The sequence below is a fragment of the Ornithorhynchus anatinus genome, chromosome 6, assembly GCF_004115215.2.
Source record: "Ornithorhynchus anatinus isolate Pmale09 chromosome 6, mOrnAna1.pri.v4, whole genome shotgun sequence".
Lineage (NCBI taxonomy): Eukaryota > Metazoa > Chordata > Mammalia > Monotremata > Ornithorhynchidae > Ornithorhynchus > Ornithorhynchus anatinus.
This window is the reverse complement of record NC_041733.1, coordinates 34,978,625-35,118,149: the sequence shown is the minus strand read 5'-3', so window position 1 is coordinate 35,118,149 and position 139,525 is coordinate 34,978,625. Positions and strand designations below refer to the sequence as shown.

The 139,525-nt window shown below is 45.8% G+C and overlaps 9 protein-coding genes and 1 non-coding gene across 12 annotated transcripts; 7 read left to right on the top strand and 3 right to left on the bottom strand.

Annotated features, from left to right (window-relative positions):
• The first annotated feature begins 7,487 nt into the window (after positions 1-7,487).
• TMEM255A (transmembrane protein 255A) lies at positions 7,488-56,280 on the top strand. Of its 2 annotated transcripts, XM_001509829.4 has the most exons (9): positions 7,488-7,656; positions 14,984-15,126; positions 27,328-27,390; positions 34,128-34,217; positions 36,559-36,627; positions 38,373-38,461; positions 42,598-42,760; positions 45,782-45,925; positions 54,886-56,280. In XM_001509829.4, exons 1-9 carry the CDS (start codon positions 7,599-7,601, stop codon positions 55,042-55,044), a joined length of 978 nt encoding a protein of 325 aa, XP_001509879.3. In that variant the 5' UTR covers positions 7,488-7,598; the 3' UTR covers positions 55,045-56,280. The 2 variants fall into 2 exon arrangements, with proteins under 2 accessions (XP_001509879.3, XP_007667799.1); XM_007669609.2 differs by lacking the exon at positions 36,559-36,627.
• A 5,797-nt stretch (positions 56,281-62,077) lies between these two features.
• Positions 62,078-67,885, bottom strand: ZBTB33 (zinc finger and BTB domain containing 33). 2 transcript variants are annotated; one of them, XM_029067713.2, is made up of 2 exons: positions 67,750-67,885; positions 62,078-64,423 (listed from the first exon to the last, which is right to left on the bottom strand). In XM_029067713.2, exon 2 carries the CDS (start codon positions 64,419-64,421, stop codon positions 62,385-62,387), a length of 2,037 nt encoding a protein of 678 aa, XP_028923546.1. In that variant the 5' UTR covers positions 64,422-64,423; positions 67,750-67,885; the 3' UTR covers positions 62,078-62,384. The 2 variants fall into 2 exon arrangements, with proteins under 2 accessions (XP_028923546.1, XP_028923545.1); XM_029067712.2 differs by lacking the exon at positions 67,750-67,885 and adding an exon at positions 66,592-67,386 and having other exon boundaries at positions 62,078-64,055.
• Positions 67,886-70,978: 3,093 nt separating this feature from the next.
• On the top strand, positions 70,979-87,519 carry LOC100079043 (NFKB activating protein). Its single transcript, XM_029067708.2, has 9 exons — positions 70,979-71,316; positions 73,928-74,008; positions 79,182-79,258; positions 79,960-80,100; positions 80,898-80,955; positions 83,741-83,853; positions 85,695-85,770; positions 86,305-86,454; positions 87,216-87,519. The coding sequence occupies exons 1-9, from the start codon at positions 70,994-70,996 to the stop codon at positions 87,388-87,390; spliced, it is 1,194 nt and encodes a 397-aa protein (XP_028923541.1). The 5' UTR covers positions 70,979-70,993; the 3' UTR covers positions 87,391-87,519.
• A 5,237-nt stretch (positions 87,520-92,756) lies between these two features.
• AKAP14 (A-kinase anchoring protein 14) lies at positions 92,757-100,526 on the bottom strand. Its single transcript, XM_007669606.3, has 6 exons — positions 99,545-100,526; positions 97,405-97,508; positions 97,230-97,321; positions 95,472-95,651; positions 94,499-94,551; positions 92,757-92,981 (listed from the first exon to the last, which is right to left on the bottom strand). The coding sequence occupies exons 2-6, from the start codon at positions 97,496-97,498 to the stop codon at positions 92,897-92,899; spliced, it is 504 nt and encodes a 167-aa protein (XP_007667796.1). The 5' UTR covers positions 97,499-97,508; positions 99,545-100,526; the 3' UTR covers positions 92,757-92,896.
• On the top strand, positions 95,474-111,500 carry LOC103170659 (putative defense protein Hdd11). The gene is made up of 7 exons (XM_029067701.2): positions 95,474-95,544; positions 102,160-102,293; positions 104,169-104,670; positions 105,528-105,640; positions 107,119-107,234; positions 108,771-108,835; positions 110,650-111,500. Exons 3-7 carry the CDS (start codon positions 104,460-104,462, stop codon positions 110,748-110,750), a joined length of 606 nt encoding a protein of 201 aa, XP_028923534.1. The 5' UTR covers positions 95,474-95,544; positions 102,160-102,293; positions 104,169-104,459; the 3' UTR covers positions 110,751-111,500.
• NDUFA1 (NADH:ubiquinone oxidoreductase subunit A1) lies at positions 111,415-114,478 on the bottom strand. Its single transcript, XM_001509889.6, has 3 exons — positions 114,264-114,478; positions 113,653-113,742; positions 111,415-111,534 (listed from the first exon to the last, which is right to left on the bottom strand). The coding sequence occupies exons 1-3, from the start codon at positions 114,363-114,365 to the stop codon at positions 111,514-111,516; spliced, it is 213 nt and encodes a 70-aa protein (XP_001509939.4). The 5' UTR covers positions 114,366-114,478; the 3' UTR covers positions 111,415-111,513.
• Positions 114,479-114,540: 62 nt separating this feature from the next.
• On the top strand, positions 114,541-116,584 carry RNF113A (ring finger protein 113A). Its single transcript, XM_001509859.5, has one exon. It carries the CDS (start codon positions 114,763-114,765, stop codon positions 115,798-115,800), a length of 1,038 nt encoding a protein of 345 aa, XP_001509909.2. The 5' UTR covers positions 114,541-114,762; the 3' UTR covers positions 115,801-116,584.
• A 3,162-nt stretch (positions 116,585-119,746) lies between these two features.
• On the top strand, positions 119,747-132,314 carry UPF3B (UPF3B regulator of nonsense mediated mRNA decay). The gene is made up of 10 exons (XM_029067530.2): positions 119,747-119,929; positions 122,522-122,628; positions 122,775-122,881; positions 124,714-124,812; positions 125,780-125,890; positions 126,458-126,501; positions 127,157-127,345; positions 129,312-129,472; positions 129,804-130,122; positions 131,255-132,314. Exons 1-10 carry the CDS (start codon positions 119,753-119,755, stop codon positions 131,402-131,404), a joined length of 1,464 nt encoding a protein of 487 aa, XP_028923363.1. The 5' UTR covers positions 119,747-119,752; the 3' UTR covers positions 131,405-132,314.
• A 1,848-nt stretch (positions 132,315-134,162) lies between these two features.
• On the top strand, positions 134,163-139,257 carry RPL39 (ribosomal protein L39). The gene is made up of 3 exons (XM_007669604.1): positions 134,163-134,252; positions 136,572-136,675; positions 139,043-139,257. Exons 1-3 carry the CDS (start codon positions 134,250-134,252, stop codon positions 139,089-139,091), a joined length of 156 nt encoding a protein of 51 aa, XP_007667794.1. The 5' UTR covers positions 134,163-134,249; the 3' UTR covers positions 139,092-139,257.
• LOC114813019 lies at positions 138,564-138,697 on the top strand. Its single transcript, XR_003760630.1, has one exon. It is a non-coding gene; the product is annotated as a small nucleolar RNA SNORA69 (small nucleolar RNA).
• Positions 139,258-139,525: the final 268 nt, after the last annotated feature.

Here is a 139,525-nt window from a genome sequence, read left to right as displayed (position 1 = left end):
TATTAAGCATGCACATTAACTGCCATTCATCTTCAGCTTTCCTCACTAATGTCCCTTGGAGCAAATTTATTGCTTCTTGTCCAAGGAGTTCAAAACATAAAACAAATATGATCTGACAAGCTATCCATATTTTAAAGATGGGCTAGTTGTCTGCCTCCTCATCTTGCAGTAGGGAAATGAAAAACAGCAAGGTTTGGGGGGCAGAGGAGGAGAAAGAAGAGGGGATGAAGAAACATTCCCTAAATTAAAACACAACTTTCATTCATTTAATTGTATTTATTGAGATCTTACTATGTGCAGAGGACTGTACTAAGCACTTGGAATGTACAATTCGGCAAGATAGAGAAAATCCCTGCCCAACAGTGGGCTCACAGTCTAAACGGGGGAGACAGAAAACAAAATAGAACAAAAGTAGTCTGGCATCAATATCATCAAGATAAATAGAATCATAGATATATACACATAATTAACAAAATAGAATATTAAATAATATATGCAAATATGCACAAGTGCTCTGGGGAGGGGAAGGGGGAAGAGCAGAGGGCGGGAGAAGGGGGAATGGGGAGGAGCAGAGGGAAAGGACTTATGGTCAGAACTGTTCTGGAGGGGCTGAGGAATCAAAAATTTTGGCTCTTTGATCTCCAGCTAGTGTCCCTGCAACTTGCCCCAGGCCAACTTCTGTACTAAGTAAAGAATCCCCCAGTCTCCAGCCTCAGTTTGACCCAACCCAAGCCTCGAGAGGGTGAATGGAAATCAGGGGTTCAATCCTCTAGCCAGTAGACCATCTGCCAATCCTTCATGTTTATTCCTTTACGTACATACTGACCACCTCTTTTCTAATTTTCTGAGAACACAGCAACTCCCAAGGAACAGCAATACCCTGGAAAGTCTGAAAGAAATGTCCGGGTAATAATCATAGTTCTTTTATGTCCTCAAGAGAAGCAGCGTGGCTTAGTGGCAAAAGCACGGGGTTCTAATCCCGGCTCTGCCGTTTGTCTTCTGTGTGATCTTGGTCAAGCCATGTAATTTCTCTGTGCCTCAGTTACCTCACCTGTCAAATGGGGATGAAGACTGTGAGCCTCACGGGGGGACAACCTGATGACCCTGTATCTAACCCAGTGCTTAGAAAAGTGCTCAGCACATAGTAGGTGCTTAACAAATACCATCATCGTCTTGCCATAGTTTCTGAATTGAAGGATCTCTAAAGCATTGATCAGTGAGTATTCTAAACATACCTTGCTTCACCACTGAAATCCAGCCTCCCCTAAAGGGAGGGGCAGGAGCTTGAGCTGGGAGTTACACTGCCTACAACGGGCTGCAACGAGGCCTTACTCCAAAGAAAGCTTAATTCAATACATTTTTAAAAACCTTATTGTTGATCTCTTTCCCCACAGGTCCTCCCAACCTAACCATTGAACAGCCTTGTCTTTTGTTTTTTGAAGAAACAACTGAGAAATGCAATGGGAGCACAGAGATTTGCCTGAGGTATTCTTCAGAGTCAGGCTATCACTGATGTTAGAGAGCAGGGTCCCTGATTCCTAGTTGAGCTCTAATGGCCCTGGGCTTTTCTGATGCAGCACAGTTCCCGCCCATTAGGTAACAATCTGAAGTACACCCCTTAGTCGTTTCTCCTCCTTACAGACTTCTCCTGGCTAACCGGATCTTCTTGCACAAAATAAAAACTCCTGACCATTGACTTCAAGGCTGTCAGCTGCTTCTCTGTTACCTTTCTGCCCTCTTTTCCACCATACTCCAGCTGACTTTCACAGGTTCCTTGTTCATGGCACTCTCACCTCTGATCCATTGTCCACAAGCAGCGTGGCTCAGTGGAAAGAGCCCAGGCTTGGGAGTCAGCGGTCCTGAGTTCGAATCCAGGCTCTGCCACTTGTCAGCTGTGTGATTGTGGGCAAGTCATTTAACTTCTCTGTGCCTCAGTTACCTCATCTGTAAAATGGGGATTAAGATTGTGAGCCTCACGTGGGACAACCTGATTACCCTGTATCTCCCCCAGTGCTTAGAACAGTGGTCTGCACATAGTAAGCGCTTAAGAGATACCAACATTATTATTATTATTCTCCCTGTCTGGAACATCCACCTCAATTCTGCCAAACTATATTCCTTCCCACCTTCAAAGCCCTGCTAAAAAGCCACCTCCTCCAAGAGATAGTCCCTGAAAAATACCCCACTCTCTCGGTCAAACCGCCCCATCAGTCACTTGCACTCATATGTATAACTGAATTTATTTATCTGAAGTGGGTTTGAGGATTTGTATCGATCCCTTTACTCTTTCATCTATTGTTTTGGGCATTTGGCATTTGCTAGTGCTGTACCCCAGCTCACGAGATCACCTTCTCATTGTGCTGACTTCTCGATACTCCTGTCTCCGGCTCTTTGCTCATATCCTTCCCCATGCCTGGAACTGCCTCCTCACTTCAAATCTGCCTGACCTCAACTCTCTCCATCTTCAAAGCCCTTGTGAACTCCCACCTCCTCCAGGAAGCTTTGCCCTATTCAATTTTCTCCTTTCCGGATCATCCACTCAAGTATTATCCCAGCCCTTTGAACCAGCTCAGTCCTTATGCACTCACAAAGTCACTTCACACTATTTACATAGCCTTAAGCACTTCTTCCTCCTGTTTGTAAGTTATTTTCTATCTCTTCTGTTAGACTGTAAACTCCTTGAGGGCAGAGACCATGTCTCCTAGAAGCAGCTTGGCGTAGTGGATAGAGCACAGGCCTGGGAGTCAGAAAGTCATATTAATAATTATAGTAATACTTATAGTATTTGTTAAGCGCTTACTATGTGCCAGGCACTGTACTAAGAGCTGGAATGGATACCAGCAACTCTGGTTGGACACGGCCCCTGTCCCACATGGGACTCAGTCTCAATCCCCGTTTTACAGGTGAGGTAAATGAGGCCCAGGGAAGTCAAATGACTTACCCAAGGTCACACAGCAGACAAGTGGCAGAACAGGGATTAGAACCCTTGGAAGCAGCATGGTGTAATGGCTAGAGCACGGGCCTGGGAGTTCGAAGGTCATAGGTTCTAATCATGACAGGGATTGTGTCCAACCTGTTTTGCTGGTATCTACCCCAGCACTTAGTAAAGTGCCTGGCACATAGTAAGCACTTCACAAATACCATAATTGATTAATTAACTCTTGTTCTCTACCAAGTGCTTAGTACAGTGCTCTGCATACTGCAGGTGCTCAGTAAATATTATTGCTTGACAGCCACCTGAATGATGGAGAAACTGAGGCTTAAAATGTTTAAGTGGCTTGCCCCAGGTCACCCAGGCATTCAGCAGTTGTCATTTTGGGGGTTTCTGATGGAGCACTCTGTCTTGGATATATTGTGCAGCTTTATCTCACCTAGGAGAGTTTTATGTAATCAGTGTAGTCTTGCAGTTATTCGGTAGTACTGTTGAGTGCTTACTGTGTGCAAAGCACTGTACTAAGAACTTGGGAGAGTACAATACAACAGAGTTCATAGATGTGATCCCTGCCCATCAAGAGCTTAGAGTCTAGAGCGGGAGACAGACATTAAAATAAATTACACAGAGGGGAGGCAAGGCATAAGGATATGTACATCAGTTCTGTGAGGTAAATATAAAGTGCTTAAAGTATACAGACTCAAGAATGTAGGCGACACACAAATAGGGGAAATGAGGGTTTAGTCAGGAAAGGTCTCTTGGCAATGTCTGTCAAACAATTGTTTTGAGCACTTACTGTGTACAAAGCACTGTACTAAACGATTGGGAGAGTACCATATTACAGAGTTGGTAGACATGGTCCCTGCCCATGTTCCCAGTCTACAGGAAGAGATGGACGTTAATATAAATTATGGTTAAATACATAAATCCTGTGGGGTGAATATCAAGTGCTTAAAAGGTTCAAATCCAAGTGCAAGCCTGATGGAGAAGGGAGAGGATGTAGGGGAAATGACTTAGTCAGCAAGGCCTCTTGGAGGAGGTGTGTTTTTAATAAGGCTTTGAAGGAAGGGAGAGTAATGGTCTGTCAGATATGGGGGCGGGGGGGAATTCCATGTCAGAGGGAGGACATGGGTGAGGGGTTGGAGGTGAGATAGTTGAGATCGAAGTACAGCGAGTAGGTTGGCATTAAAGGAATGAGGCAAGAGTACTGCGTTGCAGTAGGAAATCAGCAAGGGGAGATAGGAGGAGGCAAGGTGATTCAGTGCTTTAGAGCCAATGATAAGGACTTTCTGTTCGATGTAAAGGTGGATGGGGAACCACTGCAGGTGCTCGTGGGGTGGGGAAACATGTACTGGTTAGGGTTTTCGAAGTGAAGAGAGTAATGGTCTGTCAGATATGATGGGAATCCGCCAGACTCCCAGAGGGAGGCCAGAGGGAAGACATGAGCATGGGATCGGTGATGAGATGGAAGAACAGTGAATAGGTTGGCATTAGAGGAGGGAGTTGGGTTGTAATAAGAGATCAGTGAGGGTAGGATGGAGCGGGAGGGGTGTGTGAGTCTATAGAGTAAGGAGTTTCTGTTTGATGTGGAGCTGGATGGATCACCATTGGAGGTTTTTGAGGAGTGGGGAGATGTGTCCCAATCAGTTTTTGAGAAAAATGATCTAGGCAGCAGAGTGAAGTACCGACTGAATTGTGGAGACGCAGGAGGCAGGGAGATCGGCGAAGAGGCCGATGCAGAAGTCAAGGTGGGATAACAGTGTTTTAGGGTGATAGCAGTGTAGATGTAGAGGAAGGAGTGGGTGCTAGAGATGCTGCGAAGGTAGAAGAGACAGAATTTGGTGACAGGCTGATTATGCTAGTCGAATGCCAAGGTTATGGGCTTGTGAGGTTGGGAGGATGTGATGTCTCCAGTGGTGGGAAAGTCAGGGGGAAAAGGAGTAGTCCTGTTATGGACATGTTAAGTGCACAGTGTCAGTGGGACAACCAGGTAGAGATGTCCTGAAGACAGGTGGAAATGAGAGACTGCAGAGGAGGAGGAGAGGTTCAAGTCGGAGAAGTAGTCTCTCAGCATTACCCGAGAAGGCATTTCTGTGAAGCTGGCAGGGGTCAGAATGATTTTACCTATTTCACGAATGAACCAGAGTGATGGGCTTAAGTGCAAGTTACGAGGTGGGGGCGGGATCTAGCAGAGAAATCAAAGCCTCCCTTTAGGGGATTTGCAGACTGACAGCTGATCGTGGGGTGGGGAGAGGAATTCATTCAAGCGTTCATTCAATTGTACTTACTGAGTGCTTACTGTATGCAAAGCACTGTATTAAACGCTGGGGTAGATACAGGGCAATCGGGTTGTCCCACGTGGGGCTCACAGTCTTAATCCCAATTTTCCAGATGAGGTAACTGAGGCACAGATAAGAGGCTTGCCCAAGGTCACACAGCAGGTGAGTGGCGGAGGCAGGATTAGAACCCGCTGATTCCCAAGCCTGGGCTCTTTCCACTAAGCCACACTGCTTCCCCGGTAATAATAGCTGTGTTTCCAGGTGGTTTCATTACAAAGAAGCAGCGTGGATCAGTGGAAAGAGCCCGGGCTTGGGAGTCAGAGGTCGTGGGTTCTAATCCTGGTTCTGCTACTTGTCAACTGTGTGATCTTGGGCAAGTCACTTCACTTCTCTGGGCCTCAGTAAAATGGGGATTAAGATTGTGAGCCCCACGTGGGACAACCTGAATACCTTGAATCTAACCCAGCGCTTAGAACAGTGCTTGGCACATAGTAAGTGCTTAACAAATACCATCATTATTATTTTTACCCAAGCGCCTTACATTCATTCATTCAATCGTATTAATTGAGTGCTTACTGTGTGCAGAGGACTGTATTAAGCACTTGGGAAGTGCAATTCAGCAAGAGAGACAATCCCTGCCCACAACGGGCTCACAGTCTAGTACAGAGCACTGTACTAAGCGCTTGGAAAGTACAATTCTGCAACAAATAGAGACAATTCATTCATTCATTCAATCGTATTTATTGAGCGCTTAACTGTGTGCAGAGCACTGTGCTAAGCGCTTGGGGGGGGGGGGGTACAATACAACAGTAAACACCACCGTGCCCACAACGGGCTCACAGTCTAGAACGGGGGAGACAGACAGCAAAACAAGTAAACAGGCATCAATTGCATCAATTTAAATAAACAGAATTATAGATATGTATGTATATTAATAAAAGTGAATAGAATTATAAATATGTACATATATAAATACAAGTGCTGTGAGGTAGGGAGGAGGGTAAAGGGGGGCTCAGTCTGGGAAGGCCTCTTGGAGGAGGTGAGCTTTCAGTAAGTAGGGCTCTGAAGGGGGGAAGAGGGTTAGTTTGGCGGATGTGAGGAGGTGGGACATGGGCCAGGGGTCGACGGCGGGACAGGCGAGGTAATAAGGACGGTGTTTCCTAAGCACTTACTCTGTGCGAAGCACCGTTCTAAGCGCTGGGGGGATACAAGGTGATCAGGTTGTCTCACGTGGGGCTCACCGTCTTCATCCCCATTTTACAGATGAGGTCACTGAGGCCCGGAGAAATGAGCAAGAGGCCAAGTGGCGGAGGCGGGTTTGGAACCCACGGCCTTCGACTCCCCAGCCCGGGCTCTCGCCTCCGAGCCCCACCACTTCTCCGGTGGGGTCGTCGTTCCCCAATAATAACGTTGGTATTTGTTAAGCGCTTACTATGTGCCAAGCACTGTTCTAAGCGCTGGGGTGGATAGAAGGTCATCAGGTTGTCCCACGTGGGGCTCACAGTCTTCATCCCCGTTTTACAGATGAGGGAACTGAGGCATAGTGAAGTGACTTGCTTAAGGCCACACGGCAGACAAGTAATAATAATAATAATATTGGTATCTAAGTGCTTACTATGTGCCAAGCACTGGTCTACGCGCTGGGGCAGGTCCAAGGTGATGAGGTTGTCCCACGAGGGGCTCATCGTCTCCATCCCCATTTTCCAGATGAGGGAACTGAGGCATAGAGAAGTGAAGTGACTTGCTTAAGGTCACCCAGCAGGCAAGTAATAATAATAATATTGGTATCTGTTAAGCGCTTATTATGTGCCAAGCACTGTTGTAAGTGCTGGGGGTAGATAGAAGATCATCAGGTGGTCCCAGGCGGGGCTCACCGTCTTCATCCCCATTTTCCAGATGAGGGAACTGAAGCATAGTGAAGTGACTTGCCCGAGTCACACAGCAGACAAGTAATAATGATAATAACGTTGGTATTTGTTAAGCGCTTACTCTGTGCCAAGCACTGTTCTAGGCGCTGGGGCAGGTCCAAGGTCATCGGCTCGCCCCACCCGTTTTCCAGGTGAGGGAGCTGGCCCAAAGTCACGCAGCGGCTAAGCGGCGGAGCTGGGATTCGAACCCACGACCCGGGACTCCCAAGCCCGGGCTCTTGCCAGCAAGCGGCGTGAGCCCCGAGCGGGGCGTCCAGCCACGGGGTGGAGGCGGGTGATTGACAGGAGGGAGGCCGGGCCGGCGGCGCGCAGGCGCACCAGGCCGCGCCCCCCCTCCCCCCCCCCGCCGCCCCCGGCCCAACCGAGCCCGCAGCAAGGGGCAGCCAGCGGGGCCCGGGCCCGCACACCATGTTCCTCCCCCCCGCCGCCCCTTGAGCGGCCCCCGCCATCGGCCGCACCATGCACCAAGCGCTCACCCCTCCGCGCTCCAGCGACATCTCCCTCTCCGACTCCGGGGGTGAGTGCCAACCGGCCGGGCCCCGGGGGGGCGGGGGGCGCAGGGGGCGAGACCCCCCGATTGGAGCTGACACCGACCCGCGCGGGAAGGGCGCTCATCACAGAGGAGCTGCAGAGCCGCGCGGGGTGGGGGGGTGTGTGTGTGTGTGTGCGTGCTGCACTGCACATCTCCATCCTGTGGGTGAGAGCGGGCCGTGCCCCTTTGGGTAACGCCGAGAGGGCAGAAGGATGCGGACCCCGCAGCGCCCAACTCTCTCCCTCCTTCCCTCTCCACCTCCGAGGCAACAGAAATATGCACAGACGACTAGGTAGACAGCCACCGCCACCGCTAGCCAACCTAACCAGCCTCAGGGTTGGTCCCCTGTCTCACCTCCTTCCCCCAGTTCTTTCCATGCAGGGGTCCGGGAATTCAAAGCTGCAGTGTCCCAGTCCCCTCTGCCAAACCTGCACGCGTTCTGGATGGGATCTGCTGGGATGCGAATGTGAGGGAAACAGTGTATGTGAGCAAAGCCCAGGCCCCAAGGAATAATGACAGCAGCAGCAGCAGCACCAGTATTTTCACTAACCCAATGCCTCTGCCTGCCCAAAGCGAACCTCTCCCGATGTGGGAAGAGACCCCTTCAGTCCCCTGGAGTTTGCTCTCTCCCCGAGAACACCCCACAACCCCAGCCTCTTTATCTTGGCACTGTCCAAATCTAGGGAACCTCTTTCAGAGCAGCAGTTTCAGCTAATGTCTGAAGTTACCTTTCATATTTTTTTTAAATCCAAATCCTTTGCCGGCTCCCCACATGTCATTACTTCTCTTCTCACCGTGGTTGGAAAGTTCAGGCAGTATTCCATGGAATTTGGGAGTGGTGATGAGGAAAAATAAACTATTGGGGTATAGATTATTATTTTTGCATAGTTTGACCTTTTCTGGCCAGGTGGTGGAATCTCATCATTGTATAGGTGGAAAGTCTTCAGACGTAGGACAACATTTAACAGCAGAAAAATTACTTGCAAGTTTAGTTTTTTCCAGGCTCAAAAAAGGACTATCAGATCAGGAACTTAATACTACTACTACTAATTGTGGTATTTGTTAAGCGCTTACTTTGTGCCAGACACTGTAGTAAGCGCAGGGGTGAATACAAGCAAATCGGGTTGGACACAGACCCTGTCCCACGCGGGGCTCACAGTCTCAATCCCTATTTTACAGATGAGGTAACTGAGGCACAGGGAAGTTAAGTGATTTGACCAAACTCACACAGCAGACAAGTGGCGGAGCCAGCATTAGAACCCATAACCTTCTGACAGGCCCGTGCTCTGTCCACAGTGCCTTGCTGCTTCTCCTATTCTTGGATGCCTCAGGATGCTTTTTATTGAACATTTAAATGAGGCCCGGGCCAGAGGTCATCACTCAACTGTTCTGACCCCTCTGTGGACTCCGAAAAGTATGTCTACTTCAGTTTGAGTTGGGGGAAGAAGGGACGATAAGAAGGAGAAGCTTTTGTGTGCCCTATGGGGAGCTTGTCCAACCCTTCACTTAGCCGAGGGTACATTCAATCCATTGGTCGTATTAATTGAATAATTACTGTGGGTAGAGTGCTGTACTAAGTGCTTGGGAGAGTAAAGTATATAGACACATTTCCCGCCCACATCGAGCTTAAGAAATAATGAAGTCCCTGACCAATACCCGTGTCAAAAATCAGTGTTGCTGATTCAGATGCTCTTCAGAATTCATGCCCAAGTTCTGTAAATGCTGGATTTCCCTTGTTGGACGGGGCAGGCTCCTGGAGTTCCCTGGCTCAGCTCCCACAGAGCCTAATTCTGACTAAGCATCTAAACTATTTAGAAACTACATCTGCTGAACTCAGCCTGGGGTTCTGGCAGCACCACCGTGACGTACCCGTGAGGCGGTTTAACGTTTCAGCCTTCGAACTCAGGGTTTCTCAGGGGGTTCCCGTCCATGAGGAGGAGCCCTCCTCTCCCCCGCACTCAGGTTAAAACAAAAAAGCATCAGGGACCGCAGGGGAGCTAAGGTATCTGTCAGCCCTGCCAAAGACTTCTGTATCTTAATTGCCTAGAGATGTCCCGTGTCCTCAGATGTATCAAGAAGTCCCAAGGGATTTGGGACTCGGGTGCGGGGCAGGTTCCGAAAAGAAGTCCCTGGTAAGGTGTTTTTGGAAGAGGCCCAACCTCTATCTTACGCTTACGCCCAGCCCAGAGATTCAGCCAGGTTGCGAAACCGGGTTTCCTCTTCAGAGAGCTGTGAATGCAGCAGCCAGAGAATTGTGGCAAGACTTTTGGCTAATGGATATGATGGCGTGAAGACCACTCTGTGTTTCCATGCCTTGGTTTGAGGGGAATGTCACATGACTGCAGCTGGATCTGTCAGAAGGGAAAATGGAGATATCTATCTAAAGATAGATAATTGTCCTCCTATTCAGTGATGACACCCTTGAAAGGCATCGCTGAGGAAAAGAGAAAAAGTCTAAGTACACGCTTGGTTTATTTACTAAATCTTTTCAAACTTCAAGCACTCCTTTTCCTGTCTGAGGCAGTCTCGGGCGATGTAGTTTGTTGATTCATTCCAAAAATTCAGTGCATACGTAAGCAGAGTCTGGTTGTCCTTATCACTCTTTAAAAGCTGCAACAACAGCCCACCAAAAATTGTGGTTGATTGGGGGTGGGGGAATAAAGGAATTTGCAGGGAGAAAATTAGTTTATATAAACTTACTAAAGACAATTCTGAAAAGAATGGCCATCTGCGAATTGGCTACAAAGGAAAATGAATAGGAACTGGTAGTAGGAAATGTAAGAAGGGATTATAGATAGATAGCATTGCTGTCCTTCCCAAATGGCTTTGTTTCATTCCACTTAGGAGCTGGCTGGCCCTTTTTTCTGCCAGGGTCTGGGCTGCCTACTATCAGTGGCGGGATTGGTGGGGATGAATCACATTTTACTCAATATTTTAACCTTCTGGAATCCCTTTGGGATGTTTCTTGGAATTTCGAGAGCAGTTCATTGTTACTGGATAAAACTTGTCCAAAGAGCATTTCCAAGTCACTGATCTTTAAGGTTGGGTAAAAGGTGTCCTAAAAATGTCCATGTTGAATTTAAGGAAGTCTTTCCCTAATTGTAGACAGTGAGAGAATATTCCCATTCTAGCTAGAAGAGCTCTATCTCCTCATTCCCATTAAAAGATGGCATTGTTGGTATGCTGCCAAATGCATCTTTTCCTCACTCAGGCAGAGGGGAGATGATTATTTGACAAGATGATCGGCTGGTGTTAGTATTAGTCTTAGACATCTTCCCGGAAATGCTGATTCTGAATTTCTTGTTAGTTTTCAACTGAAACCAATACCCCATTTGCTAGTCTTTTAACAAAGCAGATTGTTAACACCACAGACCTGAAGCTAAATTTTCCTTCTGCATTCCAGATCCCCTGCTGGATGAGGATAGTAAACTAAGAGGGGGAAAAAAAAAATTCTAGCCTTGGAACTTTCTGAAATCATGCCAGGATTCTAATCCTGGCTCTGCCACTTGCCTGCTTTGTGACCTTAGGCAAGTCGCTTACCTCTCCGTGCCTCAGCTTTTTCATCTGTAAAATCGGGATTCAGTACCTGTTCTCCCTCTTAGGTAGACCAATGTGGGACGGGGCTGTGTCTGACCTGATTATCTTGTATCTATCCCAGCACCTAGTACAGTGATCGGCACATAGTAAGGGCTTATCAAATACCACAATTATTATATCTCCTCCAGAAGACCTTCTCCGATTAATTGCCCAATTCCCCCCCAACTGCCAATTCAGCACTTCTGCTTCTCCTAAGCACTTAAGTACTCATTCCCCTTCCCTGCCACTGATGTAAATACTTTCATGCTCTATTACTTTTTCCAGTCTGTAATTTCTTCTTAGTGCTTGTCTCCCCGTCTGATTGTTGGCTCTAACACTTCTTTTGTACTCCCCTGAGTGCTCAGTGCAGTCACCTGCACATAGTAGATGCTCAATAAAGCCATTGATTGGTTTGCTTTAAACTGAGATGATGCAGATCCACTTTATATCATCTGAATGCAACAGAGAAGAAGAGAACCTCTCCCTGTCCCCATAAAGGAAGGGGCCTACCAGAGAAGTTACTTAGTGAAGATGGCATTTTCTGGCTTGACAAACTGGTTCTGTGGGAGCTTACTCCATTTCCACTCCCGATTCTAACCTGATGTCCTCGCTGCCACATTTAGGCCTCCCTGTTCTGTACAAATTTAGGAGAGTAAGATGGATTATGATCTGCCTCAAAGATGGATGAGACCTTCAGGGTAGCTCTCATTAAACACTAAGATCTGAGATCTTTATTGTTATTGCTTCTGACATTTGTTAGGGGCATACTTTGTGCCAGACACTTGTACCAAGCTCTGGGAAAAGGTACCGAGGCAAGGAATCAGACACAGCCTGAAGCCACGGGGCGCTTACAGAGTCTAAAAAAGATGTGTGTTGGGAGGTGGGGAGGGCAATGTTCAAGATGGATTTAATTTCCCTTTTCAATTGCTGAAGAAGTTCGTAACAGTGAGCAAATAGACAGATGATCCGACCTAAAGGTCGATAGGCTTCCCCAGCCGGCTTAGAGAACCTCACCCGTGGAACAATTGACCAAAGCTCCCCGGGTTTTTAATCAGACTGAATTTTCCATGCAAAGCCTAGGGGAGAAAATAGATTTTCAAATGACACGGTGTGGTTTGCTGAGTCACTTTTCCGGCTGCTCCTGAGCTTTTAAGCATTCGTTAGAGAGTTGTTTGCCAAGAAAGGTAGGATAAACAGGATCAAGGCCAATCGACCTTCTGCCAAACCTGGCCAGAAGAGGCCTTGGCTGGTGGGCTAGTTAATACCACCTCCCCAGAGAACACTAGGAGTTTAGCGTGAAGAGGTGTAGGTTAGGGTTAGGGCCCAGCTCATCAGTAAGGGTTAATGGGGATAATGGATCCTGTTTAAGGATTCCAGAATCAGCCCTGATGAGGGGATTTGCGGATGTCCTTCCCAGATGCCATTTGGATTATGTTTTTATTATTAGGAAAGGATCACAACTCACCTAACGATGTGAATGATCTTTGACCCGGGTCCGAAACCGACAGTTGGGTCTTTGATGAAACTGCCGTTTCCAGAGAATGAGGGAGGACAAAAGCAGTTAGGAAGGCAAAGTCCAAGAGTTGAGCGCACGATTGCAGTAACTAGCCACTTGGAGGAATTAGAGTCTCTGACCCCACTTTTTTCACCGAAAACGTCAACCAACCTCAGCCAGGAACCGTTCTGACGCAGGACAGTCGGTTGACCTTTCCCAGCCTTCTACTGCCTCTCACATGGTGAGGAGATAAGCTCTATTCACTCATGTAATGAGAAGTTTTTTTATCAATGCCATTTTTAAAGAAATGACCCAGTGGGTACTAGGTTTGCGCTAATCCAGGAAAGAGTGGCAGCACTGCCCTCACTGGATGTTAGACACCTCCACAAGCTCATTTTGTGGTTGTAGTTGCTTCTTTTGCTGAGCAGCTTGTCTGAGCTCTTGTTTTCTGATGCTCATATTGGACCTGAATGAACCCGTCTCATCGGCTCACAGTTGCTCAACAGGCCTGGTTGGTAGAGCCCTGCAGGAGTCAACCCCTAGGCTACCACCCCTTCAGAACCCCTAGGCTGCCAAATCTTGTTTTGAGCCAGGTGGCCCAGCACAAGGGTACTGGAGAACTCTTTCCCACGCAGACCCTAGTTGGCCCCATGGGCTGCTTAGACTAGACAGACCAGACGCACCACCTATGCCCACAGCTCTTCTCCCCCAAGAATGAGATCAGGGATAAAGATCCCAAATGACTCCAAGCCAAGGGTGCCAAGGTTTGAGAGTTTTAGGTCAGGCTGGGCAGATCCCGAGGCAGGCTGAGTTGCAGATTTGGGCCTGGCCTTTAGTCCCCTTGTTGACAGTCACTCTGGGGAATCCAGGTGCTGCTGCTGCTAAATAGCCCGGAGACAGAGAGCTGGACTAAGTGATCTCTCAGGGCTAACTTTATGGCATTTTGACAAAAGGGCTCTCGGAGCGATTGCCCTTATAATTATTAGTACTCTATTGAGGCCTGGTCTTGTGCCAAGTAGTATATTAAGCTTTAGGGTAGGTACAAGGTAAACATTAAAGATCCCTTCCCTGTCCCATGAGAAGCTTGCCATCTAAGCAGGGCAGGGAAGGCACGTTGGAAATAGGAAGAAACTGTAAAGTATAGCAGCAGATTTTAAAATTCAACCATCACAAGGACCCCAAACCACATCCCAGTGATCTTTAAGCACATTCGATCGTGCCCCAAAAGTTGAATTGAAGCTTATGTGAGTAAGTAGATATTGCTCTACCAATCCTAAATTCCTCTAGTGAGTTCAAGTATAATGAATCTATAGTTACTTTATTCATTATTACCCAAAGCCACTGAACCTTTACATTGGCCACAACAACTACGTGAACCTAGCAGAAAAAAGGATGAAGTTTTTATATCCAACAGAACCACCTGGAGTGGTGTTGGAGATGATTTTCTGTTTGTTTTTCAATCGAAATCTGCAGTCTGAATTCCGAACGTTTTCACTTCTTACATACAATACAACAATCCAAGCTGTTTTAAAAAGTTTTCTAAAAGTATTAGTTTGTGCTGTTCCTACTCTTTATTTATGCTAACTTTAATAAGACTAAATGTGAGTAAGATTGAAAACCCTCTCAATCAGTCATATTTATTAAGTGCATATTGTGTGCAGAGCACTGTACTAAGTGCTTAGGGGAGTACCATCTAACAATATAACAGACACGTTCCCTGCTCACAACGAGTAACATCCATCAGAACATCGGAAAGAAATCCATGTCCTTATTTTCATATGGTAGCGATTATAAACCACTTGAGACCAATTCTGTTTGCAGTTATCAACCATCTGAAACATTCCCAACACCCAGTGTGTCCGATTAAGTTATGCAGGGTATAAAGATAGGAAATGTAAGACATGAAATATATCCATTTCATGAATCCTGCTTTTATGTTGAAAATGCTACTGTGATTTTGAATAAAAATAATGCAACTTCTTTTCCTGGTATAGGATTTTAAAATATTTTAATGGATGCATTTAATAATCCCTTCATATCTTATAAAGAATAAGCAGCTTAGATGAGTGGGTATATCATATAACTGTATCTGAGGCCAAGATTATAGAAGACTTTATCTACAATAAGGTGCTTGCTATGGCTATGGAGTTTGCAGGAGTTTATTTTGTGTTTTGAATAATCAAATGTAGCCTGAACATTGTCCCTGGATGAAATTAGCAGATTCTGTTATCTGTGTTTTAGGATCATTCAATAGAAGAAAACGAAACTCCCTCTACGTAACTGTGACTCTGCTCATTGTGTCAGTGTTAATACTAACAGTGGGGCTCGCGGCGACAACAAGAACCCAAAATGTGACTGTCGGAGGTTATTACCCCGGGGTTATTGTAAGTATAGAACCCTTAGGTAGGTAGGTCTAGATAACTCGTTGACTAACATGATCCCTCTTTCCCTGTTTGATAAGAAATGAGTGTGTTGTAATTTCCTAATGTTTGCACATTTGATTTTCTTTTATTTCCATTTCTCTTATTGGTCCATATCAAAGTCATCTGGCTCTAGAAATGAAAGTCTGGGGTTGGATCATTGGTGTTTTATTGTATCAGACAAGCAGCTCTAGAAAAACCATTATGATTGTGAGAGGGTAGAAAGTTTGTGAGGGAAGAAGGGGGTGGGGTGGTTATTTGCAAAAATAATCAAAATCATCCGACATACTTAGAACAGTGCTTGGCACATAGTAAGTTTGGGGTTCGTCGGCCCTAGGCAGCAACTGAGGAGCAAAGAATTGCTGAAGAAAGACCGAGAGTGAAGCAAGAGAGTGTTTACATCCTTCATGACTTGGAAAGAGAAGCGTGTGACTGTCCTAGTTTTCTGTTACTGGCCCAATCTTTGCTCTGATTCCATATTCATCTTCCCAAGAAAACCAGGGATAAAGCTATGTGGTCCAGTTCTCTCAGCAAGAAAACAAGTCGTTGGGAGATTGTTAGCAATAATACTTTTTTCTTTATACGGAATTGAGGTTAAAATGTTGCAGTCGATTCTCCCATCGAGAATGGGAGACGAGCCTCTGTCTAAACACTTTAAGACCGAGAACCTGGGCGGAGGAATAGATTGGTCAGTTGATGACATTTATTGAGTACTAACTGTGTGCAGAGTGCTGTACTAAGTGCTTGGAAGACTACAATACAGTAGAGTTGGTAGACGTGTTCCCTGACCACCAGGAGCCGAAAGTCTGGAGGTTATAGTGTTAGTGGTTTGCTCAGGCACACTCACATTCTCTCTTCCCCGTCTGTCGCATTTCTGTTGGAGCAGAGAACAACAAACAAAGAGGCTGAGTGGGTATATGGTATAAATGAGAACCAGCATGGTCTAGTGGAACTAGCACAGGCCTCGGAGTCAGAAGGACCTGGGTCCTAATCTTGGTCCTGTCACTTGTCTGCTGTGTGATCCTGGGCAAGCCATTTAACTTCTCTGTGCCTCAGTTCCCTCATCTGTAAAATGGACATTAAGAGTGTAGAACAACATGTGGGACATGGACTGTGTGATTAGTTTGTATCTTCCCCAGTGCTTAGAACAGTGTTTGACACATAGTAAATGCTTAACAAATACTATTATTATTATGTTTCGGGGAGCAGCAGCCTCAAAGACCACGAGAGCCTCAAATCACAGAAGGCCCCTGATCGACACCCCCCCCTTCCAGACACGGGCACTTGTAACCAGTCTGCCCTTTGTCAGTTTCCTGATGAGCCCAACCACTTGGACGTGTGCACCTTGGATCTTTTATTTAGTGAAGATGGTCTTGGTGTCCCTCCTTGGTGTAGATCCTGACACTCACTATCATCTCAGCTCAGTTGTAGATGGCCTTGAGCCTTTCTCCCAGGGCTTGGGTCCTGACTGAAGGGAATGGCGCTCTGCCTTCTTTCAGGATCTCCCAGGAATGATCGAGTCATTGGTTTTTCCCATTGATCCCCAGCTCTCCCTGAGCCCCTACTCCTCTTGACTCCTGGGACCCTCTCCCCAAACTTTGACTAGTCACCTCAGAGCTCCTGAGGTGTTAAGAGGATTTTTGGGGTGCTTTGTGTACTGGGTTTCGGGAGCCTTTTCTGGTTGGGGAGGACCCTTCGAAGTCGATTTCTTCATCTTCTTTTAGGGAAAGGGCTATCTCCTTCATCCCAAGGTCACACAGCAAGCAACTGGTAGAGCTGGGATTAGAACCCAGGTCCTCTGACTCCCGGGCTCAAGCTTTTTCCAGTAGGTCACGCTCCTTCTCTATGCTATTGTGTGACCTTGGGCAAGTAACTTAACTTCTCTATTCCTCAGTTTCCTCATTTGTAAAACAGGGATTCGATACCTGTTCACCATCCACTTAGACTGTGAGCCCCTTGTGGGACGGGGACTGTGTCCAATCTGATGATCTCTTAATCTACCCCAGGGTTTAGTATAGTGTTTGACGTACAGTAAGTATTTAACAAATCCCACAGTTATTATTTTTAACTAGAAAAGCAAGGTCCCGAGAGCCCTCCTCATTTCAAAAGTCCATTCCCTGACTCAGATCTGACCTTGGCCCCAGGATATGGGCTGAAGAGCCAGACGGCCTTGAGCTAAATTTCAGCACTGCCGTGGAAATCTTGCCCGTGTCAACCCGTGTCAGCATGAGCTGTGAGCAGGCCAGGGACCAGACAGGTCAGCTGAGGGCCCGGATCGGCTGCGTTCTCAGACGCTTCCGCCTTCGTTTGTCTGTTGGTTCCTTCATCTGAAATAGATCAGCCTAGGCCAGGCGTACAGATCTTTGAGAGGGGGCTGCTAATGAGGCAGAATTAATGTCTGTTTTTCTGCCCCAGGAGTAACGAGATCCTTCATTTTGCACAAAAGACTTTTGCTCTGAACTCTACCTTCCATTCAACTGGTGAGAGAGATGACCCAGAAAAACAGGAGCCGTTGTTGTTGTATACAAAGGCTCCAAACACTGGAGACGATGAAAACTGCAGGGTCTTTTTATCGGTTCGTGACTTGCACGTTGATGGTCATGTTTAGACGCTTGGGAGAGAGGAGTCTTTTATGTGATTTTGGGTGGGGCCACCTCGAAAGTGACCCTTTTCCCCGGCAGAGAAATCGAGGTGAGCACTTCAACTAACTGGGACATGTGATTTCGTGTTCCTGTGCCCCAGTTTCCTCAGTTCATTTACTGCTTTTGGTCCAGAGCCTGCTGGGCAAGAGCTTTTTCTCTTAAGAGGGGCCTTTTGAGGGGCTTTTAAACCTTTCAGACCACAAGACAAGGGTTTGGGAAGTCTAACTTGGGAAAAAATGGAGGCCAACATTTTTGTCCCTTCTAGCTTGGAGAACCTTTTTAAAAAAAAAAAATGGATAAGATTTCGGAACAATAATTTCATTAGGAAAAAAACATATAGTGTACCCAACATTCAAATAATCTTGGCAGTGGGGAACAGGGACAGGCATGACTCAGAACTATACCCCATTTCATTGACCTCATTTAGGATGTCACCTTGTTCCTGACATTGGACTCAGCATATTCTCTGCATAGCTATATCTTCTAGTGAAAAAAAAAATCACATTGCATCCATGGGTGGCCCTGTCCCTAAAAAAAGAAAGCCTTTCTCTCTTTTCCACCAATCAGCTGATTCTCCGCTTATAGCATCTTCTAGTAAAAAAAGAAAAGAGAAAAAAAATCACATTGCATCCATGGATAGCCCTTTCCCTAAAAAAAGAAACCCTTTTTCTCTCTTCCACCAATCAGCTGATTCCCTACCTATAGCATCTTCTAGTAAATTTTTTTTTTTAAATCACATTGCATCCATAGATAGCACTGTCCCTAAAAAAAGAAAGCCTTCCTCTCTATCCCATTAGTCAGCTGATTCCCTGCCTCCTTTCTCTCTCAGATAAGAAAATCTTGGCCAGGTGAGGAGAATCTCTGTCTCTGAGGACAGTTGCTGTCAAAACAACTAGTCTCAGAGCTAGACAGAGAAGAGATGTCACCACAGCGCTGTGATTGTGCTGCTGTTGGGAATTGGAAGCTGGGACAACCAGTTAACTCTTCTCAGTGTTAATAGGTACTCCAGAATGTCATTGATATTGGAAGGAATGAAAAAATTTTGAAGGTGGCAAGCAACATTGTAGACTCAGGCAATAAGAGAGGGTAAACCTTGGAGAGGAAAGAAGCTGGACAAAAATAATTTGTATTAAAGAGGACTCCAATTTTCAATTGATCAATCATTGGCATTTATAGAGTGCTTACTGTGTACAGAGTACTAAGCACTTGGAAATGTAGGGTGTGACAGAGTTGGTTGGCACAGTCCCTGGCCACAAAGAGTTTACAGTCTTCAGTGGGAGACAGACATAAAAATAAACAATGGAAAGGGAGAATAGTAGAATATAAGGATGTGCATATAAGTGTTGTGGGTCTGGGGTATCAAGGTGCTTAAGGGGCACACATTCTGAATGTTAATCAGTGGGAAAAGAGCACCCCAGAATGAGCTAAGTTGTTTTGGCAGGAGAAGGAGGGTTTTTGGTTTTTTAAAATGGTATTTGTTAAGCACTTCCTATGTGCTAGGCACTGTATTAAGCCCTGGGGGTAGAAACAAGCTAATCAGGTTGGACACAGCCCATGTTCCATGTGGGGCTCACAGTCTTAATTCCCGTTTTACAGATGAAGTAACTGAGGCACCAAGAAGTTAAGTGATTTGCCCAAGGTTACACAGCAGACAGGATTAAACTTGTTCTGGGTATGACTGTGAAAGAGACAGAAGACTGAAGAAGCAGCAGGGCCTGATGGAAAGAGCATGAGCCTGGGAGTTGGAGGACCTGGTTCTGCCACTTGTCTGCTCCATGACCTTGAGCAAGTCCCTTAACTTCTCTGTGCCTCAGTTACCTCATCTGTAAAATGGAGAATAAAACTGTGACCCCCAAATGAGAGACTGTGTCCAACCAGACAAAGTCTCTTTTATTTACCCCAGCACTTGTACAGTGCCTGGAACATAGTAATTGCTTAACAAATAACATAAAAAAAACCCAAATACTGTCAGAGGCCACCTTCTTTTAAACAACATTTGATTAGGGTGGCAATAATTTTTCAGTCCTTTAAATAGCACTACAGCCTGGTCCTATTGTATTTCAAATCAGGAGACTGAAATTTTATTTGGCCAGTAGTTTCAGCTCCTTATCCATGAAATCTTTAGCTGTTAGTAGCAAAATTGAAGAGGTTGAGACAGGTATTATATCTCCAGCCCACCAAAGACTGGTTGATAGGATATTAAATGATGAGGAGCTCATGACAGTAATTTTTATAGCTTAATGAAAAAGGGAGTTTGCAAGTAACAAAAGTTTCATGATACAAATAGTGAAATTAATGTACTTGAGTATTTGCCCAGTGTAGATTTAAAAAAATGCATTTTGATTGTTGGAATCCAAACTCACTAGTTATCCAAATAAATACTAGATCAGGTAATTCTCCTCCTCTTACCCTTCCCCCACCTGTGTTCTAATTCCGGCTTCTCCATTTGTTGGCTGTGTGACCTTGGCCAAGTCACTTAACTTCTCTGAGCCTCAGTTACCTTATCTGAAAAATGGGGATTAAAACTGTGAACCCAATGTGAGTCAGGGACTGTGTCCAATCTGATTAGTTTGTATCTATTCCAGCCTTAGTAAAGTGCCTGGCACATAGTAAGTGCTTAACAAATACCATAGAAAATAAATAAAAAAGTTGGTGTAACAAATAAAATTTGGTGCCTGTGCCTGAGAGCTTAATCTCGCTTGGGTTAGTCATCTGAACTGTAGATCAATCAATCAATAGTATTTATTGAGCATTTAATGTGTGCAGAGCACTATACTAACCATTTGGGAGAGAGTACACTGCAGCAGTGTTGGTAGATAAACTCCCTAGCCACAAAGACCTTTAGTTCATAAACTTGCATAATCTCTAGCCCTCACAGACTACCAATGGGTCAACCTTTTCTTATGTTTTTTATGGTATTTTATGATATTTGCTAAGTGCTTACTATGTCCTAGGCACTGTACCAATCAGGTTGGACACAGTTCATGTCCCACATGAGGCTCACAATCCTAATCCCTATTTTACAGACAGACAAGGTAACTGATGCACAGAGAAGTTAAGTGACTTTCCCAAGGTCACACAGCAGACAGGTGGCAGGGTAGAGATTAGAAACCAGGTCCTTCAGACTCCCGTGCTCTACCCAGTTAGCAACACTGCTTTTATGTCCCAGTTCGATGCCATCAGAGTCTGAAAGAGTCGGGAAAGTTGCCTTACCCCGATGGGATCTGGCCCATTGTTTGCTCTGTATTTTGCGTTATTCTTTCTTGCCCCTAGAGATAGAACAAAAATTCAGCTCCCAGTAGTTGGGCACATCTCCTGTTCTCAGTGTTGCAGTTCGTAGAGACCTGTGGGAGAAGAAGGACTTTGTATAGTAGTTCAGTATTACTCCCCAAAGCTGAGTGGAGAACGTTGGCAGGCTAACAGACTGGCTGACAAAGATGAGCCAACTGCTGCACACCAAGTCGCGCATTGCTAGGACTTGGGTTTGGGCCCAGCTGTGTCCCTGGGTCACTAATGGAACTTTGGGCTTCTCTCTCACATGTCCCCAACAGTGGGAACAAATAAAAAAAAAACCCAGTGTTCTCTGGAGCTGCTCTGAATTCCTTCAAATCAGGGAACCATTGCCCAAGAGGGAAATGGGTGATCTGAGGTGTCCCCCATCCTGGTCCTGCCTCCTCATCTCAAATGCACTGTGTTAAAAATATATAGGGATCCTTGGTGGTGGTTGTAGCAGAAAGGGGCAGGGTGGCCATGAATTATGAATTCTTGGGTCCTGTCTATAATATTTTTTTAAAGTCTGTCTTTCTCAGTAAGCTCTTAGGAGCAGGGATCTCATTTCCCAAATATTATACTATACTTTCCCAAGGACTGAGTACCGTGCTCTGCACCCAGTAAACGTTCAATAAATACCACTGATTGATTGGTTTGGCTCCTGCAGCTTTTTAAGGCAGACCACTTCAGTTTCCTGAATAGTCACCCCCAGCACCTTCCGCAAGCCTTTGGTTGAAGAGACGCCAACAGAGCAGCCCTTGGAGCCTAATAAAAGCTGGAGGGTTTGCGAGTCAAAAAGGGCTGGCTCCCCCCTTCAGGGAATACTAAATCTTTCCCCAAGAAATAGCGTGGCCCTAGTGGATAGAGCACAGACCCGGCAGTTAAAAGGACCTAGGTTTTAATCCTGGTTCTGCTGCTTGTCTGCTGTGTGGCCTTGGGCAAGTCATTTAACTTCTCTAGGCCTTTGTAACCCCATCTATAAAATGGGGATTAAGACTGTGAGCCCCATGTGGGATATGGACTTTATCCACCTCATTAGCTTATATCTGTTCAGCGCTTAATACAGTGCCTGGCAAAAAGTAAGCCCTTAACAAATACCATAAAAAAAACCCCGAAGTTGTACCACAGTGTAGGAATGCCCCATGCTAATGCTTGGAGCTTCTTTGTTTGATGCTACTGGACAAGGTACTGATATAGGATATCCATGTGGGTTTGAAGGTGATGCCGCTCATAGTCCAGGCAGACAGAGAGATGAAAAGCTTGCCTTTTGCTCCGGTTTTACAGTTGCCATTTACCCTGCTTGCAGTTTTCCATTTGGGTGTCAGGCTCTTCCCAAAGATGGTTGAAAAGCCACCCAGCTGTGGTTCCAGTTGTTTGCAGCTATAGCTACATCATTTAAGATTCATGTGCTTAGTACAGTGCTCTGAACTCAGTAAGTGCTTATTAAATGCCATTCATTGATTTGACTGATTTCACTTAATTCTGTCATTCTTAAACATTTTTCTCTACTCCCTGATTGCAACCTTCCCATCTAATCTCCCCACACAGCAGCTGCTTGGGAATCCTGTTGTCATCCATTCTCCTCACATGATCTTCCCAGTGAGGGTGGGTTGAGTTGAATGTTGATGCTGGTAGATTGACAATGGCTCTGCGTGATACTTGTCTTATCACCAGGTGCTAATACGGCTTGAGGTGGTGCTGATGAAACAGTTCGAGAAGCTAAATGTGATGCCTTTGGCAGGTACAGATCTTCTCATCTCTCTGTGGTCTGTGAATTTGGTCCGAAGCCATGTTATTACCTTAGTTGATCAGTTTTCTAAAGAAATGAGGTCCTTTTTAAAATGGTATTTGTTAAATGCTTACAGTGGTAAGCGCTGGGTTAGATATAAGATAATCAAGTTGGATGTGGTCTGTGTCCTACTTGGGGCTCACAGTCTTAATTCCCATTTTACAGATGAGGTAACTGAGGCACAGAGAAGTTAAGTGACTTGCCAAAATTCACAGACAAGTGGTGGAGCTGGCATTAGAACCCAGGTCCTTCTGACTCCCAGGCCTATGGATAGAGACCAGATTGTTTCCTACATCTTTGTTTATCAATCAAAATCATCCCCTCCCACCATACCTCCCTGATCTGCTGTAACTCAACCTGCACACTGCGTTCCTCTGATGCCAACCTACTTTACCTCCGTCTCATCTGTCTCACTGCCTATCCCTTGCCCACATCCTTCCTCTGTAACTCTCTCCCCTTCATATATGACATATCATCAATCTCTCCTCCTTCAAAGCCCTCCTAAAATCACATCCCTCCTAAAATCACGTCTCCTCCAAGAGGTCGTCTCTGATTTGGTCCTCATTTCTCCTGTCAGTCTTCCCTTCTGAGTCACTTATGTTCTTGGAGTTGTACCCTTTAAGCTTTTGATCTTCACCCCAGCCCCCAGCGCATATGTGAATATCTTTATTCTCTCGCATTGCCTCTATCTGTAAGTTATTTTAAAGTCTGTCACCTCCTCCAGACTAAATTCCTTATGGGAAGGGACTTGGGTACCATCTCTACTGTATTGTACTCTCCTAAATGATTAATACAGAACTGAGCGCACAGTAAGTACTCAATAAATACCCTTGATTATGAGCTAACATGCAGAAATATCCTGGTATTGATAAAAGAAGTCTCCGTGGTGCCAGTGACTGTCTGCAGCTCTTTGGATCCATGAAAAAAAGGATCCAGGTATACTGTCTGTGAGAATGAATAGTTAGGAGTTCTAAAAGTCTCTGGCTTGTGGCTAAGTGCATTTCTTCAGGCTTCTGACAGGGACGGAGATCATCGTGCTCGGTGTTGAGTGCAGCCCTACCTGTGAGTTAGTTGACCTGCAACCTTCGAGTCTCTGATCCCAAGACAAAATTATTCTACCTCTGCAAGTAAAACCAAAAACTGCCAGGCCATGTAAATGTTTTTTAGCTAACCCATCCCTCCCTTTCCCCCTCCTCAGTGCCCCAGAAAGTAATTCCAAAGTAAAATGAATTTGTCATTCTTTGGTACTCCCATAAAATAAATTGGGGTTTGCCCTGGGCAAGTAGATAACGGCCCATTTGCAAGACTACATTATTCCCTCTTAAATGCAGCCTTATCAAGTGCCACACGATGATGCAAGATGGAAAACCAAAGGAGCAGACATTCCAACCAGGTCAAAGAAAAACATGAATTGACCTCTGAGGCAGAGAGCAACTCGCCCATCCACTCAATCCTGTTTTCAGGAGTCTGACTTTTGACCTTAATATTTTTTAATCATCTGGATTCTCCTTTGGCAGGTTTCTCGTTAGAATGTGTATACAATTTCTCGTGAGGGGATGAAACCAGCTTCTGTTCCTGAGGTCGATGGTCTTGTTCTCCCAAGCCATATGCTAATACTCACCTGTCCTCCAGGAAAGTGGGTTGGCTCAATAGTGACACTGTTGTCCTGATTCCTGACTTCTTTTATTTGCCACACATCTGACCTGAACATCATCACCATCTTCCTTTGTAGGCGCAGCAGCATGGTCTAGTGCAAAGAGCACGGGCCTGGGAATCAGAGGGACCTGGGTTCTAATCTCAGGTCTTCCACCTGTCATCTGAGTGACCCTGGGCAAGTCACTTAACTTCTGTGTGCCTCAGTTACCTCATCTGTAAAATGGGGATTAGGACTGTAAGCCCCATGTGGGACATGGACTGTGTCCAACATGATTAGCTCTTATCTACCCAGTGCTTAGTACAGTGCCTGGCATGTAACACTTAACAAAAACAATTTAAAAAAAATGAGAAAACTGAATTTAAAAGATGAGCATAGGGCAGAGTTAGAATAAGCCCTAAAAGTTCCAGACTCTCAAGTGTCTAATACAGTTGCTCATCCCTCTAAGCCTTCCCTTGTCTTGTCTTTAGCTGCCTCCTTGCAGTGGAGTTTGAGATCTGCCATAATGGGATGACCACCAGTGAGTTCCTCAGCTCTCTGAAATGAGGCTAAAGCTGTTGGTAGCATCCTTTTCATTTGGCTCCAACTTCAGAGTCTTTGGCACTGGGTAATGATGAAGTGACTCCTGTCACATATTATCTGTGCTTCCTCAACAGTGCCTGTGTTTCTTCTTGTGTCTGAGTTGTTTGGACTGAAATTCTCTGTGTCCCTCACTAAGGGAATTATCCTTTTCTGACAGGGGTTTTATGCCCCATCTTGATAAGAAAATGGGGTGGGAGGGGAGATGTGGTGCTGTAAGTTGGCTGCCAGAGAAGGTGCCTGAGAAGTTTGGGGGACCTGGATCAGAGCAGGAACAGGAATCTTGCGAATTGTTCCTTCACTCTCTCGCTGTCAGGCAGGTTCTCCATCTCACGCTTGCTTAATCCCCATTAAAGTGTAAATTGGAGATTAAGACTGTGAACCATAATCTGTGGGACGTGGACATGGACCATGGGACGTGGACATGGACCATGGGATATGGACATGGACCATGTCCTACCTGATTAGCTTGTTCCAACCCAGCGCTTCGTACGGTGCCTGGCATATTCCATATTTTTTTAAAAAATTAAAGTTTGCTGTTTCCTCAAGAATATCTGTAAAAAGATTGTTTTGCATTTTGTTGTATAGTTTGTATTGTCAGGACAACAAACCATAGCACTGTTCAAGACCTGAGGCTACCTCATCTGTAATAAGTCCTATCCAGACTCATATCCTCTTCAGTGACCTTTCCCCTATTTGGGGAGAGGAAGAAAAGGACACGTGGTTCGGTGACAGGACAGGAACTAGGTATCCATAGTTCCCGAGGGTTGATAAGACTTGATGTCTGACCACATTTCACCTTCCACCTGGACACACTAGGCCTTCCAGGGAGACGCCCCCTCTGAAGTGATGTGACCCAGGCCAGACTTGGATGTCACAGTGCCAAAGCTCGGTTCAGCGTCGTGTGGGGTCAAATGGGGGCCTGGCCTAAGATTTTTTGTCCAGGACAAGGATTGCCCCTGCCTTGGCTGACCTTTTATCCAGTTAAGTTTCTGAGACAATTGTCAAGTGAATGTCCCAGCCTCAAGAGCGCTTAGTACTTGGCTCATAGTAAGTGTTTAAGAAATACCAGAAACAGAACCAAACAACAAAAACAGAAAAATGTGTTCATCATGGTTAGCACACTCCCAGGGAAAAAGCTCAGGTGGAGGTTATCAGTGGGGGTTTAAAGATGAGAGTTTTCTGATGCCGCTTGTTGTGGAGTAGGCATGTCACAACCAGGAGGTTCCCAGCCTGTCCCTTCCCTTTCTGTTTGCTTGCTTTGAATTCCTTGAATTCTTTCTGCCCTGAAGAAACTCCCCTGCTCCTTGGCAGTTTGGTTCAGAATTTCGGAAGTAGAGGCAAGGTTAAAAATGAAATAAACACTTTTTTAGGCCTTCTACATGTCTTAGGGTTGATTAGGCATTACCCACCACTTTTTAGTGCTTATTTTTCCCCCTCCTGCCTCGGCTGAATCAAGATGTGGTTCTTTCTGTGTGTTTTCATCTGCAGCTAGCCTGGCAGAAAAGGTCAGTCAAGGACTTCACTGAGGGGGCGGTAATATCTGCTCTGCCAAGTACCCACCCCAGCACTTCTACAGTGAAATTGTTTTTTTTTTTATGAGTTACTTATCCATCTCTAATCACCCCTTAATAAATGCCTTCAGAATTCAAATAAAGGAGAAATGGGAGCTGTTGTGGATAATTGCCAGCATAAATTGCAGTGACCCAACCACAAAGATCTGCTTTCCCAAAAATGTTCCATCTTTTATTTTCTCGTTCAGAGTTTGCTGATTATTAAGATACTTTACTGGATTTGCAGATGTGTTTAATGAGGGGGCATTTACAAACCCTTATTTTGAAACCCATTTTTCAGGCTGAAAAGATTATCTTTGAAAAGGGGAAAGTTGAAATGTGACTCGAGCTTTTCAGAGATTTGGATTTGTACTGATTTGTTGTTAAGATGCTAAGAAATCTATGTTTAAAAATAGTTGTGCTGCACACTGAAATATAATGGCTGTATCTTTTTATTGTCAGGTGCATGAGATTTCAAGTGTACTTTTCCTCAAAGTGGTATTTTTAGAAATGGGATAGATATGCCTTTCTCATTTAGTGTCTGGAGATCAGTTTTATTGATGGTCAATAGGTCAATAAAGATATGAATTTACATACTGGCTGTACATTGTGAATTGGCTTTTTCATAAAAACGTGCCAACTGTTTCCTTTGAAGTCTTTTGTAATTTTGTTTTTCAGCTTGGTTTTGGATCATTTCTTGGAATCATTGGATCAAACCTGATAGAAAATAAAAGGCAAATGGTAAGTTCATTTAATATGGAGTTAAAAATGTTTTTCAGCCACATGAGCAACTAAACCAGATAACTAATGTATTCTTTGAAACTGCCCAAAATGGACTTTGTAAGAAAAAACAACTTTGACTTTTCTCCCTGGAGCTGCTTACCTTTGTAGTCTGATGTATCCTCACCTTCTAATGAAGTGTTGAATTATAAATGACAAATCAGTGTGGCGAATCTCCTGGCGGGCCAAGTTCTCGTTTTGAGAACCTCTGCTCAGGAGTGGCTCTCCCAGTTCTTGGGATAGGACCCTCGAGTTGCATCCACAGGGAGCCCCGAAAACTTAGTGCTCCTCTCCCAAAACCAAGAGGAGAATTGAGACAAGTATCCAGAAGATTCAGATTTAAAAGAGCAAGCAAAGCTCCTTCTCCTAAACTCTCTGGGCTGGATGTGGGGAGTGGAACCTTGTCTGCTTCCTACTGGGTGACAGAGCTAGGACTTCACCTCCTGTGGAATTTTGTTCAAAAAGGGAAGAAGGGTGAGAGGGGCCGCTTTTCTGTTCCAATCCAATCCAACTGAGGAGGTGAGCACAGAAACTATAAATACTCTTGATTGATTGACTGCATGAATGCCTGCTTGCCAGACAGCTTGACCGGCGTTTGTTTAGGTTGGCTGGGTTACTTGGCTTAAGTTTTGGGGTCAATCATCTGGGCCTGATTTGCCATTGAAACCTGTGGCAGATAGGTCAAAAAGACAATGTGTCTCTAGTGCTTCTCGTTGGAGGCTCAAGGCACACTGAGTCTCAATTTATCTCTAGTATTTATTGAGCACCTACCATGTATACAGTGGTACTAAGTACTCGGGAGAGTTCAGTGGAGTTAGTAGACATGATCCCTGTCCTCGTGGCGTGGACAATCCAGCGGGAAAGACGGACACTAAAATAATTTTCAGGAAGCTGTAGCATATAAAGATCTGTTCATAAGTGCAAGGGTGGGTTGGAAATCAAGGCCCAGGAACTAAAATCATCAGTTGTTATGCAAGAAAACATACTTCTTAATACTTCTTAAAAACATACATGAGAAGCAGAGTGGCTCAGTGGAAAGAGCATGGACTTGGGAGTCAGAGGTCATGGGTTCGAATCCTGGCTCTGCTACTTGTCAGATGTGTGACTATGGGCAAGTCACTTAACTTCTCTGTGCCTCAGTTACCTCATCCGTAAAAAGGGGATTAAGACTGTGAGCCTCCTGTGAGACAATCTGATTACCCTGTATCTACCCCAGCGCTTAGAACAGTGCTGTGCACATAGTAGCGCTTAACAAATACCAACATTAGTACTTTCCTTTTAAGCTGCAGAGACCTGAGCCAAGTGCATTTGGCCTCTGAGCAGCAGAATTGTAACCCCTGTAGCCTGGTATTCTGCAGCCTGTTTGAAAACTCCATTCCACACCACACCGAGCCTGATCAATGTATGCTTACTGTCTGCATTGGCTCTTAACCCCAGGGAGCGTGTCGTCTCCAGCCCCAGTGCCAGGAAGTCTGACACGTGGCCGCAGCTTCACGATGAGCTTGGCCCGGAGCCGTCAAGTTGAGGCAGAAGATAGCTAAAAACTGAGAATCCAAATTATTGGGCACCGGTTTTCAAAACAGGAACATCTTTGTCTTCAAGGTGCCTTTTTACCCAGAGATTTTGATTATGGGTCTGTTTGGGGAGTCTGATGGAAATTCTCTCAAACCTAGGAGACCATAATTTGGGTTAGTTTCTAAAAAAAAAAAAGACAGGAGCAACCTCAAACCCTGGGCCAATTTTAATATACCCAAATATCAGGATTATCAATAAAATAATAAATAATGAAATAGAGGTCTGCTCGGCACCTTACCTCACATGAAAGGGGAAAGCCAGTGAGCTAACTTAATTAATTATACCGGTAACCCAGCCTTAATCTTGTCCAAATGATCTGCTCTATCTGACTCTCGAGGGGTCCTTAGTTTATCCAGTAGTCGGTTATTAAGCCTCAAGTAATGATACCATGAGGACAGTGACCCATTCTTAATTGCTCTCATGAATTCTCCCACAGAGCAGGGGAAGACCCACTGCTCTTCACAAGCAAAGTGTCTCTCAGCTGCAGGTGCTTAAGACCCCAGAGAGAACCTCCCTCTCTTGCCTCTGACGCTGTCTTCTTGCTATAACCATTGAGCCCTGCTCCCTCTAAGTGCATCTCCTGAGTGGCAGATTGAGGGAGGACTGCAAGGATAGGAAGTTCTCTGGGAACTGTAGCGTGGCGCAGTGGAAAGAGCACGGGCTTTGGAGTCAGGGCTCATGAGTTTGAATCCCAGCTCTGCCACTTGTCAGCTGTGTGACTGTGGGCAAGTCACTTAACTTCTCTGTACCTCAGTTCCCTCATCTGTAAAATGGGGATTAAGACTGTGAGCCCCACGTGGGACAACCTGATTCCCCTGTGTTTACCCCAGCGCTTAGAACAGTGCTCGGCACATAGTAAGCGCTTAACAAATACCAACATTATTATTATTATTATTAACTGTAAATTATCTCCCTCTGATGGCTGAGAGGGAATCACCATAGCCAGGAATGTGACATCATAAGTTAGATAATGGAATGTGCAGTATTTAACAACATATTTACCGGGATAATGTGTTGGCTCTAGGGACAGAGCTCTCTACATGGATAGTCTTCCCTAACAATGACAGGAATAACTCTCCAGAGAGATATAATAGTCCTGAGCTTCCATTACACCCAGACTCTCTCTGCCGGGAGTTGTAGTTGCACTTTTCTGCTTAAATTATTCAAAGTAATGGGAAGTTTTCATTGTACAGCAGATCGCAGCATAGCTAATAATGAGTATTGCATGAAATCTTTTATCAATTATTCACAGATTATTTGCATGCTGTGAAGCACGATTTAAGGGGAAGAGTTTGGGAACTTCTGTGGGGGCGGTGAGCCTACCATCCAACTTGGTGTAGAATCTTATTGTGTGCTGGTTATGTATTCCTCCTCCATCTTGATGTTGGAGACAGTGGAAAGAAAGTTAAATCCATTCTGCATCTCCAAGCATATCAGCACCAATTCCAATCCCCTTACGCCTTGAAGGACCTTGAAGGAAAGAATTTCAGTGAGAGGCCAGTGTGGGAACAAGATGGGGGCAAAGAGGAGAGCGAATGGAAAGGATTCTACATTGTAGCAGTACCATTAAAAAATAACCTGCCTGCTTACTTAATTATAATGTGTATTCATTTTCCTAATTTTTTTTTGGACTGAGGATACAAGTCTGCCATCTAATCACTTGTCTTATTATGTAAACTCAAGATGCTCTTCAGACCCTACCTTATTTTCTTATGTGACATCCAAACTTCCCATGGAAATGTTATTTAAGTAATGCTGTTAAAGCTGCTTAGTGGCTGCTCAGAAATTGCGTGGGCAGGCCAGGGACACAGAAGGGTGTGGGCCTGATGCTTTGGCATTCTGCAGTCTTAAGACTGCTGCTGCCGCAAAAAAAAAAAGACAACAAAGATTTTTATAAGGAACTGAACCTGGCTAGCAACAGCCATAATCTATCGATCAACAAGCAGAGATGATGTCTGTTGCTGCTGGTTTTTTGTCAGTTTCCTACTAAAGGATGTAGTGCTCTAGGGAAGCCAGGAATTGAGGCAAGAGGTATTTGAGATATGCACCGACTTCTGTTAAAGTCTTCCACATACCACTCCTCTGTAATGAAGTGGAAACCTTCCTGATGATGTCTTTATTGGGCTTCCTTGAGCCCCTTACTGTGGCCAAGAGAGGGTACTTTCACACTTTCTTGCTACATTTTCTCTCTTTCTCTCTCTCCCAGCCAGCTTATAGTGTTCCTAAGCCAGTCTGTCCAGTTGCTGGCCAGTTCTTTATTGCCGAAAGTGCCTACCTCAAGCCATACATGTGGAGATCAGGGAGAATGCAGTATCTCAGATGAACCTGACTCTCCTTGCTTCTTGTAGTGTTGTGGAACTTTCCCAGGACTGGTTGGTAAGGGGCCTTAAGCCGAGTACCACCAACTCTCTGGAATCTCTGCTGGGGGACCGCACTGTGGCTTTTCCCTTGCCATCAGGTTCGCTGTCAAGGGCTAGGTACCGAGCACTTTATTCTTTATTGTTTCCCAGCAGCGGGCAGCAGTGTGCCCTGGCTGCAGCCCCTTTGAACGCCTGTTCTCCACCACTCACCACCCTTGCCTACACCTCCCGGAATTCTGACTCGCCGTTCTGGTTTAGGGAATTTTTTTCATCTGGAGCTCTCATCCAAATTTTGTTTTTGGTTTTGTTGATCATAAGTTTGTGAGGCGTGACTATCCCAGCTGGCCTATGCTAAGGGGAGGGGAGGGGTCAAGGGAGTAGGAAGAGCTTGGTTAACTGAATAGTGACATCCCAGAAATGATCTGCACATCTTCACTTTTAGCAGTGGCTCCATCCTTCTTTTATAGAACTGATAACCCATCCCTGACTTGACTGATTTTTTTTTTACTCTCACCATTTACCACCCCAGCATATTCTCGGTAATTTACTAACAAAGTTATGCCCAAATACCCAAAACAAATAGCAAAAACACACATTATCGAAGAACTGGAAAAGTTGGGTTCTATTACTTCATGTCAGTTTTATGCATCCATTTTCCATTTCCCAACCTGAAAAAGAATGGAGAGAGATGAAGTGCGATGATTTAATGGCTGCTTGAATGAAGAAAAGCAGTTTTGTTTTCAACCTGAACAGACTCCCAAGTCTTCCCTTTAGCCTTCTTCTTACTTATATCCCCCATGAGAGCTTTATTTTGTCAGCCTTGCGGAGGGGTGTTGTCAAATCCATCAGGTCACAAGCATTTTTCTCAGCCTACCAGCTTTCACCAGCTCTTCTGTGTGTCAGAATGGTGGATCTGGTGGCATCTGGATGACTGCTGGAAGATTTATGTTTCCACTGTTGATTCAAATTCTTTCTTACCCCCAGCATGGCTCTTCTAAGGCCCTCTGTAATTCCTTGCAGGTCCAAGGCCAGTTCTTCAAGGTTGCTCCTTTGTTCTTTTGCTCCTCCTACAGGGGATATTTTGCCATCTAATGTTTCATCATGTTTCTGAAGGGCTTTGAAGACTCACTGTGCCACACATGTTAACGCTAGTATAGTCTCACTTTAAGAGCGGAGCTGCTTGTGGTAAAAAGCCCTCTGAAGATCTAGGCTACTGAGCTGGTGATTAATTTGGGCTATGAGCTTCTGAGAGCCTTTTTTAAGAATTTTCTGTGCCGATCAGTTCCAGAACGGGTAAGAAAAGGAAGTGCTGGAAATTCTCTGCACTCCCTTTCAGAAATGGCAGTGGCCTTGGCCAGGGACTCACAGGTTCAGAGCTTAAAAATAGTAATAATAATAACTTTGTAACAAGCACTGTTCTGAGTACTGGGGTAGATACAGTGCAGTCAGATCAGACACAGTCCCTGTTCCACGTGGGGCTCACAGTCTGAGGGAGAACAGGAATTGAATCCCCATTTTACAGAAGAAGAAACAGAGGCACAGAGAAGATATGTTACTTTACTGTGCACCTTTCATTAGGCCATGCTGCTGAAAAATGAGAGGACTCCTTAAAGAAATCCACCTGTGGACATGGAAGAATTTAAACCAAAACTGAAAATGCATACTACAGCAGACTGTAAGCCCGGTGTGGGCAGAGATTGTCTCTCAACTGATGAAACTGTACTTTCCAAGTGTTTAGTACAGTGCTGTGTACACAGTAAGCGCTCAAATACAATTGAATAAATAATGCTCTTTAAACACCCTATTCTCACTGCCCTCATAGATTCACATCACTAGGACATTACTACAGATGGAAAGGGCTAGTGAATTATTTAGGCTAGGAGAACTTCTTTAATTTATCAGCCAAGCTGAATTAACATAATAAAATAATAGTGAGGATCTGTATAGTACTTTCTGAGTATTCTGCCTCGTATTTGTCATTCTCATAATGCCTAGGTAAGGTAGAAGAGGACAGGTGTTATATCCATTGGTCTAAAGGAAAGAACAAAGGACTGTGGGGGGTGGTCAGGATATCCCAGTTCTAGTCCCAGCTCTTCCAGTGTCCTACTGTGTGACCTTATTCAAATCCCTTAACCTTTCTGGGCCTCAGTTTCCTCATCTGTAAAATGGGTTAAGATAGATCATGAGCCCATGTGGGAACGAGCTTGTGCCCGATAACTTTGTGCCAACACCAATCCTTAGCACATAGTAAGCACTTAACAAATGCCATAATTAATACTTAAATTTGAGAAAACTGAGAACCAGAGAGGCCAAGTGTTTTTGCCTAAGGTCACCCATTGAGAGCCAGCCCCATAATTGAACCCTCCAGGTCAGTGTTTATTCCATTCCTCCTCCTGAGGACTATGAATGGGTTCTCTATAGTTGTCCTTTGTTTTTGAAGATGATGCTACAGACAAGAGAAAGGTTCAGCAAGTGTGGGCCTCTGATTAACGTGATTTGTGTTTGTTGAGGCAGCAGTAGTTCCTGAGGGTTGGTGGTGAAGAAAGGCCTACCATAGGTAGGGCAATAAGCTGGGTCCCAGGCCTGCAATCTTGCTAGCTGAATGCACCAGCCCTGCAATCTTGCTAGCCGAATGCACTGGCAGAGTCAAGACAAAAGGAAGAGAGAAAGATCCACACACTGGGCAGAGTATGGCTCAGGCAGGGTCCCCTTTCCAGGACCAACATGTTGAAGGTTAAAGTCATCTCTGTTTTGCCTCCCCAGCTGGTGGCTTCCATCGTCTTCATCAGTTTTGGGGTGATCGCTGCATTTTGCTGTGCCATTGTGGATGGTGTGTTTGCTGCCAGGCATATAGTAAGTACACTGCTCACAGAAATTCTTTGGGCATGATTTCCAAGGCTGATTCTTCCCTCAGCTACATGGGGAAAGCAGAGAGGAGGAGAAAGCCACCTTGGGCCAAGACCACTCGCTGCTGGGCGCTTGGCATTCCCGGGAGTGGTGAGTGGAAATAGTGGAAGTGTCCAGAATCATACAGGAGAAATGAATAGAAGCAGAGCCTTCTCTTCAGTAAGTCCAAGTGCCAAAAGCCAGGCTCTAAAAGCTCCATGGGCCAGGAAATGGCCAAGCGTTTAGTACAGTGCTCTGCACACAGTAAGCACTCAATAAATACGATTGAATGAATGAAGGAAGGAAGGAAATATGCTGCCTCTCAAATATGCCTTGAATTTAAGGCATTTCTCATGTTTACTAAAATTTGGGGTACATGGTTTGACAGATTGGACTTGCTTGGTGGCGAGACCTGGGGTTTGGCCCATAAAAGAAGCACTGAATTATTATTCTTCTCAGGCTGCATTGGGACACCTAAATAGCCAGAGACTAGATAGACATAAGGACATAGGGACTGACAAGGTTCTGACCCTTGAACCCTGTCCTCTAACGTGCTGAGAGAACTAGAGGTCTAAGGTTCTCTAGGGAGGAGCTGAGGTCAGGGTCTCACCTCTAGAGCTGGCTTTGTAGGCAACCATCTTTATGCCACATCCCTGTTGACGCAGGCAGCGTGCTCTCTGGCTGAAGTGGTTTCCATAGCAACCCGGGCCTGGTGAAGGAGTCTGAGGTTGATTTTAATAGCACTTATTTGCTGAAATGTCTTTCCTTTTTCCCTATCCCACCTTTAAAGTCAATTGGCTCGGCCATCAATGTTCATGAAAAGCCAATTACCACCTAAAAGGCTCACTACTGATCATCTGTTTTCCTCTCACAGGCATTGGCAGAATGACCCTGAGAAAAAACTGGAAGCGCTTTGAATCCCCTCCTCCCCTTCTCCTTATCCCCCCACCCCCATAGTTGTGTGTTTCCTAGTAACACAGTGTGGGAATAAAGGAGGCAGGAGAAGGGAAATTGTTCTACCAAGGGATCCAGCTACAACTGCCACTTCTGGCTTTTGGAGTGTAACTTGTCCTTGGTCCTCCTTTTCTGCATTAATCCGTCAATGGTGTTAATGGAGGGCTTTTTGTGAGCAGAGCCCTGTACTAAGTGCTTGGGAGAGTATGACGCCTCAGAGTCGGTAGACACGAGCCCCGCGTTTGAATTTATAATCTCAGTAACAGTCCTCACTTTCTAAATCTGAAGAGTGCCCCTTGGTAGAGTCAGGTTCAGACTCCTGGGGGTGAGACCAGAGACCTGGTAGAGAGGGTTTCTCTGTGCTGGGGAGAGTCTCCTTGAGAGCAAGCATAGGAGAGTTCCCACAAAGGACATATTGCACAGGGGGCAAGTTAGTGGCCAGAAAGCTTATTTGGTTCTCAGCACTGGGGATGCCAAGAAAGTGGTTGTTGCAAACTTCACGGGTGAGTGGTGTTCCTTGGGAGAGCAGCCCAGGGAAGCGACTGCCCTAGGGTAAGTCACACCTGGGAGGTCTGAGACAGATGGCCGGGGCGCAGTCATCCAACACCAAGGGGACGTCGCATGGCTCCGTCTGACTTTGACGAATTCTCCAATCCTGGCCATGGTCCAGAAAGTCAGGGCAGTCCTTGAAGGGAAGAGACTAGACCCAGGCCCCATGGGTGACAGACAATTCCAGAATGCAGTGGCAAGCTTGTCTCTCATCACGTGAGGGATGAGAGCACTCTTGGAGATCTCTTGGGGAGGTTATATGTGACAATCGGAGTGGGCATCCAGAGCATCTCTCCCTGAGTTGGGGAGTGCTGTTTGCAAGGCTGATTTAATACTCTTTCGTCATTGAGGGCAGGCATTTGGGCCAGGGTGGACAGACTTCAGGTTTGAGGACAGGGAATTTCCACTGCAGTCATTTGCTTGACATGACAGTCCAACACAGGACATGCATGCGCTTCTAGCAAACTTTTCCCCAAAAATGGGACAGGACACTAAAATAGGGAGATAATCCTGAATTTATAGGGTGGAGGAGTGGGAATAAAAATTGCACTGTAGTAATTACCATTGTCTGTGACCCTTGGTTTTGCTTAATAGGTTGTCCTTGACAGATATCTTTGGTTTCCCACACACCTTTGGCTGCCTCTGTCATTTTCTTTCCATCTCCTAAGGAAAAAATCCCCCTCCTTCTGCTTTTTTTTTTCCAAAAAGCAGTGGAAAACTATCCCATACTGTGTAAAATGCTGGTGGGGTGTGTGTGTACCAACACAAATGCCTTGTCTATATTTTTTCTCCCTCCCATCTGTAGGACCTTAAACCTCTGTATGCAAACCGATGCCGCTACTACCCCAAGACTCCCCAAAAGGAAATAGAAGAGGTGAGGTGGTATTACTGTTCTAGATGCTGGGAAGTGCCTCCCTAACCACCCACCCTTCTCCCCCTCACCTTCCAACAAGCATAAAGCCAGGAGTGTTCATTACCTTTAGGAGACATAGGCAATTTGGTGGTTGTCCAGCCAGGTTGGTATGTCACCCTGGATGCAATGAGCAGAAGATGGTGATGGTAATAGGCTGATAAGGATATAATAATAATGTTGGTATTTGTTAAGCGCTTACTATGTGCAGAGCACTGTTCTAAGCGCTGGGGTAGACACAGGGGAATCAGGTTGTCCCACGTGGGGCTCACAGTCTTAATCCCCATTTTACAGATGAGGGAACTGAGGCACAGAGAAGTTAAGTGACTTGCCCACAGTCACACAGCTGACAAGTGGAAGAGCTGGGATTCGAACCCATGAGCCCTGACTCCAAAGCCCGTGCTCTTTCCACTGAGCCACGCTGCTTCCCCAGTGAAACTAGGAAGACCAGAAGAAGGATTCCCAAGGAATGGGCAGCAAAGTCAGCTGAGATCAGGATAGAAGAAGAGAAAGCATTAGGAGGGTGCAGGTGGCGGGGCCAAAGGGATTGCCGTATCCCTGCCCTCCTGGTGACGTGGCATCAGAGATGGAGAAGCCTACTGCTTTCCCTTCTTTCCCAAATACTATTAGGAATCACTGGGGTACACGATCTGCTTCTTGGCCTCTTGCATTGTAGCCCCGTCTTTCCTCACAGCCAGTTGAGCTAGATGTGCCCCTGAGAGATAGGTCACTGTTACTAAAGAGTGGATGAGGCTCTTTTCCCCTCTTTCCAGAGAACTCTCCTTGGGTTGCACACACTGGCTCTTTCCAGATTTGGGAAAATAGTGTCCAAGCCTGATTGTAGTCTCTGTAGATCTTGTCTTCACTGCCTACGCTCCCTGCCCATCCCCAGTCATCCCTTCCTGAAGACTTGAATTTTGGTTTTGAGGCATGGAGCATGTCTATATTTACTTCCTTGTGATATTTGTTAAACGTTTACTTTATGCCAAGCACTGTACAAAGTGCTGGCACTAGTATAAGATAATCAGGTTGGACACGAATCCCTCTCCCATATGGGGCTCAGAGTTTAAAGGAGAAGGAGTACAGGTGTTGATTCCCATCTTACAGATGAGGACATGGGGGCATAGAGGAATGAAGTGAGTTGACAGCAGGCAAGTGGCAGAGCTGGGATTAGAACCCAGGTGTTCTGACTCCCAGCCCCAAGCTCTTTCCGCCAAGTCATGGTGCGTTGACAGTTTAGTCGTTCTAGGCTCCGGATCCATGCCCCCAACCCCGGCCGGTGGGGGTGAGAGGGAGAGGGATCTGAACCCTGATCAAGGCCCAGAGAGAACTTTTCCACCTCTGCAAACACAACCTCCTGATTGATCCTCTGGGAGCTGAAGCACGGCTGTGCACATCAATCAGTCAGTAGCATTTATTCAGTGCTTACTCTGCACAGAGCACTGTATTAATTGCTTGGGGGAGTACAGCAGAGTTAGTTAGACATGATTCCTGGCCTCAAGGAGCTTATGATCTAGGGAGGGAGAGAGACCCAAAATAAATTTCAGGGAGGCAAATCTAGTGCTTTGCAAATGGAAAATATAATGAATGGTCTCTATTTGGTGTACACAGGAGAAACCTCACAGGTTCACAAACACTTGCTTGTGCGCATTCAGTTTAGTCTGCTCCTACTCAGTGCCATAAAAGCTGCTCTCATTCTTTGTCTTCAGGTGTTTTGCCCATTACCCACCCGGGGTGCATGCACACCCAAAATAAAGGGCAATACCTGCTTCTGCTGTGACCTCTACAACTGTGGCAAGTGAGTATTGGACAAAAGCTGGGGAGGGCGGGGCAAAAGGGTTTGTGGTGTCTCTGTGGAGAGGAGAGTTGTTATCTCAGGATACAGGGGGCCCGGTAACAAATGCGGTATTCGTGACGTGCTTATTATGTGCCACGCACCGCAATAAGTGTAGGGAAGATACAAGAAAATCAGGTCAGACATGGTCCCTGTCCCCCATGGGGGCTCAGGATCCAAGTAGGAGAGAAAAAGGTTATTTATAGATGAGAAAACTGAGGCACAGACTAGTTAAATGCCTGCTCAAGGTCAAACAGTGGGATTAGAACCCAAGATTTCTGACTCCCAGGCCCATTTCCACTAGGACAGTGATTCTCACTTCCCAGGCTAAGTATATGGCGCAGTTCACCTGGCTATTACACAATCAACTCTGCATTATTCGGGGAAAAATACCCAGTTTATGAGTTTCTCGATCCCTCCTTGTCCCTCCTTCTTGCCACCTCAGGATTTGCCCTTCTACTTGTTATAGCACTTTAAATGCAGAATGGGAAGAGAGATGTGGTGAAACATTGATTTGTGTTTTTGATAGTAGCTCAGAAAAAATTTTGGTGAAAATTACACACTAAAGTGGGTTTTTTAACTGCTATTTTTGAACTTTATCTATCCCTGCTCCCCTGAACCACCATGTACATAGACCAATGAGTGGGCTTAGCTGCGCTTCCTGGAATGAGTCTAGCAAGGCAGAAGACTCTCAGTTCAATCCAGTGTTTGAGTAGGTAGAGCCCCTCCAAGTCCCACATCAAAGTCCATGAGAGTCGGGACAATGAAATACCATAAAAGAGGAAAATTTTGAGTTGAACGTTTTTTTACTGAACCAGACTCCATTTCCAGCCAGAAGAATGCAGACAAGACCACAGGATCTAAATATAGTTGGCGATGGCCATGAGGATGACCCAGGGGCTTCAATTGTGCCTAATGGGTATTTCTGTTCTTTACATGAAAACCTATTTTTAATTACTCGTCAGCCCTCTGTTCTGTTTCCTGTTTCAGAAAAGAAGAGTGGAAGCCAAGGGATTGGGAAACCATGTTTTCAGGGTTAAAAGACAGCTTAACAATGTCTTCTTGCCCACAGAAATGTGCCTTGACCTCCGAGTTTGGTGAACCTAAAACACAGAATATAGTCCTCCATAAGCGCTTAATACAGTGCTCTGTACATAGTAAGCGTTCAGTAGATATGATTGAATTTAGCTGAACCTTTTCTTAGGACCTGATTTCTCTGGCGGCCCTGTGCATGTTTGACACAGGAGTCAGTTTTCTGATGAGTTCCGTGTTAAGGCAAACTCACACGATCGTGCGTGCTTTGACCGACATACAAGTGCATGCACCCAACCATGTTTTCCAACACTGCAACTGCATTCTATCTAGATAAGTGCATGTTGTCAGAAGAATGTTCTCGGGTTCCCTATCATAGCTTATCTAAAAAGTTTAATCAAAATTTCACTGTTGAAAAAAAAATCTGGGTGCATTTGTTAGTTAAAAGTTAAACCCCTGAAGTTAAACCTCTTAACCTACTCCAGCTGGGTTCTAATCCTGGCTCTACCACTTGTCCCATTGCATGGCCTTGGACAAGTCAGTTAACTTCTCTCTGCCTCAGTTACCTCATCTGTAAGCTGGGGAGAAAGACAGTGAGGCCCATGTGGGACATGAACTGTGTCCAATCTGATTAGCTTGTATCTCTCTTAATGCTTAGTACAGTGCCTGGCATACAATTAAACATTTAACAGATACCATTTAAAAAATTTTAAAATAAAGGCTTTGAGGTTATAGTTCATAAGAGTAGGAAAAAAATCCCTGCTGGGTGAAGGTCCATCAAGGCCTCTCTCTCCATCTGTGACAGTAGCAACAGAGTCCCTGCTTACTTGCTCCGCTATCAGTCCTAATGGTTAATGTTGGTATTTGTTAAGCGCTTACTATGTGCAGAGCACTGTTCTAAGCGCTGGGGTAGATACAGGGTAATCAGGTTGTCCCATGTGAGGATCACAGTCTTAATCCCCATTTTACAGATGAGGTAACTGAGGCAAACAGGGAAGTTAAGTGACTTGCCCACAATCACACAGCTGACAAGTGGAGGAGCCGGGATTCGAACCCATGACCTCTGACTCCCAAGCCCGGGCTGTTTCCACTGAGCCACGCTTCTACCTGTACATGTTCCAACACTCAGAACAGAACTTGACTTGTAGTAAACACTTAATAAATTTCATAAAAATAATCTCCCATCCCCAGCCTGTCCTCTCAAATCCCTAACTTCACTGTATCTAGCAATTGAGTACCTCTCATCAAAACCGTTGTTGAACCTGTTGATATTTTGAGGCCCCACAGTTTGCTGTGGCAATTAATTCCATATGCTTTTACCCACTGGGTGAAGAAGTGTTTCCTATTGTTCATTCTGAATTTATCCCTTTCAGTTTTCAATGGATGCCCCCTTGTCCTGTTGTTTGGGGACTTGGGTGAACAGCAATTCTGTGTTTGCTCTGATAAGCAGCTTGGTCTAGTGGATAGAGCATGGGCCTGAGAGGCAGAGGACCTGGCTTAGAGTCCTGGCTCTGCCACTTGTCAGCTGTGTGACCTTAGGCAAGTCATTTAACTTCTTTGTGCCTCATTTATCTCATCTGTAAAATGGGGATTAAGACTGTGAACCCCATGTGGGGCAGCGACTGTGTCCAATCTGATTGGCTTGAATCTACCTCAGCGCTTAGTATAGTGCCTGGCACATAGTAAGTGCTTAACAAATACCATTAAAAATACAAGAACACCTTTAGTGATTTTGTTAAGTTCAAATAAGTCTCTTTTCAGGAGTTCTTTCCAGACTGAAGAGCCCTGCTTTTTCAGTCATTCCTCATGCAAAAGTTTCTCCATTTTCCTGATCATTTTGGTTTCCTTCTTCTTTTCTGTTTTGTCTTTCTTAGGGTGAATGACCAGAACCACCCACAGTGTTCCAGGTGTGGGCACTGTGATTTTATGTAGTGGCAAAACAGTATGCGTATTATTTTTTCTGAGACCTTTCCTGATCATCCCCAGCATCTTGTTGCTATTTTTGCCTTCTCGAACTAGTGTTTTGAAGGAATAGTAGACCATGACTTTGAGATCTCTTCCTTAAATCATAACTGATAGCTCAGAAGTTACTGTTACTGCCTGGGGGAACAACTGAAGCACAGAGAAGAAGCAGTATTGTCTGTCCACAGATACCCGGCAAGAGGAGTGCTTAGCAACAGGCTAGAAGTTAGCTTACTCAGTTGTCAACTTGCCAACTAAGTAGGTTTCTGTTCAGAACACTGAGTGCTGAACTCAGAAACCCTGAGGTATTTTTGTGGCTGTTTTCATGGGAAGTGGCAAATTCCTCCATCAGAATGAAGGTGCTACCTGCTGGAACTCATTTTGTTTTAATTTTTTAGAAATGGATTTTTCTTTATCAGTTGGATTGATTCTTCTTTAAAGAACACTAATAAGCTGTGTGTGTGAGAGAGAGAGACAGACAGAAAGACAGACACAGACAAAAGGAGAGGGAGAGATATTATTCTGGATTTCCATAACACTTTTTAAGAGGCACCTCCCCTTGATAGATTAATAAGATCTATCAATGTATCAATTTGACCTGATTAACCAGGCTACAGTGGCCTGAAACTGATTTTATGTTCTGTTTGGATCATTTGGTGCTCAAAAAAATGTTGATTATAATAATGGTTTCTCTGAACAGGTACTGTTTTTGAATAACACACTGACTTGATGTAGCAGCTTTCTTTTTACCAAAGTGCTTTTGCTTGTATTGCTTTACCCTGTAATTTTTAGCCAGCTATACACCAGGGAGGCCCCAAATAAAAGTACCCCTCTCTATTTTCTCATTGCTCAGTTAAAGCTGCATATTAAAACACCAACCCTCACAGTGTTACACTGACAATACCACAGAATACTTAAATAATAAAAATGTCTAGACTTGTTCAGATTTGTGTGCACTCATTCAGGGTGTTTCTGAAGTAGAACCTCTATCTTAGACACCCTATCGCTGCCATTACCTTGAATCTCACATTCCATTCTGATATAAACAGGAATGTTCCACTTTTGCATGGGAATGATACTTATGTGCTCCTCTCTTTCCCATCCAGTCGTGTGGAAATTTCTGGAGGGTATTATGAATATATTGATGTCAGTAGCTGCCAAGATATCATCCACCTTTACCACTTGCTCTGGTCGGCCACCATTTTGAATATAGTGGGACTGTTTCTGGGAATCATTACTGCTGCAATCCTCGGAGGCTTTAAAGATATGGTGAGTAGGGATCTGAATGATCTATATGGGGCGGGGAGGGTGGGGGGACCTGGAGATTACTGTTATCAAACTGAGATGCCAGAATTGATAAACGTTTAAGGTCAGAGAGACCAGTGTTGTGAAGCCAAGTGAAATAGATTTCTTTTCCCAGTCTTTTCATCCTTTACTTCTCAGTGGCAATGAGTGGCAATGATAACATAATCTTATTCTGAAGAGAAGCAGCGTGGCTCAGTGGAAAGAGCCCAGGCTTGGGAGTCAGAAGTCATGGGTTTGAATCCCGGCTCTGCCACTTGTCAGCTGTGTGACTATGGGCAAGTCATTTAACTTCTCTGTGCCCCAGATACCTCTTCTGTTAAATGGGGATTAAATGTGAGCCTCATGTGGGATAACCTGATTACCCTGTATCTACCCCAGATCTTAGAAAAGTGCTCTGCACATAGTAAGTACTTAACAAATACCAACATTATTATTATTATTATTATTATTACTCTGGGATTGCCTCTTAATGAAAATTCTTTGAGGTTTTTTTTCTGATTAGTGACTTTGTGTCTCTCCTTAAAATTCAATTTAGGGAAATGGGGAATCTTTTTTTGCTTGACTACTTCTATCGCTTCCAAATCCTAAATTTTACATTAGGAGCCCAAAAGGGCTGGTTGATTCAAAGCCATATTTGGTTTTAACATTGTGCCATACCTCACAAGCTGATTAGTTGGCCAGATGTTGGTAGGATGAGGCATTCGCTGCTTTGGCTATTTTAGCAAAATTATGATGCTAAGCCAGTTTGGGTAAGGGTTTGAAACTTTGTTGGGAATATAGAATTGTACTTTGTAGTGAAAAACATAAGTGCTTCTCTTTCCTTTTTTTCCACTCACACTCATTCACTCATTCTCCCTTCCACTTCCTCAAATAGATCCTCCTTAGGGCCCTCTCCCAGTTAAGTAGCTGCACTCACTGACCTAAAGGGGTGGTGATTTACCCACCCACCACAACCCTCCCTGACTAACAGTTGGCAGCATGAGTCAAGGGAGGCTAGTCTTCATCCCTCCCCTTCAGCTTGGCGGGGCCACACCATTGGCCTGGCCCTGTTGTCATTCACTATTACCTCCACTTATCCAAAAAACTTATATGCCCTGGCAAACACTCCTTTATGGAAGTCTCCTTAGACTCCTAAGGAGTCTCCTCAGTGGAAGTCAGTGGCTTCACAAACTGGCTCACTCTTTCCCTGTGCGTTCCCAGCCATTTTTGTGGCCTTGGCCTGAGGTAATTTCTCATGGTTGCTGCTTTGAAATTGTTGGGAGATGGAGCTGATAAGGTCCCTTGCTTCCAGTTTAGGAGCCAGGTTAAGAGAGAGAGACTGCATAAGCATGCCACAGTCCTGGGAAGGACTGAACTTATACTTTCTAAAACAGGAATCACAGCTCAGCTGGAGCCGGGGCTGGGGAGGCTTTCAGGGGCCTAGGCATCTCTACACTGCTCATTCAAGTCCATGATCTCGTCTTCCTGTCATCCTGTTGTTACTCATGAGAAGCAGCTCATGAGAAGCAGCATGGCCTTGTGGATAGAACACGGGCCTGGGAGTCAGAAGGACCTGTGTTCTAATTGTGGCTCCACCACTTGTATGCTGTGTGACCTTGGGCAAGTCAGTTCACTTCTTTGGGCCTGAGTTACCTCATCTGTAAAATGGGGATTAAAACTGTGAGCCCCATGTGGGACAGGGACTGTACCCAACCGTTTGTATCCCCCCTACACCTCCAGCGCTTAGTACAGTACCTGCAACATAGTAAGTGCTTAACAAATATCACAATTATTACTATTATTATTATTATTCATGGGCCACACAGGAGGCCCCCAGCTTGTTGCCAAATGTAGGCTCCTCTTTGCTTACCATTGAGAAGCAGTGTGGCCTAGTAGAAACAGCAGGGGCCAGAGGGCTGGATTCTAATTCTGACTGCACCGCTTCCCTGCTGTGATCTTGGGCAAGTCACTTCCTTTACTTGTTCCTCAGTTTCTTCATCTGTAAAATGGGGAGTCAATACCAGGACTCCCTCCCCTTAGACTGAGTCCCAGGTGGGATAGGGATTGTGTCTGACCTGGTTATTTTGTAGCTACTCCAGGGCCTTGTGTCTGACCTAATTATTTTGTAGCTACCCCAGTGCTTTAATACAGTGCTTGGCACATAGTGAGCTCTAAACAAATACTACAATTATTACTGTTATTTACAATATTAATCATAATAATAATAATACTTCAGCCCCCAAACCAGCAAACCTTCCTTTACACGGAATTACAGCAGATGAGGACTGAGTTCTAAAGAGTGGGGGGAATGGTGAGGTTCAGGGTTACAAACTTTTCTACAGTCACTGGCCTATATTTGGTTCTAGTTCTTCGCCTGTATTGAAACACCTGAGGCCTGTAACCTCCGCTCACCTCATCCGATGCAAATGTTGTTCCCTCTCTCCACAAGAGAGCTGTTCATATAGGCCAGAGAGGTGACTAATTTCTTCTCCTGGCCTACTACCTCCCAGAATGCCGACTAGGGCAGGGGTTACCCACACCACAGTTCTGAAGATGCTTTTGCACACATTTAATCTGAATATCCCTGCTAAAAAACCTCACGGGATAACCACATATCTTATTTGACCTTTAGCGGGGTCAAGATGACATCTCCTTTCCTGAGGGGTCTTCCTCCAATAGCTGGGAAAGATACAACCTTCATGCCCTCCAAAGTGTAGATCACCTTTCGCCAAGATTGGAATCTGAAACATTGTTTTAATCAATCAGTCAGTGGTTTTATTGAGCGCTATGGGCAGAACACTGTACTAAGCAGCTGGGAGAGTACAGTGCAACAGAGTTAGCAGACACATTCCCTGCACATAACGAGCTTACAGTCTAGAGGGAGAAACAGACATTATTATAAATAAGAAGCATAGCACTTTCCCAATGCACATTTTTCTACTGCTCCTGTCGAGGCGGGTGTGTTCAGCTTTTTTGCCAACAATATTTTGTGTTTCCTTTTAACAGACTCCTTCTCTGCCAGCATTGAACTGTACAGTCGAAAATGCCCATCCTACGGTATCTTATTATTCAAGGCCTCAGGTGGCATCATACAACACCTACTATCACAGCACTCCTCACCTGCCACCATATTCAGCTTATGATTTCCAGGTATGTTGCAATAAGAAAATAGACTGTTTCTTGCTTGGGGCTGTGTCTCTAAAGATGATGTGGGTAGTTAATTTTTTTGAGAAAATGTAATTCCTGAAAACTCTGCATGGTGTGTAAAACCTAATTTCTAACGCTCTGATAATGTCACCTTGTTGCTGTTATCCTAACAACAAAGGGTGTAGTTAATTTTCAAGTTAGTCTTGGGAAGGTAGGTGAGTCAGAGTTCTTCTGATTCCGTTAAGTTGTGTGTTTCTTGAACTTGGGTAGAGAAGCAGTGTGGCCTAGTGGAAAAAGCACGGGCCTGAGAATTAGAAAACCTGGGTTCTTATCCAGGCCCGGTCACTTGTCTGCTAGGTGACCTTGGGCAAGTCACTTCACTTTTCTGGTCCTCAGTTACTTCATCTATCTAAAGGGAATTAAGACCGTGAGCCCCACGTGGGACATGGACTGTGTCCAACCCAATTAGCTCATATTTACCCCAGTGCTTAGTGCCTGGAACATAGTAAGTACTTAACAAATACCATTTAAAAAAAGTTTTATAAAGTCAGAGTTTCTTTAAGAACAGTATTGCTCTGCAAAAAAAAATGGCGCTGCTTGCTTCCCAGGGGCATAACTACACCAAGTCACACTCGGCCATTAGCCAAAGATGAAATTTTATCTCTGTGGGATTCCCAAGGGAGGTGAGGCATGACTTTCGGCTTTAGCTCTGGATGTGAAACTCTGGGTCGTGCATATCCCAAAACAGTATTTTAACAGTGCCATGAAATGGAAGTACTTTGCTCCTTATTTTACCCCATTCTCCCAAGAAGTCTTGATGTCTACCAAGGCTCACTGTAGAGGTGGTTTTTAATATTCAACCACTTTCTCCACCATCACATAATTTGGTCTGAAATTTGCACTAGTGCAGAGAAAACTGGAGTCTAAAGAGACACTTATTGATAAGCTCTGAACAGATGAGAATGGGATCAAGGGCTGGAATTAGTTTTTCAGGAGAACAGCTTCCAAGAAGTCTACTTCTGAAAACTATTCTAAAAATGTATTGTTTACAATCAGCATCATCCTCTCCCTAGAGTTTACTTCATCAATCAGTGGTTGATTTGCATTGACTGCAATCAGTTGGTGGTGTATTTGAAATTAAAGGCCAATTTAGGAATGCAAAGTATCCAACTTTAAAGTAGGTAAGCCCAATTAGTTTAAGTGAGAAATAGTACTTCCTCAGAATTAGATGTGAATTTGCAAGAGACAGTGTCAGCAAATGCTGTTTACAGGGTCGCAGATTGCCAGTGTTTACCAATCTCCCTCCCCACCCTTTCTTTCCCACCCCTGCTGTAAAAGTCACAGCCCACTTTTAGACCCCTGTGAAGCCACCTTTAGCTTGGATACTGCTAGATACAGTGCAGAATGGACAGAAAACCACTGGTTTCTCTGTGCACCCATTTGCCATAGGAAGTTTAGGAGATTTCACTTAGCTGTTGGTCCAGGTAGATGCGTCTCCAGACCTGCAGTAGCGCAGACTTGGAAGAGAGGAATCAATCAGTGGCATTTATTGAGCTGCTTCTGTGTGCAAAGTGTTAATAAGTGCTTGGGAGAGTTCATTACTACAGAGTTGTTGACAGATCCCCCGCCCACAAGGATTTTATAATCTAGAGGGGGAGACGGACATTAAAATAAATTCATATGTACCTAAGTGCTGTAAACTGAGAGTAGGGTGGATATCACGTGCTTAAAGCTACACATCCAAGGGCATTAGGTGATCCACCAAGTTGTGAGGGGTTTTTTAATGGTATTTGTTAAAGCGCTTATTATGTGCCAGGCTCTGTCCTAAGTGCTGGGGTAGATACAAGCTAATCAGATTGGATGCAGTCCACGTCCCACATGGTGCTCAGTCTTAATCCCCATTTTACAGATGAAGTAATTCAGGCCTAGGGAAGTTAGGTAACTTGACCCAGGTAGTACTATAGACAAGTGGCAGAGCTGGGTTTAGAATCCAGGTCCTTCTGACTCCCAGGCCTTTGCTCTATCGACTAGGCCATGCTGCTTCCGTTTCTCAGTTGATTGCCCAGCTAAACTGTACCCAGGCGTCGGCATGCTTAACCTCTGAAATTAAATGAAACTTGGTTCAATCAAGGCACTTTGACATCAATAAATAATGCTTCCTGGCAGTGTAGATGGTAGCTCAGGTGGTATTTTCACAGGCAATGTAGCACAGCATTGTCTGTGATGGACGTAGTCCACTGAGCTGTAAATAGGGAGACAGGAGACCTAGGTTCTGGCCCTAAGTCTACCACTGTTTCCCTGAAATACTGAACCACACTGAGTTTCCCCAGTGGGAAATTGGGAGAGGCATTCCAGCTCCTCTCCCCGACCTCCTCCCCTTAAAAATGCTGTGAGACCAGGAGGAAAGAAGAGTCATGACAAAGCTTTGGAAACAAAACCATTGTGTTCCACCGTTACTGTGTCCAATGGTCTCGACTTAATCTTTTGCCAGTTGAGGAAGATTTGATTTGGGTTTTTTTGATGGATTGGGAGAGCTGCCAGACAGGGAGCAGACCTGGGGCTTTTTCCTCTTTCCACTCTGGGCATTTTCCAAGAGAAGAGGTCTGAGCCTAAGGAAAGAGTAAATCTGAGTCGGGAAAGTGTAGAGCCAGTGGTGTAGGGTTGCTTTGTCAAAACTCGCTGGGCTGGGATGAGTCACTGTGGGCAGAGCAGCCTGCCAGGGACATGGAGTTTTGTAAGGGCTGCTTGCCATGGCGGAGGCTAGAAATTTCTTTTCAATGGTATTTAAACAGTTACTTTGTACCAGGCACTGTACAAAGTGTTGGAGTAATCAGGTTGGACACAGTCCATGTCCCACATGGGGCTCACAGTCTCCATCCCCATTTTACAGATGAAGTGAAGTGACTTTTCCAAGGTCACACAGCAGACATGTGGCAGAGCCAGGATTAGAACCCAGGTCGTTCTGACTCCCAGGCCCGTGGTCTATCCCCTAGGCCACACTGCTTCTCAATTCTGATTTCTGAGTGCCTGGGCCTTTTGCAGCCCAGAGCTCTCCTTGAGCCCTGTGAGTACACCCCACCAGAGAAAAAGCCCATCCAGACACCTCCCCTTAATAGACTCACCCAGATGCAACGCGATATAGGTCTTTTGTGATTGTTTGACTTTGTAATCAACAGGTATGTTTAAGTGGTTTCTCCCTTAAAGTCTAAATTAAGATCCATTTTTTAAACACAGGTGCTGAGCTTGTTTGTTACGAGATTCTGTTCTCATCATATTTTTAAAAGCAGAAATGTTGATGTTTCCCTAGAAGGTAGGATGTAAGGGAAAGAGGAGAACCAAATCTACTTTTGTTCCCAAGTAGAGTTATCTGTCAAACCCCTGCTTGAAGCTCCCCAGCCTTAACCTTTCAGAAAGACAGCCTTGGGACCAGAGCACCAGCACTCTCCCCATTCTGGATGGTTCTGCTTTGCTCTGATTGCAAAAGGGCTTCAATTAATTAATGATTAATTAATGATGGTATTTGTTAAGTGCTTACTATGTGCCAGACACTGTACTAAGTGCAGAGGTGGATACAAGCAAACCGAGTTGGTCACAGTCCCTGTCCCATGTGGGGATCACAGTCTCAATCCCCATTTTACAGATGAAGCAACTGAGGTGCAGAGAGTAAAGTGACTTGCCCAAGGTCACACAGGAGACAAGTGGTGGAGGGGAGATTATAACCCATGAACTTCTGACTCCCAGGCGCGTGCTCTACCCACTACACCATGCTGTTTCTCACAATTATCTCTGAAGCAGCGTGGCCTCGTGCAAAGAACACGGGCCTGGGAGTCAGGGGACCTGAGTTCTAATCCCAGCTCTGCCAGGTACCATTCACTTAACTTCTCTGTGCCTCAGTTTCCTCTTCTGCAAAATGGGGATTCAATATCAGTTCTCCCCCTTAGACTGTGAGCCCCTTGTGGGCCCTGATTATCTTCTGTCTGTCCCAGCACTTATTACAAAGCTTGGGATATAGAAAGTGCTTAACAAATGTGACAGTTATTATTATTGTTAGTGTTGTTGTTATAACCAGAAGGTGGCTCCTTCTAGATTTTGGCTTTAACTGTTTCTTCCCTTTTGTTATTTCCAAATACGAGCTTTTATTTTTGTGAGGAAAGGTTTGGCTTTTTTTCTTTGGCCCAGGTTGAAGGAAGCAGGAACAAGACCTTTATCTTCCACAAAAGTAGCCTCTCTTGCTAGAGTCTGTAACCCCTTAGGCCCCTCTTAGGCAATTCTCCAGGTATGAACTTTTGGCCATCTGAGTTTTCTTCTGATTGACCACTTTGCTTGTGCCAGGTTCTGGTTGTTGATCAGAGACTTAGTAGCCCTATCATTGTCCTCATGAGCCTGGCTCCTGCTTTGTGCATTTTTGTTTTGATCTTTGGGTGCAGGATTTTCTGGAGTTTTCCTGATCTATAGACTCACTCCTCCCCACTTCTACCAGAGAGGCAGGACTATGCATCTACCAGGAGCCCTTTTCTGCAGAGATCACTGCAAGAACACCACCTGGTTCTCAGAGACCAGATATTTGAGCTGCCTGAGTTCTCTTCTCTTATCATTGTAGTTCTGGATTCACCTTGGGATTGCTCACTTCAACTTTCCTGGACCTTAATTTCCATTTTTCCCTAGGAATGAGGATGCAGTCTTCTTCACAAAGCCTTTTGTGGTCCTGGCCACATGCCCCATAACCAGAAAATTCAGATTCCCTCTTTGAATCAGCATCTTCCTTCCATCCTTCCTAACAGTTCCTATAGTGAACTATTAAACTTTAACCTAAAACTAAAGGGCCTTCTTGGGTTGGACAGAATTCCTACGTTATTTCATGTTTTTGGGTATTGGCCTTGTCATGGCTGTAAGGAGTGGCCCACTTAAAATGGATACTATGTAAGGATTTTAAGCAAGACACTCTGGAAACAAGGCAGTTACCTTTCCCTCCACAGCTCAGGAGTAGACTGTCACTCCCTAACACCATGGCACACCTCAAGGGATAAATGCCATTAGTGACAATCCAATCCTTGGTGTGGCCTTGGCAGCAGGATTCATCAGGCAACAGTACAGTTGGGAAAATGGCCAACGTTTCAAGTAAAAAGCAGCCTTCAGAGCATGCTGCCTATTTGTTGATAGGGGTGAAAGAGGAAAGACAAAGATGAGGAGTATAGCATTCCAGACACAGCGCTCAATAAATGCCACCGATTGATTGAATTGGGAAGTGGAGGCAGAAAAGGATTTCGGATTTCATCAGTCCTATGACTCCTCCATCACTGGGTTGCTAGCCATGTTGGCCACTGAGAAGAAATCTCAGGTACAGACTATGCCAGTGGGTTGGCTGGTCCCAGAAATAGATTTTAAGGTGTATTTCAAGCTAGTTGGAGCAATGAGGAGTCAAAGCCTGTTTCCCGTGTTGCTTGTCCCATTAATAGTCAGGCTTTCTTGCAGGAGCCAAGACACACCAGGCCTTCTCTCCAGCTGCAACCAAGCACTATCTCTTCCATAGTATCCACCCACTGCTAGGTTGTCACTCATGGATCCTTCCCCGTCCTCAAATCAAGGTGGTAGAGCCTAATTGCTCAATCAGTAGGGTTTACTGAGGGCCTACTGTGTCCAGGGCACTGAACTAAGCACTTGGGAAAGGTAAATAGAATTAGTAGGAATCAGTGGTATTTATGAAGCACTTTATGGAGTGCAGAGCACTGTACTAAGCGTTTGGGAGAGTACAAAACAACAGAGTTGGTAAACACGTTCCCTCCTCACAACGAGTTTACAGTTTGGAATTAGTAGATGTGATCCCTGCCCTCAAAGACCTTAAAATCTATTGGGGTAGATGGACAATGAAATAAATGACAGAGAGAAGAAAAATGGGATAAGAAGGCCTAAAACCTGCATCACACACTGCCCCTTAAAACTCATAGCAGTCAGTGAAAAAGTGGGGAGGAGAGGACGGGGAGGTGTCCTCCACTTTCTAAAATGTAAAACTGGCAAGGAAACGTACGTCAAAGGAACAAAGCAACTACATGAGAATGTTGGGCCCTCAGAGAAGCAGCATGGCTTAGAGGAAGGAGCGTGGGCTTGGGAGTCAAAGCTCGTGGCTTCTAATCCCGGCTCCGCCACTTGTCTGCTGTGTGGCATTGGGCAAGGCACTTCACCTCTTGGTGCCTCTGTTGCCTCATCTGTAAAATGGGGATTAAGGCTTGTAAGCCCCATGTGGGACAACCTGATTACCTTGTATCTACCCCAGTGCTTAGAACAGTGCTTGGCACATAGTAAGTGCTTAACAAATACCACCATTATTATTATTATCCACAGTTTACTGCTCTCCACAAAAGCCCTCACTCTTACTCCTAGGGATAAGAAATCACCTCCAGGCTTTCTGCAGGAAGCTTCTTCATTCCACTTGTGGACTGGTAGAACTGCCCGTGGGTAAATAGCCCAGGTCTTAGCTATTCCTGCACCTCAGGTGCAGGAATAGCTATGTGAAGCTCCTGAAAGGTTTAAGTGTAACATTTAAATAACTCCTCTAGGAGTGATGAGGACTACTTTTCCTGCTGTCATCTCTTCCCTGGGAATTTGTGACAAGAGAGTTCAGGCCCTCAGCCAGATCTCCTCCTCTTCCTCCTCCTCCCCTGACTTTAATTCTTAATTACAGTCTTTGGTAACAGTTGCTGAAGCCAGGACTCTGGAGGCCAGGGAGATGGGGCACGAGGGAGGCAGAACATAAGCCAGCTGGGGCCCAGTATTAAACTCTCAGCCCCACAGAACCTGAAGAGGAAGTGAGATTGTCCAGGTTTCAGGGGAAAGGACTTTAGGTACCATAAACACTCCCGGGAAACTGCTTTCCTCCAGGTCTCCTGGCGAATGGAGCTGGAGCCTCTCTGTCTCCCATAGGTCTTTTACCGTCACTGTGATAATGTTCTTCTTTATGGGGGACTGAGGGAAAGAAGCAAGTTCTGGGTGCTCTTCTGCCCACCCTCTCTCCCTCCCTCCTAACCAAGCACAGTCCCCTGCAGGCCCCAAAATATAGAACACAAGTACATTACCATTCATATTTAATGCCAGCATCTTCAGCAGGATTTGGGAGGGTGTTTTATCATTTAGAATGGGGTCTCATTTTAAACTCTGCTGTTCCATTTGAAAATGAAGTAGTTGATGAGAAAAATTAAATAGTCGTGCAGATAAATTCAAAAGCCATACCAATCGACCAGTAGTTTTTATTAGTCTACTCTTAACCGCCACAATTTGTCCACTTTGTGCTATCAGTAGCAACAAAATAAATCAGTAGTCTTTACCATGTGCCAGAATAAACTTAGTGATGCTCCAGGACTTTTTAAATCATTTTCTCTTCAACTTAAATTCCCTCCCCAGTTTTTCACACACACATCGGTGGAAATATTGAGTAGGGACAACAAGCGGCCCAGCGCAGATAACAGATAGCACAGAGATATTTGCTGCAAGAAGTATCTCTCTCTCTCTCTCTCTAGAGGAGCAGCATGGCATAGTGGATAGAGCACGGGCCTGGGAGTCAGAAGGTCATGGGTTCTAATCCTGCCTCCTCCACTTGTCTGCTTTGTGACCTCGGGCAAGTCACTTAACTTCTCTGGACCTCAGTTACCTCATCTATAAAATGGGGATTGAGACTTAAGCCCCATATGGGACAGGGACTGTGTCCAACCCAACCTGCTTGTATCCACCCCAGCACTTAGTACATTCTCTGGCACATAGTTAAGCCCTTAATAAATACCATTAATTATTATTATTATCTAGGGTCAGATGATCAGGACCCTCCACTGCTCGAAGGCCACTAGGGACTCTGTTTGCAGACAAAATCAACTAAACCTGCTGACCATGGGTTTTAAGGCTCTCCTCCAGCTGCCTATTCTCACCTGGCTTGTACTCTTCTTTTTTTTTCCAAACAATCTCTGCAAATCTCTTGTGGCTATTTCTGTCCTTGGCAGTAACGCTTTTTTAAATCAATTACTCCAGCTTTTTGCCTTTGCCCTGCGCCTCCTCCCAGACCTTGAATTGTAAACTCTTTTAAAGGCAGGAATCAAATCATAATTCTTCATTTGTTAATTGCTCAGAGCAACTCTTACAGAACTAATGAGGGGGCAGCTGTTGGTAGCAGCCTGCTTATTCTTTCCTGCCAGGGCTTTTGGCTTTCCCCTGTCATCCAGAAGAAGAGTCATCAAGTATTCCCCCCAAAACTTCTAGTTTTTCTGTATACTTCCCCACATTTCCCCTCAGCCTTTTATACTTCTGCCAGAGGGAACCCAGTTTGGTATGTGTCTATCTTTTAAAATCAGTTGTGCTGAGGAAAGGAACACCAAAATATGTGGTTTAGATAATGATTCTTATGATGAATTATTGCCCAAAGAAAGGTACATCTCTTAATTATGACATTTGTTAAGTGCTTACCATGTGCAAAGCACTGTTCTAAGCGCTGGAGAGGATACAAGGTGATCAGGTTGTCCCACGTGGGGCTCACAGTCTTCATCCCCATTTTACAGATGAGGTAACTGAGGCACAGAGAAGTTAAGTGACTTGCCCTCTTGACACTCCAGGTCTTGATCACTGCTGATATTGCACCTTGCCTGGCAGCGGCTCCGTTATAAAGAGCTAATCCTTCCTAGATAGGTTCATTCAGTCAGTCTTATTTATTCAGTGATTGCTTTGTGGACAGTACTGTACACTTGGGAGAGAACAATATAACAGAGTCGGTAAACAAGTTCCCTGCCCACGCTAAGCTTACGGTCTAATAGCTCAAATGAAAAAACAGGCATTAATTTTGTCACTCTTGGTGTTCTAACAATATGTTCTACAGGGCTCATTCCCTCCCTTGTTTGAAGTACATAAGCAAGTAAGGAGAATGAAGATGCTTTCCTGATAGCCATGTCCCTGTAGACTAATGCTTTGTTTTGTTTCTTTCTATTCAGCATTCCAGTGTCTTTCCAGCCTCCACTCCATCCGGCCTCTCAGATGAGCCCCAGTCCACGTCACCAACGCATAGCTACATGTGGTCAGCGAATGCTCCCCCACGCTATTCTCCCCCATATTTTCCACCTTTTGAAAAGCCACCACCTTACACCCCATAAAAACACCTGCTGTTGAGCTTCCTGTGGACATTTGTATTTATCTATTTTGTTGGAGGCGGGGACAGAGTAGGATATAACGGATGATTCCTACCCACAGTCGAAGAGGCTAAGAACTGCCTAGCATTTATAGCGGAGGCTCGTTTGCAACAGGGCAGAGATGGGGCGTCCGCTCCTCTCACTCTTGCTAGCTCATGCTTTTTACCCGCGAGGGCTGGGATCAAGTAGGAGCTTCGCATGCTGCGACCTCTATTATCCTCTGGCTCTACTTCTGTATTCAGCATCTGCCCGGTTGCCATCTGCTTCATTTTATGCAAATTGGGCGTAGCCTTAGGCAACTGGCAAATTGCCACCCTAACCCCTCGGATGAAACACCTGGTGCATAGTCTGCCCGTCCCCCAGCTATCGCAGCCAGACCCCAAGGGCAACTCTCCAGCCGATGGGGCTTTAAGCAGGAGAGACCCAGGAGGCCCTGGGCTGGACGCTGTGCCACCCAGAGTTGACAGCCAGGTCCAGCTCCGGTATTTTGTTTCAGGATGCTGAAGCCAGCCAGAGAAAAGACCTCCGACCTGACTTCAAAGAGGGTTGGCAAAGTGGTCCTGTTGAGCATACAGGTTGGATCCCTGTTGTGGTTTCTGCCAAAGGGAAAAGTGCAATATTCCTTCTCACAGCAGGGAGTCAGGATATCAACACACAAAAAACCCCAAGATCCATTTTAGCCCTAATTCCCAAATTAGGAAATTGGGGAATTTCCTAAGTGGGTCCTGAGGGCCCACCTGCTGGTGGGGATACATGTTAAATTAACAGAAAATCTGCTCCTCGTTGACATTCAGATCATATGTGGATAAACCTCTGTGCGGTGGAGTAAGTGCTAGATTAGGTTCTGAAGTTGTGGTATGAATTTTTAGTGATCTTTGTGACTGTTTAATCGTCCCAAATTGTTAGTTGATCTAGAACCTCAAGAGATGTTGCATGCAGCCTCACACCAGATGCCTTTCAATATTCTCTATAATCTTGTTTTTAAAACCAATCATCCCGCTATCTCATTAGATGTTATGAAAGTGTCAGGGATCCCATATGAGCTCTGTAAAGTGTCAAAATGATCTTCTTCCATTAAGAATGTTACCATTTCCAAACCCTCAAATGTATTATAGCTTCTATCCCACTCGTCTCCATTATGTATCATTTAATGTAAATAACCTGGTCTAAAGGAATAAATCGAGAGTCCTATGTTACTAAGTTTTCTGTGTGTCACATTAAAAATACAAGGGCAGTTTTTTGTTTTGTTTTAAAAACCAGGTCAGAGATTCACAGAACTAAAATCCATATTAAGAGGCAAGTTTAAAATCCAAGTGGATATTTATATTAGTCGAGATTTTTAGGCCCTTGGGATTCATCAGTGTGCTAAACATATACTGTGCTAATGAAAGCTAGAAAATGCCAGGTTGAACTGTCAACCTCTTGTATCTGTCCCAATCCACACTGAGATCTGAAAAGCAGTAATCCTCAAAGAAAACCACTTATTTTTTCCCCCCTCCATTTCTAATCGTAATTAAAGGAGTTGGGGAAGATTCCACTGGATTTTAACTAGGGACACATTGATTCACTACTCAAACTCAAGATGAGAGTGTAGAACAGAATCAATGAGGTATTGTTTCAAGCATTTCTCCAGCTTTAGTCACAAAAAAATGCAACATTTGAGTTATTTGTCATGTTTCTGGTAGAATAATATTACACTTTGAGGAACTGTATTTCTGGGTATCAGATCAGGAAAATAAAGCAGTTCTGATTTTGTAACAGTAATTTGTTGTAAAAATTACAGATATTATAAAATTACAGATTTTATTAGTACCTAACTTCATTCAGCTGGTCTCTTTCTATAAAATATTGCCATTTGCTGTTTTACTTTTTGCAAAACGTCTGCAGTAAAGAAAGAACTTTCATTTCAACATCCTGAATGCATTTTGCAGAGTAGATGCTCTATTCTTAAATCGGCATTAATGTACTGAAACAAGCATGAAAAAGTCATAATATTCCTGAGAACCTCTATCCATGAGGTGTTCCTGAATATAGTATGAGCATGCTCAAATTCCAGACCGTGTTGTGATGTTCCAGAATAACCAATTTAAATTTATCCTTTCACCTCGCCAAGTAATTAAAACCTACATTCATTTTTCCTCCTCACACATATTTACGTAATTGCAATTCTTTTTAACTTACTTCCTAATATAGTGATTCAAAAATTTTATTGAGGTGATACATGAGGGCTAGGCTAATAATGAAAAATTAGAAATTTTATATTTTAGGCTATTTTAAAATAGTGACTCTGCCTCATGGTCTGTGAAAACTCTTGTCTGTGTGGATCTCCTAGTGCCTCCTTTGAGAAACACTGCTGTGAAGATTGGCCAACAGGTTCATAGTGCGAGACTAGTAGTAGTAAGGACAGAATTTAGTTTTTAATGTGTGTAAAGCACTGTACTAAGCACTGGGAAAGCCTACAGTGCTCCTGTCCCCCAAAAACTGATTGTGGCCTAAGGGAAACACAGGAGAGAAGAGTAAGCCGATGACAAAGCCTGATAAATAAGAAATTTTCTCACTGCCGTGATGCCAATACAGAACAATGACTACACATTCCCAAATGTTCCCGTTGCATTCGGTCCATGCTCAGTAAACACCATTCGTAGAGTTACTCTGCTGGAGTGAAAAGCTTTTGGAACAGGAAAGAAATTCATCCTTGGAATAATTTCACTGCGTAACATTCAGGTTCACAATGTTTCACTGAAATTTCTCTTCTGCCCATACTATGTTATACACCCAGTCGTTCCATAATGTGTGCTTTAATATATTTTGGAAGCAGTGTTTGTTTATCAGACTCAAAGCCCCTCTTCTAGGAGAACTGAATATGCAATCTAGTTGCCAGAATTTTTGCATCTGTTCATTTTAAATAGGCAATATTAAGGGGTTTTTCCCTATATTCTGGATATATATGAGGTAGATATATAATATGTAATTTATGCCACAGGTGGCCAAGTATAATGACAGAGCTGCTAAGATAGCTAATAAATAGGTGCTTATCAACTGCCCCCCCCCACCAGACGTCACATCTATTTTGTTACCACTTAACTTTATGTATTTTATATAAATACAGGTTTAAGGGGCTAAAGTCTTGCCTAGATTGGAAATTGGGGGCCTAGGCTTATCTGAGCCAAGGTAAAACAAAGAGGGGCCTCGTGGACAGAGCACAGGCCTGGGAGCCCTGTGTGAGACAGGGACTGTGTCCAACCTGATTAACTTGTATCTATTCCAGCGCCTAGTGAAGTAGGTGGCACATAGTGCTTAACAAATACCCTTAAAAAAATAAGTTAGATGGGGTCTTGGGAGGGAGGGAAAGCAAAGAGTAGAGAGACGAAGCTGCCACCTTAGAAATGTATCATTCACAGTTGTCCCAGCAGGCATACAGGGATGGACTTCCCAGCAGATTAGCTTTACCAAGCAAGCGACACCACCACCACCATGCCTGCGAGATAGCCCCAGTTTCCCCTGGTCCAGGGACGCCTAAAAGAAAGGGGCTAGTCAAGCACTTGGGTCTTCTATATCTGTGGAGTGACCCCAACTACTTAAGTCCAGTGCTCTGCAGGAGCAGGTGCCCACTCAATGAATGCTGTTGATGATGACGACCACCCGCTTCTCTGCGACCTGTCACGGATACCGACCTGGGCCCTCATAGGACTCTGCTGGGAGACGTCAGCAGGTGGGTCAAGTTGGTTCTCTGGGAGCCCCACTGGGTCTTCAAAAGAACTTAGAGACTCAGACACTCAAAAGCCAAGTTGTCTACCTCCGGTACACACTTCAACACAAACACTACCAGTTTCTTACTGGCTACAAATGTCCCATTACTTACTGAAAGATAAAAAGAAGTGCATTCGACAAATGAGAATTAATCTTTTTTTTTTATTTTGACCATAGAAAGCTCTAAGAACTATTAGCAAGTATCGGTTAATGAAAGAAGAGCACAACTTAAAAAAGGTATGTTAAGGAAAGGACTGTACAAGAGTATATACAGTGTTGGTAAAAACAAACAAAAACAAATAATGTTTCACACAGTAGATAGTTTTAATGAAATGAAGGACTGTAAAAGCCTATGTTCTTCCATGTGTATGGTTGTCAGCTTTTGTATTTTTGTAACCTGCATGCCTTAACACTTCAAAATAAATAAGCAATCTAGATATAACATTTCCTCTAAAGTTCTATCCTGTTGGGTGGACTGGGATCACGTGGCATAAGAGCCCCAGAGTAGCAATGTATGTAGAATCAGAACCACTGTGCCAGATAACTGGTCGTTTCCTTTAAAGTATTTTAAAATGGTTTTAAAGTGTTATTCAGGTTTGCTCGGGGTTTCTGCTAATCACGTTAAAAAGTCTAGCGCCTGTTCAAATTCATTTTCAGATTCGGTCACCTTTAAGAACTAAAAATTCAAACAGCCAACTTCTCATAATCTGTAAATATTACAAGAAGTTGGCCATTTTAATTTTTGGTTCTTAAAGGTGACCGAATCTGAATTTGAACAAGTCTTTGTTAAGTGCTTACTACGTACCAAGCACTGGAGCAGATACAAGACAATCAGTTCTCGCACACGGCTCACAGTGTAAGTAGGAGGGAGAACAGGTATTGAATTCCCATTGTGCAGATGAGGAAACTGAGGCACAGAGAAGTGACTTGCCTGAGGTCATATAGCAGGCAACTGGCAGAGCTGGGATTAGGACCCAAAAGAAGTGCAATAGCCAGAAACCTAAATACCAAAGCATAGAGGCCAAGCAAAAGTTGCCCAGGGGGGGCCTACACATATCCACACCAATAAACATACTGGAAGTTATGGGTTTTCATCCCCCCAAATTTATTTTACATGACCTCTGGGCTTTAGATTTTGAAGTTTTCCTCTAAGGAAAACTGAAGACCCTGAGGCACAAACAAATATGAGTCCCCTGGTAGAAATACAAAATGTACTTTTCCAGTTTTCCTAAACAAACAAAAAAACCTCTCAAGTAGGCACAGAGTTGAAATGTATGGTTCAGAGCGTCCAGAGGGCACCACCAGCTGCAAATTATTAGTTCCGTGTTATAGTACTGTAAAGAGATCATTTTGCAGGTAAAATTCTAGATGTTTCACAACCAGATCATACAAACACCCACAATGCGCATGACAAAGGAATTTTACCTAGCACGGAGCCAGTTCATTTTAAAAATTGTGCTGGAATGGGCATTGAACACACTTGTTGCAAGAACCGTGGCTAAAATATCATTAATGAAACTCAAACGTACAAACAGCACTCAAATCTAGAATATTTCAAGATACACCCTTAGAGCCAAAGAGTAGTTTTAGCCACATCTAATAAAAGCAATTCAACTACTTTGTGATTTCAGAGCTCATGGAATGAGTTAAATGCTAGTTGCCAATTTTAAAGGGTTAGTTTACAAAATGGTTTTCAAATTCTATTCACAGAGTGTATTCTTTACCTAGAAAACAGAGGTGCAAGCACCCTGCACCTGATTAGCAAGAGTTACTTTTTTTTTCCTTTTCCCTCTCCCATTCCTAAAAATACTGATTTCTGATACCTTTGGTTAGAGTCTACGTGGCACTGAAACCATCACCATCGGTTCTAACTTCTTGGCAAAAATAATGGATGCCTGAGACGCTGCAGGCTAAAAGCCTTGAGCTCGAAGTCAGGAAATAAGTGGTTTTCTATCAAACACAGGAAAAGGAGAAGAAAAATTCCTAAACTGAATTGGGAAAGAAATATTTAATGAAAGTTTACGAACTAATACTATGCATAACAAATCTGTCAGACTCTATAAACTCATTTTTCATTTTTTTTCTTCACCTACCACTGACGAAATTCAACAGTGTTTTATTTTTTTTTCTTAGAATTGCTAGGTTAAATGTTTTTTCAACTTGTTTACTTTTCAAGATCAGCAACTTGTGTTGCAAGCTAGGATTTTACTAATATTTCCCAAGTGCCAAAATATATACCAGTTGCAAGGGAATAGCGACAGGATTTATAATCCTAAATCTGAGCATAAACCAAGAGGCCTTCATCATTCCACACAACGATTTACAGATGGAATGGAGTGTATGTTAAAGAGATGGTAAAAACCTAAGATCATTGGGAAAGCAAAATATCACATCATTGATTTTAATCATTTCAACCGGAACCTTTCGAATGGAAAAAATAGTTCTGGGTACTTGTGTTTGCTATCCATGCAAGCAGCCTGGTAAAATCAGCAATAGCATCCTAATTCTCAGGAAGAGAATTATGTCAATACCACATCAATTTAAAGGCCCGCCTTGCAGCCTGTAGATTCAAAAACTAAAATTCATTTCTCATACAATCGAGCATTTTAGTTATATAGAGCAGAATAGGAAATTGCCATTTTATGCCATTTTACCCCACTCTCACTCTTTCTACAATTTAAGAGTTTATGGCATTAATTCCTCAGAATTTTCAAATAACACCATAGAACTTTTTATTTTATCCCTTTTAGCATCAGATTATTTTTTCTCATCAGAATTTCCCCAGTGTATCCCTACACTGTAAAAGGATACAGCAGTTGCCCAGCCATTGAATAGTCTTAGCTACTGCTAGGTATAAACAAAACCTATTCAGATGTCTGCAAAAAACTTATTCTTTTTCCAGGGTACAGATTTATCATTAAGGGCATTTCGACCAAAGTTAATCAGTTGACTTGGACTAGCAAAAAAAAAAAAAAAAAGGAAAGGGGAAAAAAAAAATGCTGAGACCAAAATCTACCACCCAGGCTGGCAGAAGAGTTATTTTCAATCTTTAGGATTAGTTCAAAAGCTCCTAGGCTTTTTGTCGTTATGCCACAGGCCAGAGAAAATACAAATTATTCATTAATGATATGTCTAAGTAGAATTCCTCAGTAAAGTGCTAATATCAAAGAAAATGTACATAAATTCTCAATTTTGTAGGGATAGACACCCTAATTTTTAAAAACAACAACAACCGCATTCTGTTTCATAGTATTTTCCAGAAACAACTTTACCAACTATGAACTTAAAATGTTAAAAATGAACGGGAAACAAATTATACAGTACAGCTCCTTGGAAATACCTTACTCCGTGTTCAAGTAAACATTCATAAAAATCTGCTTCTAAAAATCCCCAGCAACTACAAACGATCTAAGTAGTCTCAGCTCCCTCTGACTCGGCAGAGCAAGTTAACTTGTTTTCGTTGAGACAATGTGTCTTCCAGTAAGTTTCCCTCTGGTCTTGAAGCAGTTGCCCCCTTTCCAAGAACTGAAGGTTTTTGAAAGGTTCCAAGCAGTTCAGTAAGATTCTGGTATTACAAATTCAAACTCAGTACTGCCATCTGTTACGTTTTGTTTAAAAATGGAGTCGTTTCCCTGCGGAATAAAAATATCATCCCAGGTCATCTGTTTGGTGGAAGGGTTGGATGTAGTTCCTTCCGAAGGTTCTTTCCCGGCATCAACATGATAGACAATTCCATCCTCGTTTATGACCGGTATACTACTTGACCGATCAGTAATGTACGCGTATTGTCTGATCTGCAGAGACCTACAGGGATGTAAGCGATAGAGCTTGGTGTCTCCCGAAGGGTCCTGACTATGAACTGACCGTATGTGGGAAGCCATAACCTGATAGTTGATGAATGCTTTGCCACAGGTCAAACACTGATAGCGTCGCTCACCCGTGTGATGGATCTCATGCTTCGTGCGATATTCTGCTAGAGGAAACACTTTCTCACAGTAACGACAGGGATACTTCTTCTCCCAGGAATGCACGTTAAAGTGTCTCCGTAAACTCGTCAAACAGACATAAGATCTCTTGCACACAATACATATGTAGTAAACCCTTCCATCCACAATCAGCTCATAGTGATCGTCGTGTTTCACTTTCATTCGTTTCCGGTTTGAAGGATCGTCGCCGGATGTTCTCGGTACCTCGCTATCAAGCTTGGCCTCCCCTTCGTCAGGGTCATCTTTGACAGGAATCACTATGTCGTAGGTGTCCTCACCGATGTTCGCATAAACCTTGCAACCCGTAGATAAGCCTTCAATTTCAGTAGCCGTGTCTAACGTAATGATCTTCTGTCCTTCCGTCATGTGTTTTGACACCGCACCGGGATCCTTGTGGTTCCCGGTGAGGATGTCGGAGATTTTTAATTTAAATTCTCCAGGGTGAGAAGGGAGCTCTTGCTCCAAGGGGGAAATCTGTTTTTTTTGAACGCCAGACCCGTCGAAAGCGGGCTCTTTACGGACCTCAGACTGGGGCACCAAGGAGGTGTTGCTGACTGCTGAATCTGGACTGGAGCTAATGATGTCGTCGTCGTCTTCGTCCTCCATGGCATCCTCCTCCTCTTCCTCCTCATTAGCCTCATTTCCCGTCAGAGCGATGACGGTGTCTGGTGCCTGCTGGCCCCGCACACGCAGATGAACGGAAGGAGACAGGCTGTTGGGGCGGGAGGAACGATCGCTCGGGGATGAGTTCGACCGTGACTGATTCAGCAAAATAACGTTGGGAGTCAGATGCTTGGGAGCCGGAGCTCCAAGGGATTCCCCATCATCTTGCGTTTGGCTTGGAGTGGACTGATTCCCAGAGGCAGTGAGTTTCTGGGTGGGCGGAACGTTCGTCAGAGAGGAGCTGCCACAAGGTGCCACGTCATGGGCGGCCGTCGAGGTTGGGCTCGGCTGGGCTTGTGGTGACGCATCGTTACTTGGCAGAGTCTCTTTGGGAGGCAGGATTTCTGAGCAGAAAATGACATCATCGTCGTCAGAATCAGAATCGGTCACAATGATTTTTTTGGTTTCGTAATCTTCGCTGGACAAGGAAAATGACTCCGTTATAATAGGCATTGCAGGCGCCCCGACCTCGTGGCCTTCGTGCTTTGATTTCTGCATTTCAAGGTCCTTTTCGTCTGAGCCTGGAGATGAGGTTTCGGAAGTGCCGTCCTTGGCTTCACCTGAGATGCTTTTAACCTGTGACAAAGGTACACCAAGGTCGGCTATGAATTTTACTCCTAATAATTGCCCTGATTTAATCAATTCATCAAGTAAATCCGATCTGACCCGTATAATTTTAGAACTATAAATGAAGTTGAGTATTTCTGCAAAAATCTCGGCTCGAATAAAGCTCAGTTCAACCACCTGCCCAGCGACTGAGAAGAGCTGGTGGAAATAGGTACTAGAGGCGGAAAGAATATTCCTATGGGCTCGAAATTTCCGATCTTCCACAATAACAGTAACATCACAGAACAGTCCATGGCCACGTTGCTCATTCAAAGATTTCAGGAGATTACCAGAATACTGTGTATCTGTTGCAGAAATCAGTTTTTTGCTCTCCATGCCTACACGAGAAAGGGGAAAGACGTCAAAGTATTGTATGTAAATTGTATAATCACAAGAGGAAGTCTGTTGTTGTTTTGACCCAGGTTTCATTCTAGGTTCCTAATATATAGATCGATAACTCCTACATTCCGGCCTTTGGGCCCCTGCTCAAATCTTATAGGTCTTTTTTTGAAATACTTGAGAGTCTAAGCCCCTCTCTTTACTGGCGATTTTCAGAAGCTGCCTCCTGAGTGTAGCTGGGATTAGGCTCCTGCTGCAAGCTACTGTGTATCTTAAAGAGCCTTCTCCCAATTTTTCTGATATGTCTCCTTCCAAATGAGATGTTAACCGTTGGCTCAGTTCTCTACATTTGTGGGATAAAAAGCATCAGGTTACATACACAATTGGAGATTCTGAAAGTATAGAATTGCCCTTCGTCACCCAACGAGTACCTCTCCAGTGATAAAAGCGGCGTTTAAAAGCTTCTAAATTTTCAAATGACAAAGCCGAGTTGGTACGTTTCCTCAGAAACTGAGAGCGGCATTTTGGAACTCTCTGCATCGATCACACCATGTTACCAGTGGCTGCCGTTCTAAGTATCTGATTTGAATTAGAGCTCCAAGAACTTCTGCAAAGTTGGCTCCTGCAGGCATGCCCATTTCGACTATCAGTCAACATTAGAAATTCTGATAATTACCTCCATATCTGGGCATTTTTTCCCTCCACATGAAACACAACGATAATGCCAATGACAATAAGATCAGGAAGAAATCATACGTCGAAATCTGAGAAAGCATTATTTTTTTTTTGGTAAGGGAGATTTAGATAGGAGTATTTTCATCTTCCCTGACGCCTTTAAGTGATACAGGATGTCTAGAGATGCATGAACACAAGTTATCCAAATTTTTAATGACAAGGTTTTCCACTGAAAATATAAACAAAGTGCAAATATCAAGGGCAAAAAAAACAAACTGCTACCATCATCTGTAACAGATTAGTTCCTGCCTACTAAGGATGGCAAGCAGTTTCTGGTTAACACATAGGCATTTTAATCCATCAGAAGGGGTGACCTCTGGGCTTTGTGCCAGCAGAGATTCCTAAATGTAGGAATTGCAACATTCTCTCTTAGTGTTACATCAATGGAAACTAATGGTTTTAACTCATCAAAACGGGCCCACAATTGCAGTGGCTCAAAAAGGAGGTTAACCAAGCTGGATAAGAAGTCAAACTGACATTTACAGGAGATCCCGGCAGTTGCTTTTTATTGGAGGGGAGGGGGTACGGCTGGGGGCCCGGCTACCCCTCCCGAGGATGTGCAACAAGATTTGGTGGGAAATATCGGCCAGAGAGGGGCAGATTTTCCAGCCGAGGCAGCAGTATGGGCCCGGGGGACATGGGAATGGGAGAAGCAGCGTGGCTTAGTGGAAAGAGCACGGGCTTGGAAGTCGGAGGTCATGGGTTCTAAATCCGGCTTTTATCGGCTGTGTGACTCTGGGCAAGTCACTTCACTTCTCTGGGCCTCACTTACCTCATCTGTAAAATAGGGATGAAGACTGTCGGCCCCACGTGAGACCACCCAATCACCTTGCATCTCCCCCCCGCCCCCCGCGCTTAGAATGGTGCTTGGCACCTAGTAAGCGCTTAAAAAATACCATCGTTATTGTTATTTTTAATAAATAAACCATATCGGTCAGGGTTGGAATGATCGGCTGGGTGAGTTGTGGCAGTGACAATTTAGTTTCCCCCCTCCCTCTGCAAGGGGCAGCCCATCCCGAGGTTTCAACCTGCATTTCCCTGGGCCAGAGGCAGGCCCACCCCTGCAGCTGCTGGTGCAAGCCAAGGAGGAGGTGATGGGGGATGTGGGGAAAGGGCAAACTGGTGAGCAGGGAGGGAGGAGCCAGGTTGACTAGAGGAAGATAAAACAGATTAGAGACCTCAAAGAGAGGAAGCGGCATGGCCCAACGGGTCGAGCACGGGCCTGGATGCCAGGAAGACCCGGGTTCGAATCCCCCCAGCACCACCGGGTGACCTTAAGCGGCTCAATTACTTCTCTGTGAGCCCGTAGTTGGGCAGGGATCGTCTCTGTTGCCCGAATTGCGCATTCCAGGCGCTCAGTTCAGTGCTCCGCACACACTATGCGCTCAATAAGTACCACTGAATGGAACTGCACTCTCTGTGCCTCACTTACCTCATCCGAAAAATGGGGATGGAGACTGTCGGCCAACTGGGACATGGGCTCTGTACAACCCGACTCATTTGGAGGCGCCTCAGTCCCCTCATCCGTAAAAGGGGGAATAAATCCGGGGCACCACCTGATCACTCCGTACCTATCCCAGGGCTTACAACAGTACTGGGCACATAGTAAGCGCTTAACAAATACCCTCATTGTCATCATTATCAGCCCGGCGCTCAGTACGGTGCTTGTACCATCAAAAGGGTGGGGGGAGAGATTGAGGAGGTGAGACATTATCAGCTAGGCGTTTAGTACGGTGCTGGAGGCGTACTGAGCGCTTAAAGAATACCATTAAAAGGTGGGGGGGATTGAGGAGGTGAGACATTACCAGCCCGGCGCTTAGTACGGTGCTGGAGGCGTAGTAAGCACTTAAAGAACATTAAAAGGGGGGGAGATTGAGGAGGTGAGACGTTATCAGCCCGGCGCTTAGTACGGTGCTGGAGGCGTAGTAAGCGCTTAAAGAATACTATTAAAGGGGGGGGATTGGGGAGGTGAGACATTATCAGCCCGGTGCTTAGTACGGTGCTGGAGGCGTAGTAAGCGCTTAAAAAATACCATTAAGGGGGGGGGGATTGGGGAGGTGAGACATTACCAGCCCGGCGCTTAGTACGGTGCTGGAGGCGTAGTACGCGCTTAAAGAACACCATTAAAAGGGGGTTGAGGAGGTGAGACATTACCAGCCCGGCGCTTAGTACGGTGCTGGAGACGTAGTAAGCGCTTAAGGAATACCATTAAAAAGGGGGGGGGGGAATTGAGAAGGTGAGAGATTACCAGCCCGGCGCTTAGTACGGTGCTGGAGGCGTAGTAAGCGCTTAAAGAACAGCATTAAAAGGGAGACTGGGGAGACGAGACAGGGAGATGGAGGGATCCGTGGATGGTCCGTAGTGAGCGGTCCCAGTGCTTAGAGGACGGGGGGAAGCGTTCGGGAGCGTCTTAGCGGGGTTGGCGGCGGGCGGTCCTGGGCCGGGGCGGCGGCCGCTTGGGCCCACGCGCCCCGGGGCCCCGCACAAAGGCCCGAACCAACGCCGCCACCGCTTCCTGCTTGACGGGAGGGGATGGAGCGCAGCCTCCCGCCCCGCCCGCGGCCCCGCGGCCCCTCCGCCCCCACTTCACCTGATCCCCGCCGCCGCCGCCGCCGCCGCCGCCCCGCTCCGGGGGTTTCGGAGAAAAGAAGCGCCCGCCCCGGGCCTCGGCGACCCACGACAACGACAACGACAACGGCTCCTCCCCCGCACCAGCAGCACCGGCTCCTCCTCCTGCCGCCGCACAACCGACAGGGGGCGCCCGCTCCGGACGCGCTCGGACCTCTCCGGGAGCCGCTCGGCTCCTTCCGGAACGCCGCCCCCCCCCCCCCGCCTCCCTCCGACCCTTCGGCTCCTTCCGGACGGGCTGGCTCGGCTCTTTCCGGAAGGGCTGGGTCGGGGGGGCCGCTCGGCTGGACTCGGCTCTTTCCGGAAAGCGGCCCGTCCCGGAGCCGGCGGCCTACGCCCAGCGCCCCGACGTGTCCTTCCACCTTCCCGCCGCACGAGGGCGCGCGTCCTGCAAGGGCTGCCTGCGTTGGGCAATCTTATTCATTCAGTAGTATTTATTGAGCGCTTAATAGAATAATAATGTTGGTGTTAAGCGCTTACTATGCGAGCACTGTTCTAAGCGCTGGGGGAGATACGGGGTAATCAGGTTGTCCCACTTGAGGCTCCCAGTCTTCATCCCCATTTTACAGATGAGGGAACTGAGGCACCGAGAAGTCAATTGACTTGCCCAAAGTCACCCAGCTGACAGGTGGCGGAGTCGGGATTAGAACCCATGACCTTTGACTCCTAAACCCGGGCTTTTTCCACTGAGGCGCGCTGCTATGTGCAGAGCACTGTACTGAGCGCTCGGAAAGTACAATTTGGCAACAGATAGAGACAATCCCTCCCCAGCAACGGGCACACCGTCTGTTTGGAGCGCGGGGATAGATGCAAGGATAGACACAGTCCATGTCCCACATGGGCCTCACAGTCTTAATTCCCCTTTTACAGATGAGGTGACCATCTAAGCCTTATTGAAGGCCCATCTCCAAGTAGGCCTTTCCTGACTTAAACCCTCATTTCCTCTTCTTCCACTGCCTTTTGTGTCACCCTGATTTACTCCCTTTATTCACTCCTCCCTCAGCCCCACATCATTTGTGTACATTATTGATTTATATTGTCGGTCTCCCCCTCTAGACTGTAACCTCGTAGGCAGGGAGTGCCAACTCTGTTATATTGTACTCTTCCAAGTGCTTAGTACGGTGCTCTACACATAGTAAGCACTCAATAAAAAGGACTGATTGATGAGGTAACAAAGGCACAGAGAAGTTAAGTAACATGCCCAATGTCACACAGCGGACAAGTAGTGGAGTCGGGATTAGAATCCAGGTCCTCTGACTTCCAGGACTCCTGCTCTCTTGACTAGACCATACTGTTTCTCTCCCTACCCCTTTAATTGTGAGCCCCTCGTGGGATTGGATTATCTTGTATCTACCCCAGTGCTTGAAATATAGAAAGTACATTATAAGGCCCGTGATTATAATTTTATTTATTTTTAATTGGACAGTAGCAGCAGCCTTCAGTACATTGGAAATGGCAGGGTCAAAGAGCTGCCCCAGGCTTTGATGCAGTAGACCCTGGGGCCCTGTATTTTGGGCAGCAGGGAGACCACCGCTCTGAGGAGATGGCAGAAACAACCAAAGCAGCGTGGTGAGCTCCTGGTGAACCTCACACCGGCCCTCTATTTGCTCTGAGACAGAGGGTCGATTATCGGGAGGAGAGAGTCCAAGAGGGCTCTTTGGGGTAGTTGAGGTCATCCCGAGCACCTAGCACGGTGCTGTGCACACATTAAGTGCTCAATGAATACGATTGAATGTTTAGCCCAAGTTTTAGGGGGACTGTGCGGCAGGCACGGACAGCCTGTATTCCTTCCTATTTTTGGCCTCTCCTTCAGGGACGCTGGAGGGCTTTGGAGGGGGTGGGGGGATGGGGAAGTCATGATGGATGTAGATCATTAGACTGAGAGTGGCAGAGAGACCGTCAACATCGAGGCCTTCCTCGCTCTGTTATTGTGGATGGGGAATCTGGATGTTTGGCACGTGGGAAGCGCTTAAAAATACCATCATCAGCATCATCATCATCATGACTGCCTTCTGAGACCCATCCTGGGCATCCGTGGAGCCCGGGCGACTGCAGGCAGAGCAGGAATCCTTCAGGGACATTTATTGAGCACTTACAATGTGCCCAGTGCTATACTAAGTGCTTGGGAGAGTGCAGCACAGCACCTCTTCTCCCTCATACTTTAACAGGAAGCCCATGTTCATCCAATCGTATTGATTTAGCGCTTCCTCTGTGCAGAGCACTGTACTAAGTGCTTGGAATGTACAATTCGGCAACAGATAGAGACCATCCCTGCCCAATGATGGGCTCACAGTCTACTACTTCTAATAATAATAATGTTGGCATTTGTTAAGGGCTTACTATGTGCTGAGCACTGTTCTAAGTGCTGGAGTAGATTTAGAGTTATCAGGTCCCACGTGAGGCTCACACTCTTCATCCCCATTTGAAGTAACTAAGGCCCAGAGAAGTGAAGTGTCTTGCCCAAGGTCACACAGCTGACAAGCGGCAGAGTCGGGATTAGAGTCGGGATTGTATATATCTTTATTGCCCTATTTATTTTGTTAGTGAGGAGTACATCCTCTTGATTCTATTTATTGCTATTGTTTTTTGTCTGTCTCCTCCGACTAGACTGTAGGCCCGTCATTAGGTAGGAATTTTTGCCGAATTGTCCATTCCAAGCGCTTAGTACAGGTGCTCTGCACATAGTAAGCGCTCGATAAATACTATTGAATGAATGAACCCATGACCTCTGACTCCCAAGCCCGGGCTCTTTCCACTAATCTAATGTGGGCCAGGGACTGGAACAGGACTGGTTAACTGGTATTTACGCAGTGCTCGACGCGGAGCAAGCGCTCAAAGGAGCTCATTTATCTATCTATCTATCTATCTATCTATCTATCTATCTATCTATCTATCTATCTATCTATCTATCTATCTATCTATCTATCTATCTATCTATCTATCTATCTATCTATCTATCTAATCTATCTAAATTTTAAAAGAGGCAATTCTGCGGCGGTCAGCGGGCGGGGGCGGAGGAAGGGGCGGAACCGATCGGCCCGGGTCGATTCTCCCGCCGGCGCCGTTAGGGAGGCGCACCCTGCGGGCGCCCGGAGCCGGGGAGGGGTTTGTGTGCGGCCCCCGGAAGCCGAGGCGTCGGCGGCGTTGTCGTCACTTCCGGCCGTTGTGGTCCGTGTGGCGGCTCGGGCCCGGCGCCTCAGGCCGCCATGGCCCCCGCTTCCCGCTCCCGCAGCCCCGAGGAGGCCCCGAGCTCCCGGAGGCGGCGGCGGGGCGGGGGCGGCGGGTCCCCGGAGGGCCCCCCGCCGCCCAAGGCCGGCCGCTCCCCGCGGGCCCGGAGCTCCCGCTCCCCCGCGCTCCGCGGCGCCTCGTCGTCCTCCTCCCCCCCCCCGCACGGCGGCGGGGGCGGGGGCGGGGGCGGCCATCACCACCATTACTACCACCACCATCACCATCACCACCAGGGCTGCGGGCCCGGCCCGCCGTGGCCGGACTACTACGAGAAGGAGAAGGAGGAGAGCCTCCGGCAGAGGTCGGCTCCCCTGCCGCCCGCCCCCCTCTCTTCTCCCCTGTCCTCCTCTCCTCTCCTCTCCTCCCTTCCCGTCCTCCCCGCCGCCCTTTCTCTGTCCCTTCTTCCCTGTCCGCCGTCCCCCTCCGGCCTCCGCCCCTTGCCACGGCCCCCCTTTCGTCTCCTCGCCTTTGCCCCCCTCTCGCGCCCCCTTTTATTCCACCCAGTTCTCCACACTCTCCCATCCTCGCTCTCCCCTTTCCTCCCACTTTTCCTCCCACCTTCTCCCTCTTCCCTCCCACCTTCTGTCCTTTTCCTTCCACCTTCTCCCCTTTTCCTCCCACTTTTCCTCCCACCTTCTCCCTCTTCCCTCCCACCTTCTCCCCTTTTCCTTCCACCTTCTCCCCTTTTCCTCCCACCTTCTCCCCTTTTGCTCCCACCTTCTCCCCCTTCCTCCCACCTTCTTTCCCTTTCCTTCCACCTTCTTCCTCCTTTCTCCCACCTTCTTCCCCCTTTCTCCCACCTTCTCTCCCTTTCCTCCCATCTCCTCCCCCTTTCCGCCCATCTTTTCCTCCTTTCCTCCCATCTTTTCCTCCTTTCCTCCCATCTTCTCCCCACCCTTCCCTCCCACCTTCTCCCCCTTCCCTCCCACCTTCTCCCCCTTCCCTCCCACCTTCTCCCCCTTCCCTCCCACCTTCTCCCCCTTCCCTCCCACCTTCTCCCCTTTTCCTCCCATCATCTCCCCACCTTTTCTCCTACCTTCCCACCTTTTCCCCCTTTCCGCCTATCTTCTCCCCACCTTTTCTCCTACCTCCCCTTTCTCCCTACCTTTTTCCCCTTTCCTCCTACCTTCTTCCTCTTTCCTCCCACTTTGTCCCCCCGTCTCCCACCCTATCCACCTTATCTCCCCATGAGCCCCAAGTGGAACAGGGACTGTGTCCATCCTGATTACCTTGTAATCAGCGCTTAATACAGTGCCTGGCACATAGTAAGCACTTAAAAATACTATTATTATTATCTCCCATCCTGTCCCCCTCCTCTCCCACCCAGTCCCCTTTGTCTCCCATCTTGTCCCCCCCATTCTGCCCAGTGTCTCCTCCCTGACTCCCAGTCCTCTCTCCCCTGCCTTTCATCTTCTCTTCCCTTAAGCCCCCAGACTCCTGCTTTCCTTCACTTACTCGCCCTGGCCACTGCTCCCAACCCAGCCTGCCTTCCTATCTATATTGCTGCTCACTCACATGGGTTAGATCTGTCCCTCGCCTTCACTGGGGCATGATGCCCAAAACATGTTTTGGAGAGAGGTCATAATTGCCCTCACCAAGATAGTGTGTAGTGAGAACCCCCGCAGAGTGGCAGAAAAATGCAGGTCCCTGTTAACCCTTATATCAGACTCATAATGGGGCTGTCCTTTTTATCCTGAGTATGTAATTCACAAACAGAGCAGTGGGAAGCAAGAAGGTATTGAGAGGAGGTGTTAGGGAGACCTAAACAGGGAAGCCTGGTGGAGACCCAGGATGTCTGACAAGTGATTTGGTTTGATGAACTGAGCCAGCCTTTGTGGAGCCTCCTCTGTGTGTGTGGACTTCGTTGAGGGCAGATTTGATTGTGCTGCCTCCAGGACTGCAAAACCACAACCTGTGGCAGGTTTTTAAACTGGAATCTCTGTATATCCTCCTCAAGCAGAAGCTAGTTTTTTGACTGGCACATCGTCTTCTCCTCCTTCCCTTCTTAAGTTTTGCTATTTTGTAAAAGTGTAAAAAGCAAATTTGTTTAGCATGATATTCTTAGCCCACCACTTCTTGAAGATGCAGACACTCCTCTGAAGCTGTTTTATTTACCTATGTCCCTTAAATACTTATCAAAATTTTTTTTCACTATGAAAAATAGGGGATATTGAGAACTTGACTCCTTACACAGGCTTCCCTGTTTAGGTCTCTCTAACACCTTCTTTCAATACCTTCTTGCCTCCCATTGCTCTGTTTGTGAATTACATACACAGGATAAAAAGGATGGTCCCCTTATCAAGTCTTATCAAGTAGGTTGGACACAGCAGGCTCATGTAGTTTCCCTTTTTTTAAAAAAAAAAAGATATTAAACGCTGGGATATACAAGTTTGTCAAGTTGGACACAATCCTTGTTCTGCATAGAGCCCACAGTCTTAATCCCCATTTTACAGATGAGGGAACTCGGACAAGGAGAAATGCAGTGACTTAACCAAGGTCATGCAGGCAAATGGTGGGGCTGTGATTAGAACCCAGGGCCTTCAGACTCCCAGGCCCTTGCTCTATCTTCTGAGCTAAGCTGCTTCTCTTTTCCCAGAAAGCAAGCAGAGTTTTCTATATTTTATTGAATGGTATCTTGACTCGTGTTTGTCATATTTCAAGTTTCTTGAGCAAGTTTTGCTAGGTTCTGTTCTTCTCCAAGTATGCATTGGGGGGAAGCGCAGTAAATAATTTTGTTGGTCAGAGTAAAGTGCGGTTGAATCTAGTAGCCAATTTCTAGACCTCTCCTGAACACGTTAGTAAATCTGGGATGAAAAGTAAAGAAAAAGCGCACACGTCATATGGCTCCAGATTTACTGATTATTTTGGGAGTGTCTGATTGTGTTTTAATGCACATTTTGTTGCCTTTTTAGGAGATTAAATGAAAGAGAGAGAATTGGAGAATTAGGAGCACCCGAAGTTTGGGGACTTTCTCCAAAGGTTCCTGACCCAGAGTAAGTAAATGCTTTTGTGGTTTTTTTTTTGTTTTTTTTTAAACAAAGTATATCCAATGCCCGAGAAACTGAGACTATAAGACAATATGAAATCCTGTGACTGTTCACTCAAAAAAAAAAAAAGGTGTCAAGACAAGGAAACCTAAGAGACTTACTAGCTGTATGCAAAGTAGCCAGAGACTTTTGGGTAATTGTGAGGGACTGTGAAATACAGGGGAAAGAGTTATTAGTATTGATATTTTAAAGGAAAGTTGGAATTTGGAGTCATTTTCTCAGTGGTACATGTTAAGCCCTTACTATGTGCAAAGCGCTGGGATAGATACAAGATAAGTAGGTTGGACACAGCTCATGTCCCACGTGGGTTCACAGTGTTAATCCCCATTTTACAGATAAAGTAACCAGGCCTTCATCATTCCAGGCCCATGCTCTATCAATTAGGATACCCTGCTTTTCACATTTGGGAGTAGAATGGAGATGGGCAATAGGGGAAAAGGAGAAAAGGCCCCTGCAATATCAGCTTGCTGTAGGCAAGGAACATGTCTTCCAACTCTGTTGTATTATACTCTCCGAAGGGTTACTGCAGTTCTCTGCACTTAGTAAACACTGAACAGGTACAGTCAATCTTATTTATTGAGCACTTACTGTGTGCAGAGCACTGTACTAATTGTTTGGGAGAGCACACTTCAGCAGGGTTGATATATACGTTCCCTGCTCACCGGGAACTTGCAGTGTAAAAGGGGAGACAGATGTGAAATTACAGATATGTAATAAGTGCTATTGGGCTGAAGGTGGGGGTTAATAATAATAATTATGGCATTACCTGTTCTAAGCACTGCTGTAGATACAGGTAAATGAGGTTGGATAGAGTTCCTGTCCCACTTGGGGTACACATTCTAAGTAGAAGGGAGAACAAGTATTGAATCCTCATTTTACAGTTGAAAAAACTGAGGCACAAAGAAGTTAAATGACTTGCCCAGGGCCACACAGCAAGCAAGCATCAGAGCCAGAATTAGAACCCAGATCCTCAGATTCCAGACTCTTTTTTTTTCCGCTAGGCCCCACTGCTTCCCAAGAGTATAAATCAAAAGACCAAATCCAAGTGCAGGGGGGGATGCAAAAGGGAGGACTAGGGGAAATGAGGGCTTAGTTGGGGAAGGCATCTTGAGAAGATGTGATTTTAATAAGGCTTTGAAGGCGAGGAGAATGATGGTCTGTTGGGTATGAAAGAGAAGGGAGTTTCAGGCCAGAGGGAGGACGTGGGCCAGGGATCGACGGCAAGATAGTTGAGATCTAGGTACAGAGAGTAGGTTGGTGTTAGTGTGTGCAGGCGGGGCTGTAATAGAGCAGCTGGTAAAGTAGGAGTGAGCAAGGTGATTGACTGCTTTAAAGCCGACGATAAGGTATTTCTGTTTGATGTAGAGGTGGATGGACCATCAGGGGAGGTTCTCGAGGAGTGGGGAAAACGTGGACTGAATTAAAAAAAGAAAAAGACTGAGGCAACAGAGTGAAGTATGGGCTGGAGTTAGGAGACACAGGAGGCAGGGAGGTCAGCAAGAAGGCTGATGCAGTAATCAAGGGATATGATAAGGGCTTGGATCAACGCCATAGCAATTTGGATGGAAAGGAAAGGGTAGGTTTTATTCATTCCATTGCATTGAGCACTTACTGTGTGCAAAGCGCTGTACTAAGCACTTGGGAGAGTACAGTATAACACCAGACACATTCTTTTCCCACAACAAGCTCACAGTCTAGAGGGCCTGACAGACATTAATATAAATAAGTAGATAGATAAATTACAGATATGTAATAAGCACTACTGGCCTGAAGATGGGGTGAACGATAATAATAATAATTATGGTATTTGTTAAGCCCTGTTCTGAGCGCTGGTAAATATAGAGGTAAATCAGGTTGGGTAGAGTTTGTGCTCTGGAGATGAGATGTTGTGAAGGTTGAACTGACAGGATTTGGTGACCGATTGAATATGTGGGTTGTGAGAGAGAGGATTTGAGGACTGCCAAGGTTTTAGTCTTGTGAGACAGGGAGGATGGTAGTGCTGTCTACAGTGATGGGAAAATCAAGGGGAGGACAGGGTTTGGGTGGGAAGATGAAGAGTTCTGTTTTGGACATGTTAAGTGTTAGAGGGGTCGGCCTGTTGTGTTTTAAAAATTAAAAGGTTGTTTTCATGAAATTTTACTGGTGACTTGTTATAGTCAAAGAAAATCATTTTAATATCAGTGTATATATAACATAATTTCTTTTTGCTGTACTTTTCCGAATCTTAGGGAAAGCTAGGGGTTGTATGTCCTGTTGCTGGGGATGAAAGGGTCTAGAGGGAGAGACATGTTAAAATAAATTACATATATGTAACAAGCAGTATGGGGCTGAATAATAACAGTGATTATGGTGTTTGTTAAGCAACGTTCTGAGCGCTGGGATAGATACAGGTTAATATGGTGGGTGATACTGGTACCCAAAGTCCTAGTGATGCTGTCAGGGAAGAAGATGGTCTAAATGGCACTGAGTCTGTTCTGTTTAGGCATCTCCCCAGCTGTTGGGTGTGTTCCTTAATTTGATCCAGAGAAGCAGTGTGGCCTAATGGAATGACCCACCTGTCTGCTCTGGGACCTTGATCAATCACTTCTCTTCTCTCTGCCTCAGTTTCTTCATCTGCAAAATGGGAATTCAGTACCTGTTCTTCCTCCTACTCAGACCCTGAGCCCCATGTGGGACTTGATTATTTCGTAGCTCCCTGTTGTTTCGAACAGTGCTTGGTACATAATGAGCACTGTACAAAAACCACAGTTATTATCATTGTATGTCACAGTGCAGGTTTTGGTTAACTTGGTTTGTCTGAATCTCAGCTGTCGCCAAATGCCACCGGTGCAATAGATTTTTTTTTTCCTCACCTGAGTAGTAGTGTCAAACCAATCTTGATGACGTTGATTTAGCCACACCCAGAGCTCTTTGCAGATGTGTGTAATTCTCCAGGAATGGATATTTGGATGTGTTCGGGAGTTATTTTTTGACGCAGTTGTTGCCTGGTCAGTCGCTTTAGTTTATCAGCCAGTAGTTTATCCAAAAATCTGCTCTCCGCATGCTTAGTGGAAAGAGCACGTGCTTGGGACTCAGAGGACGTGAGTTCTAATCCTGACTCTGCCACTTGTTTGCTTTGTGATGTGGGGCAAATCACTTAACTTCTCTGTGCCTCAGTTCCCTCATCTGTAAAATGGGGATTAAGACTATGAGCCCCACGTGGGACAACCTGATTACCTTGTATCTACCCCAGCGTTTAGATCAGTGCTTGGCACACAGTAAGCGCTAAACAAATACCAGCATCATTATTATTATTAATGTGACTTGGATCAACTAAGGCCCTTGTGCAGCTCTAAGCTCCAGGCAGAAGAAAATCAGTCAGTTAATCAATGACATTAATTGGATGTTTTTACCGTGTGTAGAGCACTGTACTAAGTGCTTGGGAGAGTTTGATACAACAGAGTTGGCAGACACATTCCCTGCCCACAGGGAGTTTACAGTCTAAAAAGACAAGGTCATTTTAGCCAGTCTCCTGCTTATTTTGTGCAGCTGCAGGGTGTCAAGTGTGCTCTGGTTCTCACACCCCATTTTTTGGTTTTTCATTCATTTTTACCTTGTGCAAGGCTGCCGAATATTAATGATAGTCCCAGTGCTGATTTTTTTTTCTGCTCCATTTTTTATCTTCTCATTTCCAGTTGTCACTGAAGTCTGGGCTATTTCTCCCCTTTATCCATTTGCTTTTTCTTCAGAAGCCCTTCAGTTCTGTTTAAGTCTATTTCTGATTCTTCTGTGTCTGTCCTCCACTGCTGCCCTACTTTTCAGTTGGGTTGAGGGAATAAGAAAAATGTGTGTGAGAGAAACCTGTCACATGATATTCCAGAATCTAAAACATTTTCAAGGGAAGAGAGAGATGAAAAATGTCAGCTTTCCAAAGGCTTTGTAGTGAACTCATATCATGTCTACCCTCACCACATATTTCAGGAGATTAAAAAGAATGATGGCTATTTGGTTCCAGCCCCGTTTTCAACCCAGCAGAAGGGTAAGTTCTACTAGATAATTAGTATTTTGGATAATAATTTGACTCTGTTTGGCAAGCCCATGGGTAAAATGAGGGAGATATAGCTGCAAGCTTATAACGGGTGTTTGTGTGGGCTTTCTGATTCTAATGGGAGCCTGCAAAATTGATGGATAGAGTTAAAATGCTCAGGGGCACGGGAACCACTGCATCCCCCAGCCGACCTGCCTGAACTTTGGCGACTCTGCTGAGTGACCAGGAAAGCTTAAGACTGGAAGTGGAAAATAACCATAATGGGTATTTAAGTGATTACTCTGAGCCAAGCACTCTATTAAGCACTAGGGCAGATACAGTATACTTAGACCAGACACAGACCCTGACCCACTTGGGACTCACAGTCTGAGGTAGAGAGAGGCATTAAAACCCCCATTTTACAGAGGAGGCCCAGAGAAGTTAAGCGACTCTCCTAAGGTCACGCAGCAGGGAAGCGGTAGACCTGGGATTAGAACCCAGGATCTCTCACTGTGTGACATGTGTTCTTTCCAGTAGGCCACACCACCGTATCTGGTGGTGTGCGGGGCTCGGGTTTTTGAGAACGGGCTCAGAAGCAGGACATGGGGTGTGTGAAGCCCTGATGACAACCAGCCCTGGACATCAGATTATTCCCCGCAGCTGTCGCTGAAATGTAGATTCCTGCTGGGAAATTCAATTTGGAATAGTATGTCTACCTAAGATAGACATGTTAATAGAATAATGGTGTTAGAAAGGCTTATGAGAGCCCCCAGTCCATTTCCTGGTCTCTGAGAGAAAGGTTGAGAGAGTTATCCTTTTAATTTTTGATTCTTGAAAACCACAGTTACCTGCCTTCAGCCTTCTCTTCATCCTTCTAAGTAATTCCAGTTCTTTCAACCTTTTCTCATAGGTCCTCTTTTCCAGTCATCAACTTTGTCACTTTTTAAATTCTTCAAATACCCACAGTTGTTACAGAGCTCATCACAGGGCACGGTATTCTAATAACAGTTTCTGCTGAGGGTAATGGGAAGATTGCCTTGCAGTTCCAGTGTTAATTTTCCCCCACAATCTTGGTTTCCATGTTCCTAACTACTTTCTTTTCTCTAAATCTAGTTCTGATGAACATACCCCCGCAGAAGACGAAGAAGCAAAATCTAAGAAAAGCAGCAGTTCAGATTCCAGCACGGAAGGTATCTTATCTTAGTTTTGAAATAAAACTCTTTGGAGAAAATTAAACAACGTATCCATTTCTGCTCTGGCACTAGTTTTCATTACGTGATTTTGGTGTTACATGTTGAAAGAATTAGGGATCATTTGTCTCAAACAAATGTTCTCGATATAACACAATCCACAAGTCGAGTCAAGTAGATTCGATGTAGGAAGCAGTTCTGTGCCTGGGTGAGTGGCATCAGTCAGAGCGTAATGCTGCTATATTTTCCAGCTTCTGATACAATCTTAATGTACCCTTCTGGTCAATACTTTGTGTTTTTGTAACTTTATTATATTTAGAGCAGTAACATAGCAGTGCTTGGCAAAGGTATATAGCATTCTGCTAGATGCGGATCTACAATAAAATGGGGATTTGACTAAAATTGTATCAGGTATGATGGAATCTTCAAACTCTCTATCCCCTAACTTTTTAATTCCTACAAACCAGTGGTTACTCTATTACCATTTTTCTGTAACATGAGGTTCTTCAGGAAGACAACTCCCATATTGTAGAAAACTCCCTCTACTGTGTTAGTGAAGAGTGGATTTCTTTTACTCACTGAGGGATTCATTAGGTCTTTTTTGCTATTCTAAGAACCATGGCATCATGGTTCAGAAATATTTCTTGAAGCAGAACTTCTTTATTTTTCTATTAATTTTTCTCTTTAAAAAAAAATTGTAGAAGATAAAAAGAAGAAAAAGAAGAAGAAAGGTAGTCACTCAAAAGAAAACTCTAAAAGGAAAAGAAAGAAAAAAGCATCCAAAAGAAAACACAAAAAGCATTCCGAGGACAGTGATTCAGACACAGATACAGACTCCAGTGGTAAGAAAGCCAATATGTTCGGAATTGAGCCTCTGTTTGTTTCTTTCAAATTATGTTCCTCTAGTTAAGCTATTCAGGTAGTCATCCTCCATTCAAAATAATAAAACCCAAACTACAACCCAGCACTTTTACTCAGTCACCCTGGAGCCAGTTCAGGGCAGTACATTTAAAAGCAATTAAAGTTAAAGTCCTAGGATTGTTTTAAAATCATCAATTTTATGTTTCCTTTGTACTAATTCAACTTACCAGCCACTTGGCATAAGTTGCCTTTTCTGAAGCTCAGGGACTTCTAGGCCTTGGATATTTCCAAATATTGTGTGAAATGTGCTGGCCAATATGGCAGAATACATAGCGGCAGCATCCGATGCAGATGAGAAGAGAAATGGCCCTGGCCACCACCGGCTTGACACATTTTCACGCCTTTGTCAGAAGCAGCCCTGCCACCCTTAGAAGCCTGAAATTGATGACAGTGGTGACAGTGGTCATTCTTTCCTGCCCTGGCTGCCTGTGCTGTGTGTGTGTGTATCGGAGAGCTTAGTCTTAGCCAATAAGTAGATGTCCGTTTGTATGGCTGGAGAGTGACAGGAAGGTGGGTGAGTGGGTGGATGTGAAGAGTATTGAGGGATAGGATGGATGGGATCACTTCTGGTGGGAGAGTTCGGCAAGAGTTGGAAACAGTTGGGGCAGGTGGAGCACTGTTATTCTTTGGGTCGTTTTTAAAAGTACTACAAGAGATTTTTGCTCTCCTAAAAGGTAGACCTCTCTGCTTTGCAGTAATGGGCTTATTTCATTTGCAGATGAAGACAATAAAAAGAAAGCTAAGAAAACAAAGAAAAAGGAGAAGAAACACAGATCGTAAGCTGTCTTAAATATTTACTTCCTGTCATCTCCCGGCCACTTGCGAGTTCCTTTTTATGTTTGCAATAGGGATTCTTACTTAAGCGAAAGTGTTTTGTAATTTATTTAAGCAGGTTAGAAAACTAAAAGAATAGCAGTTCCACTGTTTTAGAGAGGAGACCCCCGCCACTGACTTTGTCAGCAGGGAGAAGGAGCTGGCCCCTATGAACAGAGGCCCCTATTTCCACCACTGGCAACAAAAAAACCCCAAACAGTTGAGATGGGGGATTATATCTGAATTTCTCATTTTAGTTCCTCTCATGGACTCCCTTTAACAAGCGAGTATCGGTCCATCGCCCAGGGAGACATTTTAATGTTGTTTAGGGTCCTGGAAAGATCTCTTTGGAACCCTCCCTCTTTAGACCTCACCCCCTTTCAGGAATAACAAGACTGTTGGGTTTAGTCCTTTAGCTGTGAAGAGCACCAGCTGAAGTGTAATTCTGATGCCGCACTGAATGACTCTGGGCTTTTGTTGCCAAAAAAGAGAAGAGGGAGAGTGCAGCACATGCTCATCTCATCTCTTCACTTCCCCAGGCGCCCCCCTTCAGCCCTCCCCCATCCCAAACAATCTGCGCAACAATGGGGGTGGTGGGAAAGATAGCTGCCCCAACAGGGACCCCTAATTCTATTCATTCATTCATTGTGGTATTTTTATTAAGTGCTTATTGTTTGCAGAGCACTATACTAAGTGGTTGGCAGAGTACAGTACAACATTGAACAGACACATTTCCTGCCCACAATGAGCTCACACTGTAAAGCAGAGGAGACAGACATCAATACAAATAAATTACAGATATGGACATAAGTGGCGTGGGAGGGGGGAAGAGCAAAGGGAGCAGGTCAGGGCAATGCAGAAGGGAGTGGGAGATGAGAAAAGGTGGGGCTGAGTCTGGGAATGCCTCTGGAGATGTGTCTTCAGTAAGGCTTTAAAGTGGGAAAGAGTCATTGTCTGGAGGATTTGAAGAGGGAGGACATTTCAGGCCAGAGGCAGGACATGACCTAGGGGTCACTGGTGAGATAGGCGAGATCGAGGCACACTGAAAGTTAACCTCCTCCAGGAGGCCTTCCCAGACTGAGCCTCCCTTTCCCTCTGCTCCCCCTTCCCCTCCCCTCCGCACTGTGCTCATTTGTATATATTATTACCCTATTTATTTTCGTAATGAGGTGTATGTCTCCTTGATTCTATTTATCTTGTTGATGATGTCTTGTGTTTGTCTTCTGTTTTGCTTTGCTGTCTCCCCCATTTAGACTGTGAGCCCATCATTGGGCAGGGATTATCTCTATCTGTTGCCGAATTGTCCATTCCAAGTGCTTAGTACAGTGCTCTGCACATAGTAAGTGCTCAATAAATACTATTGAATGAATGAATGAATGAGAAGGTTAGCACCAGAGAATCATAGTGTGCGGCCTGGTTTGAAGGTGAGAAGCAAGGTGAGGCAGAAGGGAGCAAGGTGGTGGAGTGCTTTAAAGCCAGTGATGAGGAGTTTTTCTTTGATGTGGAGGTGGATGGGAAACCACTGGAGTTTTTTGAGGAGGGGGGTACATGTCCTGAAAGTTTTTGTGGGAAGATGATCTGAGCAGCAGAGTGAAGTATGGAATGGGGGGAAAAACAGGAGGCTGGGGAGATCAGCAAGGAGACTGATGCAATAATCCAGGCAAGATGGGATGAGTAATTGTATTAACGTGGTAGCAGTTTGGATGGAGAGGAAAGGGCAAGATTTTAGCGATGTTGTGAAGGTGGGACCGACAGGATTTGGTGATAGATTGAATATATGGGCTGAATGACAGAGGGGTCAAGGATAACACCAAGGTTACTGGCTTGTGAAACAGGACAAGTGGTGTCATCTACAGTGATGGGGAGGACAGGATTTGGGTGGGAAGTTAAGGGGCTCTGTTTGGACATGATAAATTGGAGGTGACGGGAGGATATACAGATAGAGATGTCTTGAAGGCAGGAGGGGATGTGAAACTGCAGGGGGGCGGAGATCAAGGCTGGAGATGTATATCTGGGTATCATCCGCCTAGACGTGGAAATTGAAGCCATGGAAGCAAGTAAGTTTTCCAAGGGAGTGGGTGTAGATGGAGAATATGAGGACCCAGAACTGAACCTTCAGGGACCTTGTGGGAAGCAGAGGAGGAGCCCGTGAAAGAGACTGAGAATGAAGTTCGGAGCGCATGGTAGAGGCGGAGGGTGTGGACTTCACAGGAAGGGAAAATACATCTGGAATCGCAGAAAAATGTGGTAGAACTACAATTATCTGGATGCCCTGAATTGAACATAATTTAAATAATCAATAACCCAGGTCATTCAGAGAGACATTTAAGTGGATTCCATCACCATTCAAGGATGAAACATCATAATAACCATGACATGAGAAAGAATATTAATACAGGCATCAGACAGTTTTTCATAAACCAGGTAAACCTGGAACCCACAAGACACTATTTGATACAGTGCAAATATAATCATAGAACATTATTAAATGCTGAACTAAAAATACTCTGAATAAATCAGTAATATAAATAAATGGGAGCATATAAGACTTTTTTGGTTATACTCTGGTGACTTAATAGGAGTGATAAGAAAAAAGTTCCAAAACACCTAATTATATGGAAATATGCTTCCGCTGAGTTCTTAATAGAATTATCTTTCAGAAGGTGACTTTTGAAAATCAGGTGTCCTTTAGCTGTGGACCAGGCCTGAAAAATCTTTAATGTGTGTTTCCAATTGTGACTGTGACAGAAAGAAATCCAAGAAAAAGAAGACTAAGAAGAGTAGGAGAGAATCTAGTGATTCAAGCAGTAAAGATTCTGAGGAAGAGTTCCAGGGAGAGGATCTCTGGATTGAGCGTTCCAGTAAGTTATTTTATTTATGAAATTGATTTGCATCTGATACCAGAATGGCTCCACTTAACTAGTCCCCTGAAATACCCGTCATCCAAACTTAATAAAGGTGCCCACATACCACTGTCCCCCTCCTCTGAAGCAAGACCTCCAACTCCGGGTGGGACCTGGGGGAGAGAGAGAGATGATGAGGAGCATCGCCCTTTTGGAAATGTGACAGTAGAGACAGATCCAGTGGCTTCGGCTCTGCAGCTTTTGGGACAGTAGAGACAGCTGCAGCTGGCCTGGCTTGCCTCTTGGAGTATGGCGTGGAACAACAGGAAGCTGGACTGAGGGATTAAGGCCACAACAAGACCCTCTCCTGGCCCCTGCTTCAGCCAGACATGGGCATCATCCAGTCTTTTTTAGAGGTTTTATCTCAACTCATCGATCAGTAGCATTTCCTGAGCTTCCACTTGCACTGTACTAAGTCCTTGGGAAAAGCACAAGTATTTGTTCCTCTCCTGGTTCCTTTTGGAATCTTTTTTTTTCTCCCCCAGTCCTGTCCGCCACAGTACCAGATTTACTCTTGCATTCGAAATGAAAAGTTGGTACTCTGCTCAAGGGCATTTTTTTGGTACTTTGGTTCTGGGGCTTCCCTTGCTAAATGAAGCATTTAAGAAAACACAAGCAAGAGTTTTCAAGTCAAGAGCAGATAGCAAACCAAAAATTAGGGTGGAGAGAAGGAGTAAAGGCTTAGGTCGATTGTAATTCTGACTTGGGTTTCTCTTGAACTTTCCTTTGAAAGGGTAGCATTTAACATACATGAAAGAAGAGTGCTAGAAGGAGAGGTTAAGACAGGAGGGTAACATAGGGGCTGTTGGATTAAAGGCTTGCAAAGAGGCTGACATTTTTTTCTCCCTCTCAGTTGAACAGTCAGTTATCTGAATTTTCAGTTAGCCCGGAACCCATGGTCCTAATTAAGGGCTTCTTCTGTATTGAGTGTCTGTTGTGTGCAGAGCATAGCATTTGGTACTTGGGAGAATGTAGTCCTGCCCTCAAGGAGTTTACAATGTAACCAGGTAGACAGATACAAAGTGATTTACAGTTAGGGAAAAAAGAGTGGAAGATGCGTGAATCAATAAGAACTTGAACAGTAGACAGCGTAAATGGATATGTACCAAAATCCAACTGGTGACTGTGAATTCCCAAGTACTTGGTGGCTAAAGTGGTAATTGGGAAGATGTGACTTGGGGAAATAACTCCTGGAGGAGAAGAGATTTCGGGAAGGCATTGAACATATGGGGGAAATTCCGGGAAAGGGGAGTGGGTGTGAGATAAAGAAAGGGGAGAGGCTGGAAGATAAAAGGGTGAAGTTTTAGGCTGTCTTGTGCAGAGATAGGTCATTAGTGTTCTAGGTCCTCTGTGGCAGCATGGCGTAGTGGGTAGAGCATGGGCCTGGGAGTCAGAAGGACCTGGGTTCTAATTCCAACTCCACCACGTGTCTGTTTGTGACCTTGGGCAAGTTACTTCACTTCCCTGTACCTCAGTCCCTCATCTGTAAAATGTGGATTAAGACTGTGAGCCCCATATGGGACAGGGACTGTATCCAACCTGACTAGCTTGTATCTACCCCAGCACTTAGAACAGTGCTTGACACATAGAAAGTGCTTAACAAATACCATCATCATTATTATTATTCGACTTGGTTTAGACAGAAGTTGTGAATTATGTAAAGCAGAATGCACAGCTTCACTTCACCAGAGTTTGGGCTGCTCTTGGCAGAGACTTTTCATCTGTTTAACTGTCATATGCCACCCAGTGCACTGAGAGTATCGTAATGTAATTGTATTTCTGATGGACTCGTATTGCAGAAAATGCAGAAGCCGTGGATCTAATTGGACCAGAAGCTCCTATAACACATGCCTCTCAAGATGATAGACCTTTGAAGTAAGTACCTATAATATTCTTCCTTCTTGGATTGAATGTTGGATTGGATTAAGTTTATTCCCAAAAAAGCAAAAGGATTCCAGGTTTAGATATTCCCTGCAAAGGAAGCTGGGAGAGGAGTTGGTAATGCCCCTTACTCTGCAGGATCCTGGGGGTTGAAAGGGGAGATTCTGGTGGAGCTGGGGTGGTAAGTGGAGAAGCTGCTGAGCAAGCACCCGCTCCCCCAAACAGCAGCATTAGGTGGGGCGGGATGAGGGGCAGGGAAAGAGTGGGAGCTTCTCTACCATAGCAGCAGCAGCAGCAGCCCCTTCTCTTCCTCGTGCCCCCTTCAGCCGTCTGCTCTTATGACTCAGATTCTAAGGTGGAAGATAATCAAAAGTGGGATAATGCACATCGGGTCTTTTCCATGCTGCCAGTAGGCAAATCTTTTTCCATTGCCTGCTATTCCAACTGTTTCCTAAAAATAAAAGATGGAAATGTCCTTTTTTCACACTGGAGGGGGCCTAACAGATTCTTCTCTGAATTTCCTCCCAGCTACGGCCACGCTCTGCTGCCGGGTGAAGGTGCAGCCATGGCCGAGTACGTGAAGGCTGGAAAGCGCATCCCCCGGAGAGGTGAAATCGGACTGACGAGTGAAGAGATTGCATCGTTTGAGTGCTCCGGCTATGTGATGAGTGGCAGCAGGTAGGTTCCTGACTGCATTGACGGTGTCGTTGAGATTGGAAATTGGTCCTTCCCTTCTTGCTGCCCTGTCAAAATGAGGTGAAAACTATTGGAGAGTTATGTTGGTGAGTGAGAAGATTGGTATGAAGGTTGTCTGGAATGTTTAACATCGAACCTATCCATCGCTGAAATGAACTCATCCATTTTATTTCTCAGAATTTTTCTCTAGTGACTTGCCTTAATTGCTGGTGGCGGCTCAAAAGTAAATGTTGGCATCCTACTTTAAAGTGTGTATAGTGAAGCACTGGTACCTTTTCTTATCTAAGCAAGAAACTGTAGCTGGATTTGAACCTGGAAATATTCAGTAGCCCACATAACAACTTTTTCATAATTCAGGGTTTGCTGCCATTCCAGCCCTGATTCAGAATTTATCTCTCTTCTCTTTCACTACGCTCACTCATGTCAGGCTGCTAGATACATGGTCATTTGAGGAATTAACCCATTTTCCTTTCTTGGGAAGGAACTGTAAGCTAGGGTTGTGACCTTGCTCCCTTGAGTGTTAAATGCTCTATTCACAGAATGTCCAGCCTGAGGAAAGTAAGGTTTTTATACGAGTCTGGCAGTACTGAAAGACTCAAATTGTAGGATTTGGGGTTAAACCAAATGACCATTTGGGCAACTGTCAGATGGACCACTCTGTTAGAGAAAGCAAGAGGAAGCTGTGAAAGTTATTTGTTGGTTTTGGTAGTTATAAGCTAAAAAAAAAATCCCTTCATCTTTAGGCATCGCCGAATGGAGGCTGTGCGTCTACGTAAAGAGAACCAGATCTACAGTGCTGACGAGAAGAGAGCCTTAGCATCCTTCAACCAAGAGGAGAGACGGAAGAGAGAAAACAAGATCCTAGCTAGCTTCAGAGAGATGGTGTACAGAAAAACCAAGGGGAAGGAGGAGAAATGAAGACTTGCTGAGTTGTACAGGACAGATTTAAATATCCCTCTTTTCTTGTAATATAAAATAGCTTTCCTCCTTTTACTGAAATCTTTTTTTGTTGTATAAGAAAACATTATAGTGCTGTTGTGCCTTCTACTTGATTTTCAGCTCTCCAAGAAGAATCCTTTGTATTGATCAAATTCATATAAGTTTGACACTCTCTTTAGATCATTTTAGGTGTGCTTGGGTGGTTCAACACTGACTGTTGAAATTGCCATTTAATGGAAGTACAAAGTCGTGAATAAGATCAGAATAGTTGCAGAAAGTTAGCCAGAAAGGTGACAAATACGAAAGGTATGAAAGGTGAAATTTGTCTGCGAGATGTTAACCCACTTGCTAGGTATATCAAAAACACATCATCTTCAGAATTTTGAAATGCCGAGAATGGATTTAATCGAAACCCACAATATATTATGAAAATATAGGTCTTGTCCAAAGAGGAAAATCTAGAATTCAGTTGAAAAACGGGCATATTGTATTTGATGTTTAGCTTGCTCCTGGAGTTAGTAGTTTCTTTGGCCTCCACTTTTTTTTTTTGTTGGAGCAAAACTGAGAGAACTTCAACTATAAAAACTGATTTCAGTAATTTTAAGAGATCGATTTTTAACTTAGAAGACATTGAAGATCTATAGTAGTGTCCTCCAGATGCAAAATCATTATCTCGGTCCAAAATCCTTAGGTAATAGGTAATGGTAAATGTTTTGAGGATGATTGATTGAGAACACTAGCTCTCTGAGATTGGTTAGACCAAGGTGAAACTCAGAAGGTTTTACTGCTTTTAATACTGAATTCTTCCCCTTTTTGCAGGGATGAAGCAAAAATTCTGATATTTAAAAATTTTGAGTTACGGCCATACCTTGTGACTTTAGGAGGTTTCAGGAAGAAAAACTGACAGGAACCTCTTGGACTATATTTGCTGATCTCATAATGAGTTGTTCAGTGTAGTCTCTGAATAATTGTGTACATATTCTTTCAGATTGCATCAAAGTGTATTTTTTTATAGTTGGTGGAGTGCTTTTTTAATCTCTTAGCTTGGGGTGAAAATGGGAAAGATTGGGTGCCTGTGTAAATTATGTTTTACATCTTTTTTCTTCCCTTTTTTCCATAAGATTTAAAGGAGCGAGGAAATGACTGTATTTGCTAACATCTTGAACTGGGTTATTTTTATATAAATAAAGTGGTTAGTGCCCTTGGGAGGGGGTCTTGAATGTGCCACTGGAAAATGAAATTCTCCAATCTTCTTTTTTGTTTTGTTGTTTTGTTTTAGAATGGTTTCTCTATAATTATATAGTAAGTAGGCATTTTTTTTTCCCTAAATAGGGTTCAGAAGTCAATCTTAGAATCTGCCGAACATAAGATCTGCCTGTAAAACCACTTATGAGATGTGTCCTATGTGATCTACTGACTTTGCTTGAATTGTCACTAATTGTCAGAGTCAGGATACTTATGGCTAATCTTAGCTAAAATTCCATTTCCAAAAAGGACTGGCCCAAAGATTCATTAAAGCAGGAAGGATTCTAGATCCTTGATGAAATCGGAAGGTTAGGACCAAGTCATTGCCATAGTCTGTGCAAGAATGTAAACATCTTTGCTTGTCAGTCAGTCAGTGGTATTTATTGAGCGCTTACTGTGTGCAGAGCACTGTAGTAAGTGCTTGGGAAAATACAATAGAGTTGGTAGAGGGATCCTTGCCCACAAGGAGCTTCCAGCCTGTAGGGGAGACAGACATTAAAATCAATTACAGATAGGGGAACTAGTAAAAATTAGTTGAAACTGAAGACCTGATGGTAAAGCCTGTCTGAGAAGTCTAAAAAAAATACTAATTGCTGTTATCAGACAATAATTATTACTGATCTCTACTTAAACATTACAGCTAAAGAGCACAGGCCTGGGAGTCACGAGATGCGGATTCCAGTCCCAACTCTGCCCCCCTGCCAGCTGTGGGAGCCTTGGCACCCTGGTTTCCTCGTCTATAAAACGGGGTTCTCCATCACCCCTCAAACTGCCAGCCCTGTGCAGACAGGAACTGTGTCCGATCCGATAATCCTGTGCCTACTCCAGCGCCTAGCACAGCGTTTAATACATAGTAAGTGCTTAATAGACATTATTATGAGTTGCTTTTTTAAATCTGGTGATAGCAATAATGGTCCCTTAATATCAAAATGCCAACTTAGGGATAATTTCGATGTAAAAAATTCATGCACACTTACCCACATATTATATGAATTCTCTGGAGAATTCAACCATTATAAGATTTCGATGGTCCCTTAACTGCTCACTTGTATAATAAATAGTTAATTAACAAGCTCTTCAAGGAACCAGTTACCATTTTCCATGAGGCAGCTTCTGGAGCCAAATTCTCCAGATAATTGGAGAAAAATGAGGAAAAACCCAAGGTAAATTCCCTGAATTCACATAGCCGAGCTTTCCTTCTTTTCCTGTTCTCTCACATCCCTGTGCTTTCCTTTTGGCAAAGTATTTTTTCTAATAGATGTACTTTGTGGACTGGATGGTTTAATCAGTTTTTCTGCCTGAGGGTCTCCTCTGGCCTGGAGGCTATGGTTTTAGGCTCCCTCAAACCTGTTCTAGACAGAAGCAAGCCATTTTCCCCTGCTTCCAAGCCACCTCTACCAGGATAGCTGTCCAGCACCTCATCCTCAATATGTCCAAAACTGAACTCTTCATCTTCCCTCCCAAATTGTTTCCTTCACCCAGCTTTCCCCTTCACAGTTGGAAATAGCCTCCTCCTCATCTCTCAAGTCCCTAACCTTGGCTTATCCATGACTCCTCCCTCTCTTTCAACCCCGCATTCACCAAATTCTGTTGGTAGATCTGCCACAACATTCCTAGAATTTGCTCCATCCTCTCCCTCAAAAGGCCAGTGTGCTGGTGCGGTCACCCGTCATATCCTGGCTTGAATCCTAAAGCAGCCTGATCCCTGACCTCCCTACCTGCAGTCTCTGTCCTCTCCAGCCCATTCTTCACTCTACTGCCCAGGTCCTTTCCCTGAAATGTTGTTTGGAGTGTAAGCTCCTTTTGGACAGGGATCGCACCTGCCAACTCGCTTGTATTGCACTTTTCGAAGTGCTCAGTACAGTGTTCAGCACACAGTAAGCACTCAAATAAATAAATATGTAGTATTTGGAATAAATCCAGTTAGTTGGTAATTTCCTTCCACTGGCTGCAGTAAGGGAGGAGAGCAGCAAAATGGCAGGCCCAGCTTTCGAGAAATAAGAGGCTTTGAAATGAGCTTAGGCTTAATTTCAAACCTATTTAGTTATTTGCTAGTCAGTTGGGCCCAAGAACCGTAGTCCAGACTCAGTTAAGAGAGCGAAGCAGCATGGCCTAGTAGAAAGAACACGGGTCTGGAAATCAGAGAACGTGGGTTTTAATTCTGGCTCTGCCACATGCCTGCTGTGTGACCTTGAGCAAGTCATTTAACTTCTCTTTACCTCAGTTACCTCCTCTGTAAAATGGAAATTATGAACGTGAGCCCCGTGTCGGACAGGGACTGTGACTGATATGATTACCTTGTATCTGCTCCAGTGCTTAGAATAGTGCTTGGCACATAGTAAATGCTAAACAAATACCAAAAATTATTATTATTATTATTATGGTCCACTTAAAGGCTCTCAAATTCAGGGTAGAAAGTGGGAAAGGAGGAAGAGCTTCTGATGCTGGTCCAGGACTCTTCTTTCCCTGGATTGATAGTTCTGCATCAGTGTTGCTCCCTCTTTCCATTACCCATATGAGTGCATGTCTCAAGCATCCCAAGAATTGCCCCATCTGGGACTCCCTTCGTTTGCTGAAAGCAACTGGATGTCAACCCACTTAGCTCAACTAAACTTCATTTAGTATCACTTCAATATACCCCTGCTGACCTTGCCATCTCCTGGTTTTCACTGGGTAGGAAGTTGTCTGTATGAACGAATGTCAAAATCCATATATTACAACTGTGTCAAGTCAAGGTCTCTAATAGATTAAACAATTTGGATTACACTGTCAACTGCAGGATGATTGATGGTCGTTCAGTTTCTATTAGGTGGGTTCTGTTTCTGTCTCTGTCAATCAATCGTGTTTATTAAGTGCTTACTACGTGCACCAGACTTTACTAAGCACTTGGAAGAGCGTAGTAATGAGTAATAACAGGAATAACAGATTCCTCCCCAGAAGGAATTCAACAGGCTAAAGAGGGAGACAGACATTTAAACAAATTATGGGTATGTACATAAGTGCCGAGGGCTAAGGGTGGGGTACAGTCCACGTGCAAAGGTGAACCAGGAAGGGAGAGGGAGCAGGGAAATGAAGCTTAGTCGTGGAAGGCCTCTTGGAGATATGATTTTACATAAAACCACTGTGTGATCATGGGCAAGTTCCTTAACTTCTCTTTGCATGTTTCCTCCTCTGTAAAATGGGGATTCAGTACCCTTGTTCCCTCCTGTGTAGACGGTAAGCCTGATGAAGGACAGGGATTGGGTCTGACCTGATTATTTTGTATGTACTCAGTGCCTAGTCCAATGCTTGGCAAAGGTAAGCACATAAGAAATACTCCATTATTATTATTACTCTGATTAGATGCCATAAGGAGGTACATGTCTAAGCATGAGACAGGGAGAGAACTACTGTTAGAGCAGCAGGCTTTATTGCCCCAGTGCCCTGGCCATTGAGGGGAGGAAAGCTAAAATGCTCTGAGCCCCTTCTGCTCTCAGCTAGGATCTCTTGAAGCAAGAGGTGCTGGCAATAGTGTGGGAGGTGTCAGCAATAACAGCTTCCCGCTACTTCGCTTCCTCACCTTTGTCAACAAAAAGCACAGGGTCCCCCACTCTCTCCCTCCCCCCAGCATGGCTTAGTGGAAAGAGCCCGGGCTTGGGAGTCAGAGACTGTGGGTTCCAATCCTGGCTCTGCCACTTGTCAGCTGTGTGACTTTGGGCAAGTCACTTAACTTCTCTGGGCCTCAGTGACCTCAGCTGGAAAATGGGGATGAAAACTGAGCCTCACGTGGGATAACCTGATGACCTTGTATCCCAGCACTTAGAACAGTGCTCAGCATATAGTAAGCGCTTAAATACCAACATTATTATTATTATCTCAACCAGCTGGAGGTTTGAGGCCTACTTCTGCTACCGACAGTAGGACTGTGATTTAGGTCAAGATGGGAGGAAAGTGATCCATGAGTTCTGACTGCCCCCTTGCCACCTGGTAGTTCTCATAAGTGAGTGATGTTCAGTGGGAATTGGAATTTTAGCTAACAGCAAACCTTTCCCAAAAGCCATTGTAACTGGCTACATACAAAGCTAAGCTAGGAAAAGAAAGAACAGGAACTCCAAAAAAACTGTAGCTGGATCATAAATGTATTAGTTTATTTTCCAAGAACTCGTTTGTGGTTTGAGGTAAAATATTTGGGGTAGTGCACTCTTGAGTCTAGCGAATCGTAAAATAAAACTGAACTTAGAGTGTAGACAGATATTGTTTCTTAGAAGGTGATGCTGTTCATCAGGATGATTTTGCTTTCCATAATGTCCTTCAGCCACTTTTCTCTGAAACGAGACTTTCCGGGTCTAGAAAGGGAGGAGGACCAAAAGAGTGATTTTTAAAGTCTGTGAAACTGGAAAACCTCAAATGAATCTTTGCATTCCTGGTGAACATAAAGGCTGTCATCTGCTTTCCCTTCACCCGAGCACCTGTAAAAATTAACTGCATGTGAGTAAGCCATGTGCTACTCTTTGGACGAAGTTGCTCTTAGGCAGTTCTCAAAGTGAACATGATTGGTATTTTTTCCAGAGTGAGCTGCAAGTTTGACTAATTAAGAATGACATCCATCATTTTCACTGCTGACTCAAAAAAACAATATAAAGTTGTGTCACTGGAAAGACAGAGAATGAAATCCAGAAAATAGTAGAAGTGTCCTGTGTTCAGGAAGGAATTCAGTAGGATTTGATTCTAATGGGGAAAAAAATAATAATGATGGCATTTATCAAGTGCTTATTATGTGTCAAGTACTGTGCCTATAGTCGCAGGGGTAGTACAAGATCATCGAATTGGAGCCCTGCCCCATCCTACCCAGAACCCACAGTCTTAAAGGGAGAGAAAGCAGGTATTTTATCCATTTTACAGATGAAATGGAGACAGGGAGAAGGTAAGTGACTTGTCCAAGTCACAGGCCAGTGGCAAGGTCGAGACTAGCACTTGGATCTCTGACTCCCGGTCCCGTGCTTTAGCCACTAGACCGCAACACTTAGCACTGTTGGTACTGTCTTGTAAAATGTCAAGTCCTGAATTACTTATGTTCAGGCTCAGGCTCAGATTTAAAAATTAAAAATAAAAACCTTCTTTTGTTTAAGTGTGGTATTGGAAAAAAAAATTCAGGAGAAAGCGGACTATGGGAGCTTTCTATCATCTCTGCCTCTACCTGTTTCTCTTCCTTCCGTAACCCCTACCCCAGTCCTTCCCCAAACCCCTTCTAGCTGTAGTATCCTGTACACCCCTGAATAGACAAGGATTATCTGCCAGGACGTGGTTCAGGGATTGAGGCGAGACTCCCAAGTCCATCTCTAGTTTCCAGATGTCTGAGAAATAGGCTCAAGAACAAGATTAATAAGAGTCCAGTTAATAAGGCCGGAAATAGAGCGGGTTAGTGGACTCGTTAGAATTCAGACTGCCCTTTAACATTTCTTAAGTCATTTTTGTTTCCCTTTTTTCTTGGTTTCATTACTGTCATCCCTTGAATGTGTCAGGAGCAATCTCACCCTAAAGATTTAATGTACACGGTGAAAGATCGCCTGTTGGTTATTTTCTTCTTGCCAAACTAACGTCCCACTGGATTCAGTATAAATTTGGATAGATAAAGATCTCCTAATGAACTGAACCAACAAGATTCCTGGAGGTTGATGGGTTTTCTTGGCAAATTGATTCCTTGGGAAGTTGGGCTCTGTAGGATTGACCCACAGAAACAGTTTTACCCCCCTCCATCCCCTAGTCAGGGGAGAGGTTCTGAGGGAGAGCAAATTATGAGCGATTTTTCAAAGGGGCTACATTTGACCCCTGTACTTCAAAGCAGTCACTAAGCCCGCATTACCTGTGAATGTATTTGCTGGACTCCAGAATGAAAAATACTTCAACGGGTAGCCACTGTGAAGAAAAGTAGTTTTGGTATTAGCCTAGCACACCTAGACACACAAACAGTGTTTCTGTAGTCTCTCCTTTTCGCTCTTCCTACCCCACTTGGCTTCACAATATTCACTATCAATTCGTCTTTTTCCCTTAAGTAACCATTTTGGTTCTACTTTCCAAATTTGGGCATTGTTGTTTGATTGCATACCAGTACAAGTCAATCAGTTTGCTCTTTACCTGTTTCAAACTACAGAAGGTATCAGGCCTTATAAATAGGCCTCCTCTCTCAGCGAGACACTGATGGGGTCTCTCATCAGGAGCGACACGAGTCTCGGTCCAGAGACTTCAGGATCGACAACCTGGGCAAAGGAGTTCAGTGCCCGTGGCTCACATGGTGCCACACACACTCGTACTGGGACCAGGGACCAGGATGCCATCAGAAAGTAGGTAGGTGGGTGGCTTCTTGGATGTGGGAACGAAGGAGCTTTATATTTATAGCCCAAGGGACCAAAGGCAGAATCTACATTTCTCTTTTCTAGAACCATGAGGTCCCTTCACAGATCAGCCAAATTTGCTGAAACAGGCAAAAATTGAAACCATGCTGGAGGAGGGAGACAATTGGCAGGCCCTTAACCTGTATTGGCTTGGTGTACTTCTCAGAGGGGTAGGGAAGATGCATGCTCTGCATCTCTGTTGGTTCCAAATCAGCTTGTCCAGTCTCCAGGAGCTCCCTGGAGGACCCTCTGCCTCTCTCCCCACCAGGCAAGTCCCAGCAACAGCGCCAGGGGCTGTGAACAAAGGAGTCTACCTCCACAAAGCGGTGAGGTCCACAACTGGCTTATGCCCAGGGCCCTTCCTTTCCTATCGTTCTTCCAGGTTACCAGCACAAAATGGGCAGAGAAATTCAGGTGTGGGAGAGAAGCGATGAAGGTGCTTACAGCAGGTTTGATCTTGGAGAGATCGATGAAGAAGTAGACGCAGGCAATGGCCCGCGGGATGGGCTTCCGGCAGGTAGGGATGCTCCACTTCACCCGGTAGCAGTAACGAATGGTGTATTCCAGCTCTTCCTCCTGAAGGTACTCTGACCAGTGCAGCCAGCTCTCGTGCATCTCCCATGTCTGCTCAACCCACCAAGAGAGACAGGCAGACACAGACAGAACTGGCTTTGGGTCAGAGATCCTCTAAATGAAGGATTCTCCACCCAAGCCCATGTCCTTTGGAAATAGCCCATGTCCTTTTTCAGCAAGGTGGGAGGGGGCGTGGCATGGCTGCTGTCATCACCTTCAATCCCTAGGTAATTCCTGGGAAGTGCAATGAGTTAATATGGGGGTGCTGGTTAACTTGAGGTACTCACTGGGGGGGCTGCAGTCCAAGAAGAAAGGAGCTTTGCGGGGAAGGGGAAAGGTGGCCAGAGAGGCAGCAGCTCACCTGGAGTCTGGATCAGGAGCATTGGCATTTCCAAAGTGTGGTTTGGGACACTAGAGGGACCTTTCTTACCCAAGTGTATTTAAAGATAGATATCAGGTTTTCTGAAGAGGGAATAGGTCAACTGGAAGGAAAAAAAACCCCAAAACTAGCCCATACAGGGCTGGTTCAGCAGGATGACAGTGGGTAAATAAATATCCGCTTTCCCAGAGCCCAGCCCTATCTGATTCTGGCTACCGGGGATCATCCCAGGACCTTCTGCTCACCGACCAGCCCAAATGGGATGGGCTAAAGAATAGGATGAAAGTGGGGAGTATCAATTGCACTTTTAATCTTCAAAGCAATTACCAACCACTGAATCCAAATGAGCACCTGGATTCACAGCCCCGGGGCAGTCAGGGCCACGTTGCCCATTGGGTCAATTGGACATTTTTCTGGGCCCATCCCTATCGGGGGGCCCACTGCATCCAACTCAGTAGCACTCTCCCAACTCTGATCTCCACACCAGCCCTCTCATCTAAAAATACCCTCAGTAGTAACTGAGAAAGAAGGGTTCTCTTAAAGCTGAGGCGTAGGCACATTCCAGAGAAGCACTGTGGCTCAGTGGAAAGAGAACAGGCTTTGGAGTCAGGGGTCATGAGTTCAAATCCCAGCTCTGCCACTTGTCAGCTGTGTGACTATGGGCAAGTCACTTAACTTCTCTGTGCCTCAGTTACCTCATCTGTAAAATGGGGATTAAGACTGTGAGCCCCACGTGGGACAACCTGATTCCCCTGTGTCTACCCCAGCACATAGTAAGCGCTTAACAAATACCAACATTATTATTATTCCAGGCGGGAAGGGGAGAAAGGAAGAATTTAAGGAAGAAGTGGGCCTCAAGACACTGGGTTCAGGGTCCCTTATCCCAGAGGCTGATCTTTATGCCCTGGGGACTTCTCTCTAATGGAAGAATTGAAAGGAAGCTTGGGAAGAGCATCAATTATATCCGGCCAGGAGAGTCACACTAGCGCCCCGGGGGAGGCTTAATGCAGAGGTGGGCCAGGTTCCCAGGAGAAGGGTGGACGTTCCAAAGTGGAAAATGATATTTTGGTCACCTTACATATATTAACTAATGACTCGACTCTCTTATTTGATCTGAATGTCGTCTTTCTCTTCTGAAATAGAGATCACCTCATTAGCCCATTTCTTCCTGGAGATGTGGGAATAAATCACATACTGGGCCCAAGTTAAACGCGAAACAGTATCCAATGGTCGCTGAACTTCTAACTTACTAAAATGTACTCTTCGATTTGCTGCCGTCCCAGATCCACTGTAAAGTCCTGGCACGTGGCCCATTGAATGTTTTTTATTATAAATTCAGCTTCTAAAAACAAATCATCAGTTGGTTAATGGGAGCAATGGGGTTTGGAAATTGGCAATTCTTTGGATGACTTCCATTGTTATTACCTTTCTGGTGCTTAATGGCAGCCTTGATTGTGCTTTCAGTTAACTTCTCAGCTACCTCCTCAATCTCTGTGGTATCTGTACCATTTGCTTCCATCACTTTTAGCCTTGGAAAGAAAATTCCCAAAGTCACCACTTGCTGCAGGCATTGAAACTTTGCATTTCCTTAGAATTAAGGGTGTAGTCTGCTGATTTTACAGAATTAGTCCATTTGGGCCCTGATTACCTACTTATAGTAAAAGTGGAAGCTACTGTTTGATCTTTCTTGCTTTTACCCAAGTTTATTTTACATTTTTTGGGAAGGTGATACAATCAGTTGGTCGACAGCTGGCCCGGCAATAACACCCACCGCGAGTTTGGGTATAGGTGTTGAATCAGGAATTGGCAATCCTAAATTATGGCCCTCCTTCCTTCTATGATCCTCTCTGGTTAAGTGTGTGATACTCAGGGAAAGTAAGAAACCTGAATTTCTTCTTCTATCCAAGAGAGTCCTGAGTTTGGGGTCCTGGGGTGTGCAGTCTGCCAATAGGAATAACTGTATAATATTTTGGGAAGATATGCTGGACACCTTCATGGTTTACCAAGGGGGTCTTTCTCCTGAGGGAGGGCTTCAGAGATAAATGCCGTGCAAGAAATGGGTAAGGATGAATGTGGTTATGGTCCAGGTACTGGATCCTCCACTTCCACCAATAAGAAAGTCATCTCACATCAGGGTAAGAAGCCCTGGGAACCTTTGAGAAAGTTCAAACAAAGAAGTCCTATTCATGGTTTGCAGGCCTCAGCTAGCCGTACATTGGAACTCTGCTATAATGTGGGATTAGAACATCAAACCTTGTGACCAGATCATGATGGAGATCCCAGTAGAAAGGACCCTTGCCCCACCTCGAATTAAATGTTCCAGGCAAGGAAACGGGTGTGTGAGCAACCCGCTCCCTGACTCTTCCTCGGCACTGTCCAATATTAGCATGGAGCCTCAGAGGTAATCCCAATATGAGAAAATACGTGAGACTTTTTTTTTCCAAAAGGAATTAGTTATTATATACTGAAAGGGACAAATCGCAAAAGTTAGGCTCAGGTCCCGCTGCCATGATGGTTTAGACGTCATGTGGTCTAGTTTAGCACATCTGGGAGTGTGCAAAAATTTGTTTTTGTAAAAGGGTTTAGACTGCTCCGAGCAGAAAATTGTTAGCCAATGGTTCAGTCACCTGTTCCAGTCATTGCCCAGTTTACTTTTCCTTATTATCAAGTAAATGATGGCTATTGATTCCTCAGTCCTGTGCGCCCCTCCTATATTGAAACTATCCTGCTGCTGCTAGGCTGTAAAGAAAAGATGAGAAGAGCTCTTTGAGGATTTTTTAAAATCCAGTGAGATCACTGACTCTTGTCTTCAGAATCAACACGTTCTGTAAGGTTGGGGGGAAAGCAAGATCTAATTTGTGCTTGCTGCTTAGTTGTGTTGTCTTCTTGGTGCTGCAGACACAATGTTCTGAACAGTTCTTTGCCAGAGAGACCCGAGGCCAGGTCCTCTGAGTTACAGAATTTCATCCAGTTCAGTGCCCAGAAACTCCATCATCCAGGCTAACTAACCTAAAGCCTGAAGGAAATTAATCTGAAACTCAAAGAAATCAGCCTCAGGGCAAGTCAAGTATGAATATATATCAAAACTGAAACTGTGACCCATAACTCTGTATTTTGGCAATTTTCTTTTTTGGGGTATTAAATTTTGCCATTACTGACAATTTGAAAAGGTGGTGAAGAGAGTCCAGGTGGCTTAGAACGTCCTGCAAGAGCACTGTTCCCCGTGTGGTTCTTTCTCTTGTTCTGTTGCTTAGTCCCTTTTAAAGTGGCAGGACCTTATCTGCTGGGGTTCTCAGTTGAACTCAAGAATTCATCTTGCTGTATCCTGTAAAGGTGAATTTTCCTTTAGGCAACCTAGCTGATAGACCCTGGGCCAAGACAATTACTGCTTGTAGATGAGCTTTGGAGATAAGCTCAAAAAATAATCTTATTAAATCACAAAGTTCCCCTCACCCAGCCATTCCCACATTCACCCATCCTGCATGGAACTTGGAGGGCATGAGCCAGCTGGTCATTGGCATGCTAGGGGAAATCTGGGGAAATCCGAGTCATGTGCTGCACCTACCTGGGGGACCCCTCCTCTCCTGGCTTAGGAGCAGCTGTTGGGGCCCTGGGGGAGCAGGGCTCTTCCCGAGCTCATTCAGCAGCTCTTTTGCAGGTTCCTTGGAGGAATGTTTGTGGAGGGATGTCACCTGGGAAACGTGGCCTCCAGCCAGTAGGATAGCCCAACATGACCAAGAATAGGGTTGTTACATTCAGTCAAGCAGAGAGAACAGAATATCGGCTTTAGCAAGTGTGACGTCAGGGTTGATGGGCAGAATTCTCAAAGAACTTCCACATTCTGTAGCCACTACCCTGGGCAGTGAGGGGATGCACATAGAAAACTCGCTGCTATGATCCCATTAGGGAGGGAATTCAAATTCTTAATGGGTTGGGTGTTTCCTTATTAAACTTCCAAGTTTTCAGACAGCTGCAGAGGCCAGGCAAGGGGGAGCTATAGAGACCATTCAATGATGATGATGATGAGTACATTTCAATATCCTTCAGATACAAAGATCTGCATTACTTAACTGTGGACAGTGTGGCTGTCTGTAGGGGCAGGAATATTTGGAAAAAAAAGAAAAGAGAAAGATGAGAGGCAGGATTGCCACCCAGGTTTCTGGAAGAGTCACTTCGTGGGAAATCTCAGGGCAAATGGTCGATTACGCTCAATCGCAGGTGTAAAGTTTTTCAGGAAAAGCAAGCTGTACCCTGGAGCAGCGAGTATAACTCCCCGTGAGGATCAGGTTGTAGTCCCTCTGATTTTCATTAGTGAGAGATAGGCCATGGGGGAACTGGACTCTGGTCTCCATGGCTCTAAAATTAAATTTATGCCCCGGAGCTCTTTGAGGACCAGGACATATATTCTGTGTACAGTCAGTGAAAGGAATTTTCTGATTTTTGACCCCACTGTCCTAACCCACCTCAGCACACCCAACATCTTCAAAGTCAGTTTCTGGAGGCTGAGAGGGTGATATTTTCTATCTGGAGAGAGGGAACATCCCCAAGCCTTTCTGACAGAATTAGTGAGCGTTAGTTTCCACAGCTCCCAGTGGATTTTACCACAAAGCAGCAAATGCAAAATGCATCCCAGTCCCACTCAATCAACTTTACTGTGTGCAGAGCACTGTACTAAGCACTTGAGAGAGTACATATAACAATATAACACATTCTCTGCCCACAATGAGCTTACAGTCTAGAGGTATTGCACTGTTTTGTTGAAGCCGCTTTTATGATGGGTAATGAAGAGTGGGAAATAGCACCGGCCTCATGCCTGTAGGATCATAAGGCCCATCTTATTTTTAGAGTTACTGCAAAAAAATCCATCAGCTCTGGGGTGTTGGAAGAGTGTTAGCAGGGAGATGAGAAGGCCTCAGAAGCGTAGGCAAAGGAGCAGGGAGGTGAATGGACTGGTGAGGAGAGCAGACTCAGGGAGCACTCAGAGTGGTTTTTAGCTGAAGGTGCTGATGAGAAGCACTCTTGGCTACCTCTAATGTAGATGGAAGCATAAGTGGGTGCCCCAAAGTAGGCTAACTCAGTCTCAAGCAATGGTGGACTCCCTGAAAATCTGGTAACTCCATGGTGGAGGTTTGCAGAGGAAGAGATTGGGTGAGGCTCCAAACAGGAAGCTGCAAGCCAGCTGGGAATGGCAGGACTGGGTTCTAGTTGGTGACCAGGCCACTTCTGGACCTCCAAAGTAGGGAACCTAGAAGGCTCCGAGGCTTTAGCATGTTGGTTAACTTGTAGCTACTCCAGTGCTTAGAATGGTGCTTGACACATAATAATAATGTTGATAAGGCAGAACCTTCCATCACCACTAATGCCCCAGGTATTTCCGGTACCCGATTCCCTAGAAAGGTTGTCCATTTGGGCTCCCAGGAGAGGGGCTCTCCTATATTTGCCCCTGCTGAGCCCTGTACCCTCAGCTTCACCTGTAGGCTGGGATTACTGACCCTGGCACTTCTTTCAAACAGCAGAGACTGGGCCCAGTTAGAAGTATTCACTGCCCCAGCATGGCCACATGAAATCTCAGCTGGGAGCTCAGATAAAGTGTGCTTACTCTGCTTGCCGCCCTTCTGGCCTCAGTCCCATTCACCTGTCCCACTCCCACAAGTTTTCACCTCCTCGCTCAAACCCTGCAAAGAATCAATCCCGGTTCCATCCAAGAACAGATGCTCTGTTCTTCTCCTGGGGTTTGTCCTGCGAGCCACTGCAGTTAGCCCCCTATAGGGATGGGGAAGGATAGTCATCTTTCATCATGTGGAGGAAAGGTGAGTGAATAGAAATTCCAGAAATTCCAGGCACCAGCCACTGCCAGCTCCCCCTGCACACCTGCACCACAAGTCTTGCCTCTTTTGAGCTGTGTATCTCCTATCCTGGAAAATGGCTGGAGGCTGCTCAACTGCTTTACCTAGAACTTACTCTCCTCAAGGGTTTTTCAGGTCTTCCTCATTCCTTCCACTTCCCAAAAGTCCTAATTGCAATTACGAGACTCTTTCACAGCGTTTCCTTTTCCTCCAAGACAGCTCCCTGCTGGAGAGTTGCAGGTTGGGACCCGTGAAAGGGAAAATGGAGATTTCCCTCATACATCTCAACATCAGAAATCCTTGTTTTCCCAATAACCAATTGTCTTCTTTCCAGAAGTAGGTGGGAGGAAAGGGCAAAAGGGACCCGATTTGAGGAGCCTACACCTGCTGTTACCACTCGGTGTTATCCATTTAGACTTCGCTGGTGATTTTCTCAGCAGAGGTCCTCCTTCACTGGAATTACCTGGAGTGAGTATCAGGAGCAGAGATGGAGCAGGAAGGGACTGGCTGGCTGGCCTGTGAATCCGAGAAAACTTTGTCTTTCACCTATCCAACTGCTCACCAGTTACCGCTTACCGCTATAAGGGCAAAATGAGCCAGCTAAGGCTTTTTGTGGGGTTCAATCCCTCACAAACTGAGCTGAGCAATTAAGCAGCATGGTGAAGTGGAAAGAGCACGGCCCTGGGAGTTAGAGGAATCCTGGCTCCATTGCTTGTCTGCTGTGTGACTTTGAGCAAGTGACTTCTCTGTGCCTCCGTTACCACATCTGTAAAATGGGGATTAAGACTGTGAGCCCTAAGTGTCCAACCCGATTATCTTGTCTACCCCAGCACTTAGTACAGTGCCTAGAACATAATAATAATAATAATAATGTTGGTATTTGTTAAGCGCTTACTATGTGCCGAGCACTGTTCTAAGTGCTGGGGTAGACATAGGGGAATCAGGTTGTCCCACGTGGGGCTCACAGTCTTAATCCCCATTTTACAGATGAGGGAACTGAGGCACAGAGAAGTGAAGTGACTTGCCCACAGTCACACAGCCGACAAGTGGCAGAGCTGGAATTCGAACTCATGAGCCCTGACTCCAAAGCCCGTGCTCTTTCCACTGAGCCACGAACATAGTAACTGGTTCACAGGTATCTCACACACACACACACACATACACACACACACACCAAGTCTATGTGGAGTCATATGTGGAATGTTACCATATAGGAGGCCCCATCAAAACTGGTATTTTTAAGACCTTACTGTATGTCCAGCACTATGCCGAGGGCTGAACTAGGTTAGGTCGGAAACAGTCCCTGCCACTCATGGGGCTCACCGTCTAAGTAGAAGGGAGAATGGATATTTAGGTCCCATTGTGTGGGTAAGGGAACTGAGGCACCAAGGAGTAAAGTGATTTGTCCAAGGTGACCCAGCAGGCAAGTGGCAGAGCCGAGATTAGAAGCCAGATCCCGACTCCCAGGCCTGTCTGTGCTTTTTCCACCAGGCCACACTGCTTCTCATTTTGATGCAGGCTCCCAGAAATGGCAGGTATCGCCCCAATTTCTGGAGGGGTGAGGTGGGGTGGAGTGAGAGAAGCCCAGGATCAGAGTCCTGAGACTTGAGAGTGTCTTCAGCCAGATGTCGAAAGCTCACCTCTAAGTGTAATTGAGAAGTAATCTTCCCTCCCGGCAGTGGGTCCTGGTGAAAAGAGCATGGGCTCTGGCTCTGCTGCTGGTCTGCCACATGGGCTGGGACAGGTCACTTAACTTCTTTGTTCCTCGGTTTCCTCATCTGCAAAAAAGGGATCTGATCAATCAGTTGTATTTTTTGAGCACTTACTCTGGGCAGAGCACTGTATTAAGTGTTTGAGAGAGTCCAATAGAGTTTAGTATATACACAGTCCCTGTCCTCAAAGAGTTGCTTCCCCCCAACAGTTTGAGAGTCCCAGTTGGGAGAGGGACAGTATCCAATCAGCTCTTGTCACACTGGTTTTACACAGAATAAAAACTTTCATAAATAGCATAACTCCCTAGTTGACTGGGAGGAGCGAAGGATTGGAAAGGAATGTGAGACAGTTGGGAGGCTGGAGAATTAAGGGATAAATCAGGTAGGGGAGAGGAGTCAGACTAGGAGGAGTAGTTGGAGTGATTTAGGAGATGGAGTCCTGAATGAGCTTCAAATTAAGAAAGGAAGTGGCAAGGGGGATGTTTTACATTGTGTTGAAAGATCTCCCACCAGCTACTGACGAGGCAAATATTTTGAAGCCTCACGTTAGCTTAGAGAAAGAGAATTTTTTGCTCTCCATCCCGCCCTGGGCAATTTTCTTAATTCATTGTTTGCTTTTCCTTCATCCAAGGGAAACTCACTGCTGACTAGCCCTTCGAGCTGCCTGGAGGAAGTGCTCCCTGTGGGAAAGTCTTATTCAAAGGTGCACCCCAAGGCCCCCAACGCAGCTCGCCGCCTGTGTACTGGGGAGGGAAGAGGAGAAAAAGGAGGAGCCAGTTGATTTGGTTGCCGGCCAGCTCCCTCCTTCTTACAGTAGAGAGATATATGAACCCAAGAAGAAAGTCTCACTCAGCATCTGCCCCTGGACAGGTGAGCGCATTCCCAGCCGCCTTCTCCCCCTCCTCCTCATCTTCCTCCAGCCATGGTTCTTGGGGGCTCCTGGCGTTTCTTGGTCTGGACGGCCCTGGGAACCTGGATTGTCCCCCGGGCCGCTGCCTTGGGCACCGGGGCACCCCTGTCTACCTGTGAAGATATGCAGCCAGTGCATAACAATACGCTGCCCCAGTCCACTCCGTCCCCCTTCCGGATCGAGTTCCTGGAGACCTTCTACACGCCGGGGAAGTCCATCCATGGTGAGCCTGACCCTTTCCTTGAGGGGATTTCTGAGGGAAGCAGTAGGGGACAGTATGTTAGGGCTTTTAGGCAAGGAGTCAGGATATATGGGTCCCTATTCCCACCTCTGTTATTCCTCAATGGTTGGATCACTTGGGGCAAATCACTTGCCATGCCCTGTGCCTTGTCTTCCCCACCTGAAAACGGGGGCCGGGCATCACCCATCCCCACCCGATCTCTAAGAGACGGAGGGAGAAGGCATTAGGGAAGGTTTCTTAGAAAAGTGTGCTTTGAGGATCTGTCTAGAAGTAGGTTGTGTGTGAACACTCACCGGGAGGATCATGTAAAAAAAGAAGGTGATCAGGCCTCCCACTTTAGGTGGGGTAATCCCAGAAAGTCAGGGTCTGCCCTTCTGCTCCCTTAGGTGCTTTGGTGACAGATCCATCTCCTGAAAAAATTCAGGAAAAATAAATGGCTAACTGAGCTAGACACACATCTCAGCCACTGGAGGGATCGTGGAGGGCCATGGGTACATATCCATATAGGGAAGGGGAAGGGTCGTAAGAGAGGAAGTGGCAATGGAGGGGGATGGAGCCAGCCTCCAGAACCTGGGTCCACAGGTCCAGGATTTCCAGGACCAACCTGGAGTCGGTAAATCCAATTTTCAGCCAGTCCGGCTCCTTTCCACTAAGGCTATGGCAGCGGACCCTTTTATGTCCAGTGCTGCCGTACCGCAGCCTGTCTCGGCAGCTGCTGCCAAGTCCCGCGGATTGGACCGACACCCTGATTCCTAAGGTCCTGGGGTGGGGAAGGAATGACTGTAGAGCGAGGGAGATTAAGATTTCTCCCAGTAATAAATTGAAGTCATCAATTGCAGTTAAGATCGTGGGTCCTTGGTACAAGGGATTGCTGTTGCTGGCACAAGCAGAAAACTCCTCTACTGCCCTGGGCACCTGGCAAGACCCGCCCCCAGGCACCAGGTTTCTAGAGGTAAGCTGGCCAGCAGTGGGGGGCAATGTGGGGGCTGTTTTGGTCTCTCTTCCTCAGAGGAATAACTGGGCCAAGAAGGAAGAACAAATTCATTGCAGTGATATTGACAATTTGAAACCCCAAAGGGTCATGTGCTTTAACTGCCTGTTTCAAGGCAGGCAAATACCAAGATCGTCCAAGATAGTTGCCAAGGGAATGTGCTTTTCTTATCTCCAGCCAAGTTTGAGATCATGGGGGACAGGTCCGGGAGAGAATGCCATAAGGCTACCTGCACAGCTGATGTGTTGCCATTCTCCATCCTATATAAACCTCTTTAGGCCCACAGGTAATGTCATACATGTGCGTTTGAGACTTTCCAGACATGAGCACTGATTAGCACAAACACTTATCTTGGTAGCAAGGCTAAATAGAAGAGCATGGGATTAGGATTCAGGTGACCCAGGTTCCAGACCCAGCTCTGCCTCGACCTGCTGTGTGTCTTTGGGCAAGTCACTTACCCTCTCTGGGTCTCTGTTTCCTCATCTCCAAAATGGGGATAAAATACCTCCTCCCCATACTTCTTAGACTATGAGCCCCAGGTGAAAGAGGGACAGCTTGACTTGGTTATCTTGTATCTACCCCAAAAACTTATCTTGTAAATGCTCAATGAGTATCATAGCTAATCCCCATATCCATTTAAATGGGAAAGAAAAAGTGTAACTCTTTGCAGGCAAGGATCATGTCTACTAACTCAGTTGTACCCGCTCCTTGCCACAGTACAGTGCTGTGCATAGAGTAAATGCTCAGTAAAGTGCTGGATTGAAAAATCAGATAATCATATCAGGCAACTCTCCTCCATAATGGCTTATCTGGTGGTTTCTGATGTTCTGGAAATCGCATCAGAAACTAGAAGAGAGATTGAAAAGATTTTTAGGCCAGATGCCACCTAACCACCCCATCTTTCATTTTTTCAAGAAAACCATTTGCTTAGTATTAGGTCTTTCAGTCAGCAGGATGGTTTCTAGTGGTGATCATTTGTTCCACAATTTCACGTCTGTGGCAAGTCCTAGAAGCAGAGGTGATGTTCTGTCACACGTGATGTTCACTCACACCCTGAAGTTTTTGGTTTGTCTCTTTCAATAATAGTTAAGTACTTACTATGAGCCAGACACTGTACTAAGCGCTGTGGTAGATATAAGCTAATCAGGTTGGCCACAGTCCATATCACACATGGAGCTCACACTCTAAATCTCCATTTTACAGGTGAGATAACGGAGGCACAGAGAAGTCAAGTGATTTACTCAAGGTCATAAAGCAGACAAGTGGCAGAGCTGGGATTAGAACCCAGGTTCTTCTGGCTCCCAGTCCCATGCTCTATCCACTAGGGCATGCTGCTCCTCACAAACACCGAAGCCTTTATTCAGATGATTCTGTCCCCTCTTTTTCGAGAACCCAAGGTGATTGGTTATCTCTCAGGATTTCTTTGCATTTATATACAGTGCTCTGAAAATTCCCACGGCGCAATAACTCATTCCAACACGGAGCTCAAAACCTCCTCCACAACCTATTCCTGGTTATACACTGGATCCGAGTGCCCGGCCAACGTGACATTTGTGTAAGTGTCTTCTTCAGAGGGGTTGCTTTCCTTTAAATAGGGTAAAACAGGTCTCTTCATTGTGCTCTTCACCTTCAATGATTTTCCCAAGCGCTTAGTACAGAGTAAGCACTCGCTAAAGACCACTGTTGAAAGGACTGACTGGTCACATGTGAGTCAGGGCTGGCCCCAGGAATATGAATGTCCCAATAGCTAAATGGAGGTCTCTCCAGCCACCAAACTGTGGAAGAAATAGATTCCTGAGCTTCAACCAGGAAAATCAATCAGTGGTATTTGTTGAACGTTTATTATGTGGGTCAGAGAGAGGTAACCCCAGAGTTATGGTGGTAGACTGGACACTTTCTTAAGGAAATGAGCTCTATTTCTCCTACTGTAGCCCACTAACCAAAGATTCCTTCTAGCTAGAAAATCAGCTACTTTTCCATATGTTCCTCAGGGTTGGAAGTCCTGGTGTCTCAGAGATTTCCATCACTTAAAAAAAAAATAGTTTTTGAGCTTCAGTCATTTTGTTCCAAAGGGAAACGATATTGTGGAGAGGTGTGGTAGAGGTCTTCTCTAGACTGTACGTTTGTTGTAGTCAGGGAACGTGCCCACCAACTCTGTTATATTATACTCTCCCAAGCAGCTAGTACAGTGTTCCACACACAGTAAGCGCCCAATGAATCCAATTAACAAAAGTATTCTGTTGAAAAGGAAATGTGTCCTTATGGTTAAGGTAAGGGACAGAATTCACAGCCCTGATTCTTATTCCTCGCCCTGACGCCTCTGGGGGTGGATGTCCTTTTACCTCCTTGGATTTAGTTTTCCCCTCTGCCAAACGGAAAGAAGGCAGGCAGGAATATGCTTGTAAAGCACTTGGAAATCCTGGGTGGCAATTTGCAGAATTCAGCCTTGCCAGATAGCCCCACTGAATATGTCAGCTCTGCAAAATTGCCATCTGTCCTCTTCAGGCACTAACAGTGAGCTATCTGGGGGCTGGCAGTGGCTGCAGGACAGCACTGGGGCTGTGGATTGCATTTTCAGTTTTTATTGGAGCCCGGTCTGGGCATGCAGGCTTACACAGTGCAGTCTTGCGTGACTTGGAGTTCTCAAATAAGGAAGTAGTGTCCCAGAGCCAGAGAGAACCAAACACATTTACATTAGCACCAACTGCCATCCTTAGAATAAACCCAAGTACAGAGCTCTGCTCACCAGGTTGACTGTGGTAAAGGAAGAGGCAGCAGGCCGGATTCACTTCTGTTTTCATTTATGCTCCCTCTGTAACCAAGGCTTAATTGGCAATCAGTGTTGGATGCTTCCAAATCATTGATCCATCACCCAAAGGAAATGGGTCTGTGCTTGTCAGGGTCACTCAGAACCTAGGACCTTCTGTCACAGAGGCCAATGTATTTATTCACCCTTTAACCCTTTAAAGGACTGTGGGGAAAACTCCTGTTTCGCTGAGGTTGGAATAACCTGATCCAGGTAACATTTAATTCTGGATGGAGAGACAATTACTGTTCCGAGCAAGTCTTAACTTATATTTTTGTTATTTAGGGCGACTGTGGCCCAGAGACGTTCCATCTACTGGCTCAGGATAAAATCCAGATACCTTCCAAAAGGTGTGTATATCATCCAATCCGTAACTTACTTTTTCCTCATCTTGCCAATGAGGGCAGAGAAGGGAGGGCTCCCAGTTTCCACCGGTCCTAACCCAGTCATTACCAAGGGAAAAACAAAATGGTGTTTCAGTCTAAAGAGATCACTTTCCTCTTTTGGGCGTATAGGAAAACATATAATAAAGGCTTCCTATGGATTGGTCTAGACTGTAAACTTGTTGTGGGTAGGGAAGGTGTCTTCCAACTCTGTTGTGTTTAACTAAGAGTACAGTGGTCTGTACACAGTGAGCACTCAATAAATACCACTGATTGATTGGTTCTCCAAGGGCAAATTGAAATCCTCAAATAGTGTGACCCAATATCCCATCACTTGTACCTAACTGGTGGGAACTCTCACCTTAGTACAGTGCTCTGCACATAGTAAGCACTCAATAAATACCATTGATTGATTGTATTTATCATTATCGGCATCTGTTGAGCCCAGAAGACATTTCATTCCCATTGAAGCTGAGGCAGCTGCAAGAAATTCAGCGGGGATATACATGTTCCGTTTAGTTTTTTAACAAGTGTTGGGCGAATATAGTGAAAATGTTTTAAGGTAGCAGCAGGATAGTAGCCAACATAATTATTTACTTCAAAACCTCCCAGACTAACTCAAAGATAAAAGGCTTGAGTCAAACTAAATTCACAGCAGATATGTATGGCCTTTTCCACAGAAACAGCCTCCCAAGAGATGGTTCAGAAAGGAAGCATATTAGTGAATACATATTGATTTTAGTCAGCCGTTAGAATACCGTGACCTAGTGCAAAAAGCATAGGCCTGGGAGTCAGAGGACCTAGGTTCTAATCTAGGTTCTGCCACTTGGCTGCAGCAGTGTGACCTTGGGTAAGTCACTTCTCTGTGCTTCAGTTAGTTACCTCATCTGTAAAATGGGGATGAAGACTGAGCACCCCATGTGGGACATGAAGTGTGTCCAACCTGATTCTCTTATATCTACTCCAGGCACTTAGTACAGTACCTGGCACATATTATCAATGGCATTTATTGAGTTCTTACTGTTTGTACTAAGTACTAAGTACCATAAGTACTAAGTACCATAAAAATTGTTTTTAAAAGCTGTGCGGGGATAAGTCCATGCTTTTATTCACTTAAACTAGGCCCCTTTAGAGGCAAAGCCAGCCTAGCGGGAGAGGAGCCAGATGCAGGTGTGGAGGTGTAGGAACCAAGGCCAGTTCAGCCACTGGTAGGTCCAAGGAACCTGTGGCAATCATTTATTTATTCTCCAACTACCATTGCCCATTTAAAAGTCATTATATTACTCCCATTTTACCTATTAGCTCCCACAACACTCAGAAGCTGAGGACTGTATGATCATGGGTTTTTTTTTCCAAGTCTTATATACTCATGACCCCTACCCATCTACTCTACAGGCAAGGTCTGCACCAATTAGACCCTTCCCCAATGCCCCACATTTTTGTCCAAAACTCCAGTTCCATGGAGATCTAGAAGGGAGAACCCACTCTGCTCAACACCCTCTTAAAGCTTTTCCTGTCCTGCTCAAGCTTCTCTTGAATGGTACTGGATCTTTGACCTCACAACGATTCAGAGTCACAGAAAGGATAATGAGACCACAGGGGAGCAAGCAGTATTTTGGATGAGACCCAGCGGAGTTGCCCTGCCTGCAGTGAGGAAATATTTCACTAAATTAGGCCTAAGGCTTCACCTCAGATGGATCGAGCTGCCTTTGAAAATGGCTTGTGGGTGGGTGAGAAGAGACTTCCTGAAACTCTGATTCATCACATTTTCTTTTTTATAGATCCTGATGCCACTTGTGGTGCCAAGATGTTCAGCTGGAGGGTCACTGTCTTTACAGTTCTACCTGTACATTGGATAATTTCATTTGCCTACTTTCAGTGACATTTAGTTGTCACAATGAGTTATATGAATGAAGTGGTACCTACTGCTGCTTTACTCCAGAAGAATTATTAACATGTAAGAATCCAGTCGGCTAGGTATTCAACCATATTGTTCCAGAAGATCCTGCCACCGCTAGCATTACCTTCAAATATAAAGGGCCCATAGAATCAGACGCACTGTTCAGAATATAAAGACCCTTATTTTCAAGGAATTTATGTGCTGTGAACCATCCACGTCTCCCCTGCTTACAAATATGATGTTCTTAAAGGAAAACACTAAAGTGACCGACAAAGGTAGTATTTTAGATCTTGAAATAATCATCACTCCACTTCTCATTTTCCCCCCTAGAAATAATCCCTCATTTTTAATAAGGTTGCAGGGAAATGAGTTTGACCGTGTTTTTACTTGTAGCTCTCACAAGGTAATTTGAATTATAATGTGATGAGTGGTACAGCTTCTTTAGAAGAGTAATCAAATCAGGATTAGTTTTGTTGTAGCTTCTCCGAACACTTTTCAAGACACCTTGATTTTTACCTGTGATTTCATCTTGGAAATGACTCCCTAATTCTTCTCAGTTTTCTAGCTACACTCAGTGCTCTACTTAGTGGATTCTCCCTATGGTATTTAAGGATTGAAAAGTGGGGAGGGAAAAAAAAGACTTGTCTAGGTCTGTGGTTTTGTTTTTATTTAAGGAGTACTGTACAATGCACTGGGTTGACTTTGGACAAACATGTGGTTGTGCAGAACTCAGGAGGCTGGTTTCTTAATCAATGTTCTCCAAACCCTGCAAAACAGTTTAAAAGGGGAGAGTGAGGATTTCATTCTTTTAAGTGGCACAAGACAATACTTCTAGTTCCATGCAGCAAGCATCATTACTTGGACAGAACTGTGGTGAATAATGATTTTCATGGTGATTCTTTGGGAAAAGTATTTGTTTTATGGGAGGAGACATGTTAAATTTGCAGGAATGCCAGGTCCTTGATGCTAAAGAATTCCAGGATTCAGCTCCCACAAGCATTTGAAGGCACCAACTGGCAAAATATACCTGTTGACACAGTTTTCACTGCTTAACATCAAGCAGTCAGTCAGTAACATTGGAAAAGCCTGAAAATGCCTAACCTATGGCCAGGATCTAGCCCATCCCGCCAAACTGATCCTAGCTTCACTTAATTTCTCTTAAGACTGCATAGTGTCAAACTGCAGCCACAAGTGTCTGAGATGAAATCTCTTGCAGACTTTGTCCCTGAACATAGCTGGGCTCCCTTTCTGGAGAGCATCGTTGGGACATCAATGGTTAAGAGAGGAAAGGAACACCAACAGCCTTGCGCATCAGCTGCTTTTGCATAGGGGTAAGGGTTTGAATTGAGGCACCCACCGAGCCCCATTCCCATGGTCCCCCTGTACCCAGAGGCACCCTGCATGATGGCTATTCAGGGTGAAGGGTCCGACCGCCCTCCAAACAAAGCAACATGTCAGGCCTCCCTTCCCATCCCTGACTCTGCCAGAACCCTCTCTTGTCACAGTGACCCAGTGACAGGCTGCCATTTATATTCATGTATTTACCTTACACATTTCCAATAAGAGAAGGCCCCTCCACTTCTTTACATTAAAAAATTCCCCGGGGTTTTACCACTGTTAGTCTACACTTAGATGTCTAGTAATCGTCGAGACACTTAAATTTTAAATAAGTCTATAATACATTTAAAAAAATTATAAAATATTTCCACCTGGCCTCAAGAAGAAGCTAAATAGCTTTGAAAAGATCTTTCGTAATGCACACCCCATAATCAGTCTTTTGGTGTTAGAAATATTGCTATTCTGGTGAATGGGAAAATAATTTGAAAATATACATTAAAAATGAGGCCTTTTGCACTCTGGGAAAGCTCATTACTCTAAACAAAAGGTAAGTTGTGGTTAACTATTGACAAGATTAGTAATATTAGAGTCAATAAAAACAAAGGTTATGAAAAATATATTTTATAACACACATGTAGTCAACTACAAAAATACCAAGCGTGGTCCAATTAAGCCAAGAGTTAATTTACAAATGGATATAGTTGTCCTAAATACAGAAGCACCAAGGCCTAGTGGATAGTATAGGGACTTGACATTCAAAAAGACCTAGTTCCTAATCCTGGCTCTGGCACTTGAGGGATTCAATAATTAGACTTTTGGAGTAGAATCTGCTGTGTGACCTTGGGCAAGTCACTTCAGTTTTTTGTGGCTCGGTTACCTCATCTGTAAAATGGGGATTGAGACTGTGAGTCTTATATGGGAAAGGTGTTGCATCCAACCTGAGTAACTTGTCTCTATAGCAGCACTTAGTACAGTGCCTGGCACATAGTAAGCACTTAAATACCATTGAGGTAAAAAAAAAAAGAGTACTTGAAGGTGCTGCCGACAGTCAGATTCACCTGTGAATGTACATATGCCTGACAAGGCCAACTTGGGACCCATGATGACAATAATAATGATTGTGGCATTTGTTTAGTGCAAAGAACTATACTAAGCATGGAATGGTTACAAGATAATCAGGCCAGGCACAAGTCCTGTCCCACATGGGGCTCCCCATCTAAGTAGGACGGAGAAGAACAGGTACTGATTCCCCATTTGACAGATGAGGAAACTGAGCCACTGGAAAGTTATGTGACTTGGCCACAGTCTCCCAGCAGATGTCTGGGTTTGGAACCCCAGCGCCCTACCTCCCAGGCCCACGTTTTTCATTATGCCACGCTTCCATTCATAGTCTGGGCCCCACTGTGCAATTAAAAAGGCTTTCGAGATCAGACTTAAATCATTCATGGCAAATTAAGCTCATTCAAATGAGAACCCAGTCAGAGACAACCTGAAGAATGGCACTTGCAGCCCAAAGTCGCCCGATGGCTTGCGCGACAGATCTCACCTTGGAAACATAATAACGGTTGACTCCGGAAATTCGCCTGTCCCTCTCCATCAAGGCCCAGGCGTAGCGATGGCGGGCAAACCTCTTTTGCTACAAATGAGAGAAAACGGCCACATTGGTATCAGTGATCCAAGAGCTGTGACACTGGAGGTAGGCGTAGGGCAGATCAAACCCCTCGTTCAGTGCGGTGAACAGTGGGGGGTCTGTAAACACTGACCGAGAGTGACAAAAAATGAGAAAGCCTCAGTGAAAGATGGGGGAGGCCTAATAGTCAAAACCGAATAGAAGGGAAAAACGAAGATGAAGACCCTGGCAGTTTCAATCAATCAATGAAGCCCTTAGTGTGGGCCCAGCACCGTGCTGAGCGCTCGGGAGAGTACAACAGAATTAGCAGACACGTTCCCTGCCCTAAACGATCTTGCCGTCGAGGGGGAGACGGGCAAAACCAGCGATAGAGAAGTTTCACTGGAAGGAGGACGATTGCAATATTCGGCAGTTATTCTGAGGCTCAGGCCCGAGCTCTACCTTGGTGGCAACGCTGCTTATCTGCTTGTCTGTGGGCGGCTTCGGTGGCTATGGGAGGTTGGGGAGGAGGGAGTGTCCAACCTTACCTTGCCCCCGTTGGAGTACTTCTGGATGTAGGCGGTGCCCACGCCGGGCACGACGAGGCAGGCGGCCATGACCGAGAAGCCGGGCAAGATCTCGAACCACATGGCGGCACCGCCGAGCCGAGCCGAGCCGAGCCGAGCCGAACCGAGCCGAGCCGAGCCGAGCCGAGCCGAACCACCGCTAAGGTCACTCGGGTCAGCCGGGGGGGGGGGGAGCGCCCACCGCACTGCGCCTGCGCCGAGGCGACGTAACGTGACGCACGGCCCAGGGAGGAGGGAGGAAGGAGAGCTCCGCTCGGCCGCCATGTTTGTCAGGGCCCATACGGGCCGGAGGGCGGGACTTCCCCAGCGGGCCTCGCCGTCCCCTCGGACATTCAACGGTGGGCAACGGCCGGCTTCCCCGAGCGAGGCCTAGTCCGTTTCTTTGGGGAGAGAGCGACCGGGGAGGCCATCAGGCGGCCTCCCCAACCTCCAGGGCCCGCGCCCTGAGGCCACGAAGGGAATGGCGGACGGGCCGGGGGAGCCGGCGGCCGCCTCCGCCGCGCCGGTCTGCACTTTCCTCTTCAAGAAGTCCGGGCGGAAGGGCCCCGCGGGCCGCAGGAAGCGACGAGCGGAGGAGGAGGAGGACGGCGGCGGCGGCAGCAGCAGCAGCAGCGATGAGGGGAGCGCCGTGGTTCGGCGGGAGAAGCGACCGGCGGGGCCCAACCCCATGATCCAGCGCAGCGGGGGCGGCAAGGAGAGGGCGCGGAGGACCGGCGGGGCGAGCAGCGGAGACGAGGAGGAGCCTCCGGGCCTCGGCGTGGCCTACCGCTCCACCCGCTCCGCCAAGCCCGTGGGGCCCGAGGACATGGGGGCCACGGCCGTCTACGAGCTGGACACGGAGAAGGAGCGCGACGCGCAGGCCATCTTCGAGCGCAGCCAGAGGATCCAGGAGGAGCTGCGCGGCAAGGAGGACGACGGCATCTACCGCGGCCTCAACAACTACCCGAGGTTCGTCAAGCCCAAGGACACGTCGATGGGGAACGCCTCGTCCGGGATGGTCCGCAAGGGACCCATCCGCGCCCCCGAGCACCTGCGGGCCACGGTCCGCTGGGACTACCAGCCCGACATCTGCAAGGACTACAAGGAGACCGGCTTCTGCGGCTTCGGGGACAGCTGCAAGTTCCTGCACGACCGCTCCGACTACAAGCACGGCTGGCAGATCGAGCGGGAGCTGGACGAGGGCCGCTACGGCCTCAACGACGACGAGAACTACGAGGTGAGCAGCGACGAGGACGACCTGCCCTTCAAGTGCTTCATCTGCCGCCGGGCCTTCCGCGACCCCGTGGTCACCAAGTGCCGCCACTACTTCTGCGAGGCCTGCGCCCTGCGCCACTACCGCGTCTCCCAGCGCTGCTACGTCTGCGACCGGCAGACCAACGGCGTCTTCAACCCCGCCAAGGACCTCGTCGCCAAGCTGGAGAAGCACCGAGCCCAGGGGGAGCCGGGGCCCTCGGGGACCCCCGACGCCCCCGACGGGGGTCCCGGCCCCTTCACCTGAGCCGCCTCCCGCCAAGCCAATAAACCTCTTTGTTGTTGTTCTTTTTTAATCGGAAAAAACGCCACCGTTCCCGTCTCGGGTTTCCGATCCGAAAGACCGGGCCCAAGGGACGGTGCCGGGTCGGGGGGACTCGGAGCCACGGCGGGCGGGGCGCGTCGCCCTAAACTATGGCCTTGGACGCCCTAGGACCGTTGGCCGGGGCTGACGAAGAGGCGGCTCCCCCGTGCTTGGCTCTTGAGGGTGAGGGAAAGGAACCAAACCTGCCGGTGCTTTGGGTGGGGGCTGCGTGAAGGCATCCACCCCAGAATGGCCGGCTCCATCTCAGCCAGCGGGGCGCTCGCACAATACGGCCGCATTCAGCGGCCCTGACGCAAACTAAAAGTCCCCGGCATGTACGTGGTCCCCTTCCCTGCCCATCATTCCCAGTCAAAAAGCCAGTTCTTCTCAGGTAGAAGGAAGTGCCGAAGCATCCGAGTGCTTCTCGATCATCCCGGCTGAACTGGCAGCTTTGATTCCCCAATCTGCCAGACCATCCCAATCCTATTACATTACATGCTCTTCGGGAGTTGCAGGTGGACGCCGAAGAAGGGCAGATTGCCCGTTTGCAAATAAGAAGAGCATAAGCAGAAGAATCGGACAGAATGAACTGGCCCGGGGACTAGAGCGGGTCTGGACAAATTGAATCATAAGGGCTAGCCTGCCATTTTTAAGAATTCTGTGCCTACGAAATGAAATTGTGAATACTTGGGCCATGACATTAAAACTCTTTAAGTACTAGCAGAAACGGATGCGTTCTCCCTTTGAGAGTGACGGACGAACCTCAGTCCTGAAGTTTGGGGACGGAACCTACCCGAAGGGACAGGTATTAGAGAGTAGTCTGTGCAGCGTACTTGCACTTTTTCATCCCTGCCAGTTGTGTTCCCGTTGGGGTGTGGAAGGCAGTGAGCAAGTAAACAGGCAGGCAAGGGTGCAGCATACTTTGCAAAAGATGTAGAAATATTAGGTGTAGGGCCCATTTACATCTAAAGCGACTGCTAAGTGTGGGAGTAGAAATAAGGAGATGAGAGGATCCAACCCCTGACCCAGAAAGGGCTCACAACCTCATCCTCAATTTTACAGATGAGGAAAGAAGAGCCCGAAGAGGTTAAATGACTTGCCCAAGAGGTCATTGGTGGCAATGGGTCTCTAATCTGTGTCTCCCAACTCCCTACTCCTTTGCTCTTTTCACTGAGCTACCCTGGAGCATCATAACTGAGCAGACAGTTGCTGTAACAGCCGCTGTGCTCTTCAATGCTCATATTGGGTGGTTTTTGGGTGTTTTTTTCTGAGATTTCCTAACTGAACAAGTTTTGGGCCCAGGTTAGAATTATAATGTGCTTATCATTCTGTAGCCGCTTTGGTTTTTTCTTGTTCCCTTTCATTCTTCTTCAGCCCTTGTTCTCCCGTTACAGCAAGGGTGCCTACTTTTTACCATGAACATGGAGGTGAACTTGGGAATGGGACTTGGAAGAGGCAGGGGAGGTGGGAGAGAGAGAAAAGAGTAAAGGGAAGAAGGGAAAGAAAAGGAGAAGGTGCTACGTATACAATGCCACTGCTCCTTCACCTCTATTTCTCTGGCCCTCACCAGGCCCCGGGGCTGGACATGAGCTGTTCTTGTGACCAAAGGTCTGAGGAGCCCTTCATTCACCTGCCTCTCCCCGACCTGCCCTGCCCAGGACAGGATGGAGGTCGAGCCACAGGGCTGCCAGCAGGTATCCGTGACTCTGTGTTTCAAGTTGTCTGCTTTCCAGTCGGCTCTGCTGGCTCTATCTGGGGCCGCTGTAGCTGCAGAAGCAGTCCAGCCTCGTTGCCACAGGCTCAGATCATCCCCATCAGTGGTATTTAAGCGCTTCCAGTGTGCAGAGTGCTGACTGAACTGGCCTACAGATCCGGGCTCCAACGCCGAAGTACTTGGGTGCCCCTGTGGAGACTTGTGCTGGGTGGGCCAGTCCAAAGCTCTGACCCCCAGCCCTTCTCTGGGGAACCCCCAGGCACCCTGAGGAGATTGGATGGTAGTGAGGTGGGAGGGCGTCATGGGGCTGCAGGGGAAGAGCAAAAGGGCACGTCAAAGCTCAGACTCAGACTTGGCCAAGACCTCAAAGCCGGGGTCATCTTTGTCCTCCTCCCACTGGCAGGGTTTGTAGGGTATTGGCCTGCCAGACCTACCCACCCCCGGCCTAAAAAGCTATTTGCCCCTCCGTGGAGTGAGCGGCCTTAGGCCACACTGCCCCTGGTTCTTGTGTGTGGCCTTTTCTATTTGGGTTTTGCTACTGAGATGGTTAGATCTGAAGCATTTAGGTCTCTTCCTTCCACCTGCCCCTAAGCAATTTGTCCAGCATTTGGGGGAGGCTCCCCACTGGTGGGCTCATTAGGGGCAGGGAACGTGTCTGCCAACTCTCCCAAGCGCTTAGTACAGTTCTCTGCACAGAGTAAGTGCTCGATTGAGTGTCCATTCTCCTTTGTGGTGATCGAGTGGCTTTCCACAGCCACCACGCAGAGTGTCGTGGCCGGGTGATGCGGAGGAGTGGTCGGAATCACCAGCCGGGCTGTAGGGAGATGGGGATCATGCCCTCCTCTGATATCATCCTGCAGCAGGTGGACAGGATTTACGAGCTCCGAAACATTCCTTTATAGTCATCATCATCAAATATGAATAAATACTATTGAATGAATGAATCAACGGTATTTATTGAGTGTTTACGGTGGGGGCAGAGCACCGTACTAAGCGCATGGAAGAGTGCAATAAAGGCTGTTGCCGAATTGTCCATTCCAAGTGCTTAGTACAGTGCTCTGCACATAGTAAGTGCTCAATAAATACTATTGGATGAATGACAGTCGGTAGGCATGTTCCTCGTCCCCTGTTTGAGTTCCGGGCCCGTTGGGGTAACCCATTGATTCATCCTATTCATTGAGCGCTTACAGCCTGTCGAACACTGTACTGAGCGCTGGGGAGCATAGAGAAGCAGCGTGGCTCAGTGGAAAGAGCCCGGGCTTGGGAGTCAGAGATCATGGGTTCGAATCCCAGCACTGCCACTTGTCAGCTGTGTGACTGTGGGCAAGTCACTTCACTGAGCCTCAATTACCTCATCTGTAAAATGGGGATTAACTGTGAGCCTCACGTGGGACAACCTGATTCATTCAATAGTATTTATTGAGCACTTACTATGTGCAGAGCACTGTACTAAGCGCTTGGAATGTACAAATCGGCAACAGAGACAGTCCCTGCCCTTTGACGGGCTTACAGTCTAATGGGGGGAGACAGGCAGACAAGAACAATGGCAATAAATAGAGTCAAGGGGAAGAACATCGCATAAAAACAATGGCAAATAGAATCGGGGTGATGTACATCTCATTAAACAAAATGTGGGGCTCGCAATCTTCATCCCCATTTTCCGGATGAGGTCACTGAGGCCCAGAGAAATGACTTGTTCAAAGTCACCCGGCTGCTAAGTGGCAGAGGCGGGATTCGAACCCACGACCTCTGATGACCCTGTATCTCCCCCAGCGCTTAGAACAGTGCTCTGCACCTAGTAAGCGCTTAACAAATACCAACATTACTACACTAGATGGAGGAGCGCGTGGAGGCGTCGCCCCGCTCCTCCTCCTCGTCGTCGTCGTCCTCCTCCTCCCCCACCCCCCGGCGCTGTCCCGGCATGCCCCGGCCGCTTTGCATTCTGGGGCTTGTAGTCCACCAGGAACTCCCCGACCGCGCCTCGAGGGCGAAGCCGGGACGGCGGCTCCAATTGGCCGCATTTAAAAGGCGGCGGAGCGGGCGGGAGGCCGAGTCTCGGGGCTGCGCCTTTAAGGGCGGGTCTCGCGAGATGTGGGCCGGTGTCGGGGGGAGGGGGTCCGGGCGTGGGGGGCGGGGCCTGGGCGGGCCCCCTCCGCCCCCTCCGCCCCCTCGGCCCCCGCCATGAAGGAGGACAAGGAGAACAGCAGGCCCCGGGAGAAGCGGCCGCCCGCGGGGACCGCCCTGGCCGCCGCCGCCCTGGCCGCCGCCGCCGCTGCCGCCGCCGCCCTGGGGGACGGCGCCAAGGGGGACGAGAAGCAGCCCGACCGCCTCAAGGAGAAGAAGGAGACGCTGAGCAAGGTGCGGCCCGGGCGGCCGGGGGGGCCGGGGCCTACCGCCGACGAGGCGCGGGAGGACCGGCGCCCCGGACGGAGGCGGCGCTTCACAGCCACCCCCGAAAAAGCAAAAAAAACAAAAAAAAAACCAAACCACCCCGGGGCTGGGGACAGAGAGAAGCCCCGGGGAGAGAGCCCCAGACGTCGTGGGTTCCAATCCCGGCTCCGCCACTTGCCAGCCGGGGGTGACTCTGGGCCAGTCCTTTCTCTGGGCCTCAGTGACCTCCTCTGGAAAATGGGCATGGGGAAGCAGCGTGGCTCAGTGGCAAGAGCCCGGGCTTGGGAGTCGGAGGTCACCGGTTCGAATCCCGGCTCTGCCCCTTGTCAGCTGGGTGACTGTGGGCAAGTCACTTCGCTTCTCCGTGCCTCAGTTCCCTCATCTGTCAAATGGGGATGAAGACTGTGAGCCCCACGTGGGACAACCTCATTCCCCTGTGGCTACCCCAGCGCTTCGAACAGCGCTCTGCACACAGGAAGCGCTTAACAAATACCACCATTATGATTAATTAATAATAATAATGCTGTTGGTATTTGTTAAGCGCTTCCTATAATAATAATGGTGGTATTTGTTAAGCGCTTCCTATGTGCAGAGCGCTGTTCGAAGCGCTGGGGGAGAGATAGGGTCATCAGGGGTCCCATGGGAGGTTCACAATCTTCATCCCCATTTGACAGATGAGGGAACTGATGACTTTGAGCCTCAACCTGATGCCCCTGGATCTCCCCCAGCGCTTAGAACAGTGCTCTGCACAGAGTAAGCGCTTAACAAATACCAACACTATTATTATTAAAGGGGCAACATCACTATTATGATGATGATGATGATGATGATTTAAGGGGGTGGGAAGTGTCTGCCCATCGTCCCCCGAACCCGCTGCACTCCGGGCAGGGTTGGGCTTTGGCTTTCGATGGGTGTTAGGCGCTTAGTACAGTGCTCCGCACATAGCACTCAACTGAATGAAGGAATGACCCCTCAGAGTCCTCGGCGCCGCGGTTTCAAACGACGAAACAGCCCGTCAGTCAGAGGTATTTATAATAATGGTGGTATGTGTTAAGCGCTTACTAGGTGCAAAGCACTGTTCGAAGCGCTGGGAGGGGGATAGAAGCTGAGCAGGATGCCCCACGTGGGGCTCACAGTTTTGACCCCCCATTTGACAGAGGAGGGAACTGAGGCACAGAGAAGTGAAGTGACTGGCCCCAAGTCACCCAGCTGGCAAGCGGCGGAGCTGCCCTTCGAACCCATGACCTCTGACTCCCCAGCCCAAGCTCTGGCCACCGAGTCACGCTGATGGGCATTTGTGGAGCGCTCACTGACTGCCCAGCGCTGTACTAAGCGCTTGGGGGAGCACGGCCCAGCAGAGTCAGAAGACGGACCCCGAGGGCTTTGCCCCCCACCACCCTCCAAACCCCGGAGGTGATGAAGGAGCCCGTCAATGGGCAGGGATTGAATCTATCTGTTGCCGAATTGTCCATTCCAAGCGCTTAGTACAGTGCTCTGCACAGAGTAGGCGTTCAATAGGTACTATTGAATGAATGAAGGGTGGTGGCTTTCTTACCCCTTGGGGTATAAAAAGATAGCGACGTGGGTATTAAGCGTTTACTGGGTGTCCGGCACTGTCCTGAGCGGTGAGGTAGGTACATCGTAATCAGGTTAGACGGGGGGGACAACCTTGATGACCTTCTATCCACCCCAGCTCTTAGAAACAGTGCTTGGTGCATAGTAAGCGCTTAACAGATGCCATCACTAGCATTATTAACGCCTCTCCCAAATGGGGCTCACAGCCCAAGTAATGATAGCGTCGGACCCGACGATGCAGGGAGTGTGCCTCTTTATTGTTGTATTGGTCGAGGGTTCTAATCCCACCTCCACCACTTGTCAGTTCTGTGACTGGGGGCAAGTCACTTCACTTCTCGGTGCCTCAGTTACCTCATCTGTAAAATCTCTGTGCCTCAGTTAACTCATCTGTAAAATGGGGATTAAGACTGTGAGCCCCATGTGGGACAACCTGATTACCCTGTATCTACCCCAGCGCTTATAATAGTGCTCTGCACATGGTAAGCGCTTAACAAATACCAACATTATTATTATTAAAATGGAGATGAAGATGGTGAGCCCATGTGGGACAACCTGATGACCTTGTGTCTACCCGAGCGCTTAAAACACTGCTTGGCACATAGTAAGCGCTTAACAAACTCCATTATTATTATTATTATACTCTCCCAAACCCTTAGTACAGTACTTTGCACACAGTAAGCACTCAGTAAATAAATAAATAAATACAGTTGATATTGTCGGAGGCCTTGTCACAGGGGAAACCCAAGAATCCTGGGGTTTCCACCATTTCCGTTGACCTGTTCTAGGATAGTGTTGGTCTAGGATTGGGAAATAATCTTGCCTCAAGGTTTCACAAAAATAAAAGAAAATGTCAGGATACTTTCTATTTTTTAAAAAAAGCTCATCTTCAGATTTAGTTTTTGACCAGAACTAAAACAGCATTTATTTTTTGTTAACCAGAGAAAAGGGATTAGCTGCCTGTTTATCTTTTGGTTCATTTTTAAGGTGGTCATACGGCGCTTGCCCCCCAGTTTGACCAAGGAACAACTCGAAGAGCATCTTCAACCTTTGCCTGAGCACGATTATTTTGAATTCTTTGCTAATGATTCTAGGTAATTAAAAAAAAGTTCTTATTTTGGGAATGTTGTTAATTTTACCTGGGGTTCTGGCAGCTATTTTTTCTTAACCAGAATACCTCGCGACTAGTTGTCACCTATCTGGTCAACTTCAGTCCAACTTACTGCTTTTCTTCTTGCAGTTTGTACCCTCATATGTTTTCTAGAGCTTATATCAACTTTAAAAACCAAGAGGACATTGTTTTGTTCAGGGATCGATTTGATGGTTATGTCTTCATTGATCACAAAGGTGAGTTGTCTAAATGAACTAAGAGAAAGTCTTCTTCAGTCAATTGCCTTTTTTTCATATTTTGACTAGTGAGGGCCGTGGCCCATCCTGTTGGTCAAACTCTTGTGTGACACAGTATGATTTCTATTTTAAAGTTAACTCTAAAATATTTCTAATGAAGCAGCATGGCCTAGTGGATAGAGCACAGGCCTGGGAGTCGGGAGGACTTGGGTTCTAATTCTGCCTCCACCATGTGTCTGCTGTGGTACCTTGGGCAAAGTCACTTCACTTCTCTGGGCCTCAGTTCCCTCATCTCTAAAATGAGGATTAAGACTGTGAGCCCTATGTGAGACAGGGACTGTTTCCAACCCTATCGTCTTATATCTACCCCAGTCCTTAGAACAGTGCCTGGCACATAGTAAGCGCTTAACAAGTACTGTTGTTGTTATTAATATTGATGACAATAATAATGCATTAGGCAAGCAGAACATTAACTGCAGCCTTATATATGTGGACTAAATCGTTCAAGTTAGCCAATCCCTTAGGTAGTTGCTGGTTGTGTTTGTTTTGACACATTCTGACGTCTTGGTGGTAGGTGCACATAGTAAAATCTGCATTGTCTACTACTCAGGATAAACTATTGGTTTGGAACTGGTTGATGTTGCGTTCAGTAACTAGATGAATTTGTCATCGTATGGGTACAAACTCAAGTGGCACGTAAATGGTGTGAATATTTGTCGTTTGTACAAAACTGCAACCCCAGCTATCAAGACAGGGTTTGTCTCCTGCCATCATGTAGTTATAAATAAAGGGGAAGAGCTTGAGTCCTTTTTTTGTTTTTTACACTGTCCCCCCCCCCAAAGAAAGGACTTGTAGCCATCTTTCCCCGCCCAAGGTTTATATAATTGATATTTTGAAATGTCTTTTTTACTTTGTCATTAGCTGATTACTTGTGCCAGTCATTTCTGAAACAGTTCCCTTTCTAGACTGTGTAGATTGCCACAATTACAGCTGATCATGTGGCAGCTATGACTTGTGCACGTTGACAAAATATAAATCGATTTAGTGCCAGTTGCCTCATCCCCAAATCCAGCTCTCTGAATCTCTCTTGTACTCTAGTTATATTCCTCTAAAATCAAGGAGAGATTTTGGGGGTCTGTTTTCCCTCTCAATAAAGGCTTGGTTTCAAGTGATAATGTAAATCTTTACAAATAAGAACTCTCTGGGAACTGTTGAAATATGCAAAAAGACCCTTGACCCAAGAAAGGAAGCTGAGGAACTTCCCAGTCTACTCTCTCCCTTCAACTTTGGCTTTGTGACAGAAAAGACAGAGCCTGGAAATGAAAGCTCAAATGCTTCCCAGTCTCGCTCTTATAAGAACTTGCTAGAAGAGGCCAGTGGAGTTCAGCACCAGAAGAACTGCACTTCAAGAGAAAAATCCAAAGTCTTTTAATGTGTACATTTTGCCCTCTCCCTTGTGTGGTTCTAACACACTGGGTTCTGTGTCTCACGAGATGCCTCCTCAAAGCTGAGCCTCCTACTGTGACTCCTGCAGATCACTTTGATTAGGGGCAGTGGTGGTGGGGGGGGGGTGCTCCGTAGGATATCGGTGCAAGGGAGAACATATTTGGTCATTGAGGTGATTTAAAGACAGGAAGGTAGGGAAATACACATGACTCGGGGCCAGGGAGATGATTAGAAGGTGGATTTTGTTCCTTCAGAAGCATCTGGTTTTAGAGGATTGTCTTAACCCCAGGGTGAGTAGGGTTTCTGAACAATGTAATAGAGTAAATGAAACCTCAGAGGAGGTATTTCACTCTAGGAAAATAGCGGTGTCCCCTTTTGTCCCTTAGGCCAAGAATATCCTGCCATAGTGGAATTCGCACCTTTCCAAAAATCGGCAAAAAAGAAAAGTAAGAAAAAAGATGCAAAAACTGGGACTATTGATGAAGGTATGCTACAGCAATACTTGTTCGTAACTCTAACGTTGTTCATCCTGACTTCACATTTTGGGACCAGAAAACAGCCATCTGTACAAACATTAATAAGTGAAATTCGTCAGCCAAGGACAATTATATGGTTTTTTCTTAAAGTCTTAATCCTTGGTGTGTAGTTGATTGAAGAATAGTCATTCCTCAGGCAGGTTAAGCACCACCACCTCCTAGTAATCTGTGACATCTATGCGGCAAATCTTAGTTTTACCGTGTGTGCCTTTTTAGGGTGATAGGGATCCTTTTTTTTTTTTTCCCCCAAAATGAAAAGAAACATTAAATGATTCTTGGGTCGTTGTTTCTTAGGGCCTCTCTTCATATTTGTATGCTTGAGCTTGTAGTATGGCGCAGTGGACAGCATGGGTTTGGGAGTCGGAAGGTCATGGATTCTAATCCCGGCTCTGCCACTTGTCTGCCATGTGACATTGGGCAAGTCACTTCACTTTTCTGTGCCTCAGCTACCTCATCCGTAAAATGGGGATTATGACTGTGATCCCCATAGGGAACCCTGGACTGTGTCCAACCTGATTAGCTTGTATCTACCCCAGGACTTAGTACAGTGCCTGGCCCACAGTAAGCGCTTAACAAATGTCACAATTATTATTACTACTATTATTGTAAGGTGATGTGCAAATGATTTAGCTTCACTTCAGTTTTTATTCTTCTCAAAATTCCCTGTTAAAAAGCACCTTAGTGCTTTTTCCAGAGACCACAGCGAAATTTAATAATCCTGACTTGCTGTGGGATTCTTTTTCATTTAGATACAGTAAGACGTTAGATGTTAGGCAGCCCAATTTTCTATCTAGAGAGTTGCATGATGCACTCCTTTGTTGTCAAAGTTAAGGGTGTCTTCCTTACACTCATTTTAACTAAAAAGACAACTCTTTGGAACTTCCCTCACCCACCTCCCTCCAATTTCCCCATATAGACCCAGAGTATAAGAAGTTTTTGGAAAGCTATAGTGCTGATGATGAGAAACTGACATCCACTCCAGAAACTCTATTAGAAGAAATAGAAGCAAGAAACAAAGAACTAATAGGTAAGGGGAAACATTTGTGCATTTGGTGTGTGACTTCAAAGGGTCATGGGAATTTTAGGAGACTTAAGCTCCTTGAACTTGACTTTGTCATATGAAGACAGTTTGGAATTTCCAGAAGAACAAAACTGGTATTTGTAGAGGATCGGTGGGGAGAGGGTTTTCGTGCACTTTTCTTGATATTTTTGGAATCAAGTGCTTCAGAGCAAAAATGAGCTAATTGATATTGAAGTACTTTGGAAACAAATATTAAAATTCAGGGCATTGTTATTGTCCGATTCTTTGGCGTACATCTGTTTTACCTGGTGTTCACCTGAACTCCCTAGTGTTGAGGGGTTGGCATCAGTTTAACTATGTCAAAAGGTTACCCTAAATAGAAGTTGGCTACTTTTTTAAACAAAGGTTTAAAATTAGAAAAAATCTTCCCGACTTGCTGCGGGATTTTTTGTCACTTAGGTACAGTAAGACGTTAGATGTTAGGCAGCCCAATTTTCTCTCTAGAGAATTGGGTGATGAAGAACTCCTTTGTTGCCAAGTAAAGTTAATTGTGTCCTCCTTACATTCATGTAGCTAAAAAGACGACTCCTCTTTTGAACTTCCTGAAAAACAAACAGGTAGGAAGTCTATTTAAAAATATTTTTGATCATTTGTCCTCATCGATTTGAGTATTGTATATTCAGCAATGGGGGTGGCGGTGAGGGAGGTATGGAACAGCTGCCACTAACTTCCCTGCCGATTGGTTATTGTTGTATTGTACTCTCCCAAACGCTCAGTACAGTGCTCTGCACACCGTCAGCGCTGAATAAATACGATTGAATGAATATTGGGCAGAAATTGGACCGTCTTCATTCATGTTGGTCATTGGGTTCTTCTCTGTGCCTGGAAGTGGAATGAGAGATTTATTCTCAGAGCTTGGGGGCGGGGCCCAGCTCCCCTGAAAGTTCTGACTGCCCAGAAAACATGGCAGTAGCGGGTCCAGGATGATAAAGGGAGCCGGTTAGGACAGATTCATTCAGTCAGTCATATTTATTGAGCACTTACTGTGTGAAGAGCACTATACTAAGCGCTTGGGAGAGTACAATACAACAATAGACACGTTCCCTGCCCATAATGAGCTTACAGTCTAGAGGATGTGGGCGGGTAGCTGGTCTCCGCTGCTCCTTGCAGTCACTTTGCATGTGCCCTCACTGACCATTAGGTGCTTAACGCATTAGATCGTGATTTTATTGAAAGCCTTTTAAAAATGTGAGACTATGTGAATATTTCCAGAGGCTCAGAGAAGAAAAGAGGGAAGAGAGACGGAGAAGAGAAATAGAAAGGAAAAGGCAAAGGGAAGAAGAAAGGAGGAAATGGAAAGAAGAAGAGAGACGAAAAAGGAAAGATGCCGAGAAGCTGAAGAAATTAGAAAGAGGACCTGAAAAGGAAAGGGACAGATCAAAGGACGAACCAAAGATTAAGGTATCTTGATTGTGACTCTGAAAATTTCTCAAGTTTGTATCTAGTGAATGGTGGGCTAAAACCTTCTTTCTTAAAATAAATCAGTAGTGCATACTTTTCCTACAACACCAATATTAATAGAAAAAGTTAATCTAATTCTTAAGGATTAATTCACCCCTACCATTGTGTGTTAGATTTTAGAGTATTTTTTGACTATATCGATATTCAGCTTTTGAATTCTAGCCTGCCACTTTATTTTGATGTGGAGTAGAGTTGGAGCTGGGTGTTTCACCCTAACCCTTCTTGTGGATTTAATAGTTTAGATGAACCAGTGTTCGTGGGGGGATTTCTGACACAAGTGGTGCATCGCAAAAAAACCCAACAGCCACAGCATCCAAGCCCATGCCACACACAGAGTGGGCCGTCTATTCGTTGTAGTGGTAGATAAAGGGTGAACAGACATTTCAAATCCCCTTGAGTGATGAGCCTAGAGATAGTTTGGCTAGGTGTTCACCCACCTGGTCCACACACTGGAAGCTGGATACAATCCTAGTGTATTGGACACGGCCGACCCAGAGCAGCTCCTGGAGAGCAGTCCCTAAGAGTCATCTTGGCATGGCTCCCATTCTCCCTCCACCATGCCCCCTGCTACCTCCACTATAAACTGGCTACCGGCAAGGAGAAGGAGGCTTAAGGGGCAAGACTGCTTCTTGCCATTCTCCCCTCTTCCAGATGCTGATTTAATTCCACAGCCAAGGCTTTTGGGACTTTGGACCCGGCCAGTTTTCATAGGGGCGAGTGGAGCCTCTTACGAGAGTTCCTGTGAGCTAAAAGGCCTATAGGAGAGGAGGATGCCGGGAAGGAGCTTCAGCCAAATGGAGGTGCACTTTCCTCAGATATATGAGGAGAAAGAAGAAACAAAAGCTCCCTGAAACAATTTAAGTAGTCTTCGAGGCACAGAACTTTGGAGGGGAGCAGATTCCTTTGTGGAGCAAAAAGGGTCCCTGAGTTGTTTGGGATTTTCCTCACCCTCTGGGAAGTTTGCCCGAATTTCTAAAAATAAACTTTGTTGCTCAAGTGGCAGGAGTCCCAATGCCCACTCCCCTCTAGCTGGTAGGGGGACCCTAAACTATGTAGTCATAGGAGATGGGGACTAGAAGTCTTATGACCCCCTTATCTGAGCTCTTTTCCTCTCTACCCCCTTCCTCCCTCCCCACCCCCAACTCTCCCGATTTCAACTCTGAAAGTTGTCAATTTCCATCTCTTCCTGATGGGCCAAGACGATGGTCGTATGGCAGACTTATTGATTAAAGAGTTCTAGGTTTTACAGAGAGGCGATTCAATCAGGACTAAATAGTGGAGAGTTTAGTTGGCGGGGGAGAGAGCGTAGTGGTTGGGGAGAAGAGAAGGCTTTGCATTCATAAAACTCAACTGGTGCAATTTTTTGAATGTTTTTGCGGTATAGTAACGAAGAACCTTAAAGTAGTTACTGAGCTTGTAACATTGCAGTGAAGAAAGAGCTTCAACCTTGCATTTGGACTGAGTACCAAGTTCTGACGCAGTAAATGTGCCACCCAAAACAAAACAAAAAAATCGCGCCTTGGAAGGTAGACGATGCATTAAGCCTTATTTTTCCTATTGGCACTAGCTACTCTGCTTCGCTACGGAAGACACGTGCTTGGAATTACTCAATGACTCATTTAAAAGTTGACCCAATTAAAACACAAGCGGTCTGAGCCTATTGAGAACTGAGTAAAAGCTGTTCACTTTTAGGGGCCACATTAACGATTTCCCTGCCAATTGAACAGATGATCTCTTCCAGTGTTCTAAATGGCGTCTATCGACCCGAAAGTGGCGTCGTACCTTCCAGAAGAGAAAAGCTCCGACTAGATTGTAGAGCACGGTTTTCTCTTTGGGGTTCGTTTTTTTACGGGCACAAAACACGTCCAAAACCCTCAAAATGAAAATAAACTTGTTCTCTTTAAAGCTGCTCAAGAAGCCAGAAAAAGGAGATGAAATGGAATCAGAAAAAAGGGAAAAACCCAAGCGATTGGACAAAGAGAATCTGAACGAGGAAAAATCCAGTGGGCAGAGTAGCACGTCGGCCAAGCGCTCTGATGGGGAGGCCAAAGAAGACAAGGCAAAGAAGTTGGTATCTAGGACCGTTCATCGGGTCTGGTTAAGACTCATTTGTGGAACTTTAGATAGCCTTGGAACTGCAGTTGAATAGTTATAATTGGACTGGGGGAGAGGACAAAAGATACTTAAGTTTTGTATCTTAAAAAAAAAAATTCCCAGTGTTTTTCGAAGACCATAGTTTTCAGACCATCTCAATCTTTTTTTTTTCACCCCAAACAATCACTCTTAGCAAAGTTCACTTCAGTGATGGTCAAAATCACAGTGTTTCTTTCATTGTGATTATAAGAGGGTTCATTCTTGAGGTTTTTTTCGTTTTTTGTTTTATTTTTTTTTTATCCAGATCTGAAGATGAGGGTGGAAAAGACTACAGGGAAAGGGACAAGGATTTTGAGAGAGACAGAGATCGGGAGAGAGTGCAGCGGGACAGAGAGAAGATGAGACGGCAAGAAGAAGAGCGCCGTAGGCAGCGGGAGCGCGTGGAGAAAGAAAGGGTTTTTCGAAGAAAAGAGGAAGATGTGAGAAAAGAGAGAGACCCGCTTAGGGATAAAGTAAAGAAGAGTGAAAGCACGGACTTTATAGGCAACTCAGAAAAAACTGACAAAGTGACCAAAGAGGACAAAAAAGAGGATGCAGCTAAAAGAGATCGCATAAGAAACAAGGTGCTGCTTTTCTTTTTGTTTTGTGTTGATTTTGATATGATTTTTTTTCTCTTACTGGAATCACTGATAGGGTTTGCTTATTATTCCTCTTGAGCCCTGGAGTATTTTTTAAAATCACAACTTAAAAACTGCGTATCTGGATTCTGAGCAAAAGAGGAAAGATGAATTGGTTTGAAGCCTGAACAATTAGGAAAAGCCACCACGAGATTTTTTTTTTTAAAAAAAAAGCTTTGAAATGAAGCAGAGCATCTGAAAAGAAGCTTAGGCTTGTCTAAGTGGAGGACAAAAGATACATAATACCTTAAATGCTTCAAAAAACTAAACTCTTTTATTTAAAAGTTTAAGCCATGTTAAGTGACTTTTAAAAACGATAGTTCCATTTCATGTACTGTTGTCTGCTCTCATTTTTACAGAATTCCAAGCTCAAGTAATCACAATTATTCAAAAGAAAGGAGACTTTCGGCTTAATTCCATGAGTAGCAGTAGAGGGCAGATTTACATTTCTGTGTGTTTGTTCAAAGAGTTGGGAGAGAGTGAATTTCTCTGGCCAACACAAAATTAAAAACCATTCAGGAATCACTAAATATGAAAGAATGCTATGACCTTTTTTTGCCTAACTTGAAGTGGTAAATAGCCTTGTCAGTTGAAAGCTTTTCTTCAAAGTACAATCAAAAGTAATGCTGATATTTACTATGCCTTCTTGCTTAGAGGGAGGGGAGAGTGGGGCACTTGAGGTATTTTCATCTGGGTTACCCATTCTTCCTCATACTTAGACCATGAGCCCCATGTGGAAGACAGACTATGTCCAATCTGATAGCTTGTGTCTACCCCAGTGCTTAGAACAGTGTCTGACACATAGTAAGTACCTAACAAATACCAGAATAATAACAATGATAAATAAGACTGATATTTTTAGCTGACTAGAAAAAAGAGCCAAGTCCTATGAATAAATTACTACTAGTCTATCCTCTCAAATTGTTTTGGTCTTGTGGAAAAGTCTGCATTGGTTTCTAGTACTGTGAATAGTGCCAGTCGTTTTCCAAATCCCCCTAACCAGGGACAGAAAGGATGCTGCGGGTACGATAGAATGATGAACTTCATCCATTTTTGTCATTGTTGTTTTTGTTTTTAGGATCGCCCTGCAATGCAACTCTATCAGCCGGGAGCTCGGAGTCGAAGTCGACTGGGGCCGTACGAAGACAGCTCCGCCAAGTCTGCAGATCCCGCCCCAGACAAAAAGCAGGAGTGCGAGATCACTAGCAGAAAAGAGGAGGAGGAGTGATTCACCCAAACGGCCTTATGTGTTCTGACTGTCCAGACAGCCAAAGAGCATGTACTCAGCAATCCAGAAGTGCCTTCAGTGAGAAGGAGGAAGAGGAAGAGGGGTGTCCGCTGCCCGAGAGGGCACCCCCTTACAAAGAGGAGCATGGCTCCGGTTAGGGCGGTTCCTGATGCAGATTCAGTATTTTGAAGTGCATTCTCATTGTATATGCAGTTATCAGAGTTTCATTATTTAGTATCAGACTACAGCGCGGGAGATGGGGGTGTGCACTGGCAACCTGCAACGTAGAAATGTCTTCTGTGGCCTTAACTATGACACGTGTGCGTGTGCTCATGAGATCCGGCTCTAAACCAGAACATTTCGTTGAGCAAAGCTACGAGCTGGGTTTTGAATGCTCTTTGATTTGGGGCGAGCTGAAAAATTTAATTTTTGAGCCTGGCTCAGATGTGGGGATGCCGCGCTGCTGAGAGGCGATGGCTTGGGTCCGAGACCCCCGGGGAGGGAAGCAGAGATTGAGGGCTCTCCCATGGCGTGGCTGGCGGCGGAGGGATGATGTGTGTGGGGAGGGGGCGGGGGGAGGCTGGTTAGTTGTTTGTTTTTTTCCCCCTGACGTGAACTTTATGACCACTGTACATTTTGTCTATCGGGGCTATTTTACTTTGAATTTAGCAAAAGAGAATATTTTTTAAGCATTTCCTTTTTGTCTTCAGCATTTTAAGCCATGACTAGTGAAATTTCATCCTCGGTTGAATCTTACCCATCCCAGTCTCCATATCGTCTTCGGGGGTTGGGGTTCGGAGCATCTCACGACCCAGGAGAAAACTCTACCGATGTTGGCTCCTTTAAGCTAGCGGATTTTAGCCTTAGCCATTTTGTACTAATATCAATAAATAACTATGCTAAATGGTCAGTGTTTCTCCATATTATTTTAGGCTTGCTTACCGGGTGTTTTTTCAAAGAAGAAGTAATAAAATTAATGCTGACCCTTCTGCCGACAGATGTATCAAATATCATGACAGGGGTCCACGCAGGAAGGGACAGAGTTTATGTGTGCATCCTAGCAACGAGTAAGCTTGATGAATAAGGGAACATTGTCTTCTTTAATCATTACACTCCCACTAGGTATCGGTGTTATAAATCGTACTTAATTTTCTATAAAAGATTACATCCTTCACAGGAAAGTTTCCTATTTATAACAAAATGAGGTGCCCTATTTCATTGTTCCTAAATGGCTCCTATTTTCAGCCAGCCGTCTTGGAATCCTGCTTAAAAAAGTGACCCCTGTGAATCATCCTCTTTCGCCCAGTTCGCATCCATTCTTCTGACTCCCTTCACAGGTCTTTTGTTGCCCATCAACTGTGTTTTCCCTCATGGGTTTTGTGAGAATGGCAGTCTGCAGCTACTGGGTTCAAAGACCAGGGAAGAACTCTTCTGGTCTGTGCAACTCTCTCATAGGGTATGGATTTTTTTTTTTAACTCCATAACTGCCTTGGAATGAGGTTTGATGCCACAAGAGTTCAAAGCCTGCAGGGTTTGAAACCCATGCTGAGGAACCTTACTGTCAGGGCTGTTACTACTGTTCACGTTACCGTTGATTAGATGAGTATTTACTCCTGCAATGGGCCCTTGACCCTTTAAAAGCTGTCTTCAAGCTGCTCTCTCGGAGGCCACCAATGACCTCTTCTTCACTAATTCTAACAGATTCCGTCCTAACCGCCCTTAACCTCTTGGCTGCTTTTGGCCCTGGGGACCATCCCCTACTCCTGGAAAAGCTATTGGCGCTCTCCGCCCCACCCCTGCTCAAACTGTCTTATTTTCAGGCTAACTTGCTTGCTGTGCCCCGTCAGGCTTACCCCACACTTCCCCACACCTCGAGCCCCCCTCTTTTCACAAATGGTATATTACTGCTCTCCTCATGAAATTAGTAGGGTAGAAATTTCTACCCTATTCCACTGATTGAAACATCCCAATTTGATCAAGCCACTGGAACCAGTAACTACAAAGTCCTGAGGAAGAGATGTAATCACCCTTCATTACTGCCTCTTCTGTCACCCCATCACATCACATCACCAAATGCTTGAGTATTTAACCACCCCCCCACCAGTTAAGATGGAGAAAGTCCTGTGTACCACATTCAGTGGATTTGCAAAACACCCACCAGAATTTGATAGCTTCTTTAGAAAGAGCAGAACCACATTGACCGGCCCCATCTTTCCAACCAATATAAGAGAATGGCTCCTAGCCAGTAGAGGATCTGAGTTCTCATGGAGTTCCATCCCAATAAGCCCCCCAAATGGGGGAATGAGTTTGACTTACTGATGCTGGGATGAATAATGGAGAATGTGGAGTTGTTCCCAAGTCTATTTCAACCCCAGTAAGGTAAATTTGAACTCTTAAAAACTGAATATGCGAGAAGCAGCGTTGCTCAGTGGAAAGAGCCTGAGCTTGGGAGTCAGAGATCATGAGTTCAAATCCAGTCTCTGCCACTTGTCAGCTGGGTGACTGGTCACTTCACTTCTCTGGGCCTCAGTTCCCTCATCTGTAAAAGGGGGATGAAGACTGTGAGCCTCTCGTGGGACAATCCGATTATCCTGTATCTACCCCAGTGCTTAGAAGAGTGCTTTGCACATAGTAAGCGCTTGCAAATACCAACGTTATTAATTCTTCCTTGGGCTCTGCAGCCCCTGCAGTGAGCACGGAGGCCTCCAGGGGGCGCTGAGAAGCCCCCTCCTTCCTCCTCCCGGAAGTCCCGCCCAGCGAGTGACCTTTGACCTCCCCCGGCCTTCCGCTTTCCTTTCTCTCTCCGCCGCCGTCGGCCATCGTGCCCGACGCCCAGTTCTCCGCCATGGTGAGTCTATCCGCCGCCATCCGCCGCCGCTCCAGGGGAATCGCGTCCCAAACCCCCGCGGGCTTGAAGAAGGGGCTTCAATGGAGGCCCTCGGCAGCCGAGGGAGGAGGATCGCCCTGATGGCGGGGAGGAACAGAGGGACGATGCGGCCGCTCCAGCTTCCGAATCCGCGGCGGAGCGGAGCACAGCAGGACTGCGGCCGGGGATTGCTCCGACCTGGGGGGCGAAAAGAGCGCTCAGAGGAGCTGCATCTCGGGCTTGGGAGTCAGAGGTCATGGGTTCGAATGCCGGCTCCGCCGCCTGTCAGTTGGGGGACTGTGGGCAAGTCATTTCACTGGGCCTCAGTGCCCTCATCTGTAAAATGGGGGTTAAGACCGTGAGCCTCACGTGGGACAACCCGGTGACCCTTTATCCCCCCCAGCGCTTAGAACAGTGCTCTGCACAGAAGCGTTTAACAATACCAACATTATTATTTCGGCTGTCGGGGGAGGGGGCGAGGACCGACCCGTCGGACTGGTCGTTGCAGCAAAGGGGGAGGCAATAATCTTGGCTTGGAAACCGTAATTATGGCCCCTGCCCTGTTTTCCATCGCTCTCGTAATTTATTAATACCGGAGTATGTGGGCCTCGTCGGGAGTTGGTTACACAACATTCATTTATTCAGTAATATTTATTGAGCGCTTGCTATGTGCAGAGCACCGTACTAAGCGCTTGGAATGGACAAATCGGTAACAGAGACAGTCCCTGCCCTTCGACGGGCTTACAGTCTAATCGGGGGAGACGGACAGACAAGAACAATAGCAATAAATAGAATCAAGGGGATGAACATCTCATGAAAACAATACCAAATAGAATCAAGGCGATGATTCTTTCGATTGGGATGGGCAGTTTTCTCTAAATTCACCCTGTAGGGTAACTCTTTGGAAGAGGGAGGTCTTGAACTAGGACAGCTGTGGCATCTCCCGTTTTATTAATGTTGGTGTTTTGAGAAGCAGCATGGCTCACTGGCAAGAGCCCGGGCTGGGGAGTCAGAGGTCATGGGTTCAAATCCCGGTTCAGCCATTTGTCAGCTGTGTGACTCTGGGCAAGTCACTTCACTTCTCTGGGCCTCAGTTACCTTCTCTGTAAAATGAAGATTAAGACTCTGAGCCCCACATGGGACAGCCTGATTACCTTGTATCCTTCCAGCGCTTAGAACAGTGCTTTGCACATAGTAAGTGCTTCACAAATGCCATCATTATTGTTAAGTGCTTACCATGTGCCGATCACCGTCCTAAGCGCAGGGATAGATGCAGGATAATGAGATTGTCCCACGTGAGGCTCACCGTCTTAATCCCCACTTTACAGATGAGGTAACTGAGGCCCAGGGAAGTTCAGCGTGGCTTAGTGGCAAGAGCCCAGGCTTGGGAGTCAGAGGTCGTGGGTTCTAATCCTGACTCCGCCACTTGTCTGCTGGGTGACTGGGCAAGTCATTTAACCTCTCTGTGCCTCAGTTACCTCATCTGTAAAATGGGGGGTGAAGACTGTGAGCCCCATGTGGGACAACCTGATTAGCTTTTGTCTACCCCAGCGCTTAGAACAGTGCTTGGCACTTAGTAAGCAGTTAACAAATACCTCAGTTATTATTAAGTGACTTGCACAAAGTCACACAGTTGACAGGTGGCAGATGATACGGCCTATAGGCTTCACTATGTGCTGAGCTTGGAGCTAAATTAAAAGTAATCCCATCAGACATAGCCTCTGTCCCTCACACCAAAAGGGCTAAGAGCATGGTGTAGTGGGTAGTCCCCGGGCCTGGGAGTCAGAAGGTCATGGATTCTAATTCTGACCCCGCCACTTGTCTGCTGTGTGGCCTTGGGCAAGGAATACTTTATCTCTAAAAATGGGCTTAAGATATGTGCGGGACAGAGACTGTGTCCACCCCGATTTGCTGTATTCACCCCAGCACATAGTACAGTGCCTGGCACATAATAAGCGTTAAACAAATACCATGATTGTGTTTGTAATTGTAAAAGACCAGATCCATTATTCCCATTTTGAAGATAAGGAAACAGGCCCAGGGCGGTTAGGTGAGTAGCCCACGATCACAGGGCCAGGATTACTCAGGTCCTGAGACTGGTAGCCTCTCAGTCTATCTCCCAGGCTGGGCTTCGCCTGGTTCCCTGCTCCAGTTTCTCGCTACAAACCATCAGGCAGGGATTATCTCTCTTTACTGCTATATTGTACTTTCCCAATTGCTTGGTGCTGCACATAGTAAGCACTCAATAAATACGAATGAATGAATGGTTTACTCTAATATTATGGCTTCTTATCCTCACAGTCATCCCACAAGACATTCAGGATCAAGCGATTCCTCGCCAAGAAGCAGAAGCAGAATCGGCCTATCCCCCAGTGGATTCGTATGAAAACTGGCAATAAGATCAGGTAAGACCAAAAGGCTTCACTTGGGGTGTGGGGATTTCTGCCCCCTCATCCATCAGTCCCACAAAGCATCCTTACCTGGTTTTGCTGCTGGCTTTTCCTTGCCTAGTCATTTAGCTTGGAAGGGGAGAGCGAGGACTGAACCTCTGCCCTATTTTGCTGCTTTTGTTTGGGGGTGGCAGCCAAGGGGAGTAGCTTCACGAGCACTGCTGTTCCAAAGCATACCCTAGGTCCTCTTCCCCTCCCCTCCGTTCACCTATGCACACACAGGATGCGTTTGGTGGGTAAGGCTGAATCTTTGGCCCTGGAAGGTGCTTGTGCTTCCTAATAGGAGGCAAAAAGTAGAGGCCACCATGTCTTGGCTCCACTTTGTGTCCCTTTGTGTGTCCACGGGCCGGGTGGGCTGCCTAACAAGCTGTGCGGACAAGACCATTAGTTTCTCTCCCATGGAGCTGGCACGCCTAGGTCCGAGTTTGCTGCTCTGATGAAATAAATGAACGGAACCGGTATTTTTTTAAACTTTCCCACGGCCTTTTGAAGGCTTGCTTTTCCCACAGCGGCTTGTCAGATCACTTAGCATGCTTGATGGGTTCCATTTGGCCCCGTCTCTCAGTGAATGAGCCTCCACTCTGTGCCGAGTCCATAAGTGCAGGAGGAGTTTCAAGGAAAATCGAAGAAATTGTTCTCACTTTTGTGAATCAACTGAAGAACCTTTTTGTTCACCTTTATTTTCCCCTAAAGGCATTGAGGCCAAAATTTTTTTAAAAAATAGTGGTTCATTGTGGTATATCTTTCCTACAAAGCACAATTCACCCAGGATTACAAGCCATGCCAAATGAGCAAGGAGCACCCAATGGGCCAATATGATTAACCACCTGGTTTGTTTTTGCGGGGGGGAGGGCGTGAGGGTGGGGGGTATACAAATTTATCAGTTTGGGCACAGTCCCTGTCCCTCACCAAGTGGGAGGTAGGATTTAATCCCTATTTTACAGATGATGTAACTGAGCCATAGAGAAGCTAAACGACTTGCCCAAGGTCACACAGCAAGCAATTGGCAGAGCCGAGGCCTGTGCAATTTCCCCTAGGCCACACTGCTAACTGGGCATGTATATACTTGTTAGCCTCCCTGTTCATAAGCAATGCATGCAGTTTTTGGTACTGGCCTGGAGTAGATCTCTTGGCTAGTTTGGCAGACATCTGACTCTTGTGATGTAGAAATTGTCCTCTTTGCTGCTTGGCCTGCTCCTCATCATGGTGAGGTCACGGGTCAGCAATTGGTAGTCAGGTTCACCTCCATCTACTGACCTCCAGGAGTTCTCTTGCATAGTCAAGAGGGATCTCTGTCGATCAGTATATATATCGAGCATTTACTCTGCGGTACACTGTATTGGGAGCCTACAGTAAAAAAAAGAGTAGGTGTCCTGGGGTGGCTGCCCGCATTGATTCCCCACTTCAGTGTTAACCCTTTCATTTCCCCAGCAGCACTCTTCCATTATAGTGAGGTTTAGAAACCAGTTGGAGTGGTTGCTCCAGGGTTACTACTGGGAATCATAACCTCTGCAGAAGCTGTTGGCTGCCTGTGGCAAAACGAATGGCCTACTGGATAGAGAACAGGTCTGGGAGTCAGAAGGACCCGGCTTATAATTCCCTGGCTCCTCCACTTGTCTGCTGTGTGATCTTGGGCAAGTCACTTCACTTCTGTGTCTCAGTTCCCTCATGGGTAGCATGGGGGTGAAGACTGAGCCCCATGCGGGACAGGGACTGTGGCTGACAACAAAAAACCTACCTTGTTAGAAGTGATTATTTGATTTGTTCGTGTAAAACAGCACGGCCTTGTAAACTGATCGGGCACACTGTGAGGAGAAAGCCAAGGAGGCGGTATCTATTGGTTAAAGCAGGTTGCAATTACAGTGCTTCATTCTGTGGGAGTACTGCCATTACCCTGCTGAGAGTAAAGCTGTGTTAAATATTGCTTTGGTCTTCACATTCATAGAGGTGAAGCCCTCCAGTTTAACATGTACACATTATAAAATTTGAGGACACTCTGGATCCTAAATTTTGCAAAATTAGTTTTCCAGAAATAAAGGTGGTAACTGGATGTTAGCCATTAATAAAATCAGAGGTGTGGGTGTTGATTTTTCAGGCGTATTTACTTGGAAAGAGCTGGAGTTTTCTAACCACGGTAAGCGGTGGTTCCTCAGTGATCTAATCTCATGGTAAAATAGGTGCAGGCCACATTGGACTGTGATATAGCATCAGCAGAAAAGAGATTTTCTGGATTGTGACTGCAAAATGAATAGTGACTACAAAAACAGTTACAATGAAGCATTCAGTGACTTCAGTAAAACTGGGCCTTTTTTCTTATTTTAGGTACAACTCCAAAAGAAGACACTGGAGAAGGACGAAGCTGGGCTTGTAAAGAACAGCTCATCTAATGACACGCATATTTGTCCTATCCCGAGTTCGTCATTTGTCTTTTTCAACAATTTCGCAAAAACACAACTAGTGGCTGAGACGTTCTGGCTATCTTATCAAGCGTTGGTTGTATCAGATTTGGGAAATAAATGTGTGTGATCTTTTTGAAATGTTCTTGTATCAACTTTATGCACTAATGTTGGAAACAGATCTATTGAAAGTTCATCAGGGATATAACTTTCAAGAGACATTTAGCCCCGTGATTATCACCCATCTAGTCTCAATTGAGTTTATGATCTTGGAGGGGTGGTGGAGAAGCTGTTGGCCCCATCATAGCAGTGCTCTATTTTGGCTGGGTTTGCCTCAACCCGCCAACTTTGCATTTGGATCTGTCGATTGGTCTCGATTATCCCCAAGCAAAGATAACAAAAGAAGTAA

Bases quoted from the DNA above. Each gene is read 5' to 3' on its own strand.
- AKAP14 (XM_007669606.3), bottom strand. From the start codon at position 97,498: ATGGAAGCAAATGGTACAGATACCACAGAGATTGAGGAGGTAGCTGAG. The intron at 97,322-97,404 runs GTAATAACAATG...ATTTGTTTTTAG, and splicing joins TGCCATTAAGCACCAGAAAG to AAGCTGAATTTATAATAAAA. The intron at 95,652-97,229 runs GTAAGTTAGAAG...TGGGTTGAGCAG, and splicing joins AAATCGAAGAGTACATTTTA to ACATGGGAGATGCACGAGAG.
- TMEM255A (XM_001509829.4), top strand. From the start codon at position 7,599: ATGCACCAAGCGCTCACCCCTCCGCGCTCCAGCGACATCTCCCTCTCC. The intron at 7,657-14,983 runs GTGAGTGCCAAC...TCTGTGTTTTAG, and splicing joins CTCCCTCTCCGACTCCGGGG to GATCATTCAATAGAAGAAAA. The intron at 15,127-27,327 runs GTAAGTATAGAA...TTTGTTTTTCAG, and splicing joins GTTATTACCCCGGGGTTATT to CTTGGTTTTGGATCATTTCT.
- RNF113A (XM_001509859.5), top strand. From the start codon at position 114,763: ATGGCGGACGGGCCGGGGGAGCCGGCGGCCGCCTCCGCCGCGCCGGTC.
- UPF3B (XM_029067530.2), top strand. From the start codon at position 119,753: ATGAAGGAGGACAAGGAGAACAGCAGGCCCCGGGAGAAGCGGCCGCCC. The intron at 124,813-125,779 runs GTATGCTACAGC...TTCCCCATATAG, and splicing joins AACTGGGACTATTGATGAAG to ACCCAGAGTATAAGAAGTTT. The intron at 129,473-129,803 runs GTTGGTATCTAG...TTTTTTATCCAG, and splicing joins AAAGAAGACAAGGCAAAGAA to ATCTGAAGATGAGGGTGGAA.
- RPL39 (XM_007669604.1), top strand. The intron at 136,676-139,042 runs GTAAGACCAAAA...TTCTTATTTTAG, and splicing joins AAAACTGGCAATAAGATCAG to GTACAACTCCAAAAGAAGAC.
- NDUFA1 (XM_001509889.6), bottom strand. From the start codon at position 114,365: ATGTGGTTCGAGATCTTGCCCGGCTTCTCGGTCATGGCCGCCTGCCTC. The intron at 113,743-114,263 runs GTAAGGTTGGAC...TCTCATTTGTAG, and splicing joins AGTACTCCAACGGGGGCAAG to CAAAAGAGGTTTGCCCGCCA. The intron at 111,535-113,652 runs GTGAGATCTGTC...ACTGTTTTGCAG, and splicing joins ACCGTTATTATGTTTCCAAG to GGTTTGGAGAACATTGATTA.
- LOC103170659 (XM_029067701.2), top strand. From the start codon at position 104,460: ATGGTTCTTGGGGGCTCCTGGCGTTTCTTGGTCTGGACGGCCCTGGGA. The intron at 105,641-107,118 runs GTAAGCTGGCCA...ATTTATATACAG, and splicing joins CAGGCACCAGGTTTCTAGAG to TGCTCTGAAAATTCCCACGG. The intron at 107,235-108,770 runs GTAAGTGTCTTC...TTTGTTATTTAG, and splicing joins CCGGCCAACGTGACATTTGT to GGCGACTGTGGCCCAGAGAC.
- LOC100079043 (XM_029067708.2), top strand. From the start codon at position 70,994: ATGGCCCCCGCTTCCCGCTCCCGCAGCCCCGAGGAGGCCCCGAGCTCC. The intron at 79,259-79,959 runs GTATCTTATCTT...AAAAAATTGTAG, and splicing joins TTCAGATTCCAGCACGGAAG to AAGATAAAAAGAAGAAAAAG. The intron at 83,854-85,694 runs GTAAGTTATTTT...CTCGTATTGCAG, and splicing joins TCTCTGGATTGAGCGTTCCA to AAAATGCAGAAGCCGTGGAT.
- ZBTB33 (XM_029067713.2), bottom strand. From the start codon at position 64,421: ATGGAGAGCAAAAAACTGATTTCTGCAACAGATACACAGTATTCTGGT.